At 42.3% G+C, this 144,179-nt stretch overlaps 2 protein-coding genes and 1 long non-coding RNA gene across 4 annotated transcripts in view; all 3 read right to left on the minus strand.

Annotated features, from left to right (window-relative positions):
* postna (periostin, osteoblast specific factor a) overlaps nt 1-21,179 on the minus strand; it is a 105,464-nt gene extending 84,285 nt beyond the window's left edge. Inside the window, exons 1-2 of the mRNA XM_060909187.1 lie at nt 21,037-21,179; nt 20,445-20,543 (exon numbers count right to left, since the gene is read on the minus strand). Of these exons, the coding sequence (XP_060765170.1) occupies nt 20,445-20,543; nt 21,037-21,176 (239 nt within the window). The 5' untranslated portion in view covers nt 21,177-21,179. The remainder of the gene's footprint in view (nt 1-20,444; nt 20,544-21,036) is intronic.
* Nucleotides 21,180-37,025: 15,846 nt separating this feature from the next.
* On the minus strand, nt 37,026-42,032 carry LOC132873170 (uncharacterized). Of its 2 annotated transcripts, none has more exons than XR_009651539.1 (3): nt 41,934-42,032; nt 40,022-40,153; nt 37,026-39,818 (listed from the first exon to the last, which is right to left on the minus strand). It is a non-coding gene; the product is annotated as an uncharacterized LOC132873170 (long non-coding RNA). The 2 variants fall into 2 exon arrangements; XR_009651538.1 differs by having other exon boundaries at nt 37,026-39,860.
* Nucleotides 42,033-62,879: 20,847 nt separating this feature from the next.
* Nucleotides 62,880-106,919, minus strand: trpc4a (transient receptor potential cation channel, subfamily C, member 4a). Its single transcript, XM_060909188.1, has 10 exons — nt 106,539-106,919; nt 102,829-103,350; nt 70,060-70,396; nt 69,728-69,867; nt 69,269-69,591; nt 68,962-69,157; nt 64,215-64,409; nt 63,927-63,968; nt 63,564-63,653; nt 62,880-63,491 (listed from the first exon to the last, which is right to left on the minus strand). The coding sequence occupies exons 1-10, from the start codon at nt 106,914-106,916 to the stop codon at nt 62,880-62,882; spliced, it is 2,835 nt and encodes a 944-aa protein (XP_060765171.1). The 5' UTR covers nt 106,917-106,919.
* Between the last annotated feature and the right edge of the window lie 37,260 nt (nt 106,920-144,179).

A 144,179-nucleotide genomic window follows, 5' to 3' on the forward strand; every position in this document is an offset into this window, starting at 1 on the left:
GACAAGTTCCTGATGCTGCAGCTTTCCAACTGCTTGGTCCACTTCAGTCTAGGCATTCCACTTCTGGCCAGTAAGGACCTTGGAATTTGAATTCCTCACTGACTGATCAGTGGACTCTCGAAGTTCAAGAACCAGACTGGTCTTCTCCTGTTTGTATCCCAAACTGATGGATTGCAAGGAAAACTGCAAGATGTTCTTCCCAAAGAAGCCCATTTCAGACAGGCACCATGGTAGCCCCAGCCACTTTCAGATGAATGAGTTGGCTTTCACATCCATCTTACTTGTTATGGATGAGGGAATTTCGCTCATTTTCAGTGGCCATGTTACTCTCCTGTACAATGTGAACTGGTAGCACCACACTTTGTATTTCCCCAGGAGTTGGCTTTGGTTGATCCTTGCCAGGCCTTCTGAAAGCTGCTTTAGTGTGGTCCTCCCCATCTGTTTGTTGGAGAGGTCTGCCATATACTTTCTCTCCAGACTTTTAATGGGTTGCTTTGCCAGAAGTGGGATTTTCTCGCACCCAGTGACAAAAATAGTGTTGTCATTCCTAACTCCTTTTCTGATTGACAGACTGCATGATTTGGAGGGCTTGAGTTTCATTCTTGCCCAGGACATCAGCTCATTCTATTAAGCAGTCTGGATGTACATGCTGCTGTCTGAATGAAGCTGGTCCATGTAGCTCTGCAGTGGGGGTAGCCTTTGTCCGGATAGTAATTTGATCCCTCCCACCATCTGTCTTGCTCCAATAAGGATTACCTCTAAGGCTGCTACAAACAAGATGGGAGAGATGGCACACCCCATGTCGATTCCTACTTCTATCTGCTGCCATCTGGTGGTGAAGTCTGGAAGGGCAAAGCACATCTGCAGATCAAAGAAGTAGTTTTCTACCAAGGTCTTGATACAGGAGGGCATATGGAAGAACTCTATGACATAGCTGATCAACTGGTGTGGAACTGACCCATAAGCATTGGCAAGGTCCAGCCAGATGACACATAGGTCCCCTTTCTCATGCTTGGCCTTCTGGATCTGTTCCCAAATCATTGTTGAGTGCTCTACACTCCCTTGGAAGCCTGGGACTCCAGCCTTCTGGCAGTTGGTGACAATGTAACCATTCTCCATTAGATAGCTGAGCTGGTCATTCTTCTGGCCAATACCAAGAGAAAGCTCTTTCCTTCAATGTTCAGCAAAGTGATGCTCCTGAATTGACTGATGTCTTTGCAGTTTGCTTCCTTGGGTGGCATGGTGGTGTAGTGGTTAGCACTGTCACCTCACAGCAAGAAGGTTCTCAGTTTGAGCCCACCAGCTGATGGGGGCCTTTCTGTGTGGAGTTTGCATATTCTCCCCATGTCTACATGGGTTTCCTTCGAGTGCTCTGGTTTCCCCCACAGTTCAAAGACATGCGGTTAGGTTAAGGCCTTGGGTTGAAGTGCCGTTGAGCAAAGCACCTAATCCCCTACTGCTCCCCAGGTGCCGTAACATAGTTGCCCGCTGCTCTGGGTATGTGTATGTGCTCACTGCTCACTTGTGTGTGCATGTGTGTGTTCACTGCTACAGATGGGTTAAATGCAGAGGATGAATTTCATTGTGCTTGAGTGTGTACAGCATGTGATAAATGAATGCTTCTTCTTCTTTGGGGATGAAGACTGCTACTGTTCTCTGCCATTCAGATGGAATACATTGCTTTTTCCAGGCAGTCCTCATGGGGTACTGGAGGAGTTCTTATAGAGCTTCTAGGGTGTTCCATTTGGGCTTGCTGATGATGAGGACCTTGCCTTTGCCTTGCCTGACTTCACTGAGCTTGGAGGGCATGATGTTGAACTCAGATGTTGGTGGGGTAGGCTGAGACACATACCCTGGTGATCCTAAATGGATATTCTTTGAGGGATCACTGTACTGCCTCCTGATGTACATTTCCAGTTTTTCCCTGGTGACTTCCAACTTCCCATTCTGTTTCTCTTCAAGCAGTCGTCTGGCATACTTGAAAGGGTCTTTGAAGAAGCTGGCTCTTTCATTTTCTTTTCACTTCCTATGTTTACTGGGGTTTTGTTCATGAGTGAGGGTAAGGGGGAGTGGGAGTTGGACAGAAGGATCGGGGCAGCGTCAGCAGTGATGCAGACGCTAAACTGGTCTGTTGTGGTAAAGAGAGAGCTGAGCCAAAAGGCAAAGCTCTCAATTTACTGGTCCATCTACGTTCCCACTCTCACCTATGGTCACGAGCTACGTATGGGTAGTGACCAAAAGAATGAGATCGCGGATACAAGCGGTAGAAAGGAGTTTTCTCCACAGGGTGGCTGGCTCTCCCTTAGAGACAGGGTGAGAAGCTTGGTCATTCAGGAGAGACTCGGAGTAGAACCATTGCTCCTCCACATCGAAAGGAGTCAGTTGAGGTAGTTCGGGCACCTTGTTAGGATGCCCCCTGGACACCTCCCAAGGGAGGTTTTCTGGGCATGCCCCACTGGGAGGAGACCCCAGGGCAGACCCAGGACACACTGGAGAGATTACATCTCTCGGCTGGCCTGGGAACACCTCGGTATTCCCCTGGAAGAGCTGGTGGAGGTGGTCAGGGAGAGAGAAGTCTGGGCTGCTCTGCTTAGGCTGCTACCCCCGCGACCCGGATCCAGATAAGTGGCAGAAGATGGATGAATGGATGTTTACAGATGCGCTCAGCTTTTCGAAGGCTAGCTAGGTTTTGTCTGACCTCTTCACACAATGCTTTCAGGCCCTCTTTCTCTGGCTGAGTTGCCTTCCTCCATTTCTTGTGAAGCTGTCATCGTCTTTTCACCAGCTGATCAATCTTCTTCTCTCTCCTTCCCTTCTCTACAGAAGCAGTCCTCTGCTTGGTGGTAACTTCACCAAACCTGTCTTTGCACTCCTGGTATAGGAAGTCCCCCAACAGGTTAACCTAGGACTCTACTCCTCCTTGCAATGACCCTTCCAGTACCTTGATCAGGTCCACATCCAATTTGTACCATGCTTCTACTTTGTTTGCCTTTGGCCATTTGATCTTTCCCCTCCTGGCTGGTTGCTTGGTCTCTGCTTTTTGGCTTGACTCAATTTTGTGAAGACAGGTGAGAACTCTTCTGGGTTTTTTTTGGAGGGGGGCTCTTTGTCCACCAGTAGGCCTTCTACCTGTCTTCCCCCCCTGCCTTCAGCAATGTTGGGCCCATCAGCTCTGTGGTTTTCCACCTGGCTTTCAGTCCATCTTGTCTGACCTGACACTGGAGTGCAAGATTGCAGTTGGCCTTTCTCACCACACTTTCAGAAATTACTGCAATAGAAATGGACAAAGAGAATAAGTTTTTGTGGAAATGTGGATACAGATGGGAGAAAGTCACATTCAGGGGCTTGTGAATCCACCAGGGGAATCTCATTTAGTAGGTACAGTGGTGCTTGAAAGTTTGTGAACCCTTTAGAATTTTCTATATTTCTGCATAAATATGACCTAAAACATCATCAGATTTTCACACAAGTCCTAAAAGTAGATAAAGAGAACCAAGTTAAACAAATGAGACAAAAATATTATACTTGGTCATTTATTTATTGAGGAAAATGATCCAATATTACATATCTGTGAGTGGCAAAAGTATGTGAACCTCTAGGATTAGCAGTTAATTTGAAGATGAAATTAGAGTCAGGTGTTTTCAATCAATGGGATGACAATCAGGTGTGAGTGGGCACCCTGTTTTATTTAAAGAACAGGGATAGATCAAAGTCTGATCTTCACAACACATGTTTGTGGAAGTGTATCATGGCACGAACAAAGGAGATTTCTGAGGACCTCAGAAAAAGCATTGCTGATGCTCATCAGGCTGGAGAAGGTTACAAAACCATCTCTAAAGAGTTTGGACTCCACCAATCCACAGTCAGACAGATTGTGTACAAATAGAGGACATTCAAGATCATTGTTACCCTCCCTAGAAGTGGTCAACCAACAAAGATCACTCCAAGAGCAAGGCGTGTAATAGTTGGTGAGGTCACAAAGGACCCCAGGGTAACTTCTAAGCAACTGAAGGCCTCTCTCACATTGGCTAATGTTAATGTTCATGAGTCCACCAACAGGAGAACACTAAACAACAATGGTGTGCATGGCAGGGTTGCAAGGAGAAAGCCACTGCTCTCCAAAAAGAACATTGCTGCTCGTCTGCAGTTTGCTAAAGATCATGTGGACAAGTCAGAAGGCTATTGGAAAAATGTTTTGTGGACGGATGAGACCAAAATAGAGTTTTTTGGTTTAAATGAGAAGTGATATGTTTGGAGAAAGGAAAACACTGCATTCCAGCATAAGAACCTTATCCCATCTGTGAAACATGGTGGTTGTAGTATCATGGTTTGGGCCTGTTTTGCTGCATCTGGGCCAGGACGGCTTGCCATCATTGATGGAACAATGAATTCTGAATGATATCAGTGAATTCTAAAGGAAAATGTCAGGACATCTGTCCATGAACTGAATCTCAAGAGAAGGCAGGTCATGCAGCAAGACAACAACCCTAAGCACACAAGTTGTTCTAACAAAGAATGGTTAAAGAAGAATAAAGTTAATGTTTTGGAATGGCCAAGTCAAAGTCCGACCTTAATCCAATCGAAATGTTGTGGAAGGACCTGAAGCTAGTAGTTCATGTAAGGAAACCCACCAACATCCCAGAGTTGAAGCTGTTCTGTATGGAGGAATGGGCTAAAATTCCTCCAAGCCGGTGTGCAGGACTGAGCAACAGTTACCGGAAACATTTAGTTGCAGTTATTGCTGCACAAGGGGGATCACACCAGATACTGAAAGCAAAGGTTCACATACTTTTGCCACTCACAGATATGTAATATTGGATCATTTTCCTCAATAAATAAATGACCAAGTGTAATATTTTTGTCTCATTTGTTTAACTGGCTTCTCTTTATCTACTTTTAGGACTTGTGTGAAAATCTGATGTTGTTTTAGGTCATATTTATGCAGAAATATAGAAAATTCTAAAGGGTTCACAAACTTTCAAGCACCACTGTATATAACCTTCTGGTCATGAGTATTCATCAAGGAAGAGATGTCAAATAGGCAATGGAAAGAAAATGAAAAGAAAAAAAGACAAGGAAAGTTTTGTCATTGTCACAGCATTGATGGGGAAAAGCCATGAGAACTTATCACTGAGCCCAGTGATTTAGCATAAACAGGGAACAATAGTGGACCATGTACTGACCCCTGAGGTGATTCCAATATTAAAGCTATGAGGAAATTGCACTTCTCCAAGCTGCACGGTAGAACCAAATCTACAAGTTTGATGAGAACAAAGAACCAGGTCTGAACATAACTCCCAATCCTAAAGTCTGTTACAGTGGAAATGAGGATCTGGCAATTCACAGTGTCAAAGGCAGTATACAGATCAAAGAGGATGAGGACAGAAGACATCATTTTTAAAGCCTCAGTGACTGTCAAAAGGGCTATTTATTTAGAATGTTTTGCCTTGTGACCAGACTGACTGGCATCCAGGAGGTTATGTAGTTGAAAGTCTATAGACATTTACCCAGGTATTGCATGTTCCAGGTTCTTGGATGGAAATGGATGGAGGGAAGCAATTAGCAACATTAGTAGGATTGAGGATAAATTTCTGAAGGTCAAGAGACCAGACCACTTGATAGACCAATGACCTAATACATTATAATCACCTGCCTAATATGGTGTTGGTCCTCCATGTGCCACCAAAAATAGCTCTAACCCCCAGAGGATTGGTCTCTGCAAGACCTCTGGATGTGCCCTTTGGTATCTAGCACAAATATATTAGTACCAGATCCTTAAGTCTTCAAAGTTGTGAGGTATTCCAGCACATCCCACAGATGATCAACATGATGATATCTGGGGAAGGTGTGCAGTGTAGCAAGGCACATGTATTTTGCTGAAAGGGCCACTGCCATTGGAAAATACCATTGCCAACACTCTCTCTACCAACTTTTGCTTTACCCTCACTGTTGCTTGGTGTCATCAGTACACCACATGATGCAAATGAAAATGGGACTCATTGAACCAGGTGATTACCTTCCATTGCTCCAAGGTCCATTTCCAGTGCTGTGTGTCCATTGTAAGTGCTTTCAATGGTCAACAGGCATTATCATGGGCACTCTGACTGGTCTCTGCTTACACAGCCCCATAAGCAAAAGGGTGCAGATGTATTGTGTGCTGTGACACATTCCTCCCATAACCAATTTTCTGTGACTTGTGTCACAGTAGCCCTTTTGTTGGTTCAAACTAGATGGGTTTGTTGCCCTTACATATTGATGAGCTTTGGGCATGCAAAACACTGTCATAGCAATGTTTGTAGGTATTTACTAGTGATGGCTGGGACCTTGCTGTTTCGGAGATGTGTCAACCCAGTTGGCTGGCCATTACAATTTTGTCCTTGTCACTCAGGTCTTCATGCATTTCAATTTCTCCCCAATCCAATGACTACAAGAACTGACTGTTCACTTATTTGCTAATATATCCCAGACCTTAATATGCATTGTTGTTATGGAATAACAAATGTTATTCACTTCATCTGTGGATACTGACAATAGCTGGCACTTACTGTGTAAGATTGCTGAGATTGTTTGGAGAAGCTTGGAAAAGGCATTCTGCTTCACTACATTGAAATAATGAATATACGCAGCCCTGGAGAGGCTCTGCTTTTTTATTTTGTATACAAATAGGAGCTCAAAGGAGATGACAGACAATATTTTCCTGAGGCATATGTAGCTAATATTTATTCTAATACGTATCATTTGTACAATTGAGGATAAAAGTTTACATAAACATACCGGTAGGCAAAAGATATTCAGTCTCAGTTTTTCACAACTCTACACATGTCATGTTATCATATATTTTTTTTGGTACATTGATTAGGGAATCTGCTTTGTTCACATCAGAGGTAAATTTGAAACAATCGATTGGAGAATTTCCATTTTAATTGACTAATTCTAGTGGGTCAAAGATGACCAAGATCACTATCTTACTATACTGTACAGATGACTATACTATACAGATGACCAAGTTTACTATCTCTTTAAACAGTCTAAAAGATTGATATAATGTCTTTTACAAGCTCAGATTGCCAGTTGTTAGAATTTGGAGTTAATTGTGAGTGCATGTGTGGCTGAATAAGGGTCTAACTTTAGTACCTTTCTGGCCTTGATACGTTAGGAAAATTCAAGCAACTCAGCTAAGACATCAGAAAAATAGTGGATGCCCAGAAGTCTGGATCCTCCTTCAGAGCAATTTCCAAACCTTACATACACTGTTTGCTCAGGAAAGAGGCACACATGAACTCCAAGTAATAAATGAACTTTGGTTTATAATGTTCAACTGAACCCCAAGACAACAACAAAGGAACTTGTGAAGGACCTAAGGGCATCATGTACCAATACATTCACCATTAAGAGAGTTAGGCTGAAGTCTGTAGGTGATCATCAGCTTTTTGGAGGAGAGTTCTCTGGTCAGGTGAAACAAAAGATTCACCTGTTTGGCCATAATGATCACCACTATGTATAGAGCAGCAAGGGAGAGGCTTTTAATCTGAAGAACACCATCTCAACTGGGAGCCATAAGCTCAAGACATCAATCAAAAATATAAAACTTAGCTGCAGGGTCTTCCAACAGGAAAATCATCCAAGAATACCAAGTTATAAACAAAATAAGTTAAAGACAACAAAGTGAAAGTATTGGAATGACCTTCACAAAGCACTGACCTTAATTCCATAGAAAATTTGTGGACTGAGCTGAAAAACATGTCTGAGCAAGGAGGCCTACAAAAATGATTGAGTTACACCAGTTCTGTCATGAGGAACAGCATAAACTGGGCAAGGCTGCCCCAAACATTTGATTTATGTTCAAGCAATTAAAAGGCAATGCCAGCAAATACAGTGTACTAACAATGTGTACATAACCCAATGACTGTATATATGGTTGGACACCATGCCACCATTTAATCCTACTGTATGGCTTTGAATACTTTTTTGCTTGAATTGAAAATTTGTATTTTGTATGAATTTGCACAGTAGTCTGCAGAGACTGTGCAGTAGAAACTTTAGAGACAGAGTATTCACAGCAGATACAGCGGGTCAGACAGTGGGTCTGCCACTCGTCCATCTATATTGGCCATGGTTACTTCTCCGGTTGATGCCAGTAACACACATGTTGAGAGCTAGTACCTGACATGTAACTTAATATGTCGTATCAAACACAAGCTCAATGTGGTGCATATAACATTATTGATTTAATATGTAAAATGCTAAATTGTAGTCATATAATTCGTACAAGTATATTGATTTTACCATTTGTAGAGGTTATGCTACTGAATATGGTAATGCTTTTGAAACAAAGTCCTTCCTCTGCCAGGACCTGGTCTTCCCAGGCAGTGTCCCATCCCAGTACTACCTGGGTGTCAGTGAGAGTATTGAGAACAACAACGCTGAGCAAACTACAAACATGGCTGCTCAAGACTACAATGCCCATGAGCCACAGTGCTCCCTGTCACTGGAGTATTGAACTCAGCTTAGGATCATTAACAATCAGCAACCATGCTACTTAAACCTCTCTCTCCTCCTCCTCACAAACACTCAATGCAAAGTATTGTTTTGTGGTTTCCAGTGCATAACGAGTCTTTATCTCTCTGCCTGCCTATTGTTGTTTTGATTCTTGCTATCCTTCCTCATTTGCGCTTCTTGGCTTTCTTATGTTGTCCTGCTCGCCAATCAACCAACCCTCACCTGCCTTTGACCATGACTCTAGTCTCATGATTTGGCTTCGTTACTGTTTGTTCTCCCCTGTAATTACGTCTGTAAGTGCCTGCACCCTGACAACAGGCCCTTAAGGCACATTGGGTAGTTAGTTAAATACATAGATTAAAAAAAAAAAACTCTTGCCATGTGAGCAACATATAAGAAACAAATCTAGCCGCCTTAAAGATGTGAACTGTGTACAAGTAAATTCACACTGAATGGGTCACCCAGAAATCTACCTACTATCCAAAGAGTACATATACATTAGTACAGAAGTTTCCACTTAATATTTTAAGTAGCTTACTTTTTAATTTCTGAATCATACACAACATAAATGTTAAACAATGCTGCATTCTTCATATCTGACTGGCCTTACACTGATCAAACTACAAGTTTTCTTCAGCTCTTCTGACAGCCTTGTAAACTGTATATAACTTCAGAAGGGGATATAGATTAGAAATGACATTTTTTGCAACAAATCCATAGTACTATGGTTCTTCACATAGGCATATATTCCAGCAGTATAGCTATTTTAGAACCCATTTATAGTTATTCATTTCACAGCTAATTTTACCCAAAGTCAGTTACATGTGAGTTACAATGAACTGCAAGATAGCCATAAGGTTGAGGGGTGAGGGTCTTCCTCAGGGGCTGAGCTTGGTATTCCCAACCTTGTGCTCACTGTTGCAATACATTATGTCCATTTACCAATGCATGGTACCAGGTCAACTCGACTCAAGTCTGCTTGCCTTTGTCTGACTGGAGTTTTATCGCATCACTCCTGAGGAGGATGACCCCTAATCAGACATATTCTGTAACTATGCGATTTTTACTGGCAACAAAATCTGAGAATCAACAGACTTCACTTTTAGGTTCAAGGTTTTTTTTTTTTATTTGCCACTTGTGCATAAACCAACAGTTCAGACACATTGGAATTTTTGTGCAGGGCTCTCTCAGTCAACAGATTAGAAAATAAAACACTATAATAAAAATATAAAATATAGAAACACTATATAATACGTGTGTGGGGGGGAGTTATATGCACAACATTTTAAATACAAGTATTAAACAGAAGGAGAGGGTAAATGTTAAAGAACAGTAATAAAATAAAAGGCTAGTCCTGAGTGCTGTTCCTGGATTATTAAAAGAGGGGAAAGTTATATGGAAATATTGCACATTTTGTGAGGGGAATGAAAGTTATGTGGGGATATTGCACATTTATCAAAGGGTATATGACACATAATCCTGTTTCACAGATATATCATGAAGTTTATGAAATTATATATCTCATCTCATTATCTCTAGCCGCTTTATCCTTCTACAGGGTCGCAGGCAAGCTGGAGCCTATCCCAGCTGACTACGGGCGAAAGGCAGGGTACACCCTGGACAAGTCGCCAGGTCATCACAGGGCTGACACATAGACACAGACAACCATTCACACTCACACCTACAGTCAATTTAGAGTCACCAGTCAACCTAACCTGCATGTCTTTGGACTGTGGGGGAAACCGGAGCACCCGGAGGAAACCCACACGGACACGGGGAGAACATGCAAACTCCACACAGAAAGGCCCTCGCCGGCCCCGGGGCTCGAACCCAGGACCTTCTTGCTGTGAGGCGACAGCGCTAACCACTACACCACCGTGCCGCCCGAAATTATATATATATATATATGTATATATATGAAGTTTAAATCTCACTCGGCTAGATAATGCATACGCAGTACTGACAGATACTAGTAAGCAATCCTTTTGCCATAGCAATGCAATTCTTGACATCTAAAAAGATCACTTTTCACAGTGAATAAAAGCAAACAGAAGCATGTCACATAAAATGATCAATGATCAGGCTCATTTTTACACCCAAACGCTTGACACCCAGGCATCTTCAGGGTTGTTTACAACAATTTAGAAGTGATGTATCAACAAGCTCCAATAGCCTCAGTAAATCATGTTTGGAGTCCGTGACATCACGATTTGTTGTCAGAGGGCGTTATTTGAACCTCGGAGAGAGTAAGATGGCAGTGCCCACACTGTAAAATATAATAAGTTGACTTTACTTAAAAAAAATATGCAAAGTCGTTGCCTCAAAAAAAGTCATTTATGTTGATTTAGATAAATTAGATTGGGTTAACTTATTTTTTGTGAGTTTGCAGTACTCAAATTAACTTAGATTAGTTTGATTACATTAACTTATTTATTTTGAGTTTGCAGTACTCACATAAACTTTTATATTAATTTGATTACATTAACTTATTTATTGTGAGTTTGCAGTACTCATCTTATATAATTTTGATTACATTAACTTATTTATTTTAAGTTTACAGTACTCAAATCAATGGCTTTCAGATATCTTTTTTCATAAATTTAACTTAATATTCATGAATTCCATTGATTTGAGTACTGTAACTTAAAATAAATAAGTTAATGTAATCAAAATTATATAAGATGAGTACTGCAAACTCACAATAAATAAGTTAATGTAATCAAATTAATATAAGTTTATGTGAGTACTGCAAACTCAAAATAAATAAGTTAATGTAATCAAACTAATCTAAGTTAATTTGAGTACTGCAAACTCACAAAAAATAAGTTAACCCAATCTAATTTATCTAAATCAACATAAATGACTTTTTTTGAGGCAACGACTTTGCATATTTTTTTTAAGTAAAGTCAACTTATTATATTTTACAGTGCAGGGACATTTTTTTTCTTTTAAAATATATGTACACAGTGTACAGGTACAAATATGAACAAGTGAGCATTTGAACATGTCTTGTATGGATATTCTGTCAGTATAAAAGAGTTTACTTTTTGGATTTTGTTTGGCTTTAACCATTAAATGATACCAGGCATACCTAACAACCTGTGTTCTCTCTCTCTCTCTCTGTGTCAAGTTACATGTTGATCCTGAGACATCAGTGATGCTGACTTCTGCTCTTTGGACCTGCCTGATCCATCCTGATGCCCTATGTCTGACTGGAGTTTTATCGCATCACTCCTGAGGAGGATGGCCCCATATGGACAGTCAAAAGACACACTTAGAAGATGGCTCTGGACACTTAGTTTTGCAATGGTGGCTGAAGACTACAATTGCCATGATAACATTAGAACTGCAGTTGTCATGAACAGTCTTGCACTCAAGTCTCCATCAAATAACAGCTGTCAGCTTCAACAAAATAGACTTCATGCTAAAACTATCATAAATTTCCTGGTTACACAGTTATACTTTTTGACTATATAGGACACAGTTATAGAAGCAAGTTATTTATAATCATGCTGTCTGTTATCACCCAAATGAGGATGGGTTCCCTCTTGAGTCTGGTTCCTCTCAAGGTTTCTTCCTCGTGTTGTCTGAGGGAGTTTTTCTTTGCTACTGTTGCCACAGGTTTGCTCATCAGTGATAAAATATATTTATAAGGGATAAAATTAGCTCGTATGTTTAAAGTCCTTTTATTTTTCTGGATAACTGCTTTACAACAATGTCTGTTGTCAAAAGCGCTTTGCAAATAAACTGACTTAACTTAATTTCTACCTCCTGGCATTAGGGAGATTTGCCTGACAATTTGCCAGTGGATGATGTGGGAGGACGAATGAGACACCCATGATATGAAAATCTAAGCCACCTAAATACATCTGTCTATCTGCCTCTGCTTTGTTTCTCTCAGTCTTTTCCTGGAATCCAGAATCTCTGCCACCCCAGCCCTCCTGATTATTTCTGTTGTATCGAGACAATACTCCATATGTCTCAGGCAGTGTAAAAACTCACCACTTTCCTGCATATATCAGCAGGCAAATAACTGAAAAACCAAAATTCCAGTCGAGAGGCCGTCGGTGTTTAGCAGGCACCAAACAGCATGGTGATGGGGCAGTATGTGTAGTTTTACTTTATCATAACAATCTCTTTAAAATGTACTCCCCGCAAAAAAATAAAAATAAAATAACCTTCTAAGGGGTACAAGTATACAACTTGGCATATTGCCAGTGACTGGCTCTGAGGAGAGACATTTAGAGAAAGAAAGAGTAAAATTGTCTGAACATCTGATAAGGCCAAATGAGGAAGTTCTTTATAGACATACAAAGACAGAAAGAACCAGGCACTCCCTGATACAACAGCTTGGGTGGATCATTAGTGCACAGTTTTGTGCCAAAAAACACTATCAAAGACTGCATGTCAGTGTTGCCATTATGCAACACTTCAGGGGTGAACACAACTAAGGAAGATGACGGTCTGTAAATACCATATATATATATATATATATATATATATATATATATATATATATATATATATATATATATTAGTCTCAGGTACAAATAGTGCAGTTTTACAAGGAAATGAGCTGTAGGTTTTACTGAGCATCTTGCAGAACCAGCCACAGTTCTTCTGGACACTTTGTCATACTTGCTTGTTAATTTTGCAGCAAAACCTAGAAGCCTTCATTAAGCTTTCTTTTTTTGAACAGAAAAGTGGTCTCTCATGTGAATATGTTGCTCAAATACTGTATAAACATATTTTTCTGTAACATTTAATTTTGTGCTGAAAAAAAACGCTTGGAACTCTAAATGTTTTTGTACTGACTTGAAAATTTAAAAGTCATAAAATAGAAATCTATAACAAAGATTGTATGAAAAAAATGGGCTGCCTAAGACTTTTGCACAGTACTGTGTGTGTGTGTGTGTGTGTGTGTGTGTGTGTGTGTATATATATATATATATATATATATATATATATATATATATTAGGGTGCATCAGTTGCCCTCACTTTCATAAAATCTGATGCATTTTTGTTTGGGTGTTCCTTTCACCCAATAAAGACATCTTGTAAAATTTTTTGATCATATTCAAAAGTCTAATGGTGGCACCATGAGGTTCATTTTTTGCCAAAACTTGCTTATTTTATGTTTTCGCGCAAGGTTTGAATCACAATGTTGGACTCCATTTATTGATTTCTTGTGACCCAGAGATCATGTTAAGAACCTTTGCAAGGGATTGAGAAGCATTAATGTGATTCATAATACATTTGTATTGTTTAAAAGTAGTTGAACAATGATTCAATGAACAGCTAAAACTCAAACTGTGCTTATTAGAATATGTACTAAAAATGTGTATCTAAGATATTTGGTATACTCTATAAGGTGCCATAATGTTTTATGAAAAGTGATCAAAATTTTGTCATAAAATAGCAGCTTTTTCCTTAACTTTGAGCTCCTGGTGCCACCATTAAACTTTTGAATTTTGTCAAAATCTTTCACCCAGTGTGTTTTCTTACCAAAAGGAACATAAAAACAAAAATGCATCGTGATTGGAGGAACTTTTCATTTTTAGGGGGCAACTGATGCACTCTAATATATATATATACACACACACAAAATCAGACAGTCACCGGCCACTTTATTAGGTACACCTGTTCAACTACATGTTCACGCAAATATCTAATCAGCCAATCACATGGCAGCAACTCAATGCATTTAGGCATGTAGACATGGTCAAGATGACTTGCTGATGTTCAAATCGAGTATCAGAATGGGGAAGAAAGGTGATTTAAGTGACTTTGAATGTGGCATGGTTGTTGGTCCCAGACGGGCTGGTTTGGGTATTTCAGAAACTGCTGATCTACTGGGATTTTCATGCAGAACCATCTCTAGGGTTTACAGCAAATTGTCCAAAAAAGAGAAACTATCCAGTGAGCGGCAGTTTTCTGTGTGAAAATGTTTTGTTAATGCCAGAGATCAAAGGAGAATGACCAGACTGGTTTGAGATAACAGAAAGGCAGCAGTAACTCAAATAACCACTTGTTATAATCAAAGTATGCATAAGACCACCTCTATATGCACAACACATCGAACCTTGAAGCAGATGGGCGACAGCAGCAGAAGACCACACCGGATACCACTCCTCTCAGCCAAGACAGGAAACTGGGGCTACAATTCCCACAGATTCAGCAAAACTGAACAATAGAAGATTAGAAAAACGTTGTCTGGTCTGATGAGTCTTGATTTCTACTGCGATATTCAGATGGTAAGGTCAGAATTTGGTGTAAAAAACATTAAAGCATGGATCCATCCTGCCTTGTATCAACAGTTCAGGCCAATGGTCTAATGGTGTGGGGGATATTTTCTTGGCACACTTTGGGTCCCTTAGTACCAACTGGGCATCATTTAAATGCCACAGCCTACCTGAGTATTGTTGCTGACCATATTCATCTCTTTATGACCACAGTGTACCCATCTTCTTATGGCTACTTCCAGCAGGACAACGCACCATGTCACAAATCTCAAATCATCTCAAACTGGTTTCTTAAACATGACAATGAGTTCACTGTACTCAAATGGCCTCCACATTCACCAGCTCTCAATCCAATAGAGCACCTTTGGGATGTGGTGGAATGGGAGAGTCGCATCATGGATATGCAGCCGACAAATCTGCAGCAACTGAGTGATGTTCTTATGTCAGTATGGACCAAAATCTCTGAGGAATGTTCCCAGTACCTTGTTGAATATATGTGATGAAGACTTAAGGCAGTTCTGAAGGCAAAAGGGGGTCCAACCTGGCATTAGCAAGGTGTATCTAATAAAGTGGCCGGTGAGTGTGTATATATCGATTCGCATGGGGCACGAAGGCTAGCCAACATGATCCAATCCCACAGAAGGGCTACTGTAGCACAAACTGCTGAAAAAGTTAATGCCGGCTAAAACAGAAAGGTGTCAGCATTAACTTTTTCAGCAGTTTCTGCTGCAGTAGCCCTTCTGTGGGATTGAACCATATGGGTTCGCCTTCATGCCCCATGCAAATCAGTGAGCCTTCGACACACAGGACCCTGTCACCAGTTCACCAGTTGTCCTTCCTTGAACCACTTTTTGTAGGTACTAACAACTGCATACCGGGAACACCCCATAACGTGCCATTTTGGAGATGCTCAGACCCAGTCACATCACAATTTGGCCCTTGTCAAAGTCACTCAGATCCTTATGTTTGCTCATTTTTCCTGCTTCCAACACATCAACTTCAAGAACTGATTGTTCTCTTCCTGCCTAATATATCCCACCCCTTGGCAGGTGCCATTGTAATGAGATAATCAGTGTTATTCACTTCACTTCTCAGGGGTCATAATGTTATGGCTGATTGGTGTGTGTGTGTGTGTGTGTGTGCGTGCGTGCGTGCACATGCACACATATATATTCCATAAAGCCCCACTCTGTGGAGAGTATGGCTTAAAGTGGTCCTATGAACAGATACTTCCATTTCCACTGTTGAGCTTTGCAACTCCTTCAGTGTTTTCTTTGGTGTCTTTGTTGCATCTCTGATTAATGCCCTCCTTGCCCAGTCTGTGAGTTTTGGTGGGCGGCCTTCTCTTGTCAGGTTTGTAGTGGTGCCATATTCTTTCTATTTTGCTATAATGGATTTAATGGTGCTCCGTGGGATATTCAAAGTTTGGGATATTTTTTATAACCCAACCCTGGTCTATACTTCTTCATAACTTTGTCTCTGACCTGTTTGGAGACTCCTTGGTTTTCATGTTGTTTGCTTAGTAGTGTTGCAGAGTCAGGGTCCTTCCAGAACAGGTTGATTTATACAGACATCATGTGACAGATCATGTGACACTTTGATTGCGCACAGGTGGAGCTTAATCAACTAATTATATGACTTATGAAGTGAATTGGTTGGATCAGCTCTTATTTAGGAGCTTCATACGAAAGGGGGTGAATACCTATGCACACTCCAGATTTCTGTTTTTTTCATCTTAATTATTGTTTGTGTCACAATAAAACAACAATGTGCACCTTTAAAGCGGTAGCATGTTGTGTAAATCAAATGGTGCTACCCCTCCAAAAATCCATTTTAATTCCAGCTTGTAATGCGTCAAAACAGGACAAACACAAAGGGGGATGAATACTTTTGCAAGACACTGTATACACCAAGTATATAGTAAGTATTGTATAGAATATAGTATATTTTTTGTTATCAGTAAAAAACTAACCATTCTTAAGGGAAATATATGCCTGAGTGAGTCTAAAATATTAGTGTTCATCTTTTCTGTCTCTGCTTGCTTTACGCATCCAGATGGATATTTGGATACACATTGGCATATACATATGCCAAAAAGCAAATTGGTTAAAGATGTGGTTAGTTCGTACATGGCTGGGGCCCACCATATTTGAACAAGATCCAGTATGAAGTAAGTGGCCTGCAAAGGATATCGGACTCCTCAAACTATAGCTCGTATTCTCAAACCTTCTAAGGTCAAGAACTAAAAAAAAAGTGAATGATTCTTGAAAAAGTGAAATTCCAGAAGACTTTTCTTTCATACACAAACCTTACATTAAATGCCTCCTTAAATCTAAAAATTGTCATGGCAAAGATACTACTGGGGATTTGCTTGAGGATACAAATGGAAAGAATATGTTATATGTTGATGGAAGCTACTGAACTTTTCAAAGACCAAAAAATTACAAGTTTAAAGAAAAAAAAATGTGAAAAATGAAGTGCCCAAATGACAAGACAGTTATTTGCCTTCATGGAACCAGAGTTTACATCATATTTCTGTTCACTGGCTAAACTTGTGAACAAAAATTATTTTATATCACAGAAATGACACCTCATGGCTCAGACTCGACAGTTTAAAATAGCTGCCTTGCACAAGCTTGCCACATGTCAGCACTGTAAATTGTAGCACATGAAACATGTTGGCGTCATCTGATGACCAGATCTCTGTGTATCCTGCTTAGCCAAGAGCAATAAACATGGCTCTTTGTCAGATATCACATCAGCTAAGCAATTGTTCAAATGTGAATGTAACTGTGTTTACTCTGTCTCAAATAGCAACCTCAACCCATACTCCAACATATATTTTCATTTTTAAATTATGTAGAATCTGCAAAAAGGGTAATGTAGTGATTATTGTTCTATCATCAAAACCTACATATTGGTGATACTTTTAGGTATACATGTAGGTGATTTCACAGAGGAGATTGGCTGAATGCATGTAGGTGATGTGAGTAGGACTGCAGGGGGGAAGCATACTCATGTGAACTTCCAAAATTAATATCAAGACTGACAATGATGGTGGTTCTTAAGCATCTACTGCTTTGCCCTGTTTACTTCCTTTCTTTTTTTGAAAGGTTTTCTGTTCGTTTGGTCGGTTGGTCAGTTGGTATTTTTGAAAGGCTTTCTGTTCGTTCATTTGGTCGATCGGTGTTTGAAAGGTTTTCTGTTCGTTCGTTCGTTTGGTCAGTTGGTCGGTCAGTTTTTTGAAAGGTTTTCTGGTCAGTCGGTCAGTTTTTTTTTTTTTTTTGGAAAGGTTTTCTGTTCGTTCATTCAGTTGTTTTTTTTAAGGTTTTCTGTTCATTCATTTGGTCAGTTGGTCAGTCAGTCTTTCTTTCTTTCTTTCTTTCTTTCTTTCTTTCTTTCAAATTTTTGAAAAAACTGCCAAGGGAATTATTAACTGAAACAGAAAAAAAAATTTCAGTTAACAATTTTATGTAAGTAAAAAGGTCCTGGCTGCTATGTGTCATTTTACATGATGTGATCTGTCATTGTACTGCAGTTACAATTCATAACTCTACATATGCACTTCAATTAGCAATGTGAAGGTGATGTGTTTATTGCATTTAAAATGATTCTGGCTGAATTTTCAACTGTATGTAAGTTATCATGTTGTATTTATAGTGTTAAACTTCACTGGAAAATGGTGTGGCAAAGCAGTCATCTACGAAGGCTAAGTCAGAGCTTAGCTAGACTCAGAGACCGAGGTCTTTGATTGTTTGCTAATTAGTTTAGATGCATACTGCATATATGTTTAGCAATAAAATGGTTTACATGCCACTGCCTTTCAGTATATTATTTAACTTTTGTAGCTTGAATTTTGATTCAGTGCTAGATTGTGGTTAGTTTATGTTTTAATCTTAAATTTAATTTGATCTAAAATATCAAATTATGTTTTCTTAAATATTTATCATTTCGAGGCGGCACGGTGGTGTAGTGGTTAGCACTGTCGTCTCACAGCAAGAAGGTCCGGGTTCGAGCCCCGTGGCCAGCGAGGGCCTTTCTGTGTGGAGTTTGCATGTTCTCCCCGTGTCCGCGTGGGTTTCCTCCGGGTGCTCCGGTTTCCCCCACAGTCCAAAGACATGCAGGTTAGATTAACTGGTGACTCTAAATTGACCGTACGTGTGAATGTGAGTGTGAATGGTTGTCTGTGTCTATGTGTCAGCCCTGTGATGACCTGGTGACTTGTCCAGGGTGTATCCCGCCTCTCGCCTGTAGTCAGCTGGGATAGGATCCAGCTTGCCTGCGACCCTGTAGAACAGGATAAAGCGGCTAGAGATAATGAGATGAGATTTATCATTTCGAATGTAGCTAGTACTAAGATGTCTTTCTATTAAAATAAGTACTGCATCAGGCAGCTAGAGGCAATGCATTCCTTCATAATAGGGTTTTAAAAAAATGGTACAACATGCACCAGTCATTTGGAATATTTTTAACGATATAATATGAAAAATGCCAATCATAAAATATGGTGTGGTTTGTTATGTTTTACTTGAATATCACATATTTGGCACAGTTTTAAATAAGGTGGACATCTCAGGACCAAATTTTGTGTGAGAATTTAGTAACATATTAAATTATTGATTTAAGGGATTCCTGGGATGGGTGAAACTGAAAAATCCTTTAGGATGCTGTAGCCTATTTTTCTATCAGGGTACATTTGCAAGACAGCATATTGCTGATCAATGCATTTGTATTGTGAACCCTAAAGCAATTATTGGAGTGTCCCAAGATCACACTTCACTAATCCAATTTTCTTAAGTAAAGATAAAAGTGAAAGTCAATTTTTAATGTAAACTATTATTTTAGTTCTCTAACAGTGCTAATAATTTGCATGGGATTAATTCATCTTGAACCATTTTAAAATTTTAATAGAGTTGACCATTAAAGTCTGTTATGAACTGAGATCCATGTTCCTGTAGGCAGTGCAGGTAAAAGTTTTTTACTTGCTGATCTTGCTGATTTGTGTTGCTTTTTTTTTTCTATATTTGTGTATTTTTTTTTTATTTGTAACTAATTTGAATATAATGAATATGTACATATTGTGGATATTTCTATTTGATATTGATCATAACTAGTTTCTTTTTTAGTTTCGATTTATTGTGTGTTGTATATATGTAGCAGGGCTCCTTTTGATTGCAGAGGTGTACAGCCAATGATTAGACTATAGATACTTTTTATTTAAGTTTAAATAAAGGAAGAGGAGAGGCCAGTTTGTAGATATTTTCAATAACTGGGATTAGCTGGTCTTAGATCAGTACAAGAGGAAAACTCATTCCCAGAGTCAAAGAGGAAATCTAACTCAACTCCACTCTCAAAGACACCAATGCTGATAACTATAAGAACCTGAACCTCCATCTGTCTCTCATATGGGACCCATAGCACAACTGAGAAATGCAGACAAAATGACAAATAACACACTTTATTCATATTTCCCTGCCTCCAGGTAAGTACCTGCTTTAAGTTTGGTTTCATCTTTAGATATGTTTTACCCATCATCCCCAATACTCATCACTACCTCCCTACCCTTCTATATGCCCCCTACAACACACACACACACACACACACACACACACACACACACACACACACACACACACACACACACACAGAGAGAGCAACATAGTGACCACAGATCAAACGGACACCCAGTCTGAACCACTTACGCTCTCTTTCCACAAATGGCTTTTTGGTACCAGTTCCTGCATGTGCTGAAATACTTCTTCTTGGTCCCGATTACCTGCTGAAGGGCACACATATTGGGCCTGTCGAGAATGTAAGAAGAACAATTAAACAAGAAAGAAAAGGGAAAAAAGAAAGAAGCCTCTAGGACTGGAGTTCAACACTGAAAATTGCTTCTTTCCTGGAGTAAGCAATTTTAAAATCAGCTGCAATTATGGAGGTTAATGATGTGCCATTCTTAACAAATGCTTTACAATCTGTAATAGCATGCATCATGATGAACAGCCAGGAGTAATGTCATTTCACTTTGCACTTTGGAGATTCAGTGTCTCCCCCCACCCCCTAAATCCTCCTTGAAGCAAGATGAAATTTGGGCTTGCAGGCACAAGCTTTTATTTATTATACCTTTTAAATATATGCCCAACATGAATTATAGCAAACTAATAAGGACTAATAAAAACATTAAAGATACATGATTGAATATGGCAAATATGCAAAACTGGCTTTTTGCAGCTACAATTTTGTTTTTTAAACATTTCTAAAAAAAAAAAAAACTATATAAAAATATTCCCTTACCCCTGACTCTTGGCCCTGATGCGGCTATGTGACACAATCTTGTCATAGGCAGATGAGTCCACCTGGTCCAGGTAGGAAAGTGCTAGCAGAACAAAGGTGGCCACAAACACAAGCTTCATCTTGGCTTTTGCCCCACACATTAAAGCCACTGACAAACCAGGAGAAATGGGAGCAGACTATAGCAAGGCAGTTTTTATACCACCCCTCCCTTCTCTAACCCTCACACAGTTGCTGTATTGGTTACACACAATGAGGGAATGAACATACAGTGAGAATATCAACCTGTTCCATATGTAACCTCATCCTCCATGGGAGCCCTGAGCACCAAACTCAGCTCATTGTCATCAGTTTAAGACACGAGTATGAAATATACATGATTACATTGTTTTATTATATGTTGTAATAGTAATATTTGCTTTATTTGCATTTTAATCGTTATACTCATAGTGTGACTTGTTTCCATCTCTTGCCTGATAGAGTAAATAGAGTAAATTGCTTTGCAGGATTTCCAGTGCTTTACATTTGAAAAATCTGTGCATATGAACACTTGAGACCTAAATATTTTAATCCCGATCAAAAATCATGTGAACTACAATTATCAGACTTTAAATGAATTTACTGTATTTAAAAATGCTTACAGGATTTAAAGAGGTTTGTAACTCAAACTACATTCTTCTGATCTCTTGGCTTCAGGTAAGTATCAATGGAACAACTCAAACCCAAGTTAAATCTGGAGGATTTTAAAATTGAGGAAAGTTAGGAAGCAGCATTACATTTTACTCACTCTATTTGGGTCTGAGAGGTGTTGCAGAAAGGCACAGTAGGGGACAGGAGAATATGGAAGACAGCTCAATGTGAGAAACATGAGTTGCTTACCTTTCTAATGAACATTAATGTTTAACTTAAGATGTGTGCATCACTACCTCTAGTGGTGGAGGCATAGCAGCACAACATTACCACAGCATTTTATGATGAACCATGTTTTTGGTATAGTTCGTTTGTTTGTCCGTCTGCCTTTAAGCAGGATTGTGCAAAACCTACTCAATGGATTTCCATTGAAACTTGGTGGAAGGATGTAGCATGGGCCAAGGAAGAATCCATTGTCAGATCCGAGTCACAGGGCAGATCCATGAGTTTATTTTCACTTTCGCTAATGTTGCAAGATACGGCATTTGCCATACATCTTACAATCCAGTAGATGGCAGTAAAGCTCATCCATCCATTATCCATAACTGCTTATCTTGTGCAGGGTCGCGGGCAAGCTGGAGCCTATCTCAGCTGACTATGGGCAAGAGGCGGGGTACACCCTGGACAAGTCGCCAGGTCATCGCAGGGCTGACACATAGAGACAAACAACCATTCACATTCACACCTACAGTCAATTTAGAGCCATCAATTAGCCTAACCTGCATGTCTTTGGACTGTGGGGGAAACCGGAGCACCCAGAGGAAACCCAAACAGACACGGGGAGAACATGCAAACTCCACACAGAAAGGCCCCCGTCAGCCACTGGGCTCGAACCCAGAACCTTCTTGCTGTGAGGTGACAGTGCTAACCACTACACCACCGTGTCACCCAGTAAAGCTCAATAGTGACAAAAACATAGCCAGTGTAGAAATATGATGACTCTATATGACAATCCACATTCACAGGTACCAGTAATCCTCTGGGAGACACATACAGGCGCTTAATTCTAATACATTTGGAAATGTATCCAATCTATCCACCTTATTTCTATAGCTGGAAAACTCTATGTATGAAACTTCCGTTATATTGCAGAAGTGACCATAATAGCTAATATCAGAGGAAGTGTGTTTCTCAGTGCTTCCACTAAATTCACTGTTGTTTACTTCATTTTGTTTTGTTTTTTCTTGTTAATTTAACTGTGTGGATTGTTAAAATGTTATTACAGAGTTTTGAGAGAACTTGCACCAATTGGAGCTGTACTAATAATTAAGGAAAGCTAAACCAATGGTCGAAACAGAAGTGTTATGAATACAAGCACATTTATAACAGGGACATATCAGTGGTGTACTAGACTCATTGTCTACAAAAAAGAGGACAAACATGACTGAAATATGGATGAAAAGGAACTCCTCCAAAAACTGTGTGATCAATTCACTTACAGTATATGCAATAGTGAGGCTATGAGATGCCACCGGTGAAGAGAAGATGGGCCCTCAAGAGGGTTAAAGTGACCTTTCTTGGAGCTTTCAGTGTAAAGAAAATGCCTGTATTTGCAGAATGAGTTCTTTTGTTGTATGTATTTTGTTGTATGTATTTTGTTGTATGTATTTAAACACAGAAACACATATTTAGTGTCTTTTGCTGAAGATTTCATTTGCAATACTTGTAAAGGAGTATTTTAACATTGTGCTCATATTTCCTCTACTGATAAAATAAATTTGCATACCAGTTGTGTGTGTGTGTGTGTGTGTGTGTGTGTGTGTGTGTGTGTGTGTGTGTGTGTGTGTGTGTGTGTGTGTGTGTGTGTATTACATACTGATAACATTTATGTTTGTTTTAAAAGTCAGAAGCAACAGATTAGATAAAGTGACTAAACGTTACAGTAGGTTATCTGGGGTCACATCTTATTCATATTGTCCTCTCATTCTTCAGTAACTCATAAGTAATCAAAATCATTTATCTCAAATGTAATCATGTATAAAATCATATTTCATATTGGCATACTTATAAACTGAAGTTAAGAGGTTGTTTTCTGCTAAAATCATTCTGACCTGTTTTTCTTCCGAGTTGTGTATTATAACTTCTCTGCACCTGCACATTTTGTGCTGGTCTGCTTACGTACTGAAGTTGAGGTTGAGGTCAAGGTTGTTTTCTGCTAAAAACATTATTTATATTCTTCTGAATTATGGTAACTTCTCTGCGCCTACACTCCTAATACGTCATTATGATACGGCTACAGTTTTCCACCTGTGCTCTTAATTAGGCAGTTGTCTAACTGCGCCATGTAGTGCTGAGCTTATCAGAAAGTTCTCAAGGCCATACACTCATGTACTGGAGTGTTGGGAATGCGTGAGAAAATGAAACATGAGCGAATGAAACTTAATGAACATTAAGATGGATAATGCGAGATGTACTGACCAATTAAAAAATAATGGTGATGCTCTGGCGAGGGTTGATGTGAAATGCCAGCCAATAAGATTATTGGTGATATCATAATGGGTGTGAACTATGATGTATAGAAATGTATAAAATAGGAAATTGTCATTATATGGGAGATCACTCTGCAGACTGACTCGGCTTTTGTTGTTTGAGTCAATAAAAGTCTAGTTTCTGCAACTCCTCGACTTTTTAACTCTTCTTGAAGATGAGCAAGTTTCCATGACACATCCAGTCTGAGCTTTTGAAATTAATTGTGCTCTTACATTATTTCTTTTCCTTAAAGTGTTACTTTGATGAGATTTTACGAAATTTAAAAACATACATAAGCAAATTCTACCAACTCAAAGAAAACTATAATATCTCATCTCATTATCTCTAGCCACTTTATCCTGTTCTACAGGGTCGCAGGCAAGCTGGAGCCTATCCCAGCTGACTCATCTCATCTCATCTCATTATCTCTAGCCACTTTATCCTGTTCTACAGGGTCGCAGGCAAGCTGGAGCCTATCCCAGCTGACTACGGGTGAAAAACTATAATATCTTGGAAAGTAAATTTAATTTAAATTTTTGAGACAGTTAAAATAGGTTGCGAGAAATCTTGATTTTAATATTCGGTATTTCATGGTCTGCCATGTTAATTTTACATATGCATGCCTGTTCAGAAGAGTCGACAGTAACAACCATGAGACTGAATTGTGACATCATACACTTAACCTTCTGCTCAAGCTACACAACAAATATAGTGAAGTTTTGCTATGTCTTCCAGTGAAAGTTGGATTTCTTTAAGTTTTTCTTCATATTGCTTGTATAATTTTGAATGCAAATCCCCTTCAGATGCAGAGAGTTTGAAAACAGTGGTGTTGGCACTGTAATCCTCTTTGATAAAAGTCTAGAACCTCATGCAACTGAGGAGGATAGCAAAATGTACAAGAATGCCATTGCCCCAGAACAAGAAGAGGAAGAAGAATTTCAAAAATGATACACTGGTGATTCAAAGATAAAATCGTGGTAAGATATAGTGAACACTTCCCTGACCATCTTTAAGGTAAAAACAAATGTTTTAAAATCAAGGATGAAAATTATGATTTCAAGCAGTTTGGATAAAATTGACTACAACAGGACACATGGTTGTGACATCTCACCTTCAGGCGTTCTCTGGCACTAACAACAGAGACTTTAATTTTCCAGATTATTGGTATGGCTCCAGAAACAAGTATTATCTATAGAGTGAATGTGGGGTGGTCGCTATTCCTGGGAGGAGGAACAACAGCGGCATTAAACAAGACCAACGGCTTGGCATGGCAGCTGCTAAGGTTAGCCAATGAGACGGAGTCAGCCCTCAACCTCATGAATAACAAACTAGATGCCCTTAGGAGGGCTGTGATTCAGAACAGACTTGCACTTGACACATTATTGGCAGAGAAAGGTGAAGTGTGTAAGATATTAAACACCTGTTGTTTCTATATGCCAGACAACTATCAGAACATCTCCTCCATCATTGCTTTATATGCAAGAAGCAGTGACAGCCCCACCACCTGCCAATGATTCCTAGTACTCATGGTTTCTCCAATGGGGTAATGGATGGGGACATTGGTTATTGACCATACTCATGCCAGTAATGTGCGTACTGCTCCGATATGTCTGATTGTACCGTGTGTTCTACGATGCTTGAGAGATATGATGATGAAAATAGTACATGTGGTCATGAAAAATTACCAGATGGTGAAGATGTATCCAGAGGAGCACATGTATGAGAGCATGTATGAACGTATGAGAGTTATAACCCCCCTTTCTTCAATGTGGACAATTATGAACTATAGATATTTTTGCTGATGCTTATTGCTGACTGAAGAAATAACATGATAGTTATGCTTGATTTATGTATATAATGTGAATCTGCATATTTTCTTATCTGTTAATTTGCCATTTGTGTACAGATGCCTATGTCTCACAAAAACAGCAGTATAATCGTTTCTATTTTCCCTGTAAATGATGTGCCTGCTGGAAAACCTGTATAGGAGGGACAGGAGACAGAAAATTGCATGAGGGAAAGTCTTTTGCTTTATTATAGTTATCAAATAATTAATAAAGGGGGAACCCTGGTGAAAAATAAATGTGCTAAGTGTACTAAAATTTAGCATACTTTTGTGTACTTGAAGCCACACTAATCATCAATATACTTCAAGTGTGTTTATGATTAGTTAACTTGAGGCATGCTATTTTGGAACAACTAATTTTGTACTAAATATATTTTAATTGTAATTAAATTGTAGAAAAGTGCAACTTGAAGTGTATTTAGTGTACTTTTATGTGCTAAAGTGGAACAACTTAAAGTACCTATATTTTGTATACTTTAAGTATATGACTTTATATGTACTAATATATGCTTAATTAGTACTTTGTTTGTATTATAAGTACCTTAAAATTAGTACACTTTAGAAATTACACAACTTTCACTTAAAGTATATTTTAGTATAATATATTTCTATAAAGTGTAATATAGTATAATTATTTTAAAGTGTGTTAAAAGTGTTAGCGTGAAAGCGTGATGTTAGTATACTTTTTATATATTTATAAAAAGTACAGTTTGTGTAAGTACATTTTCAATATACTATTGAAAATATGAATATACTTTAAATACAATAAAGTAATTTTTTTTTTTTTGCCAGGGAATGTGTAGAGGAAAATTTAATTTTTAGACAATTCTTATGATTTTAGTGATCTTTAGAAAGGTAAGCTTCAGAGACACTGTGTAGGGGACAAATATCATTTTTAGAGAATCTGTGCCTCTCAGATTCTTAGAAGGTCAGACAATGTGTCTCATGTTTATATCAAGTCAAGTCAAGTTTATTTTTATAGCGCTTTTAACAATAGACATTGTTGCAAAGCAGCTTTACAGAATTTAAATGACTTTAAACATGAGCTAATGTTATCCCTAATCTATCCCCAATGAGCAAGCCTGTGGCAACAGTGGCAAGGAAAAATTCCCTCAGATGACATGAGGAAGAAACCTCGAGAGGAACCAGACTCAAAAGGGAACCCATCCTCATTTGGGTGATAACAGACAATGTGATTATAACATTAACAGTTTTAACATGAAGTCAGTTTCGTTGATGTTATAACTCTTCATTGATGGAAACTTGAGTGCAAAACTGTTCATGACAACTGCAGTCCTAAAGTTAGCAAGTCAACTGTAGTCCTCAGCCATAAAAGCATTACTGTAAGTGTCCAGAGCATCTTCCAAGTGTGACTTTCAACTTGTATAAGATGAAGAATGTCGTTTTGTGTCACACTGTTTTATTTTGGAAGGTAATTGTAAACATGTGTACATGTGAAGGTAGCCAGGATAGCAAGGTAATGATAGAGAGGGTGCCAAGGCTGAACACCCTGAGATTAAGAAGATATCTGATATGCAAGTTATGTTATTGTTATTTTGGCAAGTATAAAACAGGGTCTATGGAAATAGAGAATACTTCTCTGAGTTCGGAGAAGTCCTCTTGCAAGAAGCACTATAATAAACTTATATTCTGTCTGTTTCTTCCTGACAGCTTTGGGTTTTATTACAATTTTCCACCACACTTGACAGTTGTCCAGAAGATGATCATCGACACCATCCACAAGGAGGGTAAGCCACAGAAGGTCATTGCTGAAAAGGCTGGCTGGAAAAGGTGCACAAGCAACACGAATGACCGTAGCCTTAAAAAGATTATGAAGAAAAGTCAATTCAAGAACTGGAAGAGTTTCACAAGGAGTGGACTGAGACTAGTGTCAGTGCATCAAAAGCCACCACACACAGACATCTTCAGGAGAGGGGCTACAACTGTTGCATTCCTAGTATCAAGCCACTTCTGAACCAGAGACATCAGAAGCATCCTACTCAGGCTAAGAAGAGAAAGAACTGGACTGTTGCTCAGTAGTCCAGATTCCTCTTTTCAGATGAAAGTAAATTTTGCATTTCATTTGGAAATCAAGGTCCAAGAGTCTGGAGGAAGAGTGGAGAAGCACAAAATCCAAGGTGTTTGAAGTCCTGTGTGATGTTTCTGCAGTCTGTGATGATTTGGGGTGCCATGTCATCTGCTGGTGTTGGTCCACTCTGTTTTATCAAGTTCAAAGTCTATCAGGAGATTTTCTAGCACTTCATGCGTCCATCTGCTGACAAGCTTTATGGAGATGCCGATTTTCTTTTCCAGCAGAACTTAACACCTGCCCACAGTGCCAAAACTACTACCAAATGGTTTGCTGACCATGATATCACTGTGCTTGATAGGCCAGCTAACTTGCCTGACCTGAACCCATCACAGGTCTAATTTTGAGATACTGGATTTCTGATTTTCATGAGCTATAAGCCATAATCATCAAAATTAAAACAAGAAAAAAAAAACACAGGCTTGAAATATTTCACTTTACCTGTAATGAATATGGAACAGAATGAAATTATGAAAAGATAACTTTTTCACAATATTCAAATTGTTTAAGATGCACTTGTAATGTCATAAATTTGTGAGAAATTCATAATTTCTTTCATTTTCATCGACAGCAAAAGCCAGACAGTAGTGTAATGCAGAGAGCTTTTTTTTTTCAAAGATGGCACTAATAGCACTCTTCTGCTCTCTTTGTATGGTATCTCCTAAGCCTGCAGATAGCAATTTGTTCATCACTGGAATGACAAAAATTGCACACATCCATCAGAGAGTGGAAAAGCATGAGAGGAGCAGTCAGTACAGAGTTTGTGCTGAGGCTTATTTCTTTAGGTCCTCCAAAAGTAATATTGAGAGCCTTCTTATAGGCAGTCAGATGTCTCTTCATAGAGAATAAGTGTGCAAAAGGCAGCAGGTGCTGGAGTGCATCATAGATGTGGTTAAGCTAATTGGCAAAAGGGGTTTGAGCTATAGAGGCTCACAATCAGAGGCAGCGTATGTGTTTGATGAAGACACCATTGATCACGACAACTTTTTGGAAATGATAATTTTGCTTGGAAAATATGGCATTTGTCTAAAGGAGCATCTGACTCTCTGCATAGAGAAGAGATGGAACATGCATCAGTATGGATCAAGAGGAGGTAGAGGTTCTTTAGTCACTCTCCTATCCAAAATAACTGTCAACATCATCATCACAACCATCCAGCACCTAATGAAGGCCACTATCACTCCTCAAGTCCAGGCATCTGGTATGTTCTTTGTCCAGATTGATACCACACAGTATATCACAGAACCAAGATCAGTGTTCTGTCATTATAAGATATGTGCTACATTATTTATGAGATACGTATTGCTGTAATAAATGTGAGGCATCCACTGGGCAGCACTTTGTACAAGGTTTAAATAAAGTGCTGGAAAACATGAGCCTGGACATGAAGCAGTACACTGGCAAATCAACTGACGTGGCCTCCAACATTCAAGGGCAATATAAAGGTTTCTCTATACTGCTCTCTGCAAAGTCCCCCAACCAAGTCCCTGTGTGTTGCTATGCACACTTTTTGAACCTTGTTTTAGCAAACTCGACAGTGTATTGGCAAGTGGGTCTCTTTTTTTTTCTCTCATGAACAACATTGCTTATCATTGAGTCCTACCAGAGGATGAACATTTGGGAGAAGGAGAACAAGGACCCAAGATACAGACATCTTGCTCCAATTGGAGAGACATGCTGGTGGGCTAAAGACAGTGCCTTGACAAAAGTATTTGGAGCTTCTGGAAAACAAGATGGGGCCCAGTATGTTGATGTCCTTCAGACCCTTTCAGCCATTCAAGATGTACAGAGCATCAACACCTCTGCACGGGTCAATGCACATGGATACATTGCGCAGCTGCTTGGGTATAAAACAATATCTACAGCTGAGATCTTCCTCTGAATTTTTCAGGGCATCTTACCAGTCTCAAAATATTTTCAGACAAGTGGAATGGACATTCTGACAGCTCATTGGATGATTGTGTCTGCAGAAACATAGCTGAAATAAATGTCCAGGGATTTTGAGAAAGCCAAGGCAGCAGTTGACACATTCATTCTAACTAATGTTAAAAATATTACGCCTTTAAAAAAAAAAAAGATTAAAAAAAATATATATATATATATATATATATCATCTCATCTCATTATCTCTAGCCGCTTTATCCTTCTACAGGGTCGCAGGCAAGCTGGAGCCTATCCCAGCTGACTACGGGCGAAAGGCGGGGTACACCCTGGACAAGTCGCCAGGTCATCACAGGGCTGACACATAGACACAGACAACCATTCACACTCACATTCACACCTACGGTCAATTTAGAGTCACCAGTTAACCTAACCTGCATGTCTTTGGACTGTGGGGGAAACCGGAGCACCCGGAGGAAACCCACGCGGACACGGGGAGAACATGCAAACTCCACACAGAAAGGCCCTCGCCGGCCCCGGGGCTCGAACCCAGGACCTTCTTGCTGTGAGGCGACAGCGCTAACCACTACACCACCGTGCCGCCCATATATATATATATATATATATCTCATGAGATGAGATATATATATATATATATCAAGGGCCCAGTTGAAAGGATGTTGTGTCAGAATTACTTCAAGAATGTGTACATATTTTGCTGTATCTCACCCACAGGCCACCCTATTTGTTCCAGAGGGGACTCCCAATGATTTCTCCAACCTTGCTGCCAATGTCAACATCTTAAAGTCAGCCTCCTTCATTTAAAAGCAGCATGTACATGTGCATGAGTACTGTTCACTGTCACCGTAAGCCATAAGTCATAAGCTGAAGTGTATTGTGTATTGTCATTTTACCTATTTTCTGGTGCAGATAAAAATTGTTCTCCACACCTTTTCAAATAATTTTTTTATTGAAATGTGCTGTAGAGTATGTTTGGTTGCCCTCTAGTAATTGATTTTGAGTAGAGGCAGGATCATTTTATTCCATCTGTCAAGCCTTGCATCAATGCTCTATTAACATTTAAATCGCAGATGCATGGTCCATAGACCCATGAGGCTTGTATATACACTTTTTTTTTTTAAATTGTGCTCAAGGGATCAGGTGAGGTGATTACTTGAGGAGAGCTAGATAGGTGTTTTGAAAATGTCTCCCACCTGTCTCCCAGTTCCTCATTGCCCCAGCATACAAGCTGTTACAGTACGATACTAGTGTCCCATCAGTTTTACTTGCCAAAGAAACTTTAACTGCTTTAATTTTAGGCACATTCTCCTTATCACAAATTTCTCCTTCTAAGTCACTATCGCAGTTCACTGACTGAGTTAAAGGCTCACGAATAGAGACGATGATTTCATCCAATGCAAGAGGGAGTAAGTTCCAGCCAAGTGGTTTCACTGCTATTCAGATGCTAATTTGACCCATTCATGCCTCTACATATAAGTCATATGAAATATTGTGTTTTTGGAAGACAGAACTCCAGGAGATCATATATAAAGAAAACAGGATCGGCCCTCGTATAGATCCTTGGGGAACAGCACAGTTAATTAGTGCTGTTGATGAGATGAAGACATATTGCCTGTCTTAACTATCAACTTCCCATCTTTAAGGTAGGAGGTGAACAAACTTAGGGTAGTACCCTGAATTCCTTTGCCACATTTGAAATGGTCTAGGAGTATATTATGCTGAACTGTATTGAAATACAAGATCAAGCAAAATCAGGACAGCACAGGACTATGACTCAAGAAACAGCAGAATGTCATTTGACAATTTAGTTGTGCAAAAGTAGTGTAGACTCAGTGCTATGTAAAGACCTAAAACCTGACTGATACCTCTCAATGATGTTGTGCTGGCCAGAATAAGAGAACAATTGGGAAAACACAACCTTTTCCATGATCCTGGTTAGAAATGGCAGCCAGAGGTGATTCTAGAGTCTGTTGTGGCCCCAAGCAAAAATTTCCAGGGGGCCCTTCTGACCAGTGTTCATCACCAATATGTTATAAATAATCTGACACCAACGAAAAATGTATGAAACCAAAGTTTCTTAAATTCCAAATGTGAAAATACAATGGTAAAGAACAATAAAAACAATAAAAAAAACAAAATAAATAAGCCCTCAGACCCCAACTCTCGGGGGCCCGGGGGCCCCAAGCAGTTGCCTGCCTTGCCTGTTCACAAGCTGCACGTCTGATGGCAGCTTGGAGATGGGTCTATAATTATGTAGGATTGTAAGGTCGAGGTTATTTATTTGTTTATTTATTTTTCAGTAATGGGTGAACCAATGCATGTTTAAAATAAGGAGCAAACAAACCACCTGTAAGGTAGCAGTTAATTTTTGCTAAGATTACTGGTCTAACAGTGGGTAATACCTCTTTTAAATGTACAATTGGGCAGGATACTGAAAGAACAGTTAGTGGGCTCCATTTTACTGACAATGTTTATGGATGAGGGAGGGAAACAGGCTTAAATCGGTCAAGAACGTGATGGTGGGGAAAGCACTGCACAGTCATCAGCGGGAGATGAAATATTACTTATTTTTACTTCTTTTTTTATTACTTCTTTTTGGGAATGAAGATATTAAAAAAAAAATCCTGTTCACAAGTAAGCCCATATGTCTCAGCATTAACAGATGCAGTGGGTTTAATGAATGTAGTGATATTACTGAAAACTACTTTAGGCCTATGAACATTGTTTTCAATGATTTCTGAGAAATAAGTGACCATGGCTGATTTTACTGAATGCTGATAATTTTTAAGACAGTTCCTTACTATTGGTAAAACACTTGTAATTTACCCTTCTTCCACTTACGCTCAGCTCTTTTGCACTCCTGCCTGAGTGCATGAGTGGTGTCATTTAACCAGGGCTAGGCACAAGTTTTAGGTCTTGTAGATTTTAGAGGAGCAAGAGAGTTCAGGATAGCCACATACCGTATATGGAATGGAACTGTCTGAGAAGCTCATCAGGAGCTGTGGAAGGAGCAAAAAGTAGGTAATTCAAGTCTTTTTCTATGTACGTGTATGTACACATATGTTCTAATCAGCAAAGAGTTTAGCAGTAGTGGAGTTTATCACATGGGTATAGTGCAAAGAATTGGGACAGTGGGGAACAGGATGTGAGAATGGGGTGTCAAATAGGATCGGTCTATGAGCTGATGAGCAGGCATCAATGAACTCAATATTTTGAACTGTGAAACCTAAAGATAATACCAAATCAAGTAGCCATGTACCGTACATGAGCAGGACCAGATACATTTTGGGTAAAATTGAAAGAGCTGAGAAGACATGTATGTAAAATCATTGACCAAAGGATTAGGTGTGCAGTGGATATGAATGCTAAAATCTCCAAGGATAAGTTTATCACATTGAAGCACAATGGAAGATAACAAGTCTGAAAATTCTTACTGAATTTAGGGGTCTGTACACCAGAGTAGACAACAGAGGGCAGATTAGTTCAACTTCAAACAACTGCACTTCAAAACTTGAAGTTATCAACCACCAGCTGACAGCATTTAAAGCAGTTTTGAAAGTTTTGTAGCTAAGCCAGCACCCCTGCCAGTAGTCCTTGGGGAATTAAAATAGCTGCAGTTTTTAGGAGAAGGATCACAAAGAGAACTTGAATGCCAATAATAAGCCATGCCTCAGTCAGAATTAAAAAGGCTAATCAAGCAAAGTCCTTCCTGCACTATTCATGACACGTTTGGCAGCATCGAGCTTCATTTCATAGCCCTTGGCCTCTCACCTATATTACATAGCTAGGGTTACACTGGGGGGCTAGTCCTCTGGTAATTGTGAGAGTTTGACTCCCCACTCGCATCTGTATTGCAGCGCGCCTTGCCAGATTGCACCATTTTTATGATGGTCTTTGGTATGACCTGACCGTGAGTAGAACTCACGATCTCGAGGCAGATACGCTAACCGCTAGGCCACTCGCCGGTGGTTCAATGAGCAGTTAAAAAAAAAAAAAGTCAAATGATGCATTTGACAATGATCATGCATTAATGAGTGCCATCATAATAGGGAGAGAATCTGCTAGAAAATGAAGGAGATAGAGGCCAGTATTACAGTCAGTGATGAAATGCCAAGTGGTGTTGGGGCTGAGCAAGCTCTGCTGTACATCTTCCATCTTAGACCTTTTGGGACCAAAAGGTCACTGGTTTGATTCCCTGGACCAGCAAGAAAATGTGTGGGTCAGTGAGTGAATGAGCATCCTACATCCATGGCTGAAATACCCTTGAGTAAGGCACCTAACCCCCAACTGCTCCCTGGACACTGCAGTGCAGTTGCCCACTGCTCTGGGTATGTATATGTTCATAGCTCACTTGTGTGCACCTGTGTGTTCACTGCTTCAGATGGGTTAAATGCAGAGAAAGAATTTCACTGTGCTCTACTGTACATGTAATGAATAAAGACTTTTAAAAAATCTGTATACCTATTGGGCTGATGCAGTTAGAAAGATCATGTGCTGCCTAGTGGAACACCTACAAAAGGGCAGAAGTTGATGTGCTTCCAAACTGACAGACAATTCATTGTACAATGTGGTTCACATAGAGGGCAGAGATGCTTAGGGCTAGAATGCATTGGCACATGACTGACAAATCTACAGTTAAATGATTTTCCACCAGTACCATTGTTGTGAATGATACTGATGCACCATGGTACCAGTGTGTTGATTGCCATGCTCTGGCCAAACAGACCATGATTTTTTTTTCCCATGACAAAACTGAAAATATCAGTCAGAAAGATCCAAAGACTATTTGATGATAAACTATGTTCAGAACAATATGCATGTCAGTAGGGTGATTAGAATCTTTTACTCTAATACAACAGACAGAAATTATATCACTCATGTTTTTGTTTTTAAAATTATTAACTTGAGTACTAGATCCCCTACTTACACATTTTCTTGTAGAAATACTACTAAAAACAATCAAACCTCTCTTAAAAATAATCAACTCTTCTCATAGCATGGGATATCAAATCACTGATTAGCAGTTATCAAGTCACTGATCACAGAACTTGAACCCTTCTTTATCTCTAGAATCCTAGAAAAGTTTGTAGCATATCTGGTAGGGTCATACTTGCACAGGAATCACATTCATGAACCTTTTCGGTATTTAAGCCTCATTGTGGTACTTACTGTAGGTAGCACTGTTTAAAGTGGTAAATGACCTATAGAGATCTTGCAGTCACGTGACCGGAAAGTACACAACCGCCATCTTGTCGGTCAAAAACACCGCTGAATACTGCTGCACTCGTGTACAGAATGGATCAATTTCAACCGACGGACTACACGTCTCATTTTTCTAATGAACAGATAACTAGATATATGTCTAAAATAAACGATCTACAGATTTGTGACCCTTATGGCTTTCCGGACGGAGTTTTCACGACCGGATTTTGAACTGCCAGCGGAATACCCGGACGTGTATAATTACCTCATTAACTTTCCCTCGCTGTTCAGTGGTGAAGCACTGCGTGCTTATAAATCTCTGGACAGTTATCTTTACAGAAATTCAGGATTTGTCAGCGACTCAGATGTGGCATCTTGTAAACAAGAATCCTCATTGGATGGGTAAGTCACTTAAGTATTGAGTATAGCACTGACCAGCCGATTATAGAATAGAATAAGGTAATTCCAAATCGTCCGTCTTGTTTACATGGATCTGGCGTTGGAGAGGTAGAGGCTTGGCAGTGGAGATTTGAGTAGCTGTTTTCTGAGCTTAGTCAACAGGCCGGCTCTGCCTGCAGCCTCGCTTTTGCTTCTGCTCCCGGCGCCGCCTCCTTCGCTTTGCTTCCGATAACAATCCATGGAGACCCCACTGGTCTCGCTATCTCGTCCGGAATGTTTTTTTTTTTTTTCTCGTCCGGAATGTTGTGCATGCAATGGAAATCGCTACAAACCGTCATTTTCTGCTGGAAACCAATGTCCAGTAAGTCCATACAGTTGTAGTGGATATTGAAGTCCGGTACAGACGAACAACACGCAAAATTACACACAAAAAACATAAAAACCGTGCACAGGTAGGGAGAGCTTGTAGCCGCAGCCGTTGTAGTAGAATTGTATATAGTAGGGTTTTCCAGAAGAAAAGGTAGAAGTAAAAGCAGAAGTAGAACCAGAAGTAGAAGTAGAAGGCGGAATATGGCGTTTGACCGACAAGATGGCGTCTGTCACAATCTGGATCGGCTGTGACGTCACATGCAAGTGCTCCATTGTTAAGCTTTCTGACTAGTAACTTTGGCCAGGGGCGGACTGGCAATCTGTGCGTTCTGGAAAAGTCCAGAACGGCTGTCCGGTCTACGGCCGTCGGCCCTGTTCAATAACCAAAATTTTCAGTCTATCAACTAACAACAGGTGGCGCTAAGATGATCATTTATCCATCAATCATTATTCCATAGGCCTAAAAGCCAACAAAGAAGAGTAACGTTAGTGTCTGTCAACAGAAAGATGGCAAGCAGAAAACATAAGGAGAAAGGTGGATGGGAAAAGTTAAAACAAAAGAAAGTGAAGTCACTTGAAGAAGCTGCTTCAAAATGTAGAAAGCTCACAGAGCTTTTTGGCAGCAGTGCAACTGCAAGCAGCAGCAGTAACGTTCATGTCACGTTATCACCGAGCGAGACTGAGAACCAGGTGGACATCCAACCTGACCAACCACATGCTGATGATAATAGTCATGATGAGGGGCAGGCAGCTGAGGGAATTTCACCGGAGGAGGAGGTACCGGTAAGTGACGACATAAAACCATAGCATAAAACAGGTTATGTAAAGGCCACTCATAGACCCCTCTCATAGTAGGCCAATCTTCTATTGATTGGATTTGCAGTGTGGTGATGAGAAATATGTGGTTTATTGCTGTTAGGGTCCACCCAGTCGGAAACGGTCAATCGGTCAACTTCTCGGGACCCCCACCCTCATACCACCCAGACGTCTGGGACGGAAGACCGCAAAAAAACAGAGAACCAGAGATCGGTTTCACTGCTGTTTATTCACAGTCTTCTCGCCAAAGATGAAATACTACAAACACCTTTTATAACAAATTATAATCTCTCTAAACGGCTATTGTGCCTTCATGGTCAAGAATAATACTTATATAAACCTAACAATCCCCCCCTTTGATAATAGTATCACTATTATCAAATCCTAGGATCATATTTGACCATTATCACCTCATGATCATATATGTGATTACATCGAGAATTAATCTTGAGTTAATCTTTGCCCTTCTTGACGTATATTGGTGCTCAGAGGGCAGGCATGCCTGATCAGCCCTCGTCCCACCTCACCGGAGCTTAGAGAAACTCAAAACCTCTTAATTCGTCCCAAATACACGCTACTTCCTTCAGAGTAATTTGTTCTAAAACAGTGAGGGAAAATTAAATTAGAAGGCATATCGACCTATAGTGAGAACAGAGTCCTGTAAGAATACAGAGTTTCAGAGCATAGAGATGTGTAATAATAGTAGAAGACAGCATCAGATAAAAGACATAACACATTCGTGTGGTGTGCGCTTGTGCAGTCCAGTTAGCGAATTGCCAGAAGATGTTGTCTCAAAGTCCAGCTCGAGCGGGTAACCCTGCTCCGAGCAATGAAGGGGTCCAGAAGGCTCGGGCGGGTAACCTTGCCCCGAGCAAAGATGAAGCAGTCACGAAGGCTCGGGCGGGTAGCCCTGCCCCGAGCAACAATGAAGTCACGAAACCCGTGATGAGGACTGTCATGGTTGTAGTGAGGATGATAGGTTCCAAACGGGGCGCACGATCTCTTCCCCTCTTTGTTCACAACGTCTTGAGGATTCTCAGTCAAATCTGTGTAGAGCTCAGAAATAGAGAGACAGAGAGAAAGAACAGAGATTCTCGGGACACAGAAAAAACGTTAGTAGCAAACTTGTCATTGTAACACAACTTTGTTATGGAGCCTTCTTCAATCGCGTGGCATGGATCCACTGTGGAAAAAGATCAGTTAAAACAGCAGTAAAAGTAATGGCGACTATGTCTGCAGGCCCACCATATCTAGGTTTTCCCAATTGTCCAAATCATTACTTTAAATAGTCACACCAGCACTTGTCTCCCACGTGAAAGGGGTGTGTGGTGGAGATAATATTGTATTATTGACCTTGGTACAAATTTTATGCAACTTATCTATAAGGGCTGCAGAATACTCATCCATATGCATTTTCAAATCAGAGGTACCCGGAGCCGGAGTTCCCTTCTTCCAGGGGAGAGGGAAAGGTCTTCCAAAAATAATTTCTCTCTGAGGTGTCACACGAATTTCAGCCAGAATGAATTATGGATTACAGAACCAAACCTGTGTCCTGCATGACCTTAATTTGTCTTTCAATGTTCGATTAGTACGTTCTACGATACCAGAGGATTGAGGAATGTGAAAACACCAGTTTAGTTTAGAGATACTTACAAAGGTTTTGTGTGACTTTGAGGTGAAACGGGTACCTTTGTCTGAGTCTATGGCATTTGAAACCCCATAACTATAATAATAATTATTATTGAGTTCTTATTATTTTATTGTTGTTATTTTATTGTTCTGCTTTTATTGTTTGTTTTTCTTTTTTACTGTCCAGTGTCCTTGGGTACCTTGAAAGGCACTTATAAATAAAATGTATCATTATTATTATTATAACTAGGTATTATTTCTTTTGCCAGAGTACGAGTAACTACCTTCGTGTTCTCTCGAGAACAGGGAAAAACTTCTACCCATTTAGAGAATTTGTCCACAATCAAGATGACAAAAATCAAATGAGAAAGGAAGAGCGTATGCCTCATGCAGAATATCAGGCAGTGAACACACAGAATAACCACAGAGGTATAATAAATATCATAAATTATAAAACAAGAACCGTTTAGAACAAGAACCATCAACAAAGAGTACTTCCCCCATCCCTAGAGGGCTGGAGGAGAGATCAGACCTGATACTAGTAGTATGTACGATTTTTAGACAGACAATATCAATGTCATCCCAAGTATCATCCCGAGAATTAAGGAGGCGTGCGAGAGCGCGACCTACATTATCAAAAGAGGATGTGACACGAATTTCGAGATTGTTAGTAGAACAGAGAATAGTCATATGTTAATTTAATTATCTATTAAATTACTGATAATTTAATGGGTCTGTAAATTTTGCAACACCTGTTTAACTTGATGTGACGAGTGCAAGATCAGTGGGTGAGACAAAATCAATTTTCCGCATCTAAAACCATCAAAGCACATGCGGAGACAGCCCCCAGACATGCAGGTAAGCCTTGAGAAACAATGTCTAATGTTTTGGATAAAAACGCACAATGCTGCATTCCCCCCCCCATGCTCCCGGCCACCAGCTGTTCACAGGCATAGAGGTGGAAGGGCTTGAAGTGATCAGGTAACCCCAGGGGCGGAACGAAGGGTGCTTTTGAGGGAGTGATAAGCGACCACCATAGTGTCAGTCCAGGTCAAAGGATGTTGCAGTGGATCGTGATGAGAGATTGCAGAACGGAGAAGCTTGTCATATAAAGAGCAGTCAGGGATCCATTTTCTGACCCAGAAAAGACATCAGTGCATGTTTAGTTGCAGGGCGTTTTGTGTCTAGAATGACAGCCTTGAGAAAGTTCAAAACTTCAAAAGTTCAAATACTTAAGTGTCCATGCAATATTGCAGCTTGGTCCTGAAAACCTTAAAGCCCTTGTGCGCCAGATGTTGGAGCAGGCGCAAGTGTCAGTGTCTTGGCAGATTTCTGGTGACTCAGCAGATACCAGAACACACAGACCACAGAGTCCTGAGGGAGGGAGAAGGTCACAGAGCGCGTTATGAATTACAGCTGAAAAAAACAGCAGGAGAGTCAATGAAACCTTGAGTCCAAACGCTATCTCTTCATGTGCATGAAAAAAAAGGCAGAACAGAGATCATTAATGGAAAAACAGCAATGATGAGCAGGAACCTGTGACATTACAGAAGAAACAATCAATTCATGAATCTTACGTAAATCTTATGTAAAACGCCAGGTACCATCGGGTTTAGGTACTGGATTGACAGGTGTATTGTACAAGCTGGTGCACGATCTCACCACGCCTTGCTCGAGAAGAGGATGACATCGATCCAGAGAGAGAGGTACTGCTTAACATAAACAGGATGCACATGAATATTGAATCATATTTTGTTTAGTTTCATGTCAATTCCATTTAAGTTCCAGGTTGCAGTGCAACAAAATGCGGAAAGGTTCAAGGACACTGAATACTTATACAAGCCAATGTATCATAATCATGATAATTTATGACGTTTTTTCCTTAATGGTTAAATAAAGATAAACCCAAGTCTCTGATTTATAAACAAAAACTTATTCAAGGAAACGTTTGTTAACTCTGTTTCTTGCTGAAAAAATTATGGTTAACTAAATACATTAAAAGCCTATCCATTCCATATCCTCTGTGGTTTTTAAAGGCAAAAGTATGGAGGTTTAAAACTCAGCAAACAGTTAATCAGAGCATTTCATATCAATAGTTCGAAATTAGGAGGAACATGTTTAAGCTTAGCCTCATAAGGAGCAATAAGTTTAAAGAAAGAAAAGGAAATATAAAACAGGGCAACAATTTCACTGAATGTAAATTGAATAAAATTGAATAGCTGATAAGCACTTTTTGTTGGATTCGATATGTGACAGAGACTCAAAATACATTTCTAATTCAATTAACAGTATTAATGAGAATGAGAATTGGTTGTCTTGGACATTTTGACTTTGTGTATATGGAATTTACCTAGTAATATAAAGAGATTACTTATTAAATTTATTATTGTGTGAGAAAGTGCCAAAAATAATGATTTTCTCTGCTCATTGCAAATTTCTGTGGCTGTCCTTGCCTGCCATGCTTGCATGAGTTATTTGTTTATATTATAGCTATCTGTAACATTCTGGGAGTCTTATCTCAGTGTTAACTGAGAAAAGAGACAGAGCATATTGCTACGGAACAATTATTCAAAATATTATATTTATAATAGGACGACAATTATTCAAAAAATGTCAAAAATGAAGTAAAAAGCGGGTTAGCTCGCTGCTGATCGAATTGCATGTTTCCCAGACAAGACAAGTCCACATTTACTAAAACGCATTAGAAACAGGAGTATATAGGATATTTAAAGGTTAGAATTACATATGATTAATAAAAATACCACTACACGATCAGTTTTAAAATGTTTTAGATCAACATTAAACATTAGGTTAAACATTAAACCTTTCGGCATTTCCATTCACATGTAGGGTAAATATATTTGATGCCTTTTATTATGCCTTTAAACAGGAAGTGGTATAATACTCAATATTTTAAAAATGATTCCTGATAAATATCTTCAAATCTGAAAATATTTGATTTGGCTGAATTAATCAAACTCTAAGCCTTAAATATATTTCTTCTGTTTTTACCATGTCTGTTTAATTTAAGTGAATGTTTTAAAAATGGTTTTTGTGTTGTATTTGCTTGTACAGTTATGTCATTATTTAAGGTCTGAACGCATAGAATTACTGCCCAGATCTGATGAGACGAGAGTTTTGCCCTAAAGAGCTGCTTTTTCTTTTATCCAGTGCGCATGCCCAGTTCACAAGCATCATGGGAACTGGAGTGCTAATGTTATTAACACATAATCATCACAATTTTGCCGTCACATACTTCTGTCTTAGTTTTAACTACTTCGTATTCATCATTTATAAGATCTAGACATGAAACTGCATTAATAGCTGCACTTATTAATTATTAAAACACATTAATAGTCTTGTAGACTGCTCAGGGACCTGTTCAGAGATCACCTCGCAGACCACTCGTGACTTTCCTGATAACTTTCCAGTTACAAGTTTCGGACTATCAACACACAATGTATTATAAAATACAGATGATCTACTCACCAAACGCTGAAACTAATTGATTAAGAAGCAGATTTTTCCTCTGATGATTCCAATCTGTGTTAAGGTAAGAGGATCTCTAACAGTGATGAGATTCACAAACGATTCGGATCTTTTTCGGGACGAAACATAAAAATGACTCGATCGAGCGAATCGATACAGACGCATGGACCGCATTTGTTGAGTTCATGCACACGTAATGGTTTGAGGAAAGTTCATACTTTAATTTCATGCAGCATGAAAGTGTGATTATTGTTTACAATTTGAAAACAGGAAGACGAATAAGGCAGTTTCTGAGTCAAGAATCAAGAGTGAATCAAGTAAATTGATTCACACGCATGCGAGTTTGTTCTAAAGAATCGATTCAGTGAAGCTTTCGTTGAGATTAAAATGCACAATATACAGAATGTCCGTATTTTATACGGATTTGATTCAATAAACATAGTATACAGGCGTACAAATAAAGTTATACGGATTCTTTTTAACAAAAAAAACCCCTTCAATATTTATTTAGAGCTATAATCAATTCCCACGATGATAAAAGAGCACATGACATTTACACTTTGTGTTTTTTTGTCAAACATTGAAGCTTGTATTCATTCTTAAAGTTTATTGTTATTAATATTGAAGAAGAAGTAACTGGGATATATCATTGTTAATTATCATTCAAATTGTAGGTAAATCATTTTAATTTGCATCTTATAAGGATTTTATAAGGGAAATAAGGACTTTGGAAGTTGGTTATACAGGTTTGATTGACCAAAGGTTTGACATTTATGCACACCAGGAACACAGTTCTGACTGTTCATGTCCAGAGTACTGATTTGTTGTTTCATTATTTTCTGCATATCCAGTAATGCCTTATATAAATGCTATAACAATTAAAGATACATTACACAGCTCCTAGAGATTGCAAATACCTGAATGAGGATAAATCAAAACTGAGCTGGCCAAATTGTCTAGAATTTGTGTAGAATGCTAAACCACAGCAATTCATCCAATCCCGTGGGTTTTTTCTCGGGGTCCGGGTACCTTAATACAATACAATTTTCCCCCCATGGTGGCACAAAGGAATCAGTCCCGAGATTAATTAGGGTAATTATTATGGGTTTGAAACATAAAAAGCACGCTCTTCCCGTGACAGCTCCTTCACTTCACGAGGATCACCTTCCCGTGCTTTTACACGAGGTTTACCAATCTTCCCGTGGCTCTTCCACGAGGTTCACCAAAAAAACATCCCGTAAACAAAAATCTATGAGGATCCCCAAAATAAAAACATCCCGTGCCTCTACACGAGGATTACCAATAACGTAACTAAAATAATAAACAACTGGGTTTTTTTTTTCTGATACCTCCAACCAGGCGGAAGTCCAACCAATCAAACTAATCAATTAAAAGAGACCCCTTACCTGATTGGAAGTATCCCCGTACGGGCCACCAAATTGTTAGGGTCCACCCAGTCGGAAACGGTCAATCGGTCAACTTCTCGGGACCCCCGCCCTTGTACCACCCAGACGTCTGGGACGGAACACCGCAAAAAAACAGAGAACCAGAGATCGGTTTCACTGTTGTTTATTCACAGTCTTCTCGCCAAAGATGAAATATTAAAAACATCTTTTATAACAAATTATAATCTCTCTGAACGGCTATTGTGCCTTCTTGGTCAAGAATAATACTTATATAAACCTAACAATTGCTGTCAAAACAAAAACGTAACTACCAAGCAAGCCAATTATAAATAGATAGGCAAGCACAAATGGCCGCGATTTCATATGTTCACCTCTGCATAATTCATGCAGATTAGGCTCTTTACGTTCAAGAGAACCAAAGCTCTAGCCTGTCATTAACCAAAAGTTTGAGGGGGAGAAGTGTTTTCCATTTTGGCACTATTTATCTTTGTCTTCTCTTTCGTGGTGCGTGGTGGAATGTCTGTGGAATAGGCTACAAATGTTGTTTGAAGGATGATTGGTTGAATGGTATCATAACTAATCACAGCAGCATTGCATTGTACAATTTGTTAATAGCCTAATTTTAGATCTGTTTGTCAGGCTTACCTACCAGAAAATCAGCATTAAAACTATAAAATGTGTCAAGCAGGCTAATTCTTACACAGAATAGACCTAAAAGGCTAAAAATGTAATTGGGATTTAGGAAAAACCTCCAAATCTGTTTTATTCTTCTTGTCTGTAGCCTAGGTATCAAATGCTATGTTTATCCAAAGTTTTGGCTGGTTTTTAAAAATAGAATTTTTGAGGTATACTGTAAGTACAGGTTTAAAGGCTGTCATTCCAAATAATACCTTGAGGCCTGGGCGGCACGGTGGTGTAGTGGTTAGCGCTGTCGCCTCACAGCAAGAAGGTCCGGGTTTGAGCCCCGTGGCCGGCGAGGGCCTTTCTGTGCGGAGTTTGCATGTTCTCCCCGTGTCCGCGTGGGTTTCCTCTGGATGCTCCGGTTTCCCCCACAGTCCAAAGACATGCAGGTTAGGTTAACTGGTGACTCTAAATTGACCATAGGTGTGAATGGTTGTCTGTGTCTATGTGTCAGCCCTGTGATGACCTGGCAACTTGTCCAGGGTGTACCCGCCTTTCGCCCGTAGTCAGCTGGGATAGGCTCCAGCTTGCCTGTGACCCTGTAGAACAGGATAAAGTGGCTAGAGATAATGAGATGAGACCTTGAGGCCTTCATGTTAATGGCTACTGAAAAAGACATCCTCATGTCCCTGGATAGTGACTGTATCATTGACAGAGTGGCAGAAAACAGTGACCTTCTGAGGAAACTACTTCTCCCTTAGCACTAATTGTACCAACCTTTAATAGCCAACATTCAGAATGACTGCTCAGTGTAATTATTGTTGGCAAAGTCAGTTACAAATACCAGTGATACAGATTATTTTTTTCTCTTTAAAATGCAAGCATAGAAGTGACTGTAAAATAGCAGTATAAAAGACAATGCCTATGTTCATTTTGGTTTAGGAGATGCAAGTGATGTTTAGTTGTTCTTGAATATTAGGTTGTGGCAGTTTGTAGGAGTGGGAGGAGCACAGAAGACGGCAGGCCAGAACTGAGTTTCGTAACTCTTTTTATTTTGACACTTTTCAGTTGTCTCTTGCATACACACAGACATGCTCACACACATCAGGTGTCTGTCTGGTTGGGGAGAGAGCTCCTCCTCTGCTCTCGCTCTCTCCTTAAATAGGGCGCGGTCACTGGGGAAGACACAAACACACATTAATCAACATCAGGTGCAGTGATTCTGCCACTTACCTTCCCTGACTCCTCCCTCCGGTCACAGACCAATGCTTGACCATGCCCCCGCTGCCACATACCCCCACCGCCCGACTCAGGCCGGGCGGCTGTCCGGCCTGCAGCCGACTCCCCCCCCCCCTTGACGGGAGAGGAAGTCCGCCACGACCATCTGCGCCCCCGGCCTGTGGATCACCTTGAAGTTAAAGGGTTGGAGTGCCAGATACCAACGGGTGATCCGCCCGTTGGCATCCTTCATGCGGTGAAGCCACTGGAGGGGCGCGTGGTCCGAACAGAGGGTGAAAGGGCATCCCAGCAGGTAGTAACGGAGGCCCGCCCACTTGATCGTCAGGCACTCTTTTTCAATGGTGCTGTAGCGCCCCTCACGCACTGACAGCTTCCTACTGATGTACAGCACTGGGCGGTCCTCCCCCTCCACCTCCTGGGACAAAACAGCCCCCAGCCCTCTGTCCGATGCATCCGTCTGTAACATAAAGGGGAGAGAAAAGTCAGGGGAGTGCAACAGTGGCCCCACACACAGTGCAGCCTTCATCTCAGAGAAAGCCCGCTGGCATTGCTCCGTCCACTGGACCGGATCTGGTGCCCCCTTTTTAGTGAGATCAGTCAGTGGGCTGGTGACGTCCGAATAATTAGGTATAAACCTATGGTAATAGCCAGCCAGCCCCAGGAACTGTCTCACCTCCTTTTTGGTCTTGGGCCTTGGGCAGGCCGCAATTGCTGCTGTCTTGTTAATTTGGGGACGTGCCTGCCCGTTGCCCAAGTGGAAGCCCAGATACCGTACTTCCACCCACCCAATCGCACACTTCTTCGGGTTGGCTGTGAGACCCGCTCGCCTCAGCGACCTAAGGACAGCCCTCAGATGTTGTAGGTGCCGCGGCCAGTCATTACTATAGATAATGATGTCATCTAAGTATGCGGCCGCGTAGGTGGCATGGGGGCGGAGGACCCTATCCATCAGCCGCTGGAACATAGCGGGTGCCCCAAACAGCCCAAAAGGAAGTGTGACAAACTGGTGTAAGCCAAATGGTGTGGAAAAGGCCATTTTTTCTCGGGATAATGGAGTCAAGGGGATCTGCCAATAACCCTTTGTCAAATACAGTGTCGAGTAAAAGCGAGCTGTGCCTAGTCGATCGAGCAACTCATCAATACGAGGCATTGGGTACGCATCGAATTTAGACACCGTGTTGACTTTTCTATAGTCTACACAGAACCGGACCGACCCGTCGGCCTTGGGTACCAAGACCACCGGGCTGCTCCAGTCACTGTGGGACTCCTCGATGATGCCCATTTCGAGCATGGCCTTGAGTTCTTCCCGAACCACTTTTTTCTTGTGTTCAGGTAGCCAGTAAGGGTGGCTGCACACTACCACCCCCGGGGGCATCTCAATGTGGTGCTCTATGAGGTCGGTGCGGCCAAGCAGGGGCGAGAACATGTCTGAAAATTCGGTCTGCAACTGGGCAACCTCCGCGAGTTGGGTCGGGGAGAGGTGGTCTCCACAGGGGACCGGAGAGGTACGCGATGCCAATGTTCCCTTTTGAACCTCCGGCCCCAGCTCCGCCTTCTCTGGAACCACCGACACCAACGCCACGGGGACCTCCTCGTTCCAGAGTTTGAGTAGATTGAGGTGGTAAATCTGTAGCGCCCCACCCCTGTCCGTTCGCCTCACCTCATAGTCGACATCCCCGACTCGCCGTGTGACCTCAAAGGGTCCTTGCCACTTGGCGATTAATTTGGAGCTTGATGTGGGCAACAGTATGAGTACTTTATCTCCTGGTGCGAACTCCCTAAGGTGCATACCCTTGTCATACAGGCAGGTTTGCCGTTCTTGAGCCTGCCGCAAATTCTCCTGGTAACCTGGTGGGTGAGTGTGTGGAGTTTTGTGCGCAGGTCAATAACTTATTGAATTTCATTTTTACTTGGTGAAGGTCCCTCCTCCCAATTTTCTCACAGCACGTCTAAAATGCCACACGGCTTACGCCCATATAACAATTCGAACAGGGAGAACCCCGTGGAGGCTTGTGGAACCTCTCGCACTGCAAATAACAAGGTTTCGAGCCATTTATCCCAGTTACGTGCGTCCTCACTTACGAATTTCTTAATTATATTTTTGAGGGTGCGATTGAATCGTTCGACTAAACCGTCCGTTTGTGGGTGATAAACGCTGGTGCGGATCGGCTTAATTCCTAATAACCCATACAGTTCGTTCAGTGTTCGTGACATAAACGAGGTGCCTTGATCAGTCAGAATCTCTTTGGGGATTCCAACTCGGGAGATGACGTGGAAGAGTGCTTCCGCAATACTGAGTGCTGAGATATTGCGACGAGGCACTGCTTCCGGGTATCGCGTTGCATAGTCCACTAGAACTAATATAAAGCGATACCCTCGTGTTGACCGATCTAATGGCCCGACAAGATCCATCCCAATCCTTTCGAACAGGGTCTCGATTAATGGGAGAGGGCACAAAGGCGCTTTTGGAATGGCCGCTGGATTTACTAACTGGCATTCGCGGCATGCCGTACACCACTTACGGACATCGCTGCGAATCCCTGGCCAATAGAACCGGGCCATTATTTGGGCTAGTGTTTTATCCTGCCCAAAGTGTCCAGCCATGGGATTAAAGTGAGCCGCCTGGAATACCAATTCCCGGCGGCTTTTTGGAATCAAAAGCTGCGTGATTTGTTCTTTAGTCTGAGTGTCCTGCGTCACTCGGTATAATCTATCCTTCATAATTGAGAAGTAGGGGAAGGACGGGGTGGCGTTTGGCTGGAGCGTTTGACCATCGATTACTCTCACTTGGTCAAACGCATGCTGCAGAGTCTTGTCTCACGACTGCTCTAATGGAAAATCTGCAAGGGATTCCCCAATAGAAAGAGGAGCCTGCGGCTCCTCACTCTGACACGGAGATGATGTAGACGGCTCTGTGACAGCTGCTCCCGCCAATGCGACACCGGGACCTCCCCTTGCGGAACTACGGCAGGACCCACTCTTCACTAAATGACTCATTAATTCCCCAAATCCCGGCCAATCAGTCCCCAAAATTATCGAGTGGGTAAGGCGAGAATTAACCGCTGCCTTTACTCTAAATTTTTCCCCTCGAAAAAGAATGTGGAACGACACTAAAGGGTGGTTGTGAACATCCCCGTGCACACACAACACCTTCACCAATTGTGCTCCCCCCAATTGCCTCGTTTTGCACCAGGCTTTGGTGGATTGAGGTCTTATTACAGCCGGAGTCCACCAACGCCTGATATGTATCCCCTTGGACACTCACCGGTATGCGATATGCTCCCGCCCAATCAAGGGCGGCTCCTGGCGCGTCAGGGATCCGAACCACCGTGCCCACCTCCATTGCTGAGCACTGCTGTTGGAGGTGGCCCGGCTCCCTGCAGTGCCAGCAAACCGGCCCGGGCTTCCTCTCTGCACTGGCGCTCTGGGGCTCACTCACCTGAGGGGGGGGGAGAGACAGACACAGAAGGGAGAAATGGGAGGGCAACGCGGGTGCGGCAAGCTGGCTGGAGTGGCGCCGGCCCCCGCCTCCACGGTGGGGGAATGTGGTGAGGACGAGACACAGGAGGGGAGAGAGAGAGAGAGGAGAGGTAAGAAGAGGTTGTCTGCTGTCCTGCCGTCGGGACAGCCGCCAAATGGTCCTCCGCCAGCCCGATGGCCTGATCCAGCAACGCCGGGCGGTGGCACTGGACCCACTCTGCGGTTCCTGCTGGTAGGCGAGCGATGAACTGCTCCAGTACCACCTGATCGATGATTCCCTCGGCGTCGTGGTTGTCGGCCCTCAACCACCACCAGCAGGCTTCCCGGAGTTGCTGGCCAAACGCGAACGGCCGGCCGACTTCCTCCAAGCGCAGAGCGCGGAAGCGCTGTCGCTGCTGTTCAGGGGTGCGCCCCACACACTGGAGGACAGCCTGGCGGAGGTCCGCGTAGACCAGCCGTTGGTCGGCGGGGAGCTGTAGCACGGCCAGCTGTGCCTCGCCCGTTAGCAGGGGAAGGAGGCGCGCCGTGCGCTGTTCCACCGGCCAGCCCAAGGCCTCTGCTACCTGCTCAATGAGCGTGAGGAAGGCCTCACGGTCGTCATGCGGGCCCATCTTCATTAGGGTGAGGGGGGAAGGGCCCGCGGCGGTGGAGGTGGTGGACCCCGCCGACGCGAGGAGGTGCCGGAATGCCTGTCGATCTTCCTGCTGTGCCAACACCAGGGCTTTGAACTGTTGCTCTTGCTCCTTCTGGAGGGCGACTAGCACCTGGTGCTGGCTCTGCTGGGCCGTGGCGAGGGCGTGGACCAGGTCGGCGAAAGGGGAGGACTCCATGGGGCTGTTCTTCTTCTGTGCTCCAGTCCCAGGTTTCGGCACCACTGTGGCAGTTTGTAGGAGTGGGAGGAGCACAGAAGACGGCAGGCCAGAACTGAGTTTCATAACTCTTTTTATTTTGACACTTTTCAGTTGTCTCTTGCACACTCTCATACACACACAGACGCGCGCACACACATCAGGTGTCTGGTTGGGGAGAGAGCTCCTCCTCTGCTCTCACTCTCTCCTTAAATAGGGTGCGGTCACTGGGGAAGACACACGTTAATCAACATCAGGTGCAGTGATTCTGCCACTTACCTTCCCTGACTCTGCCCTCCGGTCACAGACCGATGCTTGACCACGCCCCCGCTGCCACATAGGTGTTCTTGAGTTCTTGAATAAACAATCATAAATAGTTCATCTGTGTGGGTTTTGTTATGACAGACAATATACCACTATAGCACTTTACTATAGCACTATAGTATAGTATACTATAGTATAGTGGGCCTATTTGGGGGGAAAGCCCAGGGCCGTTTTTTGGTCCCAGTCCGTCCCTGACTTTAGCTCACCATTTACTGCATCATTTGAAGTTCACAATATTACTGATAGCCTTTCTCACATAAAAACACACACTAAGAAATATAATGTCATTATATGGTGCAAAGACAATTTCATGTTTTTTAGCCTTTAGGTTGGATTATTATAATGCCTTGCTGCCTGGATGTTCCTGTAGGTGCATAAACCTTTTTTTTTTTATCTAGAAGTTTTTACTATTTCTTTTCTCTGTTTATCTGTAATGATGCTGCTGGAATCTTAATTTCCCTGAGGGAACCCTCCCAAAGGGATCAATAAAGTTTTATCTAATCTAATCTAATCTAATCTAATCTAATCTAATCTAATCTAATCTAATCTAATCTAATCTAAACAAGCTCCAGTTTGTCCAGAATGCAGCACCCAGATCCTTTAAGAAAGAAAGAATCAGAAGGTTTGATCATATCTTGCACTGGCTCCTAGTAAAAGTTCACATTATTTAACACCAATAATGATCTCTAAAGAACCGAATGCTATTGATCCACATTTCTTGGGTGAACTTTTTATCTGTTATGATCTGTCACACCTGATTCATTCAAAAGGTGCAGGATCTTTATTCGCACCTATATTGAAGGCAACAGCAGGGAACAGGGTTTTTTCCTACAAAGCCCTTTCAACAGTCTGTTCAGGACTCAGACACAGTCACAATCTTAGGTTGATAGTTTATTTAGTTAAACTATTAGCACTCTGGGCGGCACGGTGGTGTAGTGGTTAGCACTGTTGCCTCACAGCAAGAAGGTCCTAGGTTCGAGCCCAGCAGCTGGTGAGGGCCTTTCTGTGTGGAGTTTGCATGTTCTCCCCGTGTCTGCGTGGGTTTCCTCTGGGTGCTCCAGTCTTCCCCACAGTCCAAAGGCATGCAGGTTAGATTAATTGGTGGCTCTAAATTGACCGTAGGTGTGAATGTGAGTGTGAATGGTTGTCTGTGTCTATGTGTCAGCCCTGCAATGTCCAGGGTGTACCCCGCCTCTCGCCCATAGTCAGCTGGGATAAGCTCCAGCTTGCCCGCAACCCTGTAGGACAGGATAAGCGGCTACAGATAATGGATGGATATTAGCGCTCTAATGCATTCACCCAGTTTTGTTGATAGCAGAGTGGAGGGATACTTTATGTCCTAGGGTTCATTCAGGTCTATGTTTCTTTCTGGCTCTCCGTTTGAATTATGCTGTCATAGGTAGACCTGAAAAGTCTCATGCAGTCTAATTCCAATGTACATCCCTTAAACCAACTATAGGACAAGAGGATACCTAATAATTTCTCTCCTTTGAGTATCACTCACTGCTCATTAATTAACATCCTTCGAAGATAATCAGTACTTTTTGATTTTGTGGTATACAGAGTAATGACATCACTATTTAGTGTCACCCAGAAAAGGATGGGTTCCTTTTTGAGTCTGGCTCTTTTCATTGTTCAAAAATATTTAAGATGGTATTATTTGCAGATGACACAAATATGTTTTGTTCTGGAACAAATTTGCATGAGTTAGAAAACATAATCTCTTCAGAATTGTGCAGATTAAAAAGTTGGTTTGATCAAAATAAATTATCATTAAATCTGTCTAAAACAAAAATTATTTAATAATTACAAAATAAATAAGGCAATAAATGTACAGGTAGATGGTGTTGATATTGAAAGAGTTTCTAATGATAAATTTCTTGGGGTAATAATAGATGATAGAATTACTTGGAAATCACATATAAAATACATACTAATTAAACTATCAAGAAGCATATCTGTGTTGAGTATAGCTAAGCACGTCCTGGACTATAATTCACTCCGCATTCTTTACTGTTCCCTGGTTTTACTGTACTTAAATTACTGCTCAGTGGTGTGGGGAAATACATATAAATGTTCACTTCATGCAATAACTATACTTCAAAAAAGAGCTATAAGAATAATTCATAGTGCTGGTTACCAAGATCATACTAATTCACTATTCTTAAATTAAAAATGTTTAAAATTCAGGGATATTATAGAATATAAAACTGCCTTAATAATGTACAAAGTAAGGAATTATAAAGTACCAAGGAATATCCAAACAATGTTCTCGGATAGAGAGGGGGGCTATAATTTTAGGGGGAAATTGAAATTTAAAATTCGCAGTGCTAGTATTTCTATTTGTGGAGTAAAGCTATGGAACAGTTTGAATGTGGAGCTCATGAAATGTACAACTATAAACCAGTTCAAAAAAAGGTATAAGGAACAGATCTTTATGAGGTATAGGGAGGAGGAATTACAATAACATCTCATCTCATTATCTCTAGCCACTTTATCCTGTTCTACAGGGTCGCAGGCAAGCTGGAGCCTATCCCAGCTGACTACGGGCGAAAGGCGGGGTACACCCTGGACAAGTCGCCAGGTCATCACAGGGCTGACACATAGACACAGACAACCATTCACACCTACGGTCAGTTTAGAGTCACCAGTTAACCTAACCTGCATGTTTTTGGACTGTGGGGGAAACCGGAGCACCCGGAGGAAACCCACGCGGACACAGGGAGAACATGCAAACTCCGCACAGAAAGGCCCTCGCCGGCCACGGGGCTCAAACCCGGACCTTCTTGCTGTGAGGCGACAGCGCTAACCACTACACCACCGTGCTGCCCCTGCAATAACATTCTCTTAATAATATAAGTGTATATATGTGTGTGTGTGTGTGTGTGTGTGTGTGTGTATATATACTAGTATGTGTATATATATAATGTGAGTATGAATATACAGTATATGCATAATTTGCATAATTATGATATTATGGGTGTCTGTGTACGTATGGATATGTGTATAGTTATAGGCATGTGTATATGTATGTTCTGTATATATGTATTGTATGTGTGTATATATGCATAACATAAGTATCTGTATATATGATTTGATTTGGTCGATATTATACCATGTTGGTATGTCTTGGTATGTTGGTATGTCTTCTTTTTGTTTGTTGCTTTTGTTTCTTTCGTATATATAGTTTATTATGGCGGAAAGTGACGTTTGATTAGTGGTGGTATAGAGGGTTAGGATTTGATAAGTTATTTAGTTCTTCCTAATCCTTTCCGAACATTATTATGTTATTGCCTTGTGGCTACGCTATTCTGTTTATTTATGATGATGTTTTGATTATTGCATTTTTTATTATTTTTATTATTATTTTTTATATCTTCTTTACTGTTCGGAATAAATCAATCAATTGTTCCTCTGTTCCTCACATCATCTTAGGGAGATTTTCCTTGGCACTGTCACCTCTGGCTTACTCATTATGGATCTTCATCTACATCTGGATTTCTGTAAAGTTCCTTGTTCCTGTTGCCTATAAGACTGGGCCTACTGTCCCAAGTGAACAGGTCAACAGGCCAAACAACATGAAATTATGTGTCTTGGCCCTGGGAATGACCCACAGCATACTGGTATTGAGGTATTTCACTCACGTGACCAAGTCATGTGATGCTGCCATTTTGGACGGCACGGCTCGAATCAGTTTGAATGCGAGGAAGGCGACAAACGAAAAACATAAAAGAAAAAGGAGCGAGATGCAGAAAACACCTTCACTATCCAGTGATGTAGGGCATTTACAGGGCGAGCAGAGGGAGAGGTATTTGCAAAAATTGAGGTTAGCAGGCTTGGAGAACGATGTTTACCTGCTTCCACCAGGATTGTTCACTGACGTACGGAAGTACACGAAGCCCTCGTCTTTACCTGACTTCGGCCCACATGATCTGTATACCTATGTCGTTAAAAACCCATCGCCATACACAGGTATTGATCTGAAAGCGTATAAGAGTTTGGATGCCTACAAATACTTGTGTCAGGCTGGGTAACATGCCTACATCAGCGGGTCGTCCCTGGAGCCGGTGGTCGCCATCTGATTACAGCTAAGGTTTGTTCACATTTTCATTTACTTTCGGTCCTCAGGATAAACAAAATGTTATTAAATGTCATTGAAATAACTTCTTAGTCTGTTGAGACATGGCCCGTTATAAATTTGCTGTTACCAGGCAATGACCAAGAACTGTATTATTAGGGTCGGTGTCTGTGTTGTAGCAGTGTACTAGCAGCTAGCTGTTAGCACTAGCTAATGTCAACAACATCGTAGCTAGTATGTTACTGTAGCAATATTTACGTTCAGTCATTTGGATGACTGTTAAAACCTTTCAGTCTCAAATTTTTCCTTTACTGGATTTACTAGTTTACTGAGCTAGCGCGCTCGGCCAAACCGGGAGCCATCGCGCGCTCTCCGGCCGAGCCGGGAGCCATCGCGCGCTCTCCGGCCGGGCCGGGAGCCATCGCGCGCTCTCCGGCCGGGCCGGGAGCCATCGCGCGCTCTCCGGCCGGGCCGGGAGCCATCGCGCGCTCTCCGGCCGGGCCGGGAGCCATCGCGCGCTCTCCGGCCGGGCCGGGAGCCATCGCACGCTAGCTCAGTAAACTAGTAAATCCAGTAAAGGAAAAACTTGAGACTGAAAGGTTTTAACAGTCATCCAAATGACTGAACGTAAACATTGCTACAGTAACATACTAGCTACTGTTGTTGACATTAGCTAGCTTGCCGTCCAAAATGGTGGACACCGGGGCGTCACGTGACCCTGTGACGTCAGGTGAAATACCTCAATACAGGAAGTGATTACACAAACATATTTGTGCCTTCTTCCATTAAATTCCATTTGACACTGGTTATTACTACCCCCTGTAGTGTCACTTCATTTCCTTTTTGGATTTCGAGCAGTTGTGTAATGAGACCCGGAGTCACCCTTTCAACCAAGTGAGAGAAATTGATGATCAGAAAATACTGTCTAATGTTGGGCTGTCCCACCCATATTATTCATTTATAAAGGGTAGGCTATATCAAGTGATGCAGAACACCGAAACCAAGGAAGAGATGATGCAATTGTAACAAATAACCAAATAACCTCAAGGAAAGTCTGTTCCATGCAGGTGGTGTGTGGCATGTGGTGAATGTTAGCTGGTGAAGGTCCCATTTGAAAGAATTTATATGGACATCATTGAGCCATTAGAGAGGATTGAACAAGATCATCACTTTGTTTTAGATTTAGTGGAGTATACAATGGGATACGCAGAAGTAGTGGCTCTTCTCACAGAGAGAGGCACTCTTCCAAGTTATCTCCCAAGTTAGGATCTAGAAAGAGTTTCTGACTGACCAGGATACTTCTTCCTGAGAAGTATCCTTCTCAGTCAGGATACTGACTGAGAAAGATGCTTTTCAGGGGCAGCATGGTGGTGTAGTGGTTGGCACTGTCACCTCACAGCAGGGAGGTTCTGGGTTCGAGCCCAGTGTCCAACAGGGGGCCTTTCTACATGTGGAGTTTGCATGTTCTCCCCATGTCTGGGTGGGTTTCCTCCAGGTGCTCCGGTTTCCCCCACAGTTCAAGGACATGCAGTTAGGCTAACATGTCGGCCTTGGGCTGAAGTGCCCTTGAGCAAGGTACCTAACTGCTCCCCGGGCGCTCCAGTGTGGCTGCCCACTGCTCTGGGTGTGTGTGCATGTGTTCACTGCCCCAGATGGGTTAAATGCAGAGGATGAATTTCACTGTGCTTGAGTGTGTGTGACAAATAAAGGCTTCGTCTTCTTTCATATCACAGAGACCAACACTCACCGTCTCAGAGAGCAGTGGTTGCCAGGTTGTAAGGGAATTTGTCTGACATGTTTTTGCCTCTACCTGATCACACAGACCTCATAGAGCACCACAGTGAGACTCCTCTAGGTGTGGTTGTACATACAGTAGCTGCCGCTTGCATTTACCTGAACACTGGTAATTCAGTCCATTTTTGTGTGTCTAAATTTGATGCAAACCAGTGCCGCACACTGATGAACTCCTCAAACTGTTATGGCCCTTTTCCACTACCCTTTTTCAGCTCACTTCAGCTCGCTTCAGCTCACTTCAGCCCGACACGGCTCGCGTTTCGACTACCAAAAACCAGCACGACTCAGCTCGTTTCAGCCCTGCTTAGCCCCTAAAACTCGCACCGTTTTGGAGTGGGGCTGAAGCGAGCCAAGCCGTGCCGAGTGAGGCTGGAGGCGTGAGGAGACACTCCCCTGTGCACTGATTGGTGAGGAGGAGTGTCCTCACATGCCCACACACGCCCCGCGAGCGCGCTGGGATCTGTAAACACCGCAAACCCGGAAGAATAATAATTATGAATTACGAGAATTTCTGAAGCCTTATGCGCCTCGCCTCATCTATACGCTCTTGCCAGTATCTGTTGGCGTTGTCGGTGACAACAAGCCACAGCACCAAGACCAGCAACACTAACGACTCCATGTCCTCCATGTTTATTGTTTACTATCCGGGTCGTGAGACTACCGCTTAAAAGATCACTGAATCAGTGACATACAGAGCATCGTGGACGAGTTCGCGGAGCGCAAGGCTCGTCGTATGCCCTTCAAATAATGCGCGCAGTAGGCTATTGATGTTTTATTATGAGCCATGTACAGTATGTCGCCTAATGTTTTTTTGTTTGAGTTACATGTTCGTTTGAAGGACTTAATGTACAAAATAACATAGTTGCACCCCGTAGTGTTGAAATTGGTAAACACAGTGCATTCAGTGAGGTTTGCACCGCCCTCCTTTTATTTCTGACTCTTCCTGTCACCGTTGCAACCTCTGAGCGCTCATTCGTATGCCCTTCAAATAATGTACGCAGTATAGGCTATTGATGTTTTATTATGAGCCATGTACAGTATCCTAATGTTTTTTGTTTCTGAGTTACATGTTCGTTTGAAGGACTTGATGTACTAAATAACATAGTTGCACCCGGTAGTGTTGAAATTGGTAAACACCGCAGTTGCGGACATTTTGTAGCCTAAAATGATGTTATGATAAGCTTTAATAAAATGCCCGGTCATTTGCCCCGCCCCCGGCCCGGCTCTGACTTGTTCCGCCACTGTCACTGATGTCACTGTTTGCGCTGATTAACGACATCACGCGACGTCCACCCACTTTCGCTAACTCCACCCAATGTGTCCACCCACTTCCAGCCAGCACGGTTCAGCGCGGTTGTAGTCGAAATGCAACTTCAATAGCCCCGCTCAGCTCGACTCAGCTCGACTCAGCACGGCACGGCTCAGCCGCGTTTGTAGTGGAAAAGCGGCATTAGGTACACTTTGCTTTTATTCGACATTAGCTTTATTGTAGGGTAGAACAATATTTAGGGTATTGGCATATTCTCTTGACTGTAATATCCCTAGGAAAAAATAGCCCTTTCCATTCTGTTTGGGTTATTTTCAGAGGTTTGTACCTAATTTTTCAGACATCACCAGCCCACCGACTGACCTCGCTAAAAAGGGAGCACCAGATCCAGTTCAGTAGAAGGAACCATGTGAGCAAGCTTTTTATCTGGTAAAAGGAGTTTTGTGTGAGGGCCTGATGTTATATTCTCCTGACTTTTCTCTCCTTTTATTCTGCAGATTGACACATCAGACAGAGGGCTGGGAGCCATGTTGTCCAAGGTGGTGAAGAGGAAAGAGCACCCTGTACTCTAAATCAGCCAGAATCTCTGAGGTGGGAAGTTGGGGTACAGTATATGGCAGGAGGGGCATGGTTAAGGGTCAGCTGCAGATGGAGAAGAGGTGGGTTGAACCGGCACATAATGTGTGATGATTCCCCAAATGATAAAACACCTGAAAATGCTCACTGCAAAAAGTAAAAATAAAATAAGCATGAAGATCTGTGAAAAGTTGCCTGTCTCGCAAGTCATCCTTCATAGAGACATAGCAGGTTCTATAATTGTCTTTTATAAATAATAATAATAATAATAATAATAATAATAATAATAATAATAATGTAATTAGTATAATATAGTGTAATAATAGTATGGTAATTTGTTTATTTTATTCTCACTTGTTTATATTCAGAATACAGCACTGGCCCTTTAAGGAAACATGTACGCTCTCTTCATTATGCTCACATGATAAAGTCTATAGACAGCTCAGTTTCAAAATGCCAAAAAGTACCTTTTGAGCATGGATATGTGATGCAGTTGTTATGTTTGAAATGTTTAACATGATTTTAAAGAATGATACAGAATATACAAGACAGATAAGTTAAATAAGACAAGTTCAATAGAACTTTGATATAAAGGCTATATGACACTGAAGTAGAGCATATACATATGCCACAAATAAATGTCGGTGCTTAACCAATAACATGATATAACTACTGAATACAGAATGAAATTCCCATCCTCTTATTCCTCCATCCTCCATGCCATCTGTTCATACATCAAGGTCATCAGTTCAAAGAAACATCATGAATGTCTACCATATGTAACCTTTGATAAGGTTAAAGAGTTTGACATGTATAATAATAATAATAATAATAATAATAATAATAATAATAATAATAATAATAATAATATAGTAAGCTGTATGAAGACATTAAATATCTCATCTCATGACAAAGGGCCATATTCAGTGTTGGCCACTTAAGTTGGAAAATTAAGTTCAAATGTTATGTCAGTACAGGAATAGGAAAGTTCTCCATATTCATAATTAGCATATGCAAGTGCTTGACTTTTCTGGGCAACCCACCAATCAGAATAATAAATTCACCTGCCTCCAAGTTTGCCAGGTTTTTGGTAACACTTTATTTGGATTGTCCTTTATACAAATCTACATTCCAACTACATACATTTTATCAGCTGATTCTCAACAACATGCCAAATTATGTTTAATTAATTTTCATCAACATGCCATAAAATATTAAATATTTCAGTAGGGTTAACTGACTGTATTTGCAATTGGACTCTGAGTTGATAGTCTATTGATGATATGCTAAATATCAAGATTTATAAACTGCGCTATCTGAGAAGAGTGAAACTACAAAGGGACAAGTTGATAGTCTGTGGAGTGTGTATAGACTATATGCTAAACATCAAAAGCCATAAACTGTTGACATATTGTTCAGAAAAAGTTGATAGGCTAATTGCTACCAGTTAACAGATGGGTTGTTGATATAGATGCCTATAGATGCTTTGTTGACTGTAGGCTGTCTATACTGGACTTCCCTGTCCAACGTTACTGATTTTTTTTTATTATTATTTTTTTAATATGTAGACCTGTCAAGGCAAGAGTTATTCAATAGCATCTTAACTGCTCCCTCCACTGCCCTCTTCTAAACACTAATAAATAATAATATTAAGAATTTACAGTATGGATTTCACCCACGTTATTTCATTGCCAGTTGACAGAAACAGAACTTAATAAAGCACATTGAAATTTTGTGCATTTTGTATATGAGAGTGTAAAAGTGTGAGGGAAGGCATTTTAAATATGGAAGGCATTTATTTGTTCTTTAATTTAGGGGAGGGGGGAAGCTAGTGAATGACAGATGATAGTCATCTGAGCTACCCTTACTGCGGTGTTTACATTGCAAACCAGTTGAGATGTTGAGCTTGAGAACTCGGGATTGTTGGTAGTGACTAAGGTGGGGTGTTGATGAGTTTTTTTTCTAAGTGATTCAACAACTGTTTGTCGATCTTTGTATTTTTTATACTCTGGCAACAGTTTTAGCAATTATGCTAACACTATCCATTTCATGCCAGACGTTTTTGAAAGGCTAGACAATACACAAATTAGATAACAAAATACACAAAGAACAAAGATTGAAAAATACAGAAAGGTTTTACACTATATATTTAACTTGCGAGCTGCTTCTAAAACCCTGGAGATTTGCAGAGCCTCAACAAATGCCTCTACATTTAGCCGATAGTCCAGTCCAAGCAGCAGTAAAAGCACTTTTGGTAACTAGTCCTTTATATAGGTTATGGGCTGTTTATTATACCATGGAATGAGCACGGTTGCACCATGATAACAGTGATGCTGTATCATTGCTGCGTGATCACGCAGTCACAGTAAAAACTAGGCACTGCATCACTAATTAAACAGCTGACTGAAGCTAAAAGACAATCTCTTGTTAAAAGGTTTCGCTTTTTCATCTGGTATTCAGTAACTATAACAGTGATAACACTGATGTGCACAATAAAGTTATTTTATTATTGTGGATAATTGGGCTGCATCCCAAACTGCATATTACCACATGTGCACTCCCAGCTGTGAGATTAATGTGTAGAATGGAGGAGTTCTGAAGCACAACCTATGATGTGTTATGAAGTGCAAAGTTCCAAAAACTTATTTTCTGCCGTTTTAACTAGTTACAGTCCTTTTTTTCTTCCATCATGGCATATACATTTCAGTGCTCAAGGGATGTATTGTCTCTGACTAAGACAACAGTTCTTTGGAAATGAAATAAAAAATTTAGGAATTCACAAGATTATTTTTATAACCTTATAATTATTATAATTTAACCTTTCACAAACCCTGCTTAATTCTGATTAATATGGCCAAAAGTTAGCATCAGCTGGTAAATCAAACAGTCCAATTCCTTCTCATGGAGGGCTTGGCAATTGTGCTTTCATACACAAAATTTCATGATGGTGGCAGGCATCAGTCAGCTTCAGAAAACTTGTGAAGATGCTTTATTTTGCTCTATGAGCTCATGCCTGCACCAATGATTATTATACAGGTTTTTCTTGACAATTTTTCACAAAAGTCCCAAAAATCTATTTTAAAAAAAGCCTCACCAGGATAGTTTCTTCTGGTCTTGTTTTCTACTATTACACCTTCAGTTTTATGTTATTGTGATAAGCAATTAAACCAGTCGAATACTGATGATAAAAGGCTGCTAAAATATGGACATCATGTTGAAACAATAAAACCAAAGAAAGGCTAATAATGAACAGAAATTCCTCACAAAAATATTCTTTTGTGGTCATAGCTTCCAATTCCTAAAATAATCCCAAAATGACAGCCATCCCTGAGTCTCCTTCACGGAAATCATTAGCAGGGCATATCTATTCACAATGTTGGTGATTCAGGCAAAATGTGGAATATGGTCAAAACATTTTAAGGGTTTACTGGTTATGGCCTCAAGCAATACATTTCTCAAGAATATTATATTATATAACCCAAAATCAGAAAATGTGGAATGGTATGGAAAATACAAATTAAAAAAGTGATTTCTAAATCGACTTTGACTTGTATTTCATTGTAGACACTAGGAAGCCAAGATATTTCATGTTTTGTCTTGTCAACTTCATTTCATTTGTTAATACAGCCTGCATTTCAGGCTTGCAACACATTCCAAAAAATGTTGGGACAGGGGGCAATTTAGGGCTAGTAATGAGGTAAAGCAAGTAAATAATGATGTGATTTGAAACAGGTAATGTCAACAGGTGATTGTAATCATGATTTGGTACAAAATCAGTATTCAGGAAAGGCTGAGACTTTGAGGAGCAAATAAAGGCCGAGGGTTTGTAAACAAATGTGGGATTCCTTTGACAAACCTTTGTCAAGCCCTTCAATATGGAGTTACATCCACAAATGCCAGTTAAACGTTACTGTGCAAAAAGGAGGAAGAAGAAGAAGAACAACTTAATTTATCACACGTACACACAGAAGGACACCTTAAGCACAGTGAAATTCCTCTCTGCATTTAACCCATCTGAAACAGTGAACATGCACACATACGTGAGCAATGAGCACACACACATACCCAGAGCAGTGGGCAGCCATGCTACAGCAGTGGGCAGCCATGCTTGCCTTGCTCAAGGGCACTTCAGCCCAAGGCTGCCCCCATGTTAACCTAACCACATATCTTTGAACTGTGGGGGAAACCGGAGCACCCGGAGGAAACCCACACAGACATGGGGAGAACATGCAAACTCCACACAGAAAGGCTGGGCTCAAACCAAGTCAGCTGCTGGGCTCAAACCAAGAACCTTCTTGGTGTGAGGCGACAGTGCTAACCACTACATCACCATGCCACCCTTTAACACCACCATGCCACCTTTTGTTAACTGTGTCCAAAAGCATTTTTGACTTCTTTGGGCACAGAAGCATCTGGGATGGACCATCACACAGTGGAAATATGTATTGTGGTCAGACAAATCACTATTCCAGGTCTTTTTTGTAAGAAATGGATGCTGTGTGTTCTGGTCCAAAGACAAAAACAACCATCCAGACTGTTACCAGCAACAAGTCCAAAAGCCAGGGTCTGTCATTGTATCGGGTTGTGTCAGTGTCCTTGGGAAAGGTAACTTACACTTCTGTGATGGTGTCATTAATGCAGAAAAGTACACTGAGATTTTGGATCCACATATGCTGCCTTCAAGATGACAACATTTCCAAGGAGATTTCAACAATACAATGCAAAGCCACATTCTGTACACATTACAAAAGCATTGCTGTGGAAGAAGAGGGTGCCTGTTCCCTTTGTCTCCAATAAAGAATGTGTGGCTAATTTTGAAACAAAAAGTATGACAATGACTCTGTACTGTTGCACACCTTAAGGCCTGTTTTCAAGTAGAATGGGACAAAATAACACCTGAAACCCTTCATCACTTTGTGTCTTCAGTCCCTAAACATTTTTATGTGCTGTGAGAAGGAATGGCAATATTATAAAGTGATAAATGCTTTATTGTCCCAACTTTTTTTAAAAATGTGTTGCAAGAATAAAAATGTAAATGTGTTTGATTTTGCAAAACAATAAAATTAATGAGGTAAAACATCAAATAATGTGCTGATGTATCGCTTTGAGTGTAATACAGGTCAGAAACTATTTACAAATCACTTTCAGTTTTGATTTCAATTTCAACATACTGTCCCAACTTTTTCTGATTTTGGGCTGTAGACTGAAGAATGGAAATCTGTAACAATTTAGCCAAGTTGATTCCCAAAGACGCTACTACAGTTTGGCTTAACTGGTGTCTGATTGTCCCTTTCATAATGGTTTTGTATGCTACTATAATCTGCTGATTTCTTCATCATTTTCACTGGTCTCATCATTCACATCATCGCATATGCATGGTATATCAGAAGATCGCTTTCCTTCCTCTGTCACTGTGTGCACTTCTTTTGTCTCATTACTTCCTTCATCAATTTCGTTTTCATTGGCCTTCATAATCAGTGACTCAGAGGTTTTGTCATTCATGGTAGTCTCCACTAGTTCCTCTGTATCTGACTCTCCAACCTCTTCACACACCGAAAAAATACTGCCAGGATTGTTTGTCTCCTTATGCTGGATTTGATGATACAATCCAGAGATATCACTTGTTGTCCTGTTGCACAAAGGAATTTCAGATGGTGTAGGGATGGACCCGTTAGCAAGACAGTGTTCTGTAAACTTTGTATTTGTTTTGGAATTTTGTTGAAGAATAGAAGCGGTGACGCTGAGAAGTTTAAACTTGCTCTTCAGTTGTTCTCCATGAGGAGCTGTTGAACACTTCATAGGATGGTCAGAATCGGCCATGTTTGAGGCCCCTGTACTTCCTTTGGGAGTCTGTAGTCCTGGTTTATTTCCTTTCATCATTCCTAACACCTCATACCGGAAACTAGAAATGTCCTGTTTTAGCTCCTGAAAAATACGAGACATGGTTTATTCAAATGTTGCCGCACCATGTAGCCTCTGTAAAAAAGACTTAGTTACCTTGAAGTTCTCCTCTGTTAGGCCTTCTTCTGTCTTGGCATCTCTGATCATTGCAGCCACATACCGCTTCACCAAGTTTCGCAGCACCTCCTGCAAGAATACCAAACAAGAGAAGAGAAGGCTAATTGCCATCAATATGAGATCAGACTGCATGAGGTCAGACTCTTCCGCCTGGCCAAACAGAGCATTAAAACCATCTGTGGCACCAAGATTAGAGAAAGAAGTGGGAAAGGCACAAGGTGATTTATGTCATGAGAGATGAAAGGGGAAGATATTCACAACAGTAAATCTTATGCGGATTTGATATACAGCACAAAAGCAGACAGGAATAATGGGTATTTGCTCAGAAAAAGTGATCATTACCTGATACTGGTGATTGATGTGGACATTCTTTGCAGCTCTTTTCTGTGGGAGGATGGAAATGGCTTGACTACTGACTTAACCACAGTTTCACAGCCTCTGGTTTGCTCTGTTTTAAGGCAATGAGGCTCCCAACATTGATGTTAGTACACAAGAATTGTGCTTAAAACATTACATATTAACATTTAATACAATAAAACTGCATTGCTTTCATATGCTATGGTCAAACACATAAATTTGATACAGATTATAAATTCAGCAGAATAGAAACGATAAAAGATAAAGTCTTACACTAATTGACCCAAAGGTCTCAGTTCTCTCTGATCTTGTTCTTCTGCAGAGGTGCTTCTTGAGCCACCTGATCAGGTACCATGCAGACTTAGGACTGGGTATTATATTAAATGGAGGAGGCAACGTGCCTCCTTCTTCAAAGTAACTCATCCACAGCTTAGTTCGAGCAAACTTCCACTCAATGTCAGCATGATCCTATGAAGTAGCAGAAAAGAGCATTATTTGTGAAAATAAGATAGAATTAGAGAAAAAAAGTGAGACAGAAGACAAATATTCAGTATATCAGACTAAACACATTTCAGTATTGTAATAATGTCAGTATATGTTATCTAACCATATAAATCGGATATGAGGCACTGTAAATTTGATGGTGTTTTCCAGTTGGAACACAGATTACTAGAGCGGCGGCTACAGTTAGTGACAGTCCATAATTATCAACACCTTTTCAGATTTACCAATAAAAAACAATTGTACAAAGGTGAGTTTCAGTTACAACAGTTATTATCGGTTAATTAATCAACCAGAAGACCCTCCTCGCTCCTTGATCTTGTCATCTGATGACACAGCTCTTTACCTGAGATGGAATTTTTTTTAGCACAATCAGCAATTTGAGGAAAACCCGGACATTATCATTGCAGGTAAGCATGGTGGAAAGATCATGGACATGTTTTTACTCATCAAATTCACCAATATTTCATGATATCCTTGTCGAAACCTACTTTGTTTCTTACTCTTTCATTTGACAGTCACCATTTTGTATCTAAACACGTGTTTGAGAAGTCACGTGAAGTGTCGATAATAGTGATCACTTTCACCGGTGTCCACCATTATCGACACCCTGTGGAATTAAGTGACATTTACAACTGTTATGGATCAATCTTAGTGTAACATTGTTGAAGTCAATGAAGTACTTTAAAAAAATAAAAGTGCTGTGATTTTATAATAATTTTTTTTTTCTGATTCATAACAGAATGGAATGTTTATAGAGTATTTGGAATCCGATTGCAATAAATAGAATTAGACCAGAATTAAATTTCAAGCATATAAAAAATTACATGCTTGAAATATTCAGATTTTTCTATTCCAGAAAATATTTTTTGCCATTTGTTGCAAATATCTACCACATATTACAATATCAGTAGACATTTTATATTTTGGTTCGAGGAATGACATGCGACCTTTGACCTGGATTTTCATGTGGTTACAATGTCAATTGCCTGTTGATATTTTATTAATAAACTACGAAACTAGAAATTAATACAAACAACAATTAATGATTAACAAAATGTGATCTATGAAAATATTTAGAAAGTGGAACAGAAAGATTTTCTGACACAGGTTAAACATTATGAGCTCATTTGTTTACAAACATTAGAATTAGTTCCTCATTTATGTAAACACCGACATCGATATATTTATATAAAAGATATTTTGTACTAAATAGAAGTCTATGTAAAACAAAATTTAAATAAAAACTATGTTTTGTTAACTTAATACCACATACCGATTATTTTTTAAAAATAAATAATCATCTGGATGTCGATAATTGTGGAACAGTGTCACGTGATCTAATATGCTAAGTAATCAGGAATCAACTCTTTTTTTTCCAGTGGAAGTTTGAGTAATTATTCATGCACAATTTACGTATTGAAAGTCTTTTCTACTTTTGCAACGGCCAAAAGATCGTTAAGGTGTCAATAATTGTAGCCGCCGCATTAGTTAGGCAGTGTATTTCAGCAGCATTTGCCTACACCCAAGCTAAATAATGTCCCACTAGGACAGTCGCTGGATGTTTGGTGTACTGTTGTCATGATACCAAAATTCTGACTTTGATAAGATACCTGACTAAATATATTGATACAGATACTGAAACAATACCATGGTAAAAACCTAAAACATCAGGAAAAGTAATGGAATAATAGATGCCAGAACATGTAACTTAATAACAAAAAAGTGCTTTGACAAAGCCTGGGTAAAACAGAAAATATCAATATCAATAACAATATTAATACAAGGAAGTGGATGATATGAAAAGAAGCCTGTAACATTCTAGCAGCTCAGGGAATGAGGAACTGGAAGACAGGCTTGTAACAACACAAGGTGTGGTTATTCTCAGTTTACTCTCGCTTTTTCAGTGACTTTATGTAGGCAACATGTGCGTGCATGGACACACACACACACACACACACACACACACCGCTGGGGAGTTGAGAAATCTGTTAGTAATCAGTGCCATTGCTATGCTGCTCAACAATTTTGTTGTAAAGGTCTTGGGACAGCTCTTTGCATCTCCACATCAGGTGATGTTAGTGCCAAACAATTTGTTTACTTGAATTCAAAGGTTGGTTCCTCTTTTTTTTTTGCTTCATCTATCAACATGCCATAGCTTAGCTTATTCTAATTATCATAGATAGGAAAACTAATTAGTGCAATCAGCTGTGCTTCTTACTGTGCACATAACTTTTTATGGATTTAAATATTACAGTTTCTTTTTCTGTGTAGTTTCATCATGTTAATACTAATGTCTGCTCAACATTTCATGCAAATAGCTGCACTGGAAATATCCATCCATTATCCGTAACCGCTTATTCTGTGCAGGGTCACGAGCAAGCTGGAGCCTATCCCAGCTGACTACGGGCGAGAGGCGGGGTACACCCTGGACAAGTTGCCAGATCATCACAGGCCTGACACATAGAGACAAACAACCATTCACATTCAGTCAATTTAGAGCCACCAATTAACTTAACCTGCATGTCTTTGGGGGAAACCGGAGCACCCCCACGCAGACACAGAGAAAACATGCAAACTCCACATACAGGTAGAAAGGCCCCCATCGGCCGCTGGGCTCAAACCCAGAACCTTATTGCTGTGAGGCAACAGCGCTAACCACTACACCACTGTGCTGCCTGCACTGGAAATATGTTTAATAGAAAAATAGTTGACTTGTTGAATACTTACTTTCCCCATTGTGTATAGGGCTGGACAATATGGGCAAAAATATGACAAACTTTTCATATCAGTTGATATCGATAATTTTCATGATAAATGTCAAATAATTTATTTCAAGTTTAAAGGCTGATGTTTTGCTCTTGAGTGATAGTTGAAGAAGCCAGATGGTTAATCATGGTTTTGAACTATATAGTGCCTGCTATGGTGGGTGCCTGCTTACATTCTGTTTTGGGGGAAAAAAAAACTTGGTTAAATCAGCCAAAACTAATGGAGAATGGATGAGAAGGAGAAAGGAAAAAGTGAAAGAAAAGGGACCCTACTGGGAGAAATTGAATTGCAATGCCAAGAAACAGTATTTGGACAAACTAAGCATGATAAACAAAAGAGATCCATTTGACCTGGCAGCTCAAGACTGGATTCCAGATCTCAATGCACTGCCTCCAGTCACATACCCAAACATTGTAAACTACAGTGGGGGAAATAAGTATTCAACATGTGAACTATTTTTCTTTTAAACATATTTCCAGTGCGGTTATGCGCATGAAATGTTGAGCAGGCAGTGATACTAACACTGTGAAACCAAAGTACATGTAAATATGTACATGTAAATATATACACCAAACAGCAGGACTGTCATCCATTTTTTTGTAGCAGATGTGGCAGTTTGTTGACAGAAAGAAATGGTTCATGCTGTTTATTTGATATGTTTTCCTTTTTACTATGAGTATAAATTGACTTATTATTATTATTATGGCAGCACGGTGGTGTAGTGGTTAGCGCTGTCACCTCACAGCAAGAAGGTCCAGGTTCGAGCCCCGTGGCTGGCGAGGGCCTTTCTGTGTGGAGTTTGCATGTTCTCCCCGTGTCCGCGTGGGTTTCCTCCGGGTGCTCCGGTTTCCCCCACAGTCCAAAGACATGCAGGTTAGGTTAACTGGTGACTCTAAATTGACCGTAGGTGTGAATGTGAGTGTGAATGGTTGTCTATGTCTATGTGTCAGCCCTGTGATGACCTGGCGACTTGTCCAGGGTGTACCCCGCCTTTCGCCCGTAGTCAGCTGGGATAGGCTCCAGCTTGCCTGCGACCCTGTAGAAGGATAAAGCGGCTAGAGATAATGAGATGAGATTATTATTATAAATTAAATTTTAATAGTCAGCCTAATGTCTCTAGTTTCAGAGGAAAAAATGCATCTCCACACATCTGCATCCAAAAAATTGAGAAGCAGCGACTCTAATGCCAGCAGTGATTGTATTCTGCTTGTGATATAACTCCAGAAAGATTAGATGATGTTCTATATATAATGACACATCAAGGGCCTGGTTCACATTTAATAGCCACAACTCAGTTCTTTGTTCTTATTTGAACTGGATAAAATAAGTATTCTTTTTATATTGAAATGCGATGACATAAGTGGTGCATATCCGCAAAATTAGGTTGTAGAAATTGAACAGGACATTTTAATCAGGAAAACAGATCTGGCCTTGTGACTGCACTAAAAGAGGATCTCAATGGGCGGTAATGGTAGTGCAGTTTTGAACTAAAGTGGATTTGATAACCCCATTCTGGCAGCAGATTTGTAATGTCACAACCCCTGTTGTGCAGCTTCAACAATGTCAGTGAAAATGCATTTGTTTCTGACCATGAAAACAGGAATAAAATTGTGCTATACCTAAACGCATTACTAACATGTTGTTTAGTGTTATAACACTAAATAACATGAAACTATGTTTGTGTCTGCATGAATATAGTGCCCAGTGTCTGACAGATATCACCCCAGGTCAAAGATAAAACAAGACTCACAGCAATATGTTGATAGGAGTTATTCATCATGGCAATTAGCATGTTGAGAAGCACTACCAGAGAAATAATATTATAGGTTCCAAACATGGTGGCTCCAACAAACTCTGTGAACTGGTGCTCTGCGTCAACGTTGGTCACGTACAGACTGATGAGACCAAATATGGACCAGAACAAAGACTGGAGGGTTTCAAATAACCTAGAATAGGGCAAAGAATTTAAATGAAACAGTTTCACTTAAACAAGGAGCATAGATTAAAAAAAAAAAAAAAATTTACCAAACTATTTATTAATATCTGCAGTCACTCACGTGGAGAACGCATTATTCTGCTGTACACAGCGAATACCCTTGCAGTTCCCTGTCTTATTTGAAGCCTCAGTCTCATAATAAAAATATAGCTGGTTGAGTCCATTTGCGAAGGCCAGAAGCACCAGGCAGTAGATGAAGAGGAATTTAAGGATGTCCAAAAGCATGCGTCCCAGAGAGATTTGCAGAGGACCCAGGTGGGAGTTAGCTGTGAAGAGTGAGATCAAGCGCAGAGAACTGAAGATGTTGGCAATGGCAAATAGTGCCTCTGCTACTAGGGTAGGGTGCCACATCTCCCAATCTTTCCTTGGTTTGAAGTCATTGTACTGGAGAAAAAAAAAAAGACAGACAATAATCTAATGATGGAATTTTTAAAAAATGAGTAGATTTGAGCACTATTTCAATGGAAAAGAAAATACCGTATAAACCTGTCTACAGTTTTTTTTAAAAAAATCATCTTACCTTTGTGTAAGCTACAATCTTTAGAGAGATAGTGGCTAGATAGAGAGAATTCATGACAAAATCCATGAGGTTCCACCAATCATGGACATAATCCTGAAAGCCTCCATCCCACATCTGTTTGATCTCGGCCCAGATAAAGCCTACAAACAATGAGGCTAAACATTCATATCAATTTTGCGACTCACAAGACATTGCACCTATTTCATGTTTCTAACACTTCATCTGCATTTCTTCCCACTCATATTAACAGCTTTGCTTATCATACTTCTCTCCACCATAAATATATATTTTATTTTGTATTTTCTTGATATATTTAACTTGGTATGAGTTACCGAGCACCCAAGGCAGTATCATCCATTCCACAGTGGTGGGAGCTGGACCCTGTTGATCCGAATTAGTAGTGACAACGTGCTGGGAGGCCAGGAGAAGAAGGAAGAGGAAGGTCAGGTAAGAGGCAGTGTGGCAGATGAACTTGATGAAGGGCTTCCGGATAAAAAGGCCATAGTGACTCTTGGGGACTATTAGATATAAGATGGAGAAGAGAGGGAACAGGAGGCCGATGAAAATGCATGTGACGAGCTTTCCCGCCCAGTGGCGTCTCCTCCATCCTGGAAATTCATCATACCAGCGGGATGCTAGCAGCTGCTGACAGTTTGGCTGTGCTACAAACTAAGCAATCACAGGAGAGAAGGAAATAAATTATTTTCAGTTGAAGTCAAGCTAAATTTTAAATCTGTATTAACAGTAGGCCTATTGTATTTTTTAAAAATAGATTATCAACTATATTAGTGATACATTGTGTGTTTGTAGACCTGGAGAAGGCATACGATAGAGTGTCGAGAGATGAATTATGGTATTGTACGAGAAAGTGTGGAGTGAATGAGAAGTATATTAGAGTGGTGCAAGACATGTATGAGAACAGTGAAACAGCAGTGAGGTGTGCAGTTGGAATGACTGAATGGTTCAAGGTGAAGGTGGGACATCATCAAGGATCTGCTTTGAGTCCTTTCTTGTTTGCCATAGTGATGGATAGCTTGACGGACAAAGTGAGTCAAGAGTCACCATGGAACTTGATGTTTGAAGATGATATTGTGATATGTGGTGAAAGTAGAAAGGAAGTTGAGTTGGGTTTGGAGAGATGGAGGTATGCATTGGAATGAAAAGGAATGAAGGAGAGCAGTAGCAAAACAGAATACATGTGCATCAATGAGAATGGAGATGAGAGTGTAGTGAAGATGCAAGGAGTAGATGTAAAGAAAGTTGGTGAATTCAAGTACCTGGGGTCAACTGTGCAGGAAAATGGGGGCTGCGATAGTGAGGTGAGAAAGAGAGTGCAGGCAGGGTGGAGCAGTTGGAGAAGGATTGCGGGAGTCATTTGTGATAGGAAAGTCCCAGTAAAAGTGAAAGGTAAGCTGTATAAGACAGTTGTGAGACCAGCTATGATGTATGGTTTGGAGACAGTACCCTTAACGAAGAGACAGGAGGCAAAGTTAGAGGTGGCGGAGTTGAGGATGTTAAGGTTTGCAATGGGAGTGACAAGGTTGGACAGGATAAGGAACGAGCACATCAGAGGGATAGCACATGTGGAGAGCTTGGGAATTAAGCTAAGAGAGATGAGACTGAGATGGTATGGGCACATCCTGAGAAGAGATGCAGAGCATGTTAAAAGGAGAATGTTGAGGATGGAGCTGCCGGGCACACGAAAACGAGGAAGGCCAAAGAGGAGATACATGGATGTGGTGAGAGAGGACATGAAAGTGGCAGGTGTGGTAGAGAAGGATGCGGAAGACAAGGAGCAATGGAGACGAAAGATCTGCTGTGGCGACCCCTAATCGGGAGCAGCCAAAAGAAGAAGAAGAAGAAGATTATCAACTATTTTAGTCAAACAACGAACTGAGTATCACTGAGGTATTCAAGGAATATTTTGAACAAGCCCTATTTTTTTGAAAGGGAAGTAAATAAACACATTGCACAAAAATCATCATAGGGATTTATTTATTTATTTATTTATTTAGCAATCTTATTTCTTTGCCATGATCTAAAAAATTTGGATCATGTTTACCACATTTATCCTGATTTATGCTAGTTATAAACGCAAAGCCCTATCTAAGAGAATCCATACAATATGGGGAATGAAAAACAAATGACTTTTCAAAAGCAAATTTCAAGAAGTAAAAGGAGTCATGGTGACTCCAACTTGATCAGTCTGTTCTTGATTAGACGGCATAACAAACACATTGCAGGATGAGCTTTCTATACATTTGTGCCATCATCTGCACAGCACATGAGGCACTGCTGATATGATTAACCACATCCTGATGGGTTATCATACATTGATCAAACAGTGCTCTTGGATGAGGTACTTCTGCTTTAAATTATGTCCGAATAAGGCTATCCTTACAGGAGAATTTAAAATCACGTGAGCTCTCACACGCAACTCAAATGTAAACACAATATGAAAAAAGCATGGTGCAGGTCTCAGTCATAATATAAAAATTACAGATTTCATTTTGGGATCTTTGTCATGTAATATCTGAGCTCTGAATGATGGAATGGACTTTGTGAGCTGTGCCATGTTAGTCAGCTGCCCCAGGGATCAAGTAGATTCTGTTTATTATTACTATTGACAAGAATAACATCTGTGACATACTGCAGAAAAGCACAACATGGACATTCTCCCACTGACATGTTGGTTTTATTATCTTTGCAAGGTACTTCCACTGACATGGCATGTGTATATTTTACTGTGTATATTTTATTTTAATGCGAAGCCAATAACTATCCTAGACTTTCGTGACTAAGAGGAAACTTTTTGACTCTTCAAAGCAAATAAAAACTTTTTTTTTCAAAACAATGAAAACAAAATGTTTTCAAATGCTCACTATTCACGCATTCACATGCAGTCTTAGAAAGTATGTATTAAAATTGACACAAACTGTATTAAATTCTTACACATCAATGGGTGAGTTTTGGGACAATGCTTGTTGTGTTCATTTTGACACATTCACTGTGTAAATGAGTTTAACACAGTGACTGTGTCAGGAAGTTTAACACAAAGATGTGTAAACGTGTAATATTAACACGTTATGTCCTGTCCTTGGCTACACACATTGTGTTTAAAATATGTCTAAAAACCCTACACAAAAAAGTGCTACTTGACACAAAATTATTTCATAACAGTATACTATTTACAGTGGTGCTTGAAAGTTTGTGAACCCTTTAAAATTTTCTATATTTTTGCATAAATATGACCTAAAACATCATCAGATTGTCACACAAGTCCTAAAAATAGGTAAAGAGAACCCAGTTAAACAAATAAGACAAAAATATTATACTTGGTCATTTATTTATTGAGGAAAATTATCCAATATTACATATCTGTGAGTGGCAAAAGTATGTGAACCTCTAGGATTAATAGTTAATTTGAAGGTGAAATTAGAGTCAGGTGATTTCAATCGATGGGATGACAATCAGGTGTGAGTGGGCACCCTGTTTTATTTAAAGAACAGGGATCTATCAAAGTCTGATCTTCACAACACATGTTTGTGGAAGTGTATAATAGTACGAACAAAGGAGATTTCTGAGGACCTCAGAAACAGCATTGTTGATGCTCATCAGGATGGAAAAGGTTACAAAAGCATCTCTAAAGAGTTTGGACTCCACCAATCCACAGTCAGACAGATTGTGTACAAATGCAGGAAATTTAAGACCATTGTTACCCTCCCCAGGAGTGGTCAACCAACAAAGATCACTCCAAGAGCAAGGCGTGTAATAGTCGGCGAGGTCACAAAGGACCCCAGGGTAACTTCTAAGCAACTGAAGGCCTCTCTCACGTTGGTTAATATTAATGTTCATGAGTCCACCATCAGGAAAACACTGAACAACAATGGTGTGCATGGCAGGCTTGCAAGGAGAAAGCCACTGCTCTCCAAAAAGAACATTGCTGCTCATCTGCAGTTTGCTAAATATCATGTGGACAAGCCAGACAGCTATTGGAAAAATGTTTTGTGAAGGATGAGACCAAAATAGAACATTTTGGTTGAAATGAGAAGCCTCATGTTTGGAGAAAGGAAAACACTGCATTCCAGCATAAGAACCTTATCCCATCTGTGAAACATGGTGGTGGTAGTATCATGGTTTGGGCCTGTTTTGTTGCATCTGGGCCAGGACGGCTTGCCATCATTGATGGAACAATGAATTCTGAATTATACCAGTGAATTCTAAAGGAAAATGTCAGGACATCTGTCCATGAACTGAATCTCAAGAGAAGGTGGGTCATGCAGCAAGACAACGACCCTAAGCACACAAGTCGTTCTACCAAAGAATGATTAAACAAGAATACAGTTAATGTTATGGAATGGCCAAGTCAAAGTCCTGACCTTAATCCAATCAAAATGTTGTGGAAGGACCTGAAGCGAGCAGTTCATGTGAGGAAACCCATCAGCATCAGTGGCGATTCTAGGGTCTAGTGGGGCCCCAATCAGAAATTCATTGGGGGGCCCCACCACCGCCCGCCCGACCCCCCCACCACACACGCGAACACACAACAGAATTTCACTAGGACAAACTCTGGACCTTTGTAATTTTAATAAATAACCAACAAATTGTAGCAAGTATAGTTTTGTTTTATTTCACAAGTTAGAAATATTACATAAACAAACATGAACATTGTGAAGTTTCTGTTTATTTTAACAGAGAGTGCAATATTAAATATAATATTATATTAAATGTATTATTTCAATATTATATTAAAACAAACAAACAAACAAACGAAAAGCCTTTAAACTTTTAGCTTTTAACCTTTGTGTAAGGCAGCGGTTCTCAACCTTTTTTTTTTTTTTTAAACAAACGCCCCCTGAACCTCACCATAAGCCTCCCAACGCCCCCTTGACCGCTGCTAATGCTCTGCTTAGTACTAAAAAATAAAATGGACCAGTGACCCCCAATGGTAATAAGCACCACCCCCAATCAACTTTATCTTTCTCAATGCTACCCTAGGTCTTCCCACCGCCTGGGGGGATGTAGAGCCCCTGTGGAGAAACAATAATGTAAGAGATGTCTTCACATGATCTGTTTCCGGGCCTTAACTTGTGCAAACACGGTGACCATGTCCTCAAGGTCCAAAGACCTTCGCACCCTGTGCTCAATCGAGATGAGTGCCAGACCAGAAAGTCTCTCTTGAGACATAGTTGATCGTAGATACGTTTTGATCAACTTAAGGGCAGAGAAGCTTCTCTCCCCAGAAGCTACTGTAACAGGTAGGGTTAAGAGGAGGCGAAGGGCAATGCTTAGATTTGCATATAGATCTAGAAGGTCTTCCCTGTAAATGTAGTCAAGCATCTCTCTTGGAGAAGATACCTCATCTGGAAATGCATGGTATGCAGCTCTGACCTCCAGAACTAAATCTTCAGCATCCAGGTCATTCATATTTTGCACCAATGCCCTACATTTCTGCCCAAGTGTGCCATTCTTTATTGATTCATGCATGTCCTCTTTCGAGAAAATAAAACCATAAAGGTTGTACACTCTCTCCAGCTTGTTAAAACGATCATCAAGACTGGTGAGGGCTGTGTCCACTAGGGGCAGAAAGAACTCTCTTCTGAAGTGTTCTTTTTTCACTCCCGGATGGATAGTTTCTCTTCATAATAATTTAGCCATGGAGGTCTACCAACACGCAATATGTGCACGTTAATAGCCTACAGGGTTTCCAATTTGTGCAAACATGTGGTTGCACGCGCAGGAAGGGATCCCTCTGCAGACTGCAAGCGCTGATTGCTTGAAGACTTTTGTCACTCAAAAATGTGGTAACACAATTGGCTGCTTAGCATTTTGTTCCTCCCAACAGCTTATTGTAAACGGGAAACCCGTGAGAGTCAGACTCAGCGAATGACTTTTCAAAACGCAAATTTCGATTCTTCTTCACTCTCGACTCACAAATTTCTCTATCAACTGCTGTGCAAATTTCGACTCTCTGTCGCCACCTGGTGGGGGCCCCAAGCAGCTGATTGGCTTGCCTGGTGAGAAAAATCGCCTCTGATCAGCATCCCAGAGTTGAAGCTGTTCTGTATGGAGGAATGGGCTAAAATTCCTCCAAGCCAGTGTGCAGGACTGATCAACAGTTACCGGAAACGTTTAGTTGCAGTTATTGCTGCACAAGGGGGTCACACCAGATACTGAAAGCAAAGGTTCACATACTTTTGCCACTCACAGATATGTAATATTGGATCATTTTCCTCAATAAATAAATGACCAAGTATAATATTTTTGTCTCATTTGTTTAACTGGGTTCTCTTTATCTACTTTTAGGACTTGTGTGAAAATCTGATGTTGTTTTAGGTCATTTTTATGCAGAAATATAGAAAATTCTAAAGGGTTCACAAACTTTCAAGCACCACTGTATAACATCAACACATTTATTATCATGAAGTATGAACAACAAGATACACCGAATAATCCACAAGGAGATTCTCAGAAATCAAACTGCAGAATATAACACTTAATACAATACTCTATAAAACAAATTCATAGAATAGAATTTCATCACCTTTCAGCAAAGGTGGCACAGTGGTGTAGTGGTTAGCACAGTCACCTTACAGCAAGAAGGTTCTGGGTTCGAGCCCAGTGGCTGATGGGGGCCTTTCTGTGTGGAGTTTGCATGTTCTCCCTGTGTCTGTGTAGGTTTCCTCCGGGTGCTCCGGTTTCCCCCAAAGACATGCAGGTTAGGCTAATTAGTGGCTCTAAATTGACAGTGAATGTGAATGGTTGTTTGTCTCTATGTGTCAGCCCTGCGATGATCTGGCAACTTGTCCAGGGTGTACCCTGCCTCTTGCCCATAGTCAGCTGGTATAGGCTCCAGCTTGCCCATGACCTTGCACAGGATAAGCGGTTATGGATAATGGATGGATGGAAAATTTCAACAGTAATAAAGGAAATGGTAATATATTTTCCAAAATGTAATAAAAACAAAAATCTGTGATTTGTTAATTCACATGAACCTTTGTTTAACTGACAAAAGTACAAAGGAAAGCTTTTCAATAGTTTTACTGGCCAACTTAACTGTATTTTGTAAATATAAATGAAGTTAGAATTTGATGCCTGCAACACACTCAAAAAAGTTGCCATTGTTACCATTTTGTTCCATCACCTTTCCTTTTAATAACACTTTTAAATCGTATGGGAACTGAGGATACTAATTGTTGCAGTTTTGCAACTAAATTTTTGTCCACTCTTGCTTGATACAAGACTTTAGCTGCTCAACAATCCGTGGCCACCGTTGTTAGATTCTCTTCATGATGATACACCATAGATTCTCAGTAGGAGACAGATCTGGACTGGCAGCAAGCCAGTTAAGCACATGCACTCTGTGTCTATAAAACCACACTGTTGTAGTCCATGCAGAATGAGGCCTGGCATTGTTCTGTGGAAATAAGCATAGACTTTCCAGGAAGAGACACTGCTTTGATGGCAACATATGTCTCTCAAAAATTCCAACGTACACCTCCGTGTCAATGGTACATTCGCACACATGCAACTCACCCATGCTGTGGACACTGATGCACCCCCATACCATTACAGATGCTGGCTTTTGCACCTTTCTCTGATAGCAAACTGGATGGTTGTGTTCACCTATGGCACAGAGAACTCAACATCCTGTTTTCCCAAAAACAAGCTGAAATGTGGACTTATCTGGAAAATATTCCAACATCTCTGGAAATGGGGTTTGTCCATACCGTACAGCACACCTAATATTTGGTTAAATGCCCCTTAGCAAGTTTCACTTTGATCAGACGCTTTTGGTAGCTATCAACAAGCTTCTAGCAAAATTCTGGTTGGATAGTTGACCACTCTTCTTGGCAGAATTGGTAGAGTTCAATAACATTTGTGTGTTTCCTGGCACGGACCTGACTTTTAAGCACAGTTCAAATATTTTCGAGAGGTTTGAGGTCAGAACTTACTTTAAACTTAATGCTAGACTGCTTTATCCATTCAACAACCAGCTTTGATGTGTGTTTGGGGTCATTTTCTTGTTGGAACACTTAATTTTGTCCAAGTTTCTGATGGTTTGAAGTTATGCTGAATAAGTCTGAGGTAGTCCTCCTTCTTCATTATTTCATCCACTTTATGCAATGCACCAGTTCTACTGGCTTCAAAACAGCCCAGGTACATGATGCTACCAGCAACATGCTTAACATTTGGTACAGTGTTCCTCTGTACATCTGGACATTGTGGCCAAACAACTCAATCTTTGTCTCATTTGGCCATATTATATATCTTTCCACCAGAAGGCTCATTTTCTTGTTTTTTCAGCTACAAACATGAGACAAGCTTGAAGGTGTTGATTTCGGAGCAGGGGCTTCTTTCTTGGATGGCAGCCTCTCAGCCTATGGCATTGTAAAACTTGCTTGACTGTAGACGGTGTTCCAGCAGCTTTCAGTTCAAGGCAGGCCTGTGCCTTGCTAGTTCTTGGGTTGTTCCTGACTACCAAACTAATTTCCTTTCAGCTGAGGTTGACACTTTGGGTCTTTTTCCAGCAAAGTGGCTTGGCAAAGTGGCTACACCCCCAACAGCTTGTACTTACACACAATCGCTTAAACTTACGGTATAATATTTGAATTTGCAGTTGTTTAGGAAGGTCTCCAATAGACACTCCTGAGTTGGGTAAATCTGTGATCCTCTTTCCCAAATCAACACTGAGCTCCTTGGACATTCCCACTGTACTTTTTTTTGGTCATTCCAATGAGTGCTGCCAAACAAACCATTTTTATGTTGACACAGAGAAGCTTCCAGCTTTAGTCAATCATGATTACTAATGGTAAGTTAAGAGGCCTTGGTCTTGGCAAGCTAAAAGACATTTTGGAGCTTTTAGCAGCACAGAATTCATAATATAATTGGTTGTGTGTAAATTTCTGTTTGTATATATTTTTAATCATGTGCAGACTTCAGAAAACTCAAAATAAATAGAAACTTGTGCACACAATTCTTTTTTTTTTTCTATGAAAGATACATGTTGTACAACCATACTGCACCAGAAAAAAGAACAGGGGAACTGGTGCATTGCAAAAAAGTGGATGGAATAATAAAGAAGGAAGACTACCTCATAATTCTTCAGTAGAACCTCAGAAACTTGGACACAATCGGGTGCTCCAACAACACAATGACCCCCAAATACACATCAAATCTGGTTGTGGAATGGATAAAGCAAGCTAATATGAAGGTTAAAACAAGTTATGACCTCAACCCTATTGAAAATTTGTGGACTGTGCTTAAAAGATGGGTCAGAAACACAGAAATGTAATTGAACTCTTCCAATTTTGGAAAAAAGAGTGGTCAAATATCCAACCAGAATTCTGCCAGAAGCTTGATGATGGTTACTAAAAGTGTCAAGTTGAAACTTGTTAAGGGACATTTAACCAAATATTAGGTGTGATCTATGTACATTTTTGACCCTCCATGGATAATTTTGACCCTGTGTTGATTTCAGAAAACCCAAAATAAATTAAAAGTTGTGCACCAAATTATTTTTTTATGTGTTTTACAACTGCATGTTGTGTCAGAAAAAGAACAGTTCAAGAAATCATTTAAAGCCAAATATTGCCATGACATTCATGTCCATGAACACGTTCCTCTCTGGTAGAAATATATGTTTGGCATGCTTGAAACTCGTACAGGCTGTTCTATTCAAATATATCAAGAACTGCTTAACTGAGGGCACCATGGTGGTAGTGGTTAGCACTGTTGCCTAACAGCAAGAAAATCCTGGATTTGAGCCCGGTAGCAGACGGGGGCCTTTCTGTGTGTAGTTTGCATGTTCTCTCTGTGTCTGTGTGGGTTTCCTCCGGGTGCTCCGGTTTCCCCCACAGACATGCAGGTTAGGCTAATTGGTGGCTCTAAATTGACCGTAGGTGTAAATGTGAGTGTGAATGGTTGCTTGTCTTGATGTGTCAGCCCTGTGATGATCTGGCGACTTGCCCAGGGTGTACCCCACCTCTCACCCTTAGTCAGCTGGGACAGCCTCCAGCTTGCTTGTGACCCTGTACAGGATAAGCGGTTACAGATAATGGATGGATGGATTGCCAGTATATCAAGGTTTAAGAGATTTAGAAAAAAAGAGTCCTTTGCCCAGTATGTTCCAATACAAGAAACACTTCTTGCCCTATTTCACAGCAAGTCAGTTCAGCACCAGTATGAAGATGTGTGCTGTCATCTTTAGCCTTAATACTCTATCAAGATTCATCTGAGATGGTGAATCCATTAGGATGGGGGGGCACAAGGTGCTAGCTGTGTACATAACACTTGGTGATATATCACCATGGCATAGATCAAATATTGATCCTATGCAGCTTGTGCGTTTGTGCAGAGAACAAGCCTTTAAGAGGTTTGGACACAAGTTAGTACTCAGTCCATTGATAAGGGATCTGAAAAACTTGGAAGATAATTTACTACCATGAAAGATGGCAGTGTTTTGAGAGGAGCGTGCCATAACTGGAGATAATCTCGGCTCTCACAACACTGGAGGCTTTGTGGAAAAGTCACAGAAATTCAAAATGCAGTTTCTCAATTCAGTTTTTCTCCTAACACCACCTTTGCTACCAGTGACATGACTGTCAAAGGCACAAACTACAGAAATGGTCTGCATGTTGTCATTGGAAGGGAAGATGATGTATTGCTTGTTGGGGAAATCAAACTTGTATTAATTCACAGTGAATCTCAAGTTTATTTTGTTGTAAAGAGATGTCAGACATTTCTGCAAGTTCATACAGATGTCTATTCAGTGCATGACATAAAGCAGTGTTCCCCTGTTGTTTGTCTTGGGCATGAAGAACTCCTTGAATATTACCCCCTGCCAGAGTACAAAGTTAACAGTTTGTCAATGCTAATCCTTCACCACTCATTCCCTTTTTACAGATGAGTTGCAACAACATGATCAAAATGTGCTACATCATGAGTGTCCGCCATGATGGTGGAATACAAAGCAACTAGGATGGCACCTGCTGAAAGCATCTGTAAACAATGCTGAATTTTCTCAGTATTACCACGATTTGAATGGTTGAGCGAAGATTCGATACAAAGAGAAGATAGATACGAGTGGTTTTGACCCATATTATTTTAAAAAGTCAGACTTTTCTGAGGATAAGACGCTTCTACCAACCATCAAGTACCCAGATATCATGTTCTATCTGATTTGGCAGATTTTCTTAGGTTGACAAATCTCAAATGAAGGCTTATAAGTCCATTGAGGGCTATAACTTCTTTGTCTCTGGATGGGTAAATACCTTATTAATTAAACCAGTCAACGTTGACAAAGCAGTTGTACTTGCAAGGATAAGTTAGGCCTTCTTTTGCATTTAGTTTACGTCTATGTGTAAACAACCGACGAAGTGTGAAATTTTGACAAGTCTCTAGCTTTATGGCTCACAAATCACATTTCAATTTATTTTAGGCCAACCATTCAAATTATAATAATTTTATAATTATAAAACTATAACAATGACTGAGTGAACCACGACAAGAGAACGCTCATTTTATAGCAAGATTCTAGCAAAATGAAATAAAATTCTTCCATGATATTATCGAGAAAGCTTTTGAATCTCACCTGAGATAAAATGATTACTGCAAATACAAGCTATTTTGGTTTTAGCCTCTGTTAGATCAGCCCTGCCGATGTTGTTCAGCCGTGCTCGTCTCCTCTCCATACTAAGCCTCAGAGTTTCCTCGCCCTCTTTCTGAATCATGGACAGAATTCTAAAAAAACAAAACGTGCCACGTTCACGAGTACTGTTGTGACCACAACCATATACAGCACTGTGGCAGCGGGGGCGTGGTCAAGCGCCGGTCTGTGATGGGAGGGCGGAGTCAGGGAAGGTAAGTGGCAGAATCACTACACCTGATGTCAATTAACCTGTGTTTGTGTGTGTCTTCCCAGTGACCGCGCCCTATATAAGGAGGGAGAGCAGAGAGCAGAGGAGCTCCTCCCTGAACCAGATGCCGGTTGTGTGCGTTTCTGTGTTAAATCACGAATGTTTCACTGAAAAGTGTGGCAATAAAAAGCCGTATTCTGCAAACCTGATCTCTGTCCTGCCGTCCTCTGAGCCTGGTCCTGTAACCCTTCCTTAGAACGGTTACAATGGTGCCGAAACCCGGGACGGAGCACAGCAGCCTAACAGCCCCATGGAGTCCTCCCCATTCGCCGAACTGGTCCACGCCCTCACCACGGCCCAGCAAAGCCAGCACCAGGCGCTACTCACCCTCCGAAAGAAGCAAGAACAGCGGTTCGAGGCCCTGGTGTTGGCCCAACAAGAAGATCGACAGGCGTTCCGGCACCTCCTCGTGTCGGCGGGGTCCACCAACGCTTCCACCGCGGGCCCGTCCCCCTCACCCTAACAAAGATGGGCCCGCAGGACGACCCCGAGGCATTCATCACGCTTTTCGAGCAAGTCGCGGAGACCTCAGGGTGGCCGATGGAGCAGCGCGTGGCACGCCTCCTCCCCCTGCTAACGGGAGAGGCACAGCTGGCCGCGCTACAGCTCCCCGCCGACCACCGGCTGGCCTACGCGGACCTTCGCCAGGCCATCCTCCAGCGTGTGGGGCGCACCCCTGAACAGCAGCATCAGCGCTTCCGCGCTTTGCGCTTGGAGGAAGTCAGCCGGCCGTTCGCGTTTGGCCAGCAACTCCGGGACGCCTGCTGGCAGTGGTTGAGGGCCGACAACCGCGACGCCGAGGGGATCATCGACCAGGTGGTGCTGGAGCAATTCATCGCACGCTTGCCAGCAGGAACCGCGGAGTGGGTCCAGTGCCACCGCCCGGCGTCGCTGGATCAGGCAGTCGAGCTGGCGGAGGACCATATGGCGGCTGTCCCGGCGGCAGGACAGCAGACAGCCTCTTCTCTCCTCTCCTCTTCTCTCTCTCCCTCTCCTCCTGTGTCTCATCCTCGCCCCATTCCCCCACCGCGGAGGCGGGGGCCGGTGCCACCGGTGCCGGCCCGGCGCACCCGCGGTGCCGGCCCGGCGCACCCGCGGTGCCCTCCCGTTTCTCCCTTCTGTGTCTGTCTCTTCCCCCCCTCAGGTGAGTGAGCCCCAGAACACCGGTGCGGAGAAGAAGCCCGGGCCGGTTTGCTGGTGCTGCGGGGATCCGGGCCACCTCCAACAACAGTGCACGGTCATGGAGGTGGGCGCGGTGGTTCGGATCCCCGACGCACCAGGAGCCGCCCTCGATCGGGCCGGAGCGTATCGCATACCGGTGAGTATTCAAGGGGATACATATCAGGCATTGGTGGATTCTGGTTGTAATCAGACCTCAATTCACCAAAGCCTGGTGCAAAACAAGGCATTGGGGGGAGCACAGGGGTGAAGGTGTTGTGTGTGCACGGGGACGTTCACAGCTACCCTTTGGTGTCGGTCCACATTTTTTTCCGAGGGGAAAAATTTATAGTGAAGGAGGCGGTTAATCCTCGCCTTACCCACTCTTTAATTTTGGGGACGGATTGGCCGGGATTTCGGGATTTAATGACACACTTAGTAAAGAGTGGGTCCTGCCATTTAACAGGGGGAGGTCCCGGTGTCGCTTTGGCGGGAGCAGCTGTCACAGAGCCATCTACGTCATCTCCGCGCCAGAGTGAGGAGCCGCCGGCCCCTCCTCTTTCTGTTGGGGAATCCCTCATGGATTTCCCATTAGAACAGTCACGAGACAAGACTCTGCGGCATGCGTTTGACCAAGTGAGAGTAATCGATGGTCAAACGCTCCAGCCGAACGCCACCCCGTCCTTCCCCTACTTCGCGATTATGAAGGATAGGTTATACTGAGTGACGCAGGACACTCAAACTAAAGAGCGAGTCACGCAGCTTTTAATTCCGAAGAGCCACCGGGAATTGGTATTCCAGGCGGCTCACTTTAATCCCATGGCTGGACACCTAGGGCAGGATAAGACACTAGCCCGAATAATGGCCCGATTCTATTGGCCGGGGATTCGCGGCGATGTCCATAGGTGGTGTATGGCGTGCCACGAATGCCAGTTAGTAAATCCAGCGGTCATTCCAAAAGCGCCTTTGCGCCCTCTACCATTAATCGAGACCCCGTTCAAAAGAATTGGGATGGATCTCGTCGGGCCATTAGATCGGTCAACACGAGGGTACCGCTTTATATTAGTTCTGGTGGACTATGCAACACGTTACCCGGAAGCCGTGCCTCTGCGCAATATCTCAGCACACAGTATTGCGGAAGCACTCTTCCGCGTCATCTCCCGAGTTGGAATCCCGAAAGAGATTCTGACTGATCAAGGCACCTCGTTTATGTCACGAACACTGAACGAACTGTATGGGTTATTGGGTATTAAGCCGATCCGCACCAGCGTGTATCACCCACAAATGGATGGTTTAGTTGAACGGTTCAACCGCACCCTCAAGAATATAATTTAAAAATTCGTAAGTGAGGACGCATGTAATTGGGATAAGTGGCTCGAGCCCTTGCTGTTTTCAGTGCGAGAGGTCCCCCAAGCCTCCACGGGGTTCTCCCCGTTCGAATTATTATATGGGCGTAAGCCGCATGGCATTCTAGATGTGCTGCGGGAAAATTGGGAGGAGGGACCTTCACAAAGCAAAAACAAAATTCAATACGTTATGGACCTGCGCGCAAAACTCCACACCCTCACCCACCTAACCCAGGAGAATTTGTGGCAGGCCCAAGAACGGCAAGCCCGCCTGTAAAACAATGGTACGCGCCTTAGAGAGTTCGCACCGGAAGATAAAGTACTCGTACTGTTGCCCACATTGAGCTCCAAATTGGTCGCCAAGTGGCAAGGACCCTTTGAGGTCACACGGCGAGTCGGGGATGTCGACTACGAGGTAAGGCGAACGGACAGGGGTGGGGCACTACAGATTTACCACCTCAATCTGCTTAAACTCTGGAATGAGAAGGTCCCCGTGGCGTTGGTTTCGGTGGTTCCGGAGAAGGCGGAGCTGGGACCGGAGGTTCAAAAAGAGGCATTAGCATCATGTACCCCTCCGGTCCCCTGTGGAGACCACCTCTCCCCGACCCAACTCGCGGAGGTCGCCCAGTTGCAGACCGAGATTTCGGACGTGTTCTTGCCCCTGCCCGGTCGTACTGACCTCACAGAGCACCACATAGAGACGCCCCCGGGGGTGGTAGTGCGGAGCCGCCCTTACAGGCTACCCGAACACAAGAAAAAAGTGGTTCGGGAAGAACTCGAGGCCATGCTTGAAATGGGCATCGTCGAGGAGTCCCACAGTGACTGGAGCAGCCCGGTGGTCTTGGTACCCAAGGCCGACGGGTCGGTCCGGTTTTGTGTGGACTATAGAAAAGTCAACGCGGTGTCTAAATTCGACGCGTACCCAATGCCTCATATTGATGAGTTGCTCGATCGACTAGGCACTGCTTGCTTTTATTCGACACTGGATTTAACAAAGGGATACTGGCAGATCCCCTTGACTCCACTATCCTGAGAAAAAACGGCCTTTTCCACAGCATTCGGTTTACACCAATTCGTCACACTTCCGTTCGGGCTGTTTGGGGCGCCCGCTACGTTTCAGCGGCTGATGGACAGGGTCCTCCACCCCCACGCCACCTATGCGGCCGCCTACCTAGATGACATTATCATCTATAGCAATGACTGGCCGAGGCATCTCGAATATCTGAGGGCCGTCCTTAGGTCGCTGAGGCGAGCGGGTCTCACAGCCAACCCGAAGAAGTAGGCGATTGGGCGGGTGGAAGTACAGTATCTGGGCTTCCACTTGGGCAACGGGCAGGTGCGTCCCCAAATTAACAAGACCGCAGCAATTGCGGTCTGCCAGAGGCCCAAGACCAAAAAGGGGGTGAGACAGTTCCTGGGGCTGGCTGGCTATTATCGGAGGTTTATACCTAATTATTTGGACGTCAACAGCCCACTGACTGATCTCACTAAAAAGGGGGCACCAGATCCGGTCCAGTGGACAGAGCAGTGCCAGCGGGCTTTTTCTGAGGTAAAGGCCGCACTGTGTGGGGGGCCACTTTTACACTCCCCTGACTTTTCTCTCCCCCTTATATTACAGACTGATGTGGCGGACAGAGGGCTGGGGGCGGTTTTGTCCCAGGAGGTGGAGGGGGAGGACCGCCCAGTCCTATACATCAGTAGGAAGCTGTCGGTGCGTGAGGGGCGCTACAGCACCATCGAAAAAGAATGTCTAGCAATCAAGTGGGCAGTCCTCGCCCTCCATTACTACCTGCTGGAGTGCCCTTTCACCCTCTGTTCGGACCACGCGCCCCTCCAGTGGCTCCACCGCATGAAGGATGCCAACGCGCGGATCACCCGTTGGTATCTGGCACTCCAACCCTTTAATTTCAAGGTGGTCCACAGGCCGGGGGCGCAGATGGTTGTGGCGGACTTCCTCTCCTGTCAAGGGGGGGGGAGTCGGCTGCGGGCCGGACAGCCACCCGGCCTGAGTCGGGCAGTGGGAGTATGTGGCAGCGGGGGCGTGGTCAAGCGCCGGTCTGTGACAGGAGGGCAGAGTCAGGGAAGGTAAGTGGCAAAATCACTACACCTGATGTCAATTAACCTGTGTTTGTGTGTGTCTTCCCAGTGACTGCGCCCTATATAAGGAGGGAGAGCAGAGAGCAGAGGAGCTCTTCCCCGAACCAGATGCCGGTTGTGTGCGTGTCTGTGTTAAATCACGAATGTTTCACTGAAAAGTGTGGCAATAAAAAGCCGTATTCTGCAAACCTGATCTCTGTCCTTCCGTCCTCTGTGCTCCACCGTTCCTTATAACGGTTACAAGCACAAAGATATAACATAGCTAAAAGAACACTTAAAGCAGTGGAAAAACAAAGCGAGTTGCGCACGTGTGACTATCTTTTGTATGGAATGTCGCTTGACCCCGCATTTGTACTATATCCACCAACATGGCCAACATCCAGGTTTCTATTTTGCTTTGACATCACTTGCAAGTCAAGCATAGAGCCATGACTGAGGAGATAGAGGAGGCAATTCTGCAGGTATTACCTGCTTTAGCAGGGGACACACTATCCTTGCTTCTGTCCAGACTAAACAACATTGGTGTGGAATATACAACACATTTACAGTACATCAAAGAAGAGGATCTATTAGAACGCCTCAGAACACCATAGACCACCCATTGCATTGCAAAAACTCCTAACCGCATGGAGCACGGATGGTATTAGTCTGTGTTTTGTTCTTTTTAAAAGACTAGTCAATGTTTACATCTTCCCACATCAGAATCAGAATCAAGTTTATTGCCAAATACGTTCTCACATACAAGGAATTTGCTTTGATGGTTGGTACATGAACAGTTAAGATAAATACTGTATTAAAGTATTACATTGTAAATATTCCACAATGTAAATATTTTCTTTTTTGTTTTCAGAGACTAACCACATGAGGTGGAATGAAAAAGCTCCAGAACTGTGCGTTTTAAAAAGCAAAAAAAAAAAAAAATTTACTTGATTTAAACTTGGCTGACATCCCCTTTGAAGTAGTCTCCTTGTGCAGCAATACACCACTCCAAGCGTTCCTGCTATATTTAGCATATCCAGCACCATCTGCGATTCACCTTGGTTATCAAATCTGCAATGCACAGTGTCAAAACAGCAACTCTTTTGCTTTTACTTCATCTTGGGGAAGGGAAAAAAGTTGCAGAGAGCCGAATCTGACATGTAGGAGTGGTAGGCAGCAACAAATCATGATTAAACCATGTGCGTTTTCAGTGCACTGTGAGTGTGCACTGTCATGATGGGACACCCAAATGCCAGTGCACCAAAGTTCAACCCGTTTGCATTACATGTTTACCTTCAGACAACTCACAACATGACAGTAGAATTCTGCATTGACAGTCTGAATTGAAAGTGGTGCCAGATGCTCTTAAAGAATGGGACTTCCAGGGAGCATTCAAAGCATGGCAGGATTGCAGGGAGTGGTGTATCACTGCACAAGGAGACCACCTTGAAGGGGATGGCGGGCAAAGTTTAATCAAGTACTTTTTTTTTTCTTTTTGCAGAAAGTGGATTTTCACGCCAAATCTGACCCAAATCCCTCATGTAGAAATCTGTATATAAAGGCTGTTGTTAGGCAACCAAGAAAGTCAGTGAAATACAACCTATGAACACATTGGCAATTAAAAAGTGATGCAAATGTAAATGTGGCTGGCTGTAAATGTAAAAAACAACAACAACCTCCACAATGCACCTTTAAATAGTATTCTTGACTTGCAAGTGAGTCCTGTGATGACCTGGCGACTTGTCCAGGGTGTACCCCGCCTTTCGCCCGTAGTCAGCTGGGATAGGCTCCAGCTTGCCTGCGACCCTGTAGAACAGGATAAAGCGGCTAGAGATAATGAGATGAAATGAGATGAGATGAGATGAGATGAGACTTGCAAGTGATGTGAAAGCAAAATAGAAACCCGGATGTCGGCCATGTTGGTGGATATACAAATGCGGGGTCAAGCGACATTCCATACAAAACATAGTCACCCGTGCACAACTCTCTTTGTTTTCACTGTTTTAAGCGTTCTTTTAGCTATGCTGTATCTTTGTGCTGTATATGGTTGTGGTCACAACAGTACTCGTGACCGTGGCACATTCTGAATTTTTAGAATTCTGTCCGTAATTCAGAAAGAGGGCAAGGAAACTCTGAGGCTTAGTACGAAGAGGAGACGAGCACGGCTGAACAACATCGGCAGGGCTGATCTAACAGAGGCTAAAACCGAAACAGCTCGTGTTTGCAGTAATCATTTTATCTCAGGTGAGATTCAAAAGCTTTCTTGATAATATCATGGAAGAATTTTATTTCACGTTGCTAGAATTTTGCTATAAAATGAGCGTTCTCTTGTCGTGGTTCACTCGGTCGTTGTTATAATTTTAACACATGTATTACCATTTCGCTTCTAGGAATGCCAGCAAAATTATATGACAGAAGCAATCCAGACTGGGCACCCACTCAGAAAATGGGCTATGTTTCATCCAAGGTCGGACTTGATTCTTCAGCAGCCAAACCACATAGAACGCAATATTTGGGTACTCGATGGTCGGTAGAAGCATCTTATCTTTAGAAAAGTCTGACTTTTTTAAATAATATGGGTCAAAACCACACATATCTATCTTCTCTTTGTATCGAATCTTCGCTTGACCATTCAAATTGTGGTAATACTGAGAAAATTCAGCATTGTTTACAGACACACTTTCAGCAGCTGCCATCCTAGTTGCTTATATGTCCACCATCATGGCAGGCGCTCATGACGTAGCACATTTTGATCACATGGTTGCAAGCCATCTATAGCACAAAAGCATGTGATGACCATAAACATGTAAGGTTTAAACAACAAAGTTCCTCCTCTGATCCTCATTGATTGCTGATTGGTTTGGTCCAACTGGGAGTCTCTGACATAGAAAGTTAACACTTTGCTCTCAATATTCTCTGAACTGAGCCAAGACAACAGAAAGCATTTAAATTGATTAAGAGTAGATTTTAATTGCTTGTAAATGCTGTTGCATGGTCAATATGTGTTCCTTTCTGTTTGTGTATCTGTCTCTTTATCTACGGTATACTGTCTGTCTGTCCATGCATCTATCCACTATCCATCCATCTGTCTGTCTGTCTGTCTGTCTGTTTTTCTCTCTGTGTCTATATATCTACCTGTCCCTTTCTTTACTTTTTTTTCACCACTGAACTTAAAAGTAGATGGCCTTTCAATTTCAGAAAATCAGTGAAATTTATTTCCCTCTGAAATTTGGTCACTGTAATATATGTTTATTTTTGTAATATCTAAAAAAAAAATAATTTGTTATTTAATTTGAGGTGATTCTCTAGCAAATACTGTGCATGAAATCGCTCGCTTCGCATAGTCAAGCAGACAACAGAAGTCTGTGTGCACATGCACAGGTTTACCTTTGACCGTGCACTGACAGTTACATCATCTTGTCACTAAACAAACAGCTGATCACACTGAGGTGCTCGCTGACCGCTGATATTTATTAGTTTGGTTCTGTGTCTCCTTTCCTTCGCAACATAATGTCTTTTCTTCTCACTTTCCGTTACTGTAGTCGGTCTTTCACATTTCATTCACACACTCACGTCTTCCATTTTCCTCTCCTGTTTCAAATTTGTATTCCACAATGCCTTGTGCGAACAGGGCAAGCCCATCACGTGATGCATGATGCAGTATCTTGTATTGCATCATGATGAAGCAGGAAAAAATAGCAGAGAATTTAGGACCACATGGCCCTAAATTCATTCATTGTTCTATTTAAAAAAAACGAATAAAATTGTAAGTCTGTGATTCGAATTCAGTAGCTTTCGGTCCACTAAACAAAAATAATTGGGTGTCAGGGAAAATTCTTTTTATGACCTAAACGTGAAAAATCTGAAAGGCATTGCGGTAAACAAGTGATGACGTACAGTAGTTATGCTTGGGGGCTATTGGCTTGTCAGTTGCCAACCTCTTACAAGGCTGTCTGCATTTGTCAAGAGCACACTTGATAGCCCCCAACCATAACTACATCATCACTTGTTTACCGCAATGCATTATGGAGGACAGCCGGGGTCACTAGTTGAGTAATATAGCGGATGTTAGATTAATTTTATATGAGAGCGATGTGAGAGGAGCAGTTTTGCCATGCTCTGTCATGGAAGACAATGAAATTGGTGATTTAAAAACGTGGATAACATGTCGAGGGTTTACAGCAGGAAAATCAGAATTCAAATCAAGCTTGGTGAGAAGGTAAGGTTTTGTTTGTTTGTTGTTGGTTTTTTAAAAAACACACTCCCAGACTACAGGTCCCAGGATCACGAAGCAATCTTAGACTTCAGTCTGAATTTGTTTCTTTTAATCTTCAGTTATACCTTACCATTTTCTAAGAAGCTTTGTTCTGATGAAATCTTAGCCTTGTACTTAATCTTGATCCAGCACAATGAAAGTTACAGATGCAGTAAGGGAAAATACTATGAAAAATCAACTGTTGACTTAAGTCTAAGATTGCTTCATGATCCCGGGCCCAGATGAACAGCATCAAAACATTTATAAATGATTGATTAGTTAAATAAAACTTGATATTGTCAGAGGCGCGGTTGGAGTCGGATGCAAATGCATAAGGAATCTTTATTTACAACAGTGAAAACACACACAGGCAAACAATCCAAAATCGGCAGGTAAATGTGAATCTAGCAAGTGGTCGGGTGAGGCACAAACAGAATATCACAGGCAGAGAGAAAAACGGAAACATGAGACAGGCACAGGAAACAGAAAACCAGGAACTCTAAACAGGGACTCTAAGGCTCGGTAATCTGCACTGACATGGCATAATACTTTGCACAGAATGTGCGTTGACACAGTCCTTTTGGTGCATAACTTGTGCCTTCATCATCTGCAGGTGTGCATAGTTAACAGCGTACGTGTGAGTGTCTGCTTGGCATGCGCACAGTCTGCAGCGTGCCTGAGAATCCCACGTGCCAAAGCACGCAGGACTGACAGATATCAGGAAACATTACAAAAAAAAAAAAAAAACATTCTGCCATGTCATGTTCAGTATAAATGCATTTACTTCAATAAATGCTGCTAGTGAGGTACACTGAATGTTATGCATACCCAAAAGAGAACCCTTCGTGGTTTGGGAGTTTTATCAGTCTGACAGGCTCGTTCGGCTGCCAAGTGCTTCAGCACGTTGAGAGGCAAAGGCCGAGGAATGCTTCTTTGTTTTACAGGCTTTGGAATATCGCTAGTTTCAGATGATGAACAGTGTCGATTGTTACCGGTATAATCTTTTATAATCTGCAGACCATGGAAATATCACTGGGTCACAGTTTAAGTACGTATTTTTCCCACCAGAGAAATGTAAGTGACAAACACTTGTCCATTTCAATTCAGTTTGAAGGTTTTTGTTGCGGATTAAACTTATTCATTTCTTTCTTCTCTTCTCCTTGACTGGCAGCTGATAAAAGCTCAAATTAGGTGTTCTCTTTGTTGCTGGAGACACAGTAAGGCACGCAGCAATTCACTTTAGGCATGGTTAAAACCGGTTACACAGAACAATGCAGTGTTTAACAAAGGTGAAAGTAAACAATGTGGTGGAGCTGACTAGGGATGTCCTGATCCGATCACGTGATCAGAAATCGGGCCCGATCACGTGGTTTCAGACTCGATCGGAATCGGGCATTACCTCCCGATCAGGGATCAGATATATATCTATATAATATATTCTCATTTTTAATACATCAATAGTGATGCATTGGCACAGAGTGAGACCAGACCTCTTGTCTCAACACAGCAACATCAACGCGTGCGGCATGACATCACTTTGTAGCAGAGACGCTATTGGTTATTGGCTGCCTGTTGCCGGCAAAGTTGAACACGGAAGCAGTTCGAAGCGGAAAGCAAAGCATGTCTGCGGTGTGGCAGTATTTCAAAGTTGATGACAACAACATTGCCATAGTAAACTGTGAAATATGTAAAGTTGGAATTTCAAGGGGTGGACAGGAAAGGGCAGCATTTAATACGACAAACCTGATACGGCACCTGAAAAACAAACACCCGACACAAGACAGCGAGTTTACACAGGCAACGCAGCCAAAGACAACTCAGCTCATGCTGCAGGAGAGTTTAAAAAGGAAAGAAAAAATGCCCCGTGAAAACGCAAAGGCACAGGAGACCATAGCCAAGATAGCACAGATGATTGCAATGAGTGACCTGCCATTCGCCTTTGTAGAGAACCCTGGGTTTCTTATGCTTATGAAGCATGTAGAACCTCGATTTGAAATGCCATCTCGTCACTATTTCACCAAGAAAGCTCTGCCAGCCCTTCATAAGAAGATTTCTGACACACTACGTGTCCTGTTATCAGATGTACCCCATGTTTCGTTCACCACAGACATCTGGACTTCATCCGTGGCTCCCATGTCTCTACTAAGCCTTACCACACAGTGGATTGATTCAAGTTTTATTTTGCGCCGTGCGACCCTGCATGCCCAGGAATTTCGCGGATCGCACACTGCAGAACGCATCCAGCAAGCGATGGAAAATATGCTAATCAACTGGGGAACTGACAAGCAATGGGTCCACATAATTTTGCGCGACAATGCGGCAAATATGAAGAAAGCTATGAGGGATATGGGGGTGCCGAGTCTGGGCTGCGTAGCCCACTCCTGTCAACTCTGTGTGCATGAGGGCCTGCTGTCTCAGCGCAGCGTGAACGAGACCCTGGCCAACGCAAGGAAGATAGTAGGCCATTTTAAACTCTCCCCGTTGGCCTACTCTCGACTAGAAGACATCCAGATGGAGCTTCATATGGATATTAAGCACCTACAGCAAGATGTACCGGTGAGATTCATCTCGTCATTCTTTAATATATTTTTATTTTATTATTTATTTCCCATACACTTGATTTAGTAAGCCACATACATTACGTGCTCTGCACCTAATTTGCACAAAAAATAAAGTGAACCATGTTGTTTTATGTGCAGACACGATGGAACAGCAGCCTCTACATGCTGCAGAGCCTACTGGAACAAAAACGCGCTCTTAGTGTGTTTGCAGCTGAGTGCACTCTACCAGCTACACTGTCAGCTCACCAGTGGGAGCTGATGAAGAAGATTGCTGATGTGCTATCCCCCTTTGAAGAGCTGACCAGGGATGTGAGCAGGGAAACTGCAACGGCAGCTGATGTGATCCCTGCCATAACAGGTAATTTGTATTTTAATTTATTAGTTTATCTCATCTCATTATCTCTAGCCGCTTTATCCTTCTACAGGGTCGCAGGCAAGCTGGAGCCTATCCCAGCTGACTATGGGCGAAAGGCGGGGTACACCCTGGACAAGTCGCCAGGTCATCACAGGGCTGACACATAGACACAGACAACCATTCACACTCACATTCACACCTACGGTCAATTTAGAGTCACCAGTTAACCTAACCTGCATGTCTTTGGACTGTGGGGGAAACCGGAGCACCCGGAGAAAACCCACACGGACACGGGGAGAACATGCAAACTCCGCACAGAAAGGCCCTCGCTGGCCATGGGGCTCGAACCCAGGACCTTCTTGCTGTGAGGCGACAGCGCTAACCACTACACCACCGTGCCACCCTTATTAGTTTATACTGTAACATTTATTGATGTTTGAAAAAAAATGATCTCATGCATTCATTAAGTCAATCATTCACTCATTAGTCCTCAGACGTGTTCTGTCTCGGGAGGATGATGATGATAACCAGGGAATAAAAACAATGAAGAGGACTCTCCTGGAGGCAGTGGAGAAGCGCTTTGCTGATGTTGAAACTGAGCCACTCTACTACATCGCCACTCTTCTAGATCCCAGATACAAAGATGGGCAAGTATAGTAAAATTAAAATGCACCTCTAAATGTTTATATAAAGTCAAGTCATCCCCAGACACCAGTACTAAGCCAATTTATTTTTTAAATTTCTTTTTAATTTAGTTTTGAGAAATTTAGTTCTAAGGTTAGATTTTTTCATTTTTATATTGTTTATTAATTGAGTACATGTGTAGGAAGTTGCCTAACTGAAGAGCTGTGCTTTGTGGTGTCTCAGTCTTGTCTCATTATTTTGAATTGTTAATCTGTTTCTAGCTTTTTCACAAAGTCAGCCAACCTGTTGCTTGCAAAGGAACATCTTATCCAGGAGGTGACAAAGGCAGAGGAGAGGAGGACTGCCAGTGCAGTGGCAGAGGAAAATGAGGCCACAGCAGAGCCAGTGAGCAAGGCACCACATCATGAAGCATGTAGCAGCCTGGACATCGCCTTTGAGGAAATCTTACGAGAGAGGCAGTCACAGGGACGGTCCGTGAGTACCACATCAGCAGAAACTCAAGTGCAGACCTACCTCTCAGAAAAAAAACACCCTTAAGAAAAGTGACCCACTTCAATATTGGAAAGAACATGCCATTCAGTTTCCATCTATGGCTGCTGTTGCAACCCAGTATCTCAGTGCCCCCTGCAGCTCTGTGGACAGTGAGAGACTTTTTAGTGCTGTTGCAAACGTGTTGGATGACAAAAGAAACAGGCTCAAACCTGAAAGGGTAGAAATGCTTGTTTTCATCAAGAAAAATGTTCATTTCCTTAATTGAAATTACTGTTTACCACTGTGAGATGCGTTCTTAAAAGCAAATTACCGGCACTGTGGCACTTTTATTTTTGTATTTGTTTACATTCCTGACAGGTATTTTAAGGTTATGTTTTTAATTTGTTATTTATTGTTCAAACTACCTCACGTAAGTGCTCTGTTTGCTAACGGAGTTGTTGGATGTTAAAATAAGGTGTTAAATAAAAAATGAGGAACATCCTGGATCCGTTTCTTTCCTCGTCTTTATTTTTTATGGATTATAAGAAGTATCGGATCAGGACTCGGTATCGGCAGATACTCGAAATCAAATGATCGGTATCGGATCGGAGGGCAAAAAAACCTGATCGGGACATCCCTAGAGCTGACCCTGGGTATCGCCCATAATGCATTACGATAAACAAGTGATGACTTAGTTATGCTTGGGGGCTATTGGCCTGTCAATTGCTAACCTCTTACAAGGCTGTCTGCATTTGTCAAAAGCACACTTAAAGGAGATACGCAGAACCTTTATTTTTAAATACATTTCTGAGTGGATAGTATCTCCATCCTTGACTCTTGTATGCTGCATAATTGGAATAAAAAATATATATTTTTGAGAGTTAAAATCGACCGCAAAGTTGGCATTCGAGCTGCCCTGCTGAGCCAACCAGCCCTGGGTGGGTGACATCACAGCGGGAACCGGTGCTATAGACCAAAGCCAGTCTTGGCGGGCGAGAGTGGTTGCAGTGGCCTCTTTGTTTAGATTTACTGGAGATTCTTCGGATTCCTTAGATAGTAGTACATGTGACTGTGATAGTCCTGAAATTGGAGTGTATGTACATGCTACTGCTACAGTGGTGCTTGAAAGTTTGTGAACCCTTTAGAATTTTCTATATTTCTGCATAAATATGACTTAAAACATCATCAGATTTTCACACAAGTCCTAAAAGTAGATAAAGAGAACCCAGTTAAACAAATGAGACAAAAATATTATACTTGGTAATTTATTTATCGAAGAAAATGATCCAGTATTATATATATGTGAATGGCAAAAGTATGTGACCCTCTAGGATTAGCAGTTAATTTGAAGGTGAAATTAGAGTCAGGTGTTTTCAATCAATGGGATGACGATCAGGTGTGAGTGGGCACCCTGTTTTATTTAAAGAACAGGGATCTATCAAAGTCTGATCTTCACAACACATGTTTGTGGAAGTGTATCATGGCACAAACAAAGGAGATTTCTGAGGACCTCAGAAAAAGTGTTGTTGATGCTCATCAGGCTGGAGAAGGTTACAAAACCATCTCTAAAGAGTTTGGACTCCACCAATCCACAGTCAGACAGATTGTGTACAAATGGAGGAAATTCAAGACCATTGTTACCCTCCCCAGGAGTGGGCGACCAACAAAGATCACTCTAAGAGCAAGGCGTATAATAGTCGGCGAGGTCACAAAGGACCGCAGGGTAACTTCTAAGCAACTGAAGGCCTCTCTCACATTGGCTAATGTTAATGTTCATGAGTCCACCATCAGGAGAACACTGAACAACAATGGTGTGCATGGCAGGGTTGCAAGGAGAAAGCCACTGCTCTCCAAAAAGAACATTGCTGCTCATCTGCAGTTTGCTAAAGATCATGTGGACAAGCCAGAAGGCTATTGGAAAAATGCTTTGTGGGTGGATGAGTCCAAAATAGAACTTTTTGGTGTAAATGAGAAGTGTTATGTTTGGAGAAAGGAAAACACTGCATTCCAGCATAAGAACCTTATCCCATCTGTGAAACATGGCGGTGGTAGTATCATGGTTTGGGCCTGTTTTGCTGCATCTGGGCCAGGACGGCTTGCCATCATTGATGGAACAATGAATTCTGAATTATACCAGCGAATTCTAAAGGAAAATGTCAGGACATCTGTCCATGAACTGAATTTCAAGAAAAGGTGGGTCATGCAGCAAGACAACGACCCTAAGCACACAAGTTGTTCTACCAAAGAATGGTTAAAGAAGAATAAAGTTAATGTTTTGGAATGGCCAAGTCAAAGTCCTGACCTTAATCCAATCGAAATGTTGTGGAAGGGCCTGAAGCGAGCAGGTCATGTGAGGAAACCCACCAACATCCCAGAGTTGAAGCTGTTCTGTACGGAGGAACGGGCTAAAATTCCTCCATGCTGGTGTGCAGGACTGATCAACAGTTACCACAAACGTTTAGTTGCAGTTATTGCTGCACAAGGGGGTCACACCAGATACTGAAAGCAAAGGTTCACATACTTTTGCCACTCACAGATATGTAATATTGGATAATTTTCCTCAATAAATAAATGACCAAGTATAATATTTTTGTCTCATTTGTTTAACTGGGTTCTCTTTATCTACTTTTAGGACTTGTGTGAAAATCTGATGATGTTTTAGGTCATATTTATGCAGACATATAGAAAATTCTAAAGGGTTCATAAACTTTCAAGCACCACTGTATACACATAGAACCATATCAGCTCAAACCGTCAGAAAGTGAATCCGATAGTAACACGTCGGCCACGGAGACCCCCACCTTACAAAATAAAGCCAGAGAACAAAGCCATCTAGAGAATTGGATGGAATTTAACTGACGGTCTCATGTGACTCTCATTAAAACAGGATAGGTGTTATAACTTGTGCAACATACATGTAAAAGGCTAATTAAATAATCAGATGAACTGAGACAATCACATTCTGAAGCAAATTAAATAATCTTACACCAGTAACTTAAATACACAATACAACTTACATGTATTAATCTAAATGCAGGTAAACAACGAGTGTTATTGTTGTTGTGATGTAACCAAATGAGAGTTGCATCTTACCTGTCTGTGTTCTTGCTTCTTGAAGGCCGAGCTTGTGGCTTATTGTTTTGAAACAATCTGACTTTCAGTTCTTCGTTCATTCACTTCTTCCACATAAAGGCAAGATATTGCTGCTGAGGCAAGCATATCCAGCAGGGGGAAAAAAAAGCATATCCAGCGGCGAAATCTGACGACTGATCCACTCATTCTCCATTTTCTCCATACTGAGTACTCCGCCATTACTGTTCGCCTCACACTCCGGGAGAACTGGTGCAACTGAACTTACTTTCCTTTTCTTGTAGTTTTCTTTTCCTTTAATTGTTGGTACTGCACCCTCTTTCAATACAGGCTTATAGCCAACGCTCCTCAACAGATCAGAGGTTTCGTATGAGTCCTCAGTAAAATGTGCAGAGCAGAGGAGAGACCACTTCATAGGCACCCAATCCCTGAATTTCTCGCAAAACACATCCAAATCTTTGCAGTTTGAACATTCTTGGGCCATGAATGCAACATAAATTCACCTTCTGTCATATTGCTGCACCCGCCAGCAACATATCTATGTGGCATGGCAATAAATTAGCTCAAAATGGAGGATCGAAGTTGCAGTTAGCTCTGTGTTTTAGTATAGCAAAAATGGTGATTAGACTGATAGCCTGCCTGTTGTGACATCACAGACGTCAAGGTCATTCACTCAGACCGTTACCTATATAAATCACTTTGATCGTAATAATTACTATCGATTTATTGTTAACACTTAAAATTATTCCTATGCCATTCTTGAGGTCTCAAGGCATTTATAAACAAAAAGTGAGGCCATGGTTCTGTGTATCTCCTTTATTCTACCACAAGCTTGCTATGTCTGTCACAGCTTTCCAGACAAACAATCATTCACACCTATGGGCAATTTACAGTAGCCAGTTAATGGAGAAAACATAAAACAGACATGGAGAAAGCATACAAACTCCACACAGAAAGGGCCCCATCAGCCACTGGGCTTGAACCTAGAACCTTCTTGCTGTGAGGCAACAGCAGTAACCACTGCACCACCATGCTGCCCTGGTAAGCATTTCATTGCCGCATTTTATTTAATTTTATTTATTCATTTTTGGGGGGGACTTCCTGTGTAGTCTTAATGCAATCACTGTGACACACACACACACATACACACACAGAGGGAGAAGGTCCACACTTAAATGGTGTCAGTGAAGAAGATAATCTCCAGCTTAACTTCTCTCAGGTGAGCCTTCAGCTGCCAATTTTTGCTTACTGATGGCTGCCTGAACAAGTAAATACTTGTGTTTATCTAAAGGGGTGTGGGGTGTGTGAGTAGGGCTCTCCAGTAATCGTTGTTCTCACAGTAACAGAGATTGTGTTGATCTTGGGACAGCTTTGTAGTTCTGCAGCATCTGATATTAGCACATCTCAGCATGCCTGACTGCTTTGATCGGGCTCTAAGTTAGTATGAATCTTATAAGCCTCAGTGAAATTACTGTTTATGATGAGTATTTTTTACAATTCCTTTTAATTAAGGTAATGAAACATGAATAGATTGCTAAGGGTGAAAGCAGCATTGTCATATTTATAGATATATATTCAGTGTCAGGTATAATTTATTCACTGAAGATTCTCAGTAGCTCTAAGTCTTACACTGGGTTTTGCAATTACGCTCAATCCCAAGGCTGCAGTGTGTGTCTTGTGCAGAAGGGGGCAATATAGATCCATGTAAAATAACTATTGACTTGTGTTTTACAAACAGATCAGGATACAATGATGCCTAAGAAGAAGAAGCCTTTATTTGTCACACATACACCCAAGCACAAACTTAAGTACACAGTGAAATTCCTCCTTTGCACTTAACCCATCTGAAGCAGTGAACACACACATGCGCGCGCACACACACACACACACACACACACACACACACACACACACACATACCCAGAACAGTGGGCAGCTATGCTACAGCACCCGGGGAGCAGTTGGGGGTTAGGTTGCCTTGCTCAAGGACACTTCAGCCCAACCTCAGGCCATGGCCGCCCCTTGTTAACCTAACCGCACGTCTTTGAACTGTGGGGGAAACCGGAGCACCCAGAGGAAACCTGCACAGACGCAGGGAGAACATGCAAACTCCACACAGAAAGGCCCTTGATTGCCACTGGGCTCAAACCCAGAACCTTCTTGCTGTGAGGTGACAGTGCTAACCACTACACCACCATACTGCACCACCATCCATCCATTATCTGTAGCCGCTTATCCTGTTCTACAGGGTCGCAGGCAAGCTGGAGCCTATCCCAGCTGACTATGGGCGAGAGGCGGGGTACACCCTGGGCAAGTCGCTGGGTTATTACAGGGCCAACACAGAGACAAACAACCATTCACACTCACATTCACACCAACGGCCAATTTAGAGCCACCAATTAACCTAACCTGCATGTCTTTAGACTGTGGGGCGAAACCGAAGCACCCAGAGGAAACCCACACAGTCACAGGGAGAACATGCAAACTCCACACAGAAAGGCCCCCGATGGGCGCTGGGCTCGAACCCAGAACCTTCTTGCTGTGAGGCGACAGTGCTAACCACTACACCACCATGCTGCCCCAGTAGTTGTATTATTCTAAATGTCATCTAACAGGACTGAGATTTATGATTTGAAAAAAGGGTGTAAGAAATATCAAGCAAAATAATTTAGCAGGAGCTTAAGCTTGAAACTCAACTTACTCTGGCTGGCAATTCAGTCAAAAATGTATACAGCCAAGGCAAAACAACCTTGGACTCAGCTGAGTAGCTAAGGCCTCCTTTTCTGTCCACTACTCAGCAATCAATGTATGTCTTATTGATCCTGTTCATCCCCTTTGATTTTACAGCAATTTGGCCACTCGGGGATGTGTTTTCCAGTGATTTTGATAAGCTAAGGGTATTCTTAGGCATGACATGAAGCAGAGTGCCTAAAACCCCTTTACCTGTGATGAAATCACTGTAATGCACATCATTCAGTGGCCAAATGGCTATAAAATCATGACATGTAGCCCTGTCAATCACCAGCAGCCAGCAATTTCGCTGCCTATAAACGCTCCATTGCCAGCAGTGTTTAAAAAAAATTCCTTGTATTTTTATGTGATATGCTTTGCTTGTTTTTATTCACTGAGAAAAGCAATCTTTTTTAGATGGAAAGGATCACGTTTGTACTTTGACATTGACCATTGTTTACTAGTATCTGTGTCAGTACTGTGTATGTGTTATACAGCTAAGTTAGATTTACATTTCATAAAAGTTGATTAGCGTATTTTGTTGCCAGTAAAAAAAATCACATAGTTTGATTGATTGAGATTTCTATTGTCATTAATGAAGTACAAAGTTAATAGACAAGGAAAAAGTGACAATAGGATAGCACCAGGAAGTTATAAACTTATTCACTGGTGGTCCCATAACCAAGGTGTTGTTATGCGGGTATCTATCAGGCAAGCTGGAGCTTATCCCAGCTGACTATGGGCGAGAAGCGGAATACACCCTGGACAAGTGGCCAGATCATCGCAGGGCTGACACATCAAGACAAGCAACCATTCACACTCACATTCACACCTACGGTCAATTTAGAGCCACCAATTAGCCTAACCTGCATGTCTTTGGACTGTGGGGGAAACCGGAGCACCCGGAGGAAACCCACACAGACACGGAGAGAACATGCAAACTATACACAGAAAGGCCCCCATCGGCCACTGGGTTTGAACCCAGAGCCTTCTTGCTATGAAGCAATAGTGCTAACCACTACACCACCTGCACCGCTATTAGCATATAACAAATCGCACATGAAAAATTGACCATTTCTTTACTATTTTCTCCAGATTCAGGATGAATATTAGAACGATAATAGGCAAACAAGCAATGCTTCACAATATAATATATGGACCCGCAAGTATAATTAACAGTTATTCCATGAAATCGAGTCGTACATGAGCTGATAGCCGACGAAACATGTAGCGCCTAATAGCTGGTGTGTGTGTAGATTAGATAATTAGATTAGAGATGTACTGGATGCAGGTAATAAATTCCTCTATACCCAGATTATTAGTTGTTTGTATCAAAGTGATTCATATTTCTGGGGAAATTATATTTTAAAATTTTAGATCAATTTTACAATTTTATAATTTTAATCAAAATTTAACTATCTAAAATGAATAGACCACTTTGCTGTATTTGTTACTACTGAGTAGCGATAGTGGTTGTAACATTGAAAGATCTGGAACATTACGGACATATTTTAATCTCGCTGAAATATATTTTAGACTGATCGAAATAAAGTTCTTCTTCTTTACTAAATATTTCAGTTTCACAAGAGCTCTTTATTTCCTTTGTTGTTGTTCTTCTAAGCTTGAAGCAGGTCTTTTTAGGTTGCCATTTTCCTACCGAAGCCAAATTCACCCCTGCAGAATTTTGAAGATAGTCTAGAGAGTAAGTCTTCACAACAATAATTGAATATTCAATAATTTACGACATATAAGTTGACCCATGATTGACCTGTAAAACTTGAAAATAGGTCAAATTGGCATGAAATCATCAGAGAGACTTTACTTTTCATTAATTTTTTATTAATTTTATACTTTTCACATATTACCCACCTACTGTAAATCATGAGATTAAGAAGAACATTTCTAGATTAGTCAGAATTCACTAGTTTACATCCATATTTTAAAAACTTTTCAGGGGAGGACCCTCGGACCGCGTGCCTTTATTTGTATCGCGGTGATGGCATGCTTTGGGTCTGTCTACTACTCTTTTCTAAATGCCCCTTACTCCAAAAATTACTGGCAGGGCTGGAGATGGATAAGGTTGTAAGAGATTTATTGCTGAGTTGTGGACAGAACAGGAGCTAGTGAACGAGTCTCAGCCAATCTTTATTTTATTTAATACCAGTAGACAAGAAAATACATGCAGAAAACCCTTTCAAAATGGCTGTAAAATATACACATGAGGTGTCTGCAAATTGGTAATGAAGAGAATGTGGAGGGACTAAAACTGTTTTTGTTTTAAAAAAATCCCTGTTTCTTGTTACTGTCAGGTAAAATGAATTAATCTGAACAAAATCTCTGCAGATTAAAAAAAAAAAAAGATTTTCATGTCAATTTCTATGTCCGTGTTAGGTTTTCGATAAGATATAATATACTAGATATACTATAGGATATATACTATATCCTGTACTTTTAGCAAATATTTTTAGCAAAATAAATCCTGCCGGGTTATCTCACCTCCTTCTGATTGTACTTGATGGCCAATTTAAGCCTGGCAAGATCATTGTTGTTGCCCTCATCCTCCAGTGGATTGATGTCATCTCTGTAATTGAGGATGAGCTCCAGCTCTCGGGAGCTGCGTGTCTGGTCCAGCAGGTCTTTTGCAAATTGTTTGCACTGGTGCGACAACTCCTCATACTCAGCCTTGAACTCATTCTCCACCTTACTGAGCTCCTGCAGCTCCCAGCTGAGGTGGAAAGCTGTGAGGAATGGGTCCTCACTGGACAGGGCAATCAGTGATGGGCTTGACAGTGCACGGTATATGTTGAGACGGGAACGTGAGTGGCGTAGGCTATCCACATCTGAGCCAGATACACACTCCACACAGTTGCAGCGCACCTCGTGTGGCTGCGGCACGGAAACGCCCTTTTGCACTAGATGTTTGATGATCTCATAATTGTTGGTGTGAGCAGCCAAAATAATGGGCGTTATATCAGGGGTGAAGTCAGAAAACTGTTTGTCCAGCAAAATCGGAGGCACCTGAGAGAAAAAATTAAAATAGTGTAGGTCATATTAACTCGTTTAAAGTTTTTTTTTTTAAATTGAAGAACAAATCTCAAAATGATATTTCCTACACTGAACTTAACTCTTGAGCTTGAATGTACATAAAAACAATGTTGAGTTATGCTTAATGTTCATAACTTAACGTTGTTAACAATGTTAACAATGTTCGTATTTTTAAGCGTAACTTAACATTGTTTTTATGTACTAGATAGTCATAATTATTAGCTTTTTAATTTATTTATAGCTCTAAACACTATTTGTATTTATTAGTAGTTTTACTTTATGAGGTCCTTTTTGAAAATCATTTATCATGAAAAAGTTTCCTCAATTATTATTATTATTATTATTATTATTATAAGGTGACCCATTAAAGTACAACCCCGGTTCCAAAAAAGTTGGGACAAAGTACAAATTGTAAATAAAAATGGAATGCAATGATGTGGAAGTTTCAAAATTCTATATTTTATTCAGAATAGAACATAGATGACATATCAAATGTTTAAACTGAGAAAATGTATCATTTAAAGAGAAAAATTAGGTGATTTTAAATTTCATGACAACAACACATCTCAAAAAAGTTGGGACAAGGCCATGTTTACCACTGTGAGACATCCCCTTTTCTCTTTACAACAGTCTGTAAACGTCTGGGGACTGAGGAGACAAGTTGCTCAAGTTTAGGGATAGGAATGTTAACCCATTATTATCTAATGTAGGATTCTAGTTGCTCAACTGTCTTAGGTCTTTTTTGTCGTATCTTCCGTTTTATGATGCACCAAATGTTTTCTATGGGTGAAAGATCTGGACTGCAGGCTGGCCAGTTCAGTACCCGGACCCTTCTTCTATGCAGCCATGATGCTGTAATTGATGCAGTATGTGGTTTGGCATTGTCATGTTGGAAAATGCAAGGTCTTCCCTGAAAGAGACGTCATCTGGATGGGAGCATATGTTGCTCTAGAACCTAGATATACTGTACCTTTCAGCATTGATGGTGTCTTTCCAGATGTGTAAGCTGCCCATGCCACATGCACTAATGCAACCCCATACCATCAGAGACGCAGGCTTCTGAACTGAGCGCTGATAACAACTTGGGTCGTCCTTCTCCTCTTTAGTCCGAATGACACAGCATCCCTGATTTCCATAAAGAACTTCAAATTGATTCGTCTGACCACAGAACAGTTTTCCACTTTGCCACAGTCCATTTTAAATGAGCCTTGGCCCAGAGAAGACGTCTGCGCTTCTGGATCATGTTTAGATACGGCTTCTTCTTTGAACTATAGAGTTTTAGCTGGCAATGGCGGATGGCACGGTGAATTGTGTTCACAGATAATGTTCTCTGGAAATATTCCTGAGCCCATTTTGTGATTTCCAATACAGAAGCATGCCTGTATGTGATGCAGTGCCGTCTAAGGGCCCGAAGATCACGGGCACCCAGTATGGTTTTCCGGCCTTGACCCTTATGCACAGAGATTCTTCCAGATTCTCTGAATCTTTTGATGATATTATGCACTGTAGATGATGATATGTTCAAACTCTTTAAAATTTTACACTGTCGAACTCCTTTCTGATATTGCTCTACTATTTGTCGGCGCAGAATTAGGGGGATTGGTGATCCTCTTCCCATCTTTACTTCTGAGAGCCGCTGCCACTCCAGGATGCTCTTTTTATACCCAGTCATGTTAATGACCTATTGCCAATTGACCTAATGAGTTGCAATTTGGTCCTCCAGCTGTTCCTTTTTTGTACCTTTAACTTTTCCAGCCTCTTATTGCCCCTGTCCCAACTTTTTTGAGATGTGTTGCTGTCATGAAATTTCAAATGAGCCAATATTTGGCATTAAATTTCAAAATGTCTCACTTTCGACATTTGATATGTTGTCTATGTTCTATTGTGAATACAATATCAGTTTTTGAGATTTGCAAATTATTGCAATCTGTTTTTCTTTACAATTTGTACTTTGTCCCAACTTTTTTGGAATCGGGGTTGTAAAAGTGTTAAATAAAACTGATCAATACAAATTTAAAAAAAAGTTGTATCAAGCCTGACAAAAAAAATTGTATCAAATAGTGAACATGAGGTTAATTATTTTAAGAGAGTATGAATTATCATATTTTTTGAAATAATAAGATATTGTTTTGGAAAAAAAACACTTTTGATTTAGTTTAATAAGAGCTATAATGCAACAAGTGCTTTACAATAATATCAAAAAAAATTATGAAATATTATCATGGATTATAACTGCATCTGCATACCAAACAGCAAACTTCAATATTAGGAAGTAAAGACACATCACATCATTGGTGAGAAACCCTGCTGTGTTTAATTGCCTGAGATTTGACATCCGGAGGTGCCAGAAATGCCTGTGTGAAGCCAGGGTGTCAGGCTGTTTGTCAGAGCTATTTCAGTATTTACTTAGAGAAGCCATCTTTAATCAGACAACAAGACAACCTACTAAATCTAGCAGTTTAGCATTCCTCAAATTTATTGCAGAGCTGGAGGATGCCACCGGCAAAATCGGTGGAATGGAAAATTTTCTTTCATGGTTAATCTGTATTTTAGTGTCACTGCACTCATGATTCAAGTTCTTTCTACAAACACATGGCAAATGTGTTGCTGATGAAATATATAATTCCATTCAGCTCAAAAGTCGTGGAGCAAACAATATGTTCACCTCCATCAACAGAAAGATAGATTTGCTACATTTACCCGCAGACAGCTTCTTAATATAAAAAATGTGTTCTGCATTGTAATCAATTTAGGCAACCTTTTGGTTCCAACTGCTTATTGAATAAGCTACTTCAGTAAAGGGCTAGCAGTGGCTAAAGTTTAGAACTATATTAGATTGAAGAAGAAGAATGTTTTTCTCCTGGATTTGTCTAGTCTCAAGATCCACAATTTTTGCGTAAAGATACAGCTGAGGCAAGTTAAAACAGGGTGTCTCTTAACACTCAAATTTACACCATACCCTTTCAGATTATGCAAGAAAATCTTTGTTTAGCAGGTAATGTGGAACACTGTGTACGTATGAGAAACAAAAAGAGACTCTTCAAGTGGAAAGAAGGAACAGAAAGTTCTCTGATAATGAGGCTGTCCTTCAAGAGATATCACACACGTTAACATATCTCCTTTAGAACAGACACCATTTTGTCAGGACCTGTAGCTCCTACCTGCATGCCCCCACTGGGCTTCTTGTGGTTCAGCAGTAGCTCCACGGCTCCCACCACCTCTTTGCGTATGGCATGGAGCAGCGCATCACCAACGTATACATTAAAACTGAGCAGGAGTTCGATGATCTCCAGGTTCTCATTCTCGATGGCAATAAGCAGGGCTGTGCGGCCAAGTGGGTCGATGCAGTTGATGTTTATTTTGAAGTAGATCTCAGCCTCCTCCAGGGCTTGCTTCACACTGGCGTAGTCACCCTTCTCTACAGCATTCAGGTAGGCTTTCTCAAGGGGAGACAGTTCTGACTCGGCCCGCACAATCCGCAGAGGGATGCGGTCTCGATATGAGGGGTTATCAGTACGGCGGTAATACAGCTGGGACATCGCTGCTAGGCCATGTTACAATGAGACTGCATAAAGAGAAGGGAGTTCATATGGAAAGTTTTTGAGAGATTCAGAAAAAAAAAAAGAGACAGGGCATATTAAACCTGACAAGCTGTACAATTACATGCAATTTGCACAGTCACTCTGCTCCATTTTGTCTAATTACGCCATCTATTTTACCCTGATTCTGCTTCTTTTGGCTGTGGAGTGTGCTGTGTGTACGGTGTGTTTATTGTATTGTGCTGCACTTATTATTCTACTAAAGCTGTAGTTTTGAACATGAACCATTACATTTGTTGCACTGGTTGCACTTTATGTTAACAATTTCATCCGAATGTCATGGAGTGTACACTAAAAACTGACTTGATTTGAGAAGCAAATGCAGGAACATAACTCAGTGGTTTGTGGGCATTGAGGGCTGGGAAAGTACATTAAAGACGAAACAGCTTTTACTGTTGTCATTAGCACTACACATGAACCCATTATGGTTCACTCTCAGGCTTAAATAACTTAGTCTAATCCTCAAAAGAAGCACTTTAAGTGCTTTCTGGTTTCATTGTTGTTGTTGTTGTTGTTGTATTAATGTGGAAACGCCTTTTCATGACATCTTCCTCAAAATGTTGAGCATCATTCACGGCAATACATTGCTTTGATTGCTATGCACAATAATACATACATGAGTTATTAAGTTATTAAAGGAGAACTGAAGTCATTTTTAAACGTGCTTTATTTCTTAACGTGTTATTCAATTACGTTTTCGGTTTTAGTAACCTTATATCATGACTCGTATTGGCAACTAATTGCAATTAAATATTATACTTATCGGCCTATTCAGTATTTAGCCATGTTGAATTTAGTTTGTTTGGTCCACAGCAGGCGTCGCTTATCCGCACGATCTTCATGAGACTTGTGCGAGACGTCGAACCGTGAAGTGTCAGTGCCAGGTGTCAGTGCCGCCATTTTGAAAACTGTTTTCCAAACGAAATACTGCACAAAAATCAGTTTAAATGACGATTACTGCTTACTTTTTGTTCACATAGTAGCCTAATTGTCCTTATTTTGTCTTTGTAGTCATATTTATTGTAACAACATACCGAAGCATACTATAGCCAATCTTGCTTTACTGTAGGTCTGACATCATTTGTAGCCCCTGTACTAATAAATACATATACATATAGGTATATGTATAACAAATACATAGACAAATTAAAGGAACAATTAACAGAAAGGTGTCATAAGGTTACCAAGAGCCACTAAAATAGCTTCAGTGTGCCTTGGCATTGATTCTACAAGTCTCTGAAACTGTACTGACAAGAAAATATTCTTTACAGTGGTATTTTGATGCTCATGGTGCAGAGTCTAACAGGTCAATCCAAAATCTCCCATACAGTAGGTGTTCATTTGGGTTAAAAATTGATAAATGCGAATTTAATATTACATCATATTCATCAGGGCGGCACGGTGGTGTAGTGGTTAGCGCTGTCGCCTCACAGCAAGAAGGTCCAGGTTCGATCCCTGTGGCCGGCGAGGGCCTTTCTGTGCGGAGTTTGCATGTTCTCCCTGTGTCCGCGTGGGTTTCCTCCGGGTGCTCCGGTTTCCCCCCACAGTCCAAAGACATGCAGGTTAGGTTAACTGGTGACTCTAAATTGACCGTAGGTGTGAATGTGAGTGTGAATGGTTGTCTGTGTCTATGTGTCAGCCCTGTGATGACCTGGCGACTTGTCCAGGGTGTACCCCGCCTTTCGCCCGTAGTCAGCTGGGATAGGCTCCAGCTTGCCTGCGACCCTGTAGAAGGATAAAGCGGCTAGAGGTGATGAGATGAGATGAGATCATATTCATCAAATCATTCACTGAGTTCTCATGCCCTGTGGTAAGGGACATCTTAGAAGAAAGCACTCTCAGAACAGAAATATTTCATTATCGGATAAAGGTGATCAGTCAGAATCAGGCTGGTAGTACTTGAGTCCAGGACTTGGACTCGAGTCCGACTTGTGCCCTAATTTTAAGGGCTCGTGACTTAACTCGGATTTGAGCACTGATGACTCAGACTTGGACTCGTGCATTAAGTGCATTAGGAGTCGTAAATTGAAGACAAGGAAATGGATTTTTTCTTTATTTTTTGCAACATGCCATAATAATTTGGCATGAGATATTTATATCTACATTAATTTTCATACTCCTTTTGTGCAAGAGTGTCACACCTGAGCACCTTGGCTTGTGCATCAGATAGACTCTTGGGCATGCTCCAGACAGCGCACACACCAAGTGGACTCTCTCGCAAGTGGACTTTTTTTTTCTCCGTGCTCTCACGGAAGGCGGTCACATTTCTCTGCCTCTCATTCCCTTATCTTCCCTGCTTCTGCTTCTCTGTCTCATCTGTCTATTGTCTATACTTTGGAGAGACTCTCCCCGCACTGCTCTCCAAACTAAAAATCATGGAATTGATAAACTGGTCTCTTCACGCAATTGACACAATTTTCTCGACGAGAAGCCTGGGCTCGGGGGAACTGGACTGCCCTGCCGGAACATTCACAGCTGGCTACAAGATGGACGCGTGGGAGAGGTGGCGGGTCGTGTGCCTGGCGGTTCTTTCTGTGAATGACATTGAAGACATCTACCTATTCGGAACCATGATTACAGGACTTTTGCTGATTGGATTAGGCATTGCCCTGGTGTATTGAGGAAATCAGAAAACGGTGACAGCTGTCCAAAGCCCCATAAAGCTGCCCGACATGATTGAAGCAGTGGGCAGAGCTGTTGACACTCAGACTGTGGCTATTCAGAAATTGAACCGCAACATGGATAACATCATGGAGAAGCTTTTGGCTTTGCAAAGGAAAATGGATCGATTCGGAGACCAGAATGGACAAACAGAGTCGTCGTGTAAAAGAATGCGTTTACTCGCCCCAAGACCAAACAATCCCAATCTTATCTGCTTTCGGCTCCCTCAGACAGCACTGGCCTTGGCCAAGGCCGTTGCTGGAACAACAACTCCCCCTGAAGATCACTGCAGTGAGACGCTCTTGCATTCCTTCCCCCACTTCCCACGGTCGCCGCTTTTACCCCCAGTGTGACAAGCTGGGGGAGCGCCGTCATGGCTGCAGACCGGACTGCTTGTTTGCGCTGGGTTACCTATACCTCTGCCCCTCCCCCCTTACCTCCTCCCATGATCGCCCCCCCCCCCGAGTCCCGAGTTTTCATGTTGTAAAGTGTACTGTGTTATTTTGTGCTTATGTGCTGAGGTGTTTTTTTTTAATGTTCCCACACTGTACTCCCCACAGGAGTATAGTGTGGGGGTTGCTTTTTTCTCCTCCCCTCCCCTCATGTTGCTCTGTATTTTTCATCCCTGTCTTCCTGTCCTGTCTACTCCCCCTGTGTCAATTGTATGCATGTGTATATGTATGGACAGGTTGATGGCCAATTTCGCTGGTACTTGTGACTAGTGACAATAAAGGGTTCATTCAGTCCTCATTCAAACCTGCACAGGATTAAGGCGCAATCAGCGCGTATATAAAATCTATGAAAACACACTTACTTTGCAAAGTATTGAGTTTTGCTGATACATTACCAAGCCTTTATTTCCTTGTTTGGTTTCCTGATCCCTGATTTCCTGTTTCTTGTCTTTTGATTCTGCCAAGTCTATGATAGCCTGCTTGACCTATTGCCTGTTTCACCGTTTTACAATTTTGCCTGCTGTTCTGGATTGTTTACTGTCTTCACTTGTATTAATAAACACACCTTCTACACTTACATCCATCTCCCAACCATCTCTGACAGAATACTTCGCACTCCCTGACAAAGAGAATGCACATTCATCTGTTCATACATCATGTTCAGGAACAAACTAAGGTTAATGGTGCTAAAACAGCCACCGTCAAATGGTGCGGTTGGAGTCTTGTTCTCGGACTCGACTCGGATCAATAACTGACTCGACTCAGACTTGACTCGGGTCAATAGTGGACTCGACTAGAATTTTTTTTTAATGAATTGGACTTGACTCAGACTTGAACACTGGGAACTTGAGACTGGACTCAGACTCAAGGTTTAGTGACTCGACTACAACACTGGTCAGAATAACTTTGTATTCATTCACAGTGACACATTTCTAAGGGGACAAATGAACACAAACTGTCAGCAAAATGCCCCCACTGTATAATAAAATCACTGTTTGTTTGTTTTTAAATGGTTACCCATTCATATAGGCACCTTTATTCATATATACAAACTATACACTATATGGCCAAAAGTGTAATGACACTTGACCATCACACCCATATGTGTTTTTTCTCCAAACTGTTGGCACAAAGTTGGCACTGTATGCTGTAGCATCAAGATTTCCCTTCAGTGGGGCCCAAACATGTTCCAGCGTGACCATGCCCCTGTGTACAAAGCAAGGTCAATTAAGACATGGTTTGCCAAGGCTGGTGTTGAAGAATTTGAGTGGTCTGCACAAAATACTGACCTCAACCCCACTGAGGACCTTTTGGATGAATTTGAATGCTATGTGCCTCGCCTCTTCACCTGACATCATTGCATCTCATCTCATTATCTCTAGCCGCTTTATCCTGTTCTACAGGGTCGCAGGCAAGCTGGAGCCTATCCCAGCTGACTACGGGCGAAAGGTGAGGTACACCCTGGACAAGTCGCCAGGTCATCACAGGGCTGACACAGACACAGACAACCATTCATACTCACACCTACGGTCAATTTAGAGTCACCAGTTAACCTAACCTGCATGTCTTTGGACTGTGGGGGAAACCGGAGCACCCAGAGGAAACCCACGCAGACACGGGGAGAACATGCAAACTCCACACAGAAAGGCCCTCGCCGGCCATGGGGCTTGAACCCGGACCTTCTTGCTGTGAGGCGACAGCGCTAACCACTACACCACCGTGCCGCCCACATCATTGTATAACTTCACTAATTGTCTTGTTGCTTGAATGGTCAAATCCCCACAGCCATGTCCTAAAATCTAGTGGAAAGCCTTCCTAGAAGAGTGGAATACAGCAAAAGGGGACTAATTGTGAAATGGTATATTCAAAAAGCACACAGGTGTGATTGATTAGATGTCCACATACTTTTGGCCATATAGTATAGGTTTAAAAAATTTTTTAATTATTTGTATTTTTAGTTTCATTAAAAGTTCTGAGTGCTTCTGGGTGCTAAATTTGAAATAACAAGATAAGACAAGCTGGGGTTTTTGTTGTGTCTCATGTTCTTTGATTTAAATGGACAGTATCTGATACATCATTGGTGAATGATTGCTGGAAGTCAGTTGATATTAATCAGTACAATGTATGCTGATTATGAACAAGACCATTGTCATTTCAATTTTCTCTGGCTCTTGTACTAACTCTATATAAGATTACTATCTCTGTGGTTGTCAGTCAAGATGACAAACAGTATGATATTCAAACTCTTGAGTGGGGTACATCATGTTGCTGTCACACTTATTATCTACACTTACTGGCTTTGCCGAACAAGCTGCAATTGATGGGAAAGGAATGAAACATATTCTACAGGGTGTTAAAAAAAATGTATATTTCACAATCTAATTACTTTACCAATTCTCGTTCAATTGACCTCAAATTTTAACAGCATGTGTGGAACCAGGTCAAAATCTTATCCATCCATCCATCCATCCATCCATCCATTGTCTGGAGCCGCTTTATCCTGTTCTACAGGGTCGTGGGCAAGCTGGAGCCTATCCCAGCTGACTATGGGCGAGAGGTGGGGTACACCCTGGACAAGTCGCCAGATCATCGCAGGGCTGAGACACAGAGACAAACAACCATTCACACTCACGGTCAATTTAGAGCCACCAATTAGCCTAACCTGCATGCCTTTGGACTGTGGGTGAAACCGGAGCACCTGGAGGAAACCCACGCAGACACGGGGAGAACATGCAAACTCGACACCCTCACCGGCCACTGGGCTCAAACCCAGGACCTTCTTACTGTGAGGCGACAGTGCTAACCACTACACCACCGTGCCACCGTCAAAATTTTATGTTTTTTGTTTTTATTTTTTTAGATATGGAAATGCCATTCACTGGAAAAGAAAAGGCATTTTGTGTTTTAATGTGCTGTGTCTCAGGCAGCGCGCATATTGAAAATTTGTGAAATCATTCATGGAATCCACATACCTTTGAATGTCTCATTCAAATTTTGAGGAATAAATCTGACTGTATGCTCAACATTAAGCCTGTTCAGTTTCATTTGCCTGGACTATGCAGTTTCTGGGATATTTACATCTCAAATAATATCAAATTTTTTGAAACACCCTGTATATTAATGAATGCACTGCACTATCATCGAGCACTTGTCATACTGCCCAGGACTTGTTGTGCACACATCAAATAATACGGCATGCCTCATTAGTTATCACTTAAGGAGTGAAGAAAATGATGCAAGAGGAAATGGGAAATAGATGAATGGTTAAGTGTGCAAAAACAAAACAAACCAATAAATAAACACATGCAAAACAAATATGGGCGGCACGGCAGTGTAGTGGTTAGCACTGTTGCCTCACAGCAAGAAGGTCCTGGGTTCGAGCCCCGTGGCCGGCGAGGGCCTTTCTGTGTGGAGTTTACATGTTCTCCCCGTGACTGTGTGGGTTTCCTCTGGGTGCTCCGGTTTCCCCTACAGTCCAAAGACATGCAGGTTAGGTTAATTGGTGGCTCTAAATTGACCGTAGGTGTGAGTGTGAATGGTTGTTTGTCTCTATGTGTCAGCCCTGTGATGACCTAGCGACTTGTCCAGGGTGTACCCCGCCTCTCACCCATAGTCAGCTGGGATAGGCTCCAGCTTGCCTGCGACCCTGTAGGACAGGATAAGCGGCTATAGATGATGGATGGAAAACAAATATGAATGAATGAATGATAAGTGGAGAAGTAAAGTTTCTATAAGGCTTTTTAAAGTCACACTATACTTAATTGTTTAAATAATTATAACTGTTAATGAAACAGTCCATGTGTGGCATTTGTTGATGTTGAGGCTCCCTGTCGAGACTAAAACTGACAACCTGCCTGTCACCAGATATTTGTTCGAGCTTGGCTACTTGAGCTAGTTGAGCTGATGTTCTCTCTGCATCTCCAGACTGCACATTAGGGTGCATCAGTTGCCCCCTAAAAATGAAAAGTTCCTCCGATCATGATGCATTTTTGTTTTTATGTTCCTTTTGGTAAGAAAACACACTGGGTGAAATATTTTGACAAAATTCAAAAGTTTAATGGTGGCACCAGGAGCTCAAAGTTAAGGAAAAAGCTGCTATTTTATGACAAAATTTCGATCACTTTTCATAAAACATGATGGTACCTTATAGAGTATACCAAATATCTTAGATACACATTTTTAGTACATATTCTAAATATATTATCAAGCACAGTTTGAGTTTTAGCTGTTCATTGAATCATTGTTCAACTACTTTTAAACAATACAAATGTATTATGAATCACATTAATGCTTCTCAATCCCTTGCAAAGGTTCTTAACATGATCTCTGGGTCACAAGAAATCAATAAATGGAGTCCAACATTGTGATTCAAACCTTACGCGAAAACATACACTACCGTTCAAAAGTTTGGGGTCACCCAGACAATTTTGTGTTTTCCATGAAAAGTCACACTTTTATTTACCACCATAAGTTGTAAAATGAATAGAAAATATAGTCAAGACATTTTTCTGGCCATTTTGAGCATTTAATCGACCCCACAAATGTGATGCTCCAGAAACTCAATCCATACATGCCAACCTTTGGTCAATCAAACCTGTATAACCAACCTCCAAAATCCGTATTTCCCTTATAAAATCCTTATAAGATGCAAATTAAAATAATTTACCTAAAATTTGAATGATAATTAACAATGATATATCCCAGCTACTTTTTATTCAATATTAATAACAATAAACCTTCAGAATGAATACAAAGCTCCAATGTTCGACAAAAACACAAAGTGTTATCAGCGTAGTTACGAAGGAAATACTTCGTTGTTTAGAGACAGGTTTCACCGAGCGGCTATTATGCACGAGACTTCATATTAGCCACAAAGTCAGGAAAGTCTGTTTGTAAAATTACGTTATAATGACCAAATACAATGAAAAGTATTTTCCAGTCTCACCTGTGAAAGGTAATCCCATGTGATCTCGTTTGGATGATAAACCTGTTGGTACAGTTAAACACAGCACATGAATGAGGGATCTTTATTCTCGGCTACTGTCTAGGCGCTATACCAGAGACGGTTGAAGAATCTCCACTTTGCCACATGCAATATGGCGGCGAGGATGATGTATGATTCTACGCAGAAGGCGGCGTCTATGTTTATATGTCTATGACTTCCTGGTTGGCGGGATTCTCGCAATGCGGTGTGCGCATGATCAAAAGTGGAACGAAGTCTCGCTACCACAAGATAACGCGCGATTTCATAAGACTCTTTACTGGCTGTCTGTGGTGTACAGTACGTTTGTAAATGTTATGCGCTCTTTTATCATCATGGGAATTGATTATAGCTCTAAATAAATATTGAAGTTTTTTTTAAAGAATCCGTATAACTTTATTTATATGCCCGTATACTACGTTTATTGAATCAAATCCCTATAAAATATGGACATTCCGTATAGGTTGACATGTATGTCAATCTGCTCAAAGGAAGGTCAGTTTTATAGCTTCTCTAAAGAGCTAAACTGTTTTCAGCTGTGCTAACATGATTGTACAAGGGTTTTCTAATCATCCATTAGCCTTCTGAGGCAATGAGCAAACACATTGTACCATTAGAACACTGGAGTGAGAGTTGCTGGAAATGGGCCTCTATACACCTATGGAGATATTGCACCAAAAACCAGACATTTGCAGCTAGAATAGTCATTTACCACATTAGCAATGTATAGAGTGTATTTCTGATTAGTTTAAAGTGATCTTCATTGAAAAGAACAGTGCTTTTCTTTCAAAAATAAGGACATTTCAAAGTGACCCCAAACTTTTGAACGGTAGTGTACATTTAGAATTGCTCAACCGGTACTTCCGCTAGTACTAACAAGCCATTCCGAATGTCTGAGCATGCGCAATTGTGATTTTCCTGCACACCGAGCGGGAAATAACAGCACATGTAGCATAACGATAGACAGGTTAAGATGTCGGCACCACCGAAGAAAAAACTCAAAACATCTAAAACTGGAGGTCGCTTTCTTCCCAAATGGACAGAAACATTCAATGGAATAATTATCGCTTCCAAAATGGGTGCTGTCAACTGCACAATTTGTTGTAGAGACGTGAAATAGGGTGACCAGATTTCAGTGCTTTTCTTTCAAAAATAAGGACATTTCAAAGTGACCCCAAACTTTTGAACGGTAGTGTAAAATAAGAGTTTTTTGGCAAAAAAAAAAAAAAATGAACCTCATGGTGCCACCATTAGACTTTTGAATATGGTCAAAAATTTTACAGGATGTCTTTATTGGTGAAAAGGAAAACCCAAACAAAAATGCATCAGATTTTATAAAAGTGAGGGCAACTGATGCACCCTACTGCACACACATGCCAAATACATGAAAACTGATTCCTAACATAGGAGAGCACACCAGCACATGACTTTACACCTTTGATGTATAGTCAACAGATAACATGCAAATGGAGCAAACTCTTCCAGGAGTTATCTCGCAGTTGATCTAGCTTACTGATCTGGAGGTTGATTAAAAATAAATAAATGTAGTTTAAACATAGATTTTGTCAAACCACGTGTGATTATTTGGGATGCATTTCAACCCTGTTTTTCTCTGGAGCAGACTGACGCCAGGTTTATCCAGGAGACTCGAGCTGGATGCGCTGCGCTGCGCTTTAGCCCACTGAAGACTTCGTGCTATTTCTTTCTTTACGGTTCCGTGGTTCTTGGGAAAATCGGAAAGCAAAAGAAATTCTTTATAATAGCAAGAATAATTTTTTTATTGATTAGTGACTAAACACCGCGATGTGGTGCTGCGCTTTTTCTTTTTTTCCTTAAAAAAAAGAAGAAAAGAAAGGGGGGGCATTAAGGCAGAAACTCACCTGGAGGTTTTTGGGTCGCTGCGAAAAATCCCGGTGCGTATGAACTCATCAGCAAAGACGCACAACAGGTGCGCATAAATGAGAGGCTGCGATCAGAAACCGTCTGGGGAGAAGGGGAAAAAAAACCGAAGAAATGTGGACAAAGCCAGCAGTCCTCAGGTCGGAGAAACGGAGCGCCGATGTGCACCGTCACACCATTTTCATCCAGTGATTACTATTACTGTGCGACACACAGTCCCACCATCCTCCCATCTCATCTCATCTCATCTCATCTCCGTCAGCAGTTCACAGCTCAATAGAGTCATGTAAGTAATCGCAGTTTGCACAAATGGGAAAAGAACGCACACGGTGTTCAAAAAGCTCAAAAATGTTGCTGAAAAGGTCCTCAGCATTGATAGGCTATCCAGTCTTAGTGGTGTGTGTGTGTGTGTGTGTGTGTGTGTAAACTTGAGTTTAGGTCCAGTTGATTGTTTCTATTTCTATACTCAGCTTGGGGTGAGTGAGACGCAGAGCTCTGCTAAGGCTGAGGATCTCTCTCTCTTTCTCTCTCTCTCTCATATCCAGGTATCTGTCTGTCTGTAAGTATATACCATCTATCAAAATAGCTGATGAGGGATTTAGTGCAGGGAATCCCATACCATCAGTTCATGACTGCAGTAAAAATTGTCTCCGGCATCTATCACTGCAGCGACGTGGCCGGTCTGACAGCTTCAGCCATCAAAGTCTCTAGGGAAGAATTACAGCAGGTTTCTACTGCATTATTATAGAGGTTTTCTCCTCTCAATCATTCACACACACTCACACCTAGTAGCCAGTTAACCTAACCGTATGTCTTTGGGGGAAACCCACACAGACACGGGGAGAACATACAAACTCCACACAGAAAGGCCCCCGTCAGCCACTAGACTCGAACCCAGAACCTTCTTGCTGTGAGGTGACGGTGCTAACCAACTGCACCACCCACTCCAATGTCTTATGTCTTATGTGTTATGTCTTGATTAAACATAACACAGCTCAAATGGCACATACTCCCACACTCAGAGTAACAGCAGTGCATCTGTGACCTCATTTAAAACAGAGACTACGGCAGTCTCTCCATCTCCCCAATTTCAGTCACAGCAGCGTGGTCTAAAATAACAGAGCAGAGATGTCAAAGGAACTTGCAGTGAAAGCTTCCTGAGCAAACTAGCAGCTGATGCACTGTTATTGATATATCTTGAGTATACATATTTGCTGCCAGTGATCGCAGTTAATCTGCAGTTCACAATATCTGGTGTAGATATTTTGTGTTGAAGAGGGGGGCTGAACTTACTTTCCTTTAACAGGAGCACTATGATAATAAATGTGCTGACCTTTTCAGTAAGAATCAGCAGGCTGAGGGCAAAACAGAAGGCTGTAGAGTGGGCACATCTTCAGGTTCACATGATACAAAAAAAAAAATGGTAAGATGTTTTTGTCTTTACAAATAACAATAATATGTCAATGCAAATAAAGGGTAAAATGGTTAAGAGAGGCGGCATGGTGGTGTAGTGGTTAGCGCTGTCGCCTCACAGCAAGAAGGTCTGGGTTCGAGCCCTGTGGCCAGCGAGGGCCTTTCTGTGTGGAGTTTGCATGTTCTCCCCATGTCTGCGTGGGTTTCCTCCGGGTGCTCCGGTTTCCCCCACAGTCCAAAGACATGCAGGTTAGGTTAACTGGTGACTCTAAATTGACCGTAGGTGTGAATGTGAGTGTGAATGGTTGTCTGTGTCTATGTGTCAGCCCTGTGATGACCTGGCGACTTGTCCAGGGTGTACCCCGCCTTTCGCCCGTAGTCAGCTGGGATAGGCTCCAGCTTGCCTGCGACCCTGTAGAAGGATAAAGCGGCTAGAGATAATGAGAGAGAGAGAGATAATGAGATGAGATGGTTAAGAGATCTTAAGGAAAACAAGTAGTGTCAATTACATCATGCACTCAAGAACCCGCTATTACTACAATGCAATAATCCCATTTATTAGAGTGTAATGGAACAATAATGAAGGGAGTGATGCAGGAAATACTAGAAAAGCCCTTTGGGACAATTAAAGAAAGAGCCATTATTACTAGTAATACTTTTTGGTTTTGACATAAGTCATCCTCAGTTTTTTTTTCCCTACATGATCTATAATCCATTATAAAAATTAATTTTACTCCATCTTTTTGCACCCTCAGAAGATTCAGTGTTCTAATCTCCAACAGGGTGTGACAATCTCCAACAAATGATGCTTTTATACAACCTCCATGTGGCAGCAGAGTGTCCTCTGCAAGAATGATCTGATGTGTTTGTGCCACAAATAGACAAGAATGTAAACACACACACACACACACACACACGCGCACACACACACACACACACACACACACACACACACACACACACACACACAATCAGAAAAATAGTCTCATTACATACAGTATATTCAAATTCAGCCCAATGATTTGTTCATATACTGTAATCCTGCATTAAATTTTTTCTAAAATGAACAGAATGTTATTTTTGGTCTGGTATTGGCAGGGCACCGTCAGTTACAGGAGGATGGTGGGATTTGTGCATGCACGAACTAAAAGGAGCAGGGTGAAGAGGTTCCCTAAGGCCACTATGCCTACGAAATCCCCATTACTATCAGTAGCACAGAGAGTCAGGGTAATTAAAACTGACCAGCTCTTATCCTTGGGAAAAGAAACTGCCTGAAATCTGCTCATTGTGGTGAGAAATGCTTTAATATTAAAATTAATGTGAGTAAATGGAAAATGATAGGAGAAAATAATTTAGGAAATGGAGGAATGGAAGATGACACCAGTGATCAGAGAGCTGAATATTTAACTTGGATACAATGGGGTCCGGGCGGCACGGTGGTGTAGTGGTTAGCGCTGTCGCCTCACAGCAAGAAGGTCTGGGTTTGAGCCCCGTGGCCGGCGAGGGCCTTTCTGTGCGGAGTTTGCATGCTATCCCCGTGTCCGCGTGGGTTTCCTCCGGGTGCTCCGGTTTCCCCCACAGTCCAAAGACATGCAGGTTAGGTTAACTGGTGACTCTAAATTGACCGTAGGTGTGAATGGTTGTCTGTGTCTATGTGTCAGCCCTGTGATGGCCTGGCGACTTGTCCAGGGTGTACCCCGCCTTTCGCCCGCATTCAGCTGGGATAGGCTCCAGCTTGCCTGTGACCCTCTAGAACAGGATAAAGCGGCTAGAGATAATGAGATGAGATGAGACAATGGGGTCCAAATAGATTTAGATCGCAACAGCATTTAGATGTTTCATCCCTGACATCCAGTGATTTTGGATCTACAATGAATAGTGGGGGTGGCATGGTGGTGTAGTGGTTAGCGCTGTCGCCTCACAGCAAGAAGGTCCGGGTTCGAGCCCCGTGGCCGACGAGGGCCTTTCTGTGCGGAGTTTGCAAGTTCTCCCCGTGTCCGCGTGGGTTTCCTCCGGGTGCTCCGGTTTCCCCCACAGTCCAAAGACATGCAGGTTAGGTTAACTGGTGACTCTAAATTGATCGTAGGTGTGAATGTGAGTGTGAATGGTTGTCTGTGTCTATGTGTCAGCCCTGTGATGACCTGGCGATTTGTCCAGGGTGTACCCCGCCTTTCACCCGTAGTCAGCTGGGATAGGCTCCAGCTTGCCTGCTACCCTGTAGAACAGGATAAAGCGGCTAGAGATAATGAGATGAGATGAGACTGAATAGTGACTATATGTGTCAGGTTAAAATGATAAAGGCACAGATGGACACAGGTATGAGTTCAGGCAAAATGGAAAAATCATCATTGTCGAAATTTATGGACACACCTACTAGACCACACTAAGTACACCATACTTAAACAATGGTCCAGTTGCAGGATGGTAAAAGAGTCTATTATAGAGCTATGGAAATAATTTATCTTGAATAGGCGAGACAAAATATTGGCACAGTCACAGAAAATAGAGAGAAGATACTTCCCATGAATCAACAAATACCACTGTTTATATGGAAAATGGAGGAAGTCTTCCACCTTATCCCACCATTACACCAAATCAAATCATGTCAGAAAATCAGGAAAACATTTGGCTCCATTGACATGATCAAAAACCAGCAGAGTGTGCATTTCATATACTGAAGATGATACAAGATGATGGCCAAAGAAGACACATTTTTAATCACACTGCTTGAAAATCAAATTAACTATCTAAAATACAATAATTTGGAACATATTGTCCAAAATGTGCTTTTAAATTTGATCTACACATGGATCTCAGGTGTCATTTCAAGTCTAGATATCAAATGAAGGGCCAAATCAACATGATGTTCTTATTTGCTTTGGATCTCATATATAGACATAATACTGAATGGCAAATTTTCATTTGTTTGTTTGTTTGCTTAATTTTGCCATTTCTCCAGTAAAACTTCAAGGCATTTTGTGGCATATAATAATAATAATAATAATAATAATAATAATAATAATAATAATAATAATAATAACTAGTTATTTGTTATATTGATGAATATATTATATATTTTATATATTTCATGATATTATATAACTTTAATTTAATTATGTGATGTAAAAGATAAATCCATTTTACTCACTTCCCGAATTTCCACTTGCGTGGGTCATACAGAATGCATTTATCCAACAGACAACAAATGTACATTAGCCAGACCCTCTTCCACTGATTAGTGGAGGAAATAGATTTCTCTCTAGCTTTTTTTACTAGGCTCCACTTATAAAGAGGCAAAGCATTTGTAATGCTTTCTCATTAGCGTTTGAAGAAGCAATAGACTGTTGGCTAATGGATAAGTTCTCTTTCACAGCCAGCACTGGGCCTAGCAGCATCTCAAATACAATTTCTAATTATTTAAAGTAGATCAGACATTAGGTGAACAGGGGGTCCATCAATGGAAACATGCATGTCCAAATAAATGTCATATTTATTTATTTTATTTTATTTTATTTTATTTTCCTGACGCCCTGTAGGCCAATTGGCCTGTCAGTTGCCAGCCTCTGACAAAGTGGGCTGCGTCTTATCATGAGCACACTTCATCCACCACTGGCTTGCTAAGCCTGTCACAGCTTCCCCAATATCATATTGGTTACTTCAGTAGTTTCCAACTCTGTTCTTAGCATACCCATGCCTGCATATTTGGTTCTTTTCTTTTCTTTTCTGTAGCACTCCTGATCCAGGACATTAGCTTACTGTGTCAATGTGGGAACTTCTTGCAAGTACAGCCACAAGTATAAGTCAGTGCTCTAGCTAGGGAGTCCATACCCTAGATTTAAGAATCCTATTATCAACAAACCTTCTGTTGTATGTCCCAGAGGGTGAGTGGAACACTGAAGCGCACACAGGCGGGTAATGATGTCTGACACAGTCTTTATTCTCAGTTTCGGCTTTTCAGCTTAACGGTATGACTTTCATTACACACATGCACACATACTGGTCGGGAGACAGCCACCCCTTCTCTCTCCCTCTCCTTTTCACCACTCTGTCATCACCGAAACAGACACACACAACATCAATTGACAACAGGTATGATCACTTTGCCACTCACCTTCCCTGGCCCTGCCCTCCATTCACAAACCAATGCTTGGCCACACCCCCGCTACTACATACCCCCACTGCCTGACTCAGGCCGGGGAGTCATCTGGCCTGCAGCCGACACCCCACCCCAAGGGAAAGAAAATCCACCACCACCATCTGCACCCCCGGCCTGTGGACCACCTCGAACTTCAAAGGCGGGAAGGCTAGATACCAACGGGTGATCCATGCATTGGCATCTTTCATGCGGTGGAGCCACTGAAGTGGGGCGTGATCCGAACAGAGGGTGAAAGAGCACCCCATCAGGTAGTACCAGAGGATGAGGACCACCCACTTGATGGCAAGGCATTCCTTCTCAATGGTGCTGTACTTACTTTCTTTTTATTGAGAGCTTGTGGCTGATGTACAGCACAGACACAGCACAGACACACACATTGGCTCCTGGGACAGAACAGCCCCCAGCCAACGTGTCTGTCTGCAAAATAAAGGGGAGAGAGAAGTCAGGGGAGTGTAAAAGTGGCTCCCACACAGTGCAGCTTTTAAGATAAGATACAGTTAGGTCCATATATATTTGGACACTGACACAAATTTTGTTTTTTTTACCTGTTTACTGAAACATATTCAAGTTATAGTTATATAATGGACATGGACATAAAGTCCAGACTTTCAGCTTTCATTTGAGGGTATCCAAATTAAAATTGGATGAAGGGTTTAGGAGTTTCAGCTCCTTAACATGTGCCACCCTGTTTTTAAAGGGACCAAAAGTAATTGGACAATTGACTCAAAGGCTATTTCATGGGCAGGTGTGGGCAATTCCTTCGTTATGTCATTCTCATTTAAGCAGATAAAAGGCCTGGAGTTGCTTTGAGGTGTGGTGCTTGCATTTGGAAAATTTTGCTGTGAAGAAAACATGCGGTCAAAGGAGCTCTCCATGCAGGTGAAACAAGCCATCCTTAAGCTGCGAAAACAGAAAAAACCCATCCGAGAAATTGTTACAATATTAGGAGTGGCAAAATCTACAGTTTGGTACATCCTGAGAAAGAATGAAAGCACTGGTGAACTCATCAATGCAAAAAGACCTGGACACTCACAGAAGACAACAGTAGTGGATGATCGCAGAATAATTTCCATGGTGAAGAGAAATCCCTTCACAACAGCCAACCAAGTGAACAACACTCTCCAGGAGGTAGGCGTATCAATATCCAAATCTACCATAAAGAGAAGACTGCCTGAAAGTAAATACAGAGGGTTCACTGCACAGTGCAAGCCAGTCATAAGCCTCAAGAATAAAAAGGCTAGATTGGACTTTGCTAAAAAACATCTAAAAAAGCCAGCACAGTTCTGGAAGAACATTCTTTGGACAGATGAAACCAAGATCAACCTCTACCAGAATGATGGAAAGAAAAAAGTATGGCGAAGGCGTGGTACAGCTCATGATCCAAAGCATACCACATCATCTATAAAACACGGCGGAGGCAGTGTGATGGCTTGGGCATGCATGGCTGCCAGTGGCACTGGGTTACTAGTGTTTATTGATGATGTGACACAGGACAGAAGCAGCCGGATGAATTCTGAGGTATTCAGAGACATACTGTGTGCTCAAATCCAGCCAAACTGATTGGTCGGCGTTTCATAATATAGATGGACAATGACGCAAAACATAAAGCCAAAGCAACCCAGGAGTTTATTAAAGCAAAGAAGTGGAATATTCTTGAATGGCCAAGTCAGTCACTTGATCTCAACCCAATTGAGCATGCATTTCACTTGTTAAAGACTAAACTTCAGACAGAAAGGCCCACAAACAAACAGCAACTGAAAACCGCTGCAGTAAAGGCCTGGCAGAGCATTAAAAAGGAGGAAACACAGCGTCTGGTGATGTCCATGAGTTCAAGACTTCAGGCAGTCATTGCCAACAAAGGGTTTTCAACCAAGTATTAGAAATGAACATTTTATTTACAATTATTTAATTTGTCCAATTACTTTTGAGCCCCTGAAATGAAGGGATTGTGTTTTAAAAAATGCTTTAGTTCCTCACATTTTTATGCAATCATTTTGTTCAACCCACTGAATTAAAGCTGAAAGTCTGAACTTCAACTGCATCTGAATTGTTTTGTTCACAATTCATTGTGGTAATGTACAGAACCAAAATTAGAAAAATGTTGCCTCTGTCCAAATATTTAAGTCTTTATTGTCATTGTCACTTTTCCAAAGGTACAGCGAAATTGAAGGTGCTGTTGACTTATTATGAGTTATAGAAAGAAAGAAGAAGAAGAAGAAGAAAAAGGGGAAAGAACAAATAAAGTGCAACCCCAATTCCAAAAACGTTGGGACGCTGTGTAAACTGTAAATAAAAACAGAATGTGAAGATTTGCAATATCATGGAAACCCTATATTTCATTGAAAATAATACAAAGACAAAATATCAAATGTTGAAACTGAGAAACTTTATTGTTTTTTGAAAAAAATATATGCTCATTTTTAATTTGATGTCAGCAGCATGTTTCAAAAAAGTTGGGACAGGGGCATGTTTACCACTGTGTTGCATCACCTCTACTTTTAACAACACTCTGTAAACTTTTGGGAACTAAGGAGACCAATTGCTGTAGTTTTGAAATTGAAATGTTGTCCCATTCTTGCCTGATATACAATTTCAGTTGCTCAACAGTTCAGGATCTCCTTTGTCATATTTTGCGCTTCATAATACGCCAAATGTTTTAAATGGGAGGTAAGTCTGGACTGCAGACAGGCCAGTTTAGCACCTGGACTCTTTTACTACAGAGCCATGCAGTTTTAATATGTGTAGAAAGCGGTTTGGCATTGTCTTGCTGAAAGAAGGAAGGCCTTCCCTGAAAACGATTTTGTCTGGATGGCAGCATATTGCTCTGAAACTTGTATATATCATTCAGCATTAATGATGCCTTCCCAGATGTACAAGCTACCCATGTCATGTGCACTAATGTCCCCTCATACCATCACAGATGCTGGCTTTTAAACTGTGCTCTGATAACAAGCCGGATGATCCCTCTCCTCTTTAGCCTGGAGGATGTGGTGTCCATGACTTCTAAAAAGGATTTCTACTTTTGATTTGTCAGACCTTGGGACAATTTTCCACTTCGCCTCAGTCCATCGTAAAAGAGCTCGGGCCCAGAAAAGGTGGTGGTGTTTCTGGATATTGTTTATATATGGTTTTAACTTGCATTTGTGGATGCAGTAATGAACTGTTTTCACAGATGATGGTTTTCTGAAGTGTTCCTGAGCCCATACAGTGATTTCCATGACAGACACGTATCTGCTTTTAATGCAGTGTTGCCTGGGGGCCTGAAGATGACAGACATCCAATGTCAGTTTTCAGCCTTGTCTCTTGCATACAGAGATTTCTCCAGATTCTCTGAACATGATAATGATATTGTGTACCATAGATGATGTGATCCCGAAATTATTTGCAATTTTACATTGAGGAATGCTATTCTTAAATTATTGCACCGTTTGCCCACGCAGTCTTTCACAGAGCGGTGAACCCCTCCCCATCTTTACTTCTGAGAGACTCCGTTTCTCTGGGATGCTCTTTTTATACCCAATCATGTTAATGACCTGTTGCCAATTAACCAATTTTTTTTTAAGCATTACACAACTTTTTCAGTCTTTTGTTGCCCTTGTCCCAACTTTTTGGAAATGCGTTGCTGACATCAAATTCAAAATGAGCATGTATTTTTCAAAAAACAATAAAATGTATCAGTTTCAACATTTGATATGTTGTCTTTGTACTATTTTCAATTAAATATAGGGTTTCCATGATTTGCAAATCATCACATTCAGTTTTTATTTATGTTGCACACAGTGTCCCAACTTTTTTGGAATTGGGGTTGTATAAAAATAAACAGAGTTGCACTGGTAAAATGGTATAAACAGAAATCTATTATAAGGTTCTATATGTATACGGATTGCACTTAAAATAGTACGAACAGAATTGTTTTGGTTCTGTATGTACACAGATTGCACTGATAAGAAGAAATATACACCCATATATATCTCATCTCATTATCCCTAGCCACTTTATCATATATATATATATATATATATATATATATATATATATATATATATATATATATATATATTGTAAGAGATTTATTCCTTTGTAAGGATAAATAATTGTAAGGATTTATTCTTAATTGTAAGGGATTTAGTCTGTGACCCTCTGTTTTGTTTAAAATGACCTTCTGGTCAGCTAGACACAGTATCTTTGTTTAAAAATTCCATTCTGTCTGAATATTGCTATCATATCATGAGAACAGGCTGTGCGTCAGGGACAGCCTTGTGCTGTCATATCATATCATCAGAACATTCTGCTTATTTTGATATGAAATGTGTATTATTGATCAGAAATGTATCTGAACAGCGCCAAGGTTTCACTCACACTCACACACACACACACACACACACACACACACACACACACACATACATCTGAACATTCCATTAGAACAGTGATGTAATTAAGATGTGATCTGCTCGGTCCAAGGTTTACTGACCTAGTCACAAGATATCAACACATACAGCTGATGTCATAGTCTGACATCCTACGACACACACACACACACACACACACACACACACACACACACACACACACAGATAAAACACACATATAAAACAGGGGCACGCGCCTTAGGGAATTCACACCGGGAGACAAAGTACTTGTGTTATTGCCCACGTCGAGCTCTAAATTAATTGCCAGGTGGCAAGGACCCTTTGTGGTCACACGGTGAGTCGGGGACGTTGACTATGAGGTGAGGCGACCGGACAGGGGTGGGGCGTTACAGATATACCACCTCAATCTGTTAAAACGTTGGAGCGAGGAGGTCCCCGTGGCACTGGTGTCGGTGGTTCCAGAGAAGGCGGAGCTGGGGCCGGAGGTTCAAAAGGGAAAATCGGCATCACGCACTGCTCCGGTCCCCTGTGGAGCCCACCTCTCCCCAACCCAGCTCATGGAGGTCGCCCGGTTGCAAACAGAATTTTCTGATGTGTTCTCGCCCCTGCCCGGCCGCACCCACCTCATAGAACACCACATTGAGACGCCCCTGGGGGTAGTAGTGCGTAGCCGCCCTTACAGACTGCCCGAACACAAGAAAAAGGTGGTTCGGGAAGAACTCAAGGCCATGCTTGAAATGGGCATCGTCGAGGAGTCCCACAGTGACTGGAGCAGCCCGGTGGTCTTGGTTCCCAAGGCCGACGGGTCGGTCCAGTTCTGTGTGGACTATAGAAAAGTCAATGCGGTGTCTAAATTCGATGCGTACCCAATGCCTTGTATTGACGAGTTGCTCGATCAACTAGGTACGGCTCGTTTTTATTCGACACTGAATTTGACAAAGGGATATTGGCAGATCCCCTTGACTCCACTATCCCGAGAGAAAATGGCCTTTTCCACACCAGTTCGCCACACTTCCGTTTGGGCTGTTTGGGGCGCCCACTACGTTCCAGCAGCTTATGGATAGGGTCCTCCGCCCCCACGCCACCTATGCGGCCGCATACCTGGACGACATTATTATTTATAGTAATGACTGGCCGCGGCACCTAAAACACCTGAGGGCCATCCTGGGGTCACTGAGGCGAGCGGGGCTCACAGCCAACACAAAGAAGTGTGCGATTGGACGGGTGGAAGTACGGTATCTGGGCTTCCACTTGGGCAATGGGCAGGTGCATCCCCAAATCAATAAGACAGCAGCGATTGCGGCCTGCCCGAGGCCCAAGACCAAAAAGGGGGTGAGACAGTTCCTGGGGCTGGCTGGCTACTATCGTAGGTTTATACCTAATTATTTGGACATCACCAGCCGGCTGACTAATCTCACTAAAAAGGGGGCGCCAGATCCGGTCCAGTGGATGGAGCAATGCCAGTGGGCTTTCTCTAAGGTAAAGGCTGTACTGTGTGGGGGGCCACTGTTGCACTCCCCTGACTTTTCTCTCCCTTATGTTTTACAGACGGATGCATTGGACAGAGGGCTGGGGGCTGTTCTGTCCCAGGAGGTGGAGGGGGAGGACCATCCAGTGCTGTACATCAGCCGCAAGCTGTCGGTGCGTGAGGGCAACTACAGCACCATAGAGAAGGAATGCCTCGCCATCAAGTGGGCGGTCCTCACCCTCCGCTACTACCTGCTGGGGCGCCCTTTCACCCTCTGGTCGGACCATGCGCCCCTGCAGTGGCTCCACCGCATGAAGGATGCCAACGCGCGGATCACCCATTGGTATCTGGCACTCCAGTCATTTAAGTTCGAGGTGGTCCACAGGCCGGGGGCGCAGATGGTTGTGGCAGACTTCCTCTCCCGTCAAGGGGGGGGGGGAGTCGGCTGCAGGCCGGACGGCTCCCCGGCCTGAGTTGGGCAGTGGGGGTATGTGGCAGTGGGGGCGTGGTCAAGCGCCGGTCTGTGAATGGAGGGCGGAGTCAGGGAAGGTAAATGGCGGAATCACTGCACCTGACGGGAATTCACCTGTGTTTGTGTGTCTTCCCCAGTGACCGCGCCCTATAAGAGGAGAGGGAGAGCGGAGGAAGGGAGCTTCTCCCCAACCTGGATACTTGTGTGCGTGCGTGTATATGTGTAGTTCAAAGCTAAAAAGCTACAATAAAAGAGTCTTTGAGAACTCAGTTCTGGCCTGCCATGCTTCTGTGCTCCACCCACCTAGAACAGTTGCTACACACACACACACACACACATATATATATATATATATATATATATATATATATATATATATATATATATATATATAGCACAAATTGCACATTGGCCAAGAATAGTTCTGTTGCACATTTGAGTTTAAAGCCATGATTGCTTTGGGATAAAAACTGTTTTTTAGATGGTTTGTCCTGGTTTTCATTGCTCTGTATCGCTTGCCTGATGGTGAAAGCTGGAAGAGACAATAACCGGGGTGTGAAGAGTCTTTTGAAATGTCCATTGCTTTCCTGCGGCATCTGGAGGTGTAAATCTGTTCCAGGGTGGGGAGGGGGCAGCCTGTTGTTTTCTCTGCTGCCCTAATGACCCTGTGGAGCGCCTTCTTCTCTGAGGATGTGCAACTGCCGTACCATACACACAGTCTGTACATGAGCACACTCTCTATGGAGCAGTGATAGAAGGCCTGGAGCAGATTTTGGGGGAGACAGTTCTTTCTGAGGATTCTCAGAAAGTACAGTCTCTGCTGCGCCTTCTTCAGCAGCTCCTTGGTGTTGGCACTACAGGTTAGGTCGTTCTCCAGTTCAATGCCAAGAAACCCTGAACCCTCTCCATGCAGGCCCCGTTGATGATGAGTGGCTGGATGTCAGCTTTGTTTTTCCTAAAGTCAATATGGTTATTGACTTTAGGAAAAACAAAGCTGACATCCAGCCACTCATCATCAACGGGGCTCCTTTGTTTTGGTGGTATTGAGGAGCAGATTGTTGACTTTGCACCACTCTGACATCCGCTCCACCTCGTCCCTGTATGCTAGCTCACCCTCCTCACCCGAGATGAGTCTGACCACAGTTGTGTCTTCTGCGAACTTTACAATCTTGTTGCTAAGGTGGGTGGAGACACAGTCATACGTGTAGAGGGTGTAAAGGAGTGGGCTAAGTACACAACCCTGTGGCGAGCCGGTGTTCAGGCTGAGAGCAATGGAGGTGTGGAAACCCAGCCTGACCCTCTGGGAGTGGCCTGACAGAAAGTCCAATATCCAGCTGCAGGTGAGTGGTGGAACCCCAAGGTCTGCCAGCTTGGACATCAGTCTTTGTGGAAGGATGGTGTTAAACGCCGAGCTGAAGTCCACAAAGAGCATTCTGGCGTAGCTCCCCTGCTGCTCCAAGTGGGTCAGTGCAGCGGGAAGTGCTGTGCATACAGCATCCTCCGTGGATCTCTTTGCTTTGTAAGCAAATTAAAGAGGGTCCAGCTCAGCAGGCAAGGATATGACTCCGCACCAGTTTCTTAAAGCACCTCATGATGACAGGAGTAAGTGCCAATGGGCGGTAGTCATTCAGGGTGTTGATGTCAGGTTTTTTTGGCAGCGGTACAATGGTTGAGGACTTAAGGCAGGATGGGACAATGGCCTGAGACAGGGACTGGTTAAAAATCCTCGTGAAGACTCCAGCCAGTTGATCTGCACAGTCTTTCAGCACCCATCCCGTCACACTGTCGGGTCCTGCAGCCTTCCTTGGGTTCACCTTCCTCATCACCCGCCTCACCTCACACTCCTTTACCGTGAGTGTGAGGCTGCTGTGGACAGGCGGCTGTGATGGAGCTGCTGTTGGTGTCACCTCAAAGCGGGCAAAGAAGATATTCAGCTCCTCTACCAGAGAAGAGTCTCCCTCTGTGGGCAGGGGGTTGCTGGATCTGTAACTGGTGATGTGCTGGACACCCTGCCACACCTGCCTGGTGTTTTTGCTCCTGAGCTGGTCCTCTATCCTCCTTCTGTATGTTGCCTTGGCCTCACGGATGCCTCTTTTCAGGTTGGCTCTAGCTGCACTGTAGAGTGCCTTATCCCCCAACCTGAAAGCAGTGTTCCTGGCTTTCACCAGGCTCCGGACCTCCTTTGTCATCCAGGGCTTCCTGTTGGGATAAATCCTTATACGTTTGTCCCTGGTGACATTGTCTGTGCAAAGCCTGATGTAATCCAGGACTGCTGTAGTGTGGTTCTCCAGGTCCTGGTGAGCAAAAATCTCCCAGTCAGTTTTTTGGAAGCAGTCCTGTAGCTGGAGGGAGGCATCCTCAGGCCATGTGCTAACAGTCCAGGTCATAATGGGAGCTTGTTTCCGGAGGGGGGTGTATGCAGGGATCAGAAGCAGGGACATGTGATCAGTCTGGCCAAGGTGTGCTAGGGGTTTAGCCCTGTAGGCCCGTCTGATGTTTGTGTACAACTTGTCCAGTGTTTTTTCTCCCCTGGTTGTACACTTTATGTGTTGGAATTTGGGAGGACTGCTTTCAGATCAGAATGATTAAAGTCCCCGGAAATGATGTGAGCAGCCTCAGGATACTTGTTCTGTTTGTTGCTGATGGTGTCATGCAAAAGCCCCAGAGCCGAGCTAGCATTAGCATCTAGTGCTATATACACAGCAGTGAGTAGTGCAGCATTAATCTTACGGGGGAGGTACAAGTGTCTGCATTTAATTGTCATGAACTCCACATCTGGAGAGCAGTGTCTAGCAACTACTGTGGAATTTGTGCACCAGCTGTTGTTTACGTAAATGCATAGCCCCCCTCCTCTTTTCTTACCGGAGCTTTCTGACCTGTCTTGCCGGTGTGCTGTGTAGCCTGCTAGCTCGATAGCCATGTCCGGTATGAGTGGATTCAACCACGTCTCTGTGATCAGCAGAATGCAGCAGCCCCGGATAAGATTATCGGTTGCAATCTGCAGCTTCCACTTGTCCAGTTTGTTCACAAGAGACCTCACATTAGAGAGGAAAATGCTTGGAAGTGGTGGTTTGTGCGTCTGCTTCCTTAGCCTCACTAGCACGCCGCCCCGGCACCCCCTCTTTTGTTTACGTTCTCTGCGCCGCCGCCGACAACGACGACTCCTTGAAGCTGGGATTGTAATCCACGGAGAGCCTGGTGTCCGTGCAATGTCATCCGGAATGTTGTGGATATGGAGAAAGTCACATGACAAGCTTCCCTCGAACTTTTGTCCTATAGATAAAATATCTAGCCGGCTATAGGTGTTTTTTTAACCAGACAGGATGGAAAAAACAAACTCTGAGTCAGAGAGCACAAAGCCGCTGCGTCTAGGCACGCCGCCATCTTTTATCTTAGTGAATGCCTGTTGGCACTGCTCCATCCACTGGACCGGATCCGGAGCTCCCTTTTTAGTAAGATCAGTCAGCGGGCTGGTGATGTCCGAATAGTTAGGTATAAACCTGTGATAGTAGCCAGCCAGTCCCAAGAACTGTCTCACCCCTTTTTGGTATTGGGCCACGGGCAGGCCACAATCACTGCAGTCTTGTCAATTTGGGGACACACCTGCCTGTGACCCAAGTGAAAACTCAGATACCATACTTCCACCTGCCCAATCGCACACTTTTTTGGGTTAGCCATGAGGCCTGCATACCTCAGCGACTCCAAGACAGCCCTGAGGTGTTTTAGGTGCCGCGGCCAATCATTGCTATATACAGTATAATAATGTAATCTAGGTAGGCAGCCGGATAGGTGGCATGTGGACAGAGGATTTTGTCCACGAGCTGCTGGAACATTGTGGGAGCACCGAATAACTGAAAGGCAGAGTGACGAATTGGTGTAAGTCAAACGGTGTGGAAAAAGTCATTTTTTTCTCAGGATAGAGGAGTCACAGGGATCTGCCAATATCCCTTTGCAGGGCTATCCCCAAAGCATGGATACATGGTGCTCTGCCGCACTGTGCGATGTCAGCGCCGCACTGTCAATTGCACACCAAAAAAAAAAAGATCAATAGAGGCTTTGCACTGTCACGTGACCCCATAGCAACAGTAACTATGACATCATGACAGGGGGCACGCTTGTATTACTTCATTCAGCTGAGTTAGTTGTTATTGATCAGTATGGGAAGGTTTTGCTGCAGTTTTGGATGCGCAAATCATTCTGAACAAAACAAAGACATCAATTTTTAAAATTTACCAAAAGTAATTTATCATCAGGGGGAAAAACTAGAGAAATTTCTAAATGTAGAAGGGAAAATGGAAAAAAATCAGCAGGACTTGGTGTAGAATGGAAAGGTCATAAACCCTCTGGTCTGCTCACTTCATTTCCATGAAGGGAAGCATTTAAAAAAATTAATTTCACAACTATAGCAAGGTGCTCATTCTTATACAGTAAAATGAACATGAGCCTCAACACAGCGGCTCTGCATAGCCTCAGCTTCACCAAAACTTAAAATGCATTTACATTTGGGGATCCTTCGGAGCATGTTGTACATGCGTTTGGGACCCGGTCATTATGGGAAACAGTTGATGCTGATTTGAGCACAATCAGCGCACTGTTTTCACAGAGAATTTGTGGAGTATTCTGTCAGGTATGCAGTGGTAGATGGGTCTAAGTGCAGGAAGAGTGTTTATCAGCAGGCATGATATTTACAAAAACAAAACCGAAAGCAGAGTCATGAACATGGCTAGAAACAAACGTGATACTGATAATGATAATACTTTAAAAAGCCTCTGTGTCCTTATATGTGTGTACTGATTACACTCAAATGAGCATCAGGTGTTTCACATAACTGGGTTCTGTGAGCGAGTGAAATGAGCAAGCACATATAAGGACACAGAAGTATGTTCATTTCAAATATAATTTTGCACCTTGCATATTTGACAAGTTAAAAAACAGCAAATTTAATAATATTGAATTGTGCCTAAATCAGCCCTAGAATGCCACTAGAATGCACCATTTGAAGCCTCTAATTTAAGAATTTTCCAGGGAAGCATGCCCCCAGAACCCCCTAACAGCCTTCAGGGCCCTCTGGGCCTGGCCAGTCCTTACGGGCTGGGCTCCACATCAGTAGCACCACTCTGATATTTTTTTTCTGGGGAAAACCATGCTTTGTCAAATCCAGTGTAGAATAAAAGAGAGCAGTAGTTAACCGATTAAGCAGCTCATCAATGCAAGGTGTTGGGTACACATCGAATTTAGACACCGCGTTGACTCTTATATAGTCCATACAAAATTGGACCGACCTATCGGTCTTGGGGACCAAGACCACTGGGCTGCTTCAATCACTGTGGGACTCCTCTATTATTCCCATTTCGAGCATGGACTTGGATTTAACCCCCAATAACTCATAAAGTTCATGAAGTGTGCATGACATGAATGTAGCTGTTAGGGTTTTGCTGGTATTCGAACCTGGTTCACTGGTGTGATAATCCAGCAAACCCCCACTAGGATGACTCAAATGCAGAGGCGTGAGGCGGAAGTAGAAAAGTATCAAAAGGTTTATTTACAATATATACAATCCACGGCAAAAAACAAAAGTAATCCAAAAGCTCAGAAGATAAAGGGAAAATAAAAAATATCCCAAAGTTCAAAGTCCAAAAATAAGAAAAGAAAAAGCAAAAATGCAAACGCTCAGAAGATCCAAAAAACAGTAAATACCAGGGCTTTGAACCGGTTCAAGGAACGAAAACGAAAACCGGGAACTTTTTCTATTTCACATGGAACAGAAACGAAACCAGAAACTTTATTATTTTTTATGTTCCGGAACAGAAACGCTTATTAAAAATAATGGTAACCGGTTAATACCGGTTTTTATTTCATTCCTCAAAGTTTCTGTAGCCTACAAATAGTCATTCTTCTCCTGCGCAAGTTTCTATGACCCGCTGGGGTTCACTTCCTGTGTGACGTTCGCTGATTGAATGGAGAGAGCGGGAAGGTGGACTACTAGTGAGTAAGTGCATTACTGAGTGTCTCTGAGCAAAGAAGAGCCTGAACGATGCAACCTCCCTATTGGCTGTTTATTGGCTGTTTGTAAAAATGTATCAGTTGTTGCCCTTCCCACGGGAATCATCGCGGGCTTGAGAGACGAGACCTGACGAGCTAGTTCGTTGGTAGCAGAACAAAATGTCTGGACACAAATCGGGTTTTCAGAAAAGGAAAGAAAATAAACGGAGGGTCGAAAATACAAAAAAGGAGGCAGAAAATGCAAAACGAGTTTTAAGGTAGGACAAATGGTTACTTTTTAAGGCAGCCCGCCGTGGCTGCAGGCCTTCAGTTGTCATTGAATGGTTACTTTTCTGAGGCAGCCCGCCGTGGCTGCCTGCAGGCTTATTGATTATAGCCCATTTAGTTAAAGTAGTTGATATAAAATGTTTATAGTTATGTGATGGTTGTCCTGATTTAGACTGGTTTTTTTTTGGGGGGGGGGGGGGGGTTGCGCGATGTTGCACCCGGGTCCAGATTAGGGCAGAACCGGCCCTGGCTACATTTCAGCTGTAGTTTGTTATGAATGTATGTACTTGCATAGATGTGTACTTCCAATATGGCGCCTAACAAAATCTCGTGGCGCGGTGACGTCATGCGGTAGCCCTCTATAGGGCCTGACTAGCCTTTGGTAACACACTAAACAAATTCTCTTTCATTTTTGGCACTTTTTCTGTTTGTGTAGATGGGAAGACATACTGAGAATCCAAATCGCCAACATTTGAAATAATAGTTTTGAATTATTTCTTGTCTTATTTAATGAAGGTTGTAATAGAATTAGCCTACATTTGGCTTAAGCTGGATGAGACAGAGACATAATTTTATAGCCATTTGTTAAACCGCTGACAGGGAACGTAATTAACCGTTCCGGGAACGAAATTTTTTTGTTCTAACCAGTTCGGGAACGTCTATTTAATGGTGGAACCCAAAACCGGAAACGTTAAAATTCCGTTTCTGTTCGGAACGAACCAATAGGAAAAAAATTCTGGTTCAAAGCCCTGGTAAATACTAGGTCCAAAAGTCCAAAAAGAAAAGCAAAGTGCAAAACCAAAAAGACAAAGGCAAGGAACACGGTACAGAGGAAACTGGAGCTAAACATAACAGCACAAAGACTCCGTGACAAGAGGACTGAACTCAGGGGTATAAATACACAAACTAATTAAGGACAGGGTGGGGCAGGAAACAGGCAATAAGACAAAAACAAAACACAGAACACAGTGGTGACCTCTAGAGGCCAAAACAAACATGACCAGAAAAGGAAATAACAGCGGCCTCTAGAGGCCAAAACAGTCCCAGTCCTAACAGGACCCCCCCCTCTAGGAGCGTCTCCTGACGTTCCCAGGACAATCAGGATGGGCCGAATGGAAGTCCCGACAAAGTTCTTTGTCTAGTATATCCCGAGCTGGGACCCAGCAGCGCTCCTCAGGGCCATAGCCCTCCCAGTGCACAAGATATTGGAGACCCCCGCGAACCCAGCAGGAGTCCAGCAGGCGGCGCATGGTGAAAACAGTCTGACCCTGGAAGATGCGGGGGGGCGGGGGGTTCGTAGGGGCAGGGGCATACGTGGACGTCAGTATGGGCCGCAACAGGGAAACATGGAATGTGGGGTTAATCCTTAGCATACATGGTAACTGGAGCTGGTAGGAGACAGGGTTAACTCTGCGTACAACCTTGAAGGGGCCAATGTAACGAGGAGCAAGCTTGCGGTTCTCCACCTGCAGCGGAAGGTCCTTGGTGGACAGCCAAACCCGCTGCCCAGGGCAGAAAGTGTGGGCAGGTCTCCTATGGCAGTTGGCCTGAGTCTGGTTGGTACTGGAGGTCTGGATGAGTGTCCTCCTGACCTTGCTCCAGGTCTTATGACACCGTCTCACGTATTGGTTGACCGAGGGCACCCCAGCGTCCTCCTCCTGGTCCGGGAACAGAAGTGGCTGGAACCCGAATTGGCACTGGAATGGCGACAGCTTGGTGGCCGATGACTGCAGGGTGTTGTGGGCGTATTCAGCCCATGGCAGCCAGGTGCTCCACGATGTCGGGTTATCCATAGCCAGGCCTTGCAGGGTGGTTTCCAGGTCTTGGTTGAGCCTCTCCGTCTGGCCATTGGACTGGGGGTGGAACCCAGAGGAGAGGCTGGCAGTGGCCCCGATGAGCTTGCAGAAGCTGTGCCACACTCGGGAGGAGAACTGGGGCCCCCGGTCAGAGACAATGTCCTGTGGAAGACCAAAGACTCAGAAGACGTGATTAAATAGCAATTTAGCAGTGTCAAGGGCAGAAGGGAGTTTGCACAGTGGTATAAAGTGGCAGGCCTTGGAGAATCTGTCCACAATGACCAAAATTACAGTGTTACCTTGAGACTCAGGGAGACCCGTGATGAAGTCGACTGCCACGTGGGACCAGGGATGCCGGGGAATAGGCAAAGGATGCAGGAGACCCTGGGGACGCTGTCGCGGGTTCTTGGTTCTGGTGCAGACCTCACAGGACAGGACGAATGACCTTACTTCCTTCTCCATGTTAGGCCACCAGAAGCGTCTTTTCAGGAAGTCCAGGGTCCTCCGAGCTCCCGGGTGGGCGGTGAGAGGGGAAGAGTGACCCCACTGGAGAACCTTGGCCTGGGCTTGACGAGGGACATACAGGAGGCCCGGTGGCCCCGTCCCAGGATCAGGGTCCCGGCGTTGAGCTTGTCGAACGGTCTCCTCAATACCCCAGAGGACAGGAGCCACAATCCAGGATACAGGGATGATAGGCCCAACTTCACTCTCCCTGTTGTTGGGTGAGAACAGCCTGGAGAGCGCATCCGGTTTGGTGTTCTTAGAGCCCAGGCGGTAAGATAGGGTGAAATTGAAACGGCTGAAAAACAAAGCCCACCTAGCCTGTCGTGGGTTCAGCGTCTTGGCTTGCTGGAGGTACTCCAGGTTCTTATGGTCCGTCCACACCAGGAATGGATGTTGCGCTCCCTCCAGCCAGTGCCTCCACTCCTCAAGGGCTCATTTAACCGCTAGCAGTTCCCGATCCCCCACATCATAGCGGGACTCCGCAGGGCTCAGGCGGTGGGAGAAGTAAGCGCAGGGGTGCAGCTTCCCTTCCAAGCGTTGAGAGAGCACCGCGCCGACACCACTGTCTGAGGCGTCCACCTCCACGATGAATGGTTGGGAGGTGTCCGGGAGAACCAGAATAGGTGCCGTGCAAAAGCGGTGTTTGAGGTCATTAAACGCCTTTTCCGCCTGAGGGGACCAGACATAGGAACTACCAGTCCTTCTGGTGAGGTCCGACATAGGTGCTGCTATGGAGCTGAAGTTCCTGATGAACTTGCGGTAGAAGTTAGCGAATCCTAAGAACCGCTGAACCTCCTTAACGGACTTGGGAGTAGGCCAGTCCCGGACAGCCAGGGTCTTGGCTGGGTCCATTTGGAGTTGCCCCGTTCGTACGATAAATCCCAGGAAGGAGACCTCGGGGACATGAAACTCGCATTTCTGGGCTTTAGCAAACAGATTATTCTGTAAAAGTCTCTGGAGGACTTGGCGGACATGGTGGCGGTGCTCCTCTAAGGTCTTGGAGAATATCAGGATGTTGTTGAGGTAGACGAAAACGTATTGATTAATCATATCCCTCAAGACGTCGTTGATAAGGGCCTGAAAAACAGCTGGTGCATTGGTGAGTCCGAAGGGCATGACCTGGTACTCGTAGTGCCCTGACAGGGTGTTAAAGGCGGTCTTCCACTCGTCTCCCTGTCGGATATGGACGAGATGGTATGCGTTCCGTAAGTCCAACTTGGTGAAGATGGTGGCGCCTTGGAGCAGGTCAAATGCTGTGGACATCAGCGGAAGGGGATAGCGGTTGCGCACGGTGATCTTGTTCAGGCCCCTATAATCAATACATGGCCGGAGCCCCCCATCCTTCTTGCCGACAAAGAAGAAGCCAGCACCAGCGGGTGAGGTGGAGGGTCGAATGAACCCAGAGGCCAAGGCCTCCTTGATGTACTCCTCCATGGCCTTGCGTTCTGGCTGAGAGAGGGAAAACAGTCTGCCACGAGGAGGGGTAGTCCCAGGGAGCAAGTCGATGGCACAGTCGTAGGCACGGTGCGGAGGGAGAACGGCGGCCCTGCTCTTACTGAAAACTTCCTTGAGATCCCAGTACTCTGTGGGAACTTGAGATAACTCGGTGAGATCGGGAGGCTCGGCAGGAGACACAGGAGCGCTAGAGAGCAGACAAGAGGCATAGCAAGCAGGACCCCACTCCACAACCTGGCTAGTGACCCAGTTTATACGAGGGTTGTGGCGGGTAAGCCAAGGAAGACCTAGAATAACTGGGAACTCCGGTGAAGGAATCAGGTGCAGGGATATTTCTTCCTTGTGACCTTGAGACTGGAGGAAGACTGGAGAAGTAACTTGGGTGACTCTTCCATCACCTAACGCTTGGCCATCGAGGGCAGACACAGACAGTGGGACTTCAAGAGGCGCAGTCGGGACATTGATGCTTTGGGCGAAGTGGATATCCATAAAGTTTCCAGCTGCCCCTGAGTCTAACAAGGCTTGACAAGAGTGAATGGACTCACCCCAGGAGATGGAGACCGGGATATAGATTCCTTGGCCAGGGAGTCCGGGAGAGAGGGTAGGCCCCGTCACAACCCTCCCTCGGCTGGACAGGGCGGTCCTTTTCCCAAGAGCTCAGGACATGATGCTCGGAAGTGACCAGGCTTGCCACAGTAGATGCAGCACTTGTCCCTCCTTCTGCGCTCCCTCTCGGCTACGGAGAGACGAGTAAGGCCAACTTGCATGGGCTCTGGACAGTCACTGGAGGAGGTAGACAGACTCCAGGTAGAGGCAGGGAGGCTCAGGACTTGGCGGCGTTCTCTCATCCTGTTGTCAAGGCGAGTAGAATGTGAGATCAGCGTTTCGAGGTCACTTGGGCATCCGATAGAAGCCAGACCATCTTTGATGGGGTCAGACAGACCATGGTGGAAGGCTGACACCAGGGCAGTCTCGTTCCATCCACTTACTGCTGCGAGGGTCCGGAACGAGATGGCGTAGTCTGCAACGCTTCCCTCCTGTCGGACAGACATGAGCTTCCTGGCTGCGTCTTTACTGATGTCTGCCTGATCGAAGACCCGAAGCATCTCCTCCGTAAATAGCTTGAGGTCAGAACACTCGGGTCCCTGTCTTTGCCAGATGGCCGTTGCCCAAGCTCATGCCTTACCAGCTAACAAGGTTATCACAAAGGCAATCTTGCGGCGATCAGTAGTGTAGGTGGTAGGGTGGAGCTCAAAGGTGAGTTGGCACTGGGTAAGGAACTCCCGGCACTCACCGTGCTTGCCGCCATACCTCTGTGGTGCAGGAAGGCTGGGTTCGCGAGGTGAAGGAGACAGCGTGGCGGGAGGCACTGGAGCGGGAGCAGGAGCCGGATCAGGATATGCAGGCAGAGGTGTCAGCTGTGCCAGGGTTTTCCCAATTTGCTGAAGCATTTCCTCGTGACAAGCAAGGGCCTCATGTTGGCTGGTGAGCGGTCGTCCATGAGCGTCCATGGTCGCTCCGAAGCGTGTCGGAGCTGCCATAATTCCCTGAAGGTTGGCCGGGTAGACAGTTGAAGCAGCCTCTGCTGAGTCGGTCATGACGGAGTCTTTCTGTTAGGGTTTTGCTGGGATTCGAACCTGGTTCACTGGTGTGATAATCCAGCAAACCCCCACTAGGCCACCAGGGGGATGACTCAAATGCAGAGGCATGAGGCGGAAGTAGAAAAGTATCAAAAGGCTTATTTACAATATATACAATCCACGGCAAAAAACAAAAGTAATCCAAAAGCTCAGAAGATAAAGGGAAAATAAAAAATATCCAAAAGTTCAAAGTCGAAAAATAAGAAAAGAAAAGGCAAAAATGCAAACGCTCAGAAGATCCAAAAAACAGTAAATACTAGGTCCAAAAGTCCAAAAAGAAAAGCAAAGTGCAAAACCAAAAAGACAAAGGCAAGGAACACGGTACAGAGGAAACTGGAGCTAAACATAACAGCACAAAGACTCCGTGACAAGAGGACTGAACTCAGGGGTATAAATACACAAACTAATTAAGGACAGGGCGGGGCAGGAAACAGGCAATAAGACAAAAACAAAACACAGAACACAGTGGTGACCTCTAGAGGCCAAAACAAACATGACCAGAAAAGGAAATAACAGTGGCCTCTAGAGGCCAAAACAGTCCCAGTCCTAACAGTAGCGCCTTGGTCAGTCAGAATTTCTTTGGGAATCCCAACTCAGGAAATAATTTTAAATTGTGCCTCTGCCACATTGCATGCAGAAATGTTATGCAGCGAGACTGCTTCTGGGTATTGCATTGCATAGTCTACTAGGACTAAAATACAGTGATATCCTTGTGCCGACCGATCTAATGGCCTAATGAGATCCATACCAATTCTTTCGAAGGGGGTCTCAATCAGGGTAAGGAAGCACAAAGACACTTTTGGAGTGGCTGTTGGATTCACCAGCTGGTGTTTGCAGCACACCACACACCACCTACGGACATCCCCATGAATCCCTTGCCAGTAGAACTGGGCCATTATTCAGGCTCGTGTTTTATCCTAACCTAAGTGTCCAGCCATAGGATTAAAGTGATCCGCATGGAATACGAGTTCCCTATGGTTCTTTGGGATTAATAACTGGGTTAGTTTCTCATGGCTCTGAGTATCCTGTGTCACTCAGTATAACCTATCTTTAATAATCGCAAAGTACAGGAAGGAGAGTGTTGCATTTTGCTGGAATCTGACCATTGACTACTCTCACTTGGTCAAAAGCATGATGCAGAGTTTCATCTCACATTTGTTCTAAAGGGAAATCCTCGAGGGAATCCCCGAGAGAGAGGAGGGGCAGGCTGCTTCCATCTCTTCGTATCGCTCTGACACGGTGCTGACGTGGAAAGCTCTGAGACGGCTTCCCTAGACAATGCCACACTGGGATACCCCCACGATGTCCTACCGCAGGACCTATCCACTACTACACGTGCCATTAAACATTTAAACCCCAGCCAGTCTATCCCCAGAATCAGTGGGTGGGTGAGGCGCAGGCTAACCGCCGCCTCTACACTATGTTCTGTTACCCGAAAATGAATATGAACGGACACATAAGTGGGGGGACACCACAGGGTTGGCGATCCGGCTGGGGGGGGTGTTTCCGTGGTGCGGGGGCAGGGCAGGGACAGGAAGAGGAGGTAATGAGGGAGGGAGAGAGAGAGGAGGCAAGATGTCCACCTGCTGCTGGAACTGCCACCAGATGGTCCTCCACCAATTCGATGTTCAACACAGTCTTTATTCTCAAGTTTGGCTTTTCAGCTTAATGGTATGACTTTCGTCAACACATACACACATGCACACATGCTGGTCGGAAGACAGCCACCTCTTCACTCTCCCCCTCCTTTTTACCGCTCTGTCATCACTGAAACAGACACACACAACATCAATTGACAACAGGCGTAATCACTTTGCTATTCACCTTCCCTGGCCCCACCCTCCATTCACAAACCAGTGCTTGGCCATGCCCCTGCTGCCACACCTTCATCAAACACAATCAAATATTCTATGGATACAAACAGATAAAAACTTTAAGTAATACAATATTTGCTCCAGGAAATGTCACAGTATTGATCATTAAACAAATATATTACAATTTTAGTTTTTGTAGGACTTACAAATTGTAACACTACTAGGTTGCTCTGCATCTAATACATGACAACTTGCTGAAGGAGAATTGTGTGAAATTTCACATTTAAGAACAATTTTTTTTGCACATTTAACAACTTAAAGGGGAGAAAAAACAACTGATATGGACCACAAATATCCAGCCAATAGGACAGTACTTCTTCTTCATGCTGTTTTCCTTCACGTAGAGGCATCAGTGACATGAATTCTCTTCCTCCATTTCTTTCTGTCCAGTGCTTCTCTCTCTTGCAGTCTCTTCTCCTTCATATCATCACTCACACAGTCTCTCCACCTTCTCTGCTGTCTTCCTCTGCTCCTTGTTCCTTCAACTGGCTTCTCATGACAGTACATCAGTGACTATCAACATTAACCCTTTGATGCAAAACATATGCACACCCCTTCTAATGCACAACATGGGTCAAAAATGACCCACATTCATTTTCCAGGTTATTTCATGCTAACTGAGTTTTTCTTTGCTCTATCTTTTGAAATCAATTTATTTTATGATTGAATATTCCAAGTATTCTTTAAATATCTTGTTTTTAATTACCACAAATCATTAATTTAATTTTTTCTTTCCTACTTTATGAACAAAAATACTTTTTATATTACTACACATGGGTCATCCAAGTGTGATTAAAAATTAAATGTCTTAATACCATAATAATAATTTGTTTCAAGTAATTACTTTAGCAGTGAATGGGGCCAGTTATTTATTTATTAACTATGTAGTTAGCTAAGCCAACTACAATAAAATTAGCTAACTAAAGTAGAATATGTCAACAGCTAGGCAGCTAATAGTAATTACTTGTAACTTTCTGACAAGCAATCTACTCACTCTCACGGTAACCTAAACATAATCAATTTTTTTCTAAGGTAATGTTAGAACAATTGAAAAACATTACTTCCATGTATTAGATGGGCAAAGGGCGCTGTGCTGAGCTGTGAAATGTCTGACACAAGCACAATTCACAGTTCCCACCAAACGCTGTAGTAAATGCATGCGGGTCGTTTCTGACCCATGTGTGTAAACTTGATGTAGAATTACAAAAGCTGTGCTTGTTTATAACTTAAGAAAGGAAAAATAAAAATGATGATTTGTGCTAAACAAAAACAAGATATTTACTGCATATTTGGAAAAGTAAATGACAAAATGAATTTATTTCAAAAGTATATCATAGAAACACTCAGCCATACATGAAATAACCTGGAAAATGAATGCAGGTCGTTTTTGACCTATGTTGTGCATTAGAAGGGTAGTGATACAAAAAGGGTTTTTATTCAAAAAGTATGAAAGGAAAAAATAAAATAAGGATGTATGATGATCAAAAACAAGTTAATTGAGGAATACCTTGAATACTGAATGATGGAATTAATTTATTGCAAAGATATAGAAGATAAAAACTCAGCCGGGTCACTTTTGACCCATGTTTTGCATCAAAGGGTTGAGAGAAGGAGGAATCTTTAATTGGGGCAGCACGGTGGTGTTGTGGCTAGCACTGTTGCCTCACAGCAAGAAGGTTCTGGGTTCAAGCCCAGCGGCTGATGAGGGCCTTTCTGTGTGGGTTTGCATGTTCTCCCTGTGGGTGTGATCCGGTTTCCCCCACAGTCCAAAGACATGCAGGTTAGGCTA

This window comes from Neoarius graeffei, chromosome 25, assembly GCF_027579695.1.
Source record: "Neoarius graeffei isolate fNeoGra1 chromosome 25, fNeoGra1.pri, whole genome shotgun sequence".
Classification (NCBI taxonomy): Eukaryota; Metazoa; Chordata; class Actinopteri; order Siluriformes; family Ariidae; genus Neoarius; species Neoarius graeffei.

What these genes read in the sequence shown, in the direction of transcription:
- trpc4a (XM_060909188.1), bottom strand. Translation starts at nt 106,916, where the DNA reads ATGTCCCAGCTGTATTACCGCCGTACTGATAACCCCTCATATCGAGAC. An exon ending in AGCCCAGTGGGGGCATGCAG is followed by an intron (nt 103,351 to 106,538) that starts GTAGGAGCTACA and finishes TTTTTCTCTCAG; the next exon opens with GTGCCTCCGATTTTGCTGGA. An exon ending in GATACTGCCTTGGGTGCTCG is followed by an intron (nt 69,868 to 70,059) that starts GTAACTCATACC and finishes CATTGTTTGTAG; the next exon opens with GCTTTATCTGGGCCGAGATC.